The 144,179-nt window shown below is 46.6% G+C and overlaps 2 protein-coding genes across 6 annotated transcripts; one reads left to right on the top strand and one right to left on the bottom strand.

Moving 5' to 3' along the window:
• The first annotated feature begins 37,087 nt into the window (after nt 1-37,087).
• Nucleotides 37,088-101,601, top strand: EPHA1 (EPH receptor A1). The gene is made up of 18 exons (XM_073312508.2): nt 37,088-37,406; nt 49,771-49,838; nt 72,152-72,427; nt 76,047-76,437; nt 83,839-83,994; nt 84,240-84,572; nt 85,992-86,116; nt 90,322-90,481; nt 92,209-92,305; nt 94,346-94,401; nt 94,717-94,842; nt 94,964-95,149; nt 95,640-95,701; nt 96,477-96,686; nt 97,309-97,458; nt 98,403-98,596; nt 98,925-99,080; nt 100,539-101,601. The coding sequence occupies exons 1-18, from the start codon at nt 37,310-37,312 to the stop codon at nt 100,615-100,617; spliced, it is 2,922 nt and encodes a 973-aa protein (XP_073168609.2). The 5' UTR covers nt 37,088-37,309; the 3' UTR covers nt 100,618-101,601.
• A 1,665-nt stretch (nt 101,602-103,266) lies between these two features.
• On the bottom strand, nt 103,267-137,042 carry ZYX (zyxin). Of its 5 annotated transcripts, none has more exons than XM_073312575.2 (10): nt 136,835-137,042; nt 130,315-130,601; nt 120,080-120,261; nt 119,482-119,592; nt 118,458-118,991; nt 117,976-118,120; nt 117,702-117,871; nt 117,288-117,466; nt 116,955-117,075; nt 103,267-103,840 (listed from the first exon to the last, which is right to left on the bottom strand). In XM_073312575.2, exons 2-10 carry the CDS (start codon nt 130,577-130,579, stop codon nt 103,772-103,774), a joined length of 1,776 nt encoding a protein of 591 aa, XP_073168676.1. In that variant the 5' UTR covers nt 130,580-130,601; nt 136,835-137,042; the 3' UTR covers nt 103,267-103,771. The 5 variants fall into 5 exon arrangements, with proteins under 5 accessions (XP_073168676.1, XP_073168666.1, XP_073168640.1 ...); XM_073312565.2 differs by lacking the exon at nt 103,267-103,840 and adding an exon at nt 103,847-105,729; XM_073312539.2 differs by lacking the exon at nt 103,267-103,840 and adding an exon at nt 115,129-115,592 and having other exon boundaries at nt 136,835-137,041.
• Nucleotides 137,043-144,179: the final 7,137 nt, after the last annotated feature.

The following is a 144,179-nucleotide window of genomic DNA, read 5'->3' as shown; positions in this document are numbered from 1 at the left end:
CTAAACAGAGTAACTTACCTTGGACACCTGGTGGGTCAAGGAACTATCAACCCCCTACAGGCCAAAGTGAATGCTATCCAAAAGTGGCCTGTCCCAAAGTCAAAGAAACAGGTCCAATCCTTCTTAGGCTTCGCTGGGTATTACGGGTGATTTGTACCACACTCCAGCCAAATCGTCGCCCCACTGACAGACCTGACCAAAAAGAAACAGCCATATGCAGTTCAGTGGACTGAAAAGTGTCAGAAGGCCTTTAACCAGCTTAAAGCCACGCTCATGTCTGAGCCTGTGCTAAGGGCCCCAGATTTTGACAAACCTTTCCTAGTAACCACAGATGCGTCCTAGTGTGGTGTGGGAGCAGTTTTAATGCAGAAAGGACCGGATCAAGAATCCCATCCTGTCGTGTTTCTCAGCAAAAAACTGTCTGAGAGGAAAAGCCACTGGTCAATCACAGAGAAGGAATGTTATGCCATTGTGTACGTTCTGGAGAAGCTACGCCCATACGTTTGAGGACGGCATTTCCACCTGCAGACCAACCATGCTGAGCTGAAGTGGCTTCATACCATCAAGGAAAATAACAAAAAACTTCTTCGGTGGAGTTTAGCTCTCCAAGATTTTGATTTTGAAATACAACACATTTCAGGAACTTCTAACAAAGTTGCTGATGCATGCTCCTGTGGAAGAATCAACTGGTTAAAATAGTCCTTAAAATGTAAAAAATTCTGTTAGTTCTTATCTAATCAGTAGTTTGTCTAGAGGTGCATGTGTCTTATTAACTCTGTTTTCTCCTAGAGCTCCAGGAAGAAATCACAGCCAGTGTGGAACAGGCTGTCCAGCACCGTCTCTGATTTTGGGGGGGATTTCATAAATAGGGGGAAAAGTAGCATAAAATCCCTCCTTGGCAGCTGTACTGAATTGCCTTACCTGTAAGGGGTTACACAGTTCAAATAAACTAGTTGGCACCTGATCAGAAGGACCAATGAGGAAAGTAGATACTTTCAAATCGGGGGGAGGAGGAAGATTTGTTTGTTGGTCTCTTTTCTTGTTGTTCCCTCTCCCAAGGGAGGGAGAAGCCAAGCAGGTACAACATCTCCTGAAAATATATCTGAAATCATAGAATATCAGGATTGGAAGGGACCCCAGAAGGTCATCTAGTCCAATCCCCCTGCTCAAAGCAGGACCCATCCCCAACTAAATCAACCCAGCCAGGGCTTCGTCAAGCCTGACCTTAAAAACTTTAAGGAAGGAGATTCCACCACCTCCCTACGTAACGCATTCCAGTGTTTCACCACCCTCCTAGTGAAAAAGATTTTCCTAATATCCAACCTACCTCCCGCACTGCAACTTGAGACCATTACTCCTTGTTCTGTCATCAGCCACCACTGAGAACAGTCTAGATCCATCCTCTTTGGAACCCCCTTTCAGGTTCAGAAAGCAGCTATCAAATCCCCCCTCAATCTTCTCTTCTGCAGACTAAACAATCCCAGTTCCCTCAGCCTCTCCTCATAAATCATGTGTTCCAATCCCCTAATCATTTTTCCTGCCCTCCACTGGACTCTTTCCAATTTTTCCATACCCTTCTTGTAGTGTGGGGCCCAAAACTGAACACAGTACTCCAGATGAGGCCTCATCAATGCCGAATAGAGGGGAATGATCCCGTCTCTCAATCAGCTGGCAATGCTCCTACTTATACAGCCCAAAATGCTGTTAGTCTGCTTGGCAAAAAGGGCACAATGTTGACTCATATCCAGCTTCTCATCTACTGTAATCCCTAGGACCTTTTCTGCAGAACTGCTGCCTAGCCACTTGGTCCCTAGTCTGCAGCAGTGCATGGGATTCTTCCATCCTAAGTGCAGGACTCTGCACTTGTCCTTGTTGAACCTCATCAGATTTCTTTTGGCCTAATCCTCTAATTTGTCTAGGTCCCTCTGTATCCTATCCCTACCCTGCAGTGTATCTACCACTCCTCCCAGTTTATGCATAGTAATCCATCTAATACCATAGAACTTGTAAGTAGGGCAAGGAAATGCATTAAATTATCTTCTGTTTTAGCTTGTGAATTTTCCTGTTCTACAAAGGTAGTTTTATTCCTGTTTTTGTAACGGTGAAGCTGAGCCCAGAGGGGAGTCCTCTGTGTTTTAAATCATTTATTTACTCTGCAATGTTACCTTCCACCCTGATTTTGCAGATGTGATTCTTTTTCTTTATAAATAAAGTTCTTTTTTAAGAACCTGAAAGATTTCAGTGCCATAAAGACAAAGGGTCTGGTCTGTGTTCACATTGCTAAAGCAATTGGTTGGTAGGAAATGGGGTGAAGGGGATTGGGGGGATATTTTGCGGGGATAGGGATTCCCTGAATTTTTGTGTAAATCACTTGGTGGTGGCAAGAGTACCGTCCAAGGACAAGGAAAGGAATTTGTGCCTTGGGGAAGTTTTAACCTTCGCTGGTAGAATATAAGCTGAGGCGGTCTTTCATGGCGGTCCCCACATCTGAACCACAGAGTTCAGAGTTGGGGAGGAACCCTGAGAATTATTGAACCCAGAGTAAGTGATTAATACCTGGGGGAGGAAACAGCTGCACATATCTCTCTATCACTGATATAGAGGGCGGACAATTTGAGTTTTTACCCTACATAAGCTTTATACAGGGTAAAATGGATTTATTTGGGATTTGGATCCCAGTGGGAACTGAGTGTTTGGGTGCTGGAGGCAAGTAATCTGCTGAGCAGTTTTTGGTTAAAGGTTGCAGCTTTGGGTCATGGACCAGACTTGAGTCTGTGTTGCAGCAGGCTAGCTTGTCTGGCTCAACAAGGCAGGGTTCTGGAGTCCCAAGCTAGCAGGGAAAACTGGCTCAGCATGTCAGGTGACAGTCCCAAGGGGGTCTCTTTTACTAAACCTGTCACACTAGCAGTTCATCAGGTTTCCATACACAGTCTAGAAATCCCTTTAGCCTGTGTCCAGCAGTTCCTTCAGTTCAGTCCTTCTTCCTCAGGTGTTTCCAGGAGTTCTCTTGTGTGGGGAGTGAGGCCCCTAGATGATGTCACACCCCACCTTATATAGCTTTAACATATGGCAGGAACCCTTTGTTCCAAAAACAGTTCCCAGCCCAGTTTGTGGAAAAATACAGGTACCGAAAACGGCGTTCAGTATCATGTGGTCTGGTCACATGCCCTTGCTGAGTCATAGCAGCCATTACTTACAGGCCAGCTGAAACATTTACAGGAAGGCTAAGCTCTGCCACAGTCCATTGTCATTGCTGTTGGGCCATCAGCACCGTTTAGCTTCTTTATTGTTGTACCTGAAATGCTAGCTGTGGATGTTTTCTAGTGTGAGCACATCTGAAATACAGATAGAATCATAAAATCAAAGAACAAAAGGGCTGGAAGGGACCTCAGGATACATAGTCAGTATTCATAACTTCATATACAAAAATGATACATGCATACAAATAGGATAATCATATTAATCAAATCATAACGTTTCCAATGACACCTTACATGCCCTATTTTGTACAAAATGCATTACTACTATGTCTTAATCGTATGGTAATGATACCACTATGAAGAATATGGGCTGCACTGTCACAGTTCCCTTCACTCATTTCTTACCTGCAAAACTTAATTTTTAATGAGCTAGATAACATCAATTGAGCTTTGTCTTCCCCTCAAGCTAGCTGGTTGTAGGCTTTTCCCTGCTATGGAACAGCAGAAAGTTCATCACTTCATTACACAAGAAGTGTGCTGGCTTCACACAGTAAAGTCCCCTTGTATTATTTGCAACAGATTTTATGAACTAATTGTTATCATGTTCAATATTTTGTAAAAGCTTTAATCTATGGATTGTTCATTTCCTGTGAATGTTCATGCAAGTCTCACCTATGAGTGGCTTGCTATTCTCATTGCATAACCTGTGCCCTAAGTCATTAGAGTATTGCTTATGCTCACTGGCTGGATGACTGAAATATTTATAAACCACAGGAAGCAAAGCCAACTTTAAAAACGGCTCCAGAGGTGATTCTGGCAATTACAGTCCAGTAACTAAATGCAGACCAGGCAAATTGGTTGAAACTATAGTAAAGAATAGAATTATCAGAAACAAATATGGACACATTATGTTGTAGAAGAGTCAACACAGCTTTTGTAAAGGGAAATCATGCCTCACCAATCCATGGGAATTCTTTCAGGGGGTCAACAAACATGTCAACAAGGGTGATCCAGTAGATACAGTATACTTGGACTTTCAGAAAGCTCTTAAGGTCTGTCACCAAAGGCTCTTAAGCAAAGTAAGCTGTCATGGAAAAACTGATCAGCTTTCACAATGGAGAGAGATAAATAGTGGTGTCCCCCAGGGACTAGGCCATACTAGGCCAGTGCAGTTCACCATATTCTTAAATGATATGGAAGAAGAGGTAAAGAGTGAGCTGACAACATTTGCATATGATACAAAATTGCTCAAGATAATTAAGTCCAAATTACTCAAGATACTTAAGTGAAAAGCCACAAAGTGATCTCACAAAGCTGTGTGACTGGGCAACACAATGGGAGATGAAATTCAATACTGATAAATGCAAGTAATGCACATTGGAAAACATAATCCCAGCTATACATACAAAATGATGACGTCTATATTAGCTGTTACCACTCAAGAAAGAGACCTCGGGGTCATTGTGAATAGTTCTCTGAAAACATCTGTTCAATGTGCTGCAGCAGCCAGCAAAACTAACAGAATGTTAGGAACCATTAGGAAAGGGATAGATAATAAAATAGAAAATATCATAATACCACTATATAAATCCATGGTATGCCCACACCTTGAATACTGCATGCCATTCTTGTCACCCTATCTCTGAAAAGATGTACTAGAATGCAGAAAAGAGAAATCCCCAAAAACGACTACAGGTATGGAACAGCTTCCATATGAACATAGATTCAGAAGACTGGGACTGTTCAGTTTAGAAAAAAGTGATGACTAAGGGGGGGGGTATGTTAGAGGTGTACAAAATCATGACTGCTGTGGAGAAACTGAATAAGGAAGTTTCATTTACCCCTTCCCATAACACAAGCACTGGAGGTCCCCCAATGAAATTAATAGGCAGCAGGTTTAAAACAAACATAAGGAAGTGCTTCTTCACACAAACGTACAGTTAACCTGCAGAACTCATTGCCAGGGGATGTTGTGAAGACCAAAAGTCTAGCTGGATTCAAAAAAGAATTAGATAAGAAGGATAAGTGCATCAGTGGCTATTAACTAAGATGGTCAGGGATGCAACCCCATGCTCTGGGTGTCCCTAAAGCTCTGACTGACAGAAGCTCAGACTGGACAACAGGGAATGGATCACTCAATCCTTTCCAAGTGCTATTCATTCCCTCTAAAGCATCTGGCTCTGGCCAACTGTCAGAAGACAGGATACTGGGCTAGATGGAGCACTGGTCTGACCCAGTATGGCCATTCTTATGTTCTTACGTTAAATAAATCAAAATCTTTTCCAGACGACTGTGCAAATAATTACCATGTGAATACTTGTGAGAATTAGATATTTGCAAAAGTATTACCTCCAATACCATTTTGCTTTTCATAAATGTTCCTGCAAATAAAAATTTGCTCACCTGGCTATTCCCAAATTATCAAATAATAAGTAGGGCTCTCAAGCGATTAAAAAAATCATGATTAACCGTGAGATTTTTTTAAATTGTGATTAATCGCAGTTTTAAACACACTGTTAAACAATAATAGAATAAAATTTATTTAAATATTTTGGATGTTTTCTACATTTTCAAATATATTGATTTCAATTACAACACAGAATATAAAGTGTACAGTGCTCACTTTACATTATTTTTATTAAAATATTTCCACTGTAAAAAATATAAAGGAAAGAAATGGCATTTTTCAATTCACCTCATACACGTACTGTAGTGCAATCTCTTTATTGTGAAAGTACAACTTACAAATGTAGATTATTTTTTACAAAACTGAACTCAAAAATAAAACAATGTAAAACTTTAGAACCTACAAGTCCACTCAGTCCTCCTTCTTGTTCAGCAAATTGCTAAGACAAGCAAGTTTGTTTACAGTTATGGGAGATAATGCTGCCCACTTCTTATTTACAATGTAACCTGAAAGTGAGAACAGGCATTCACATGGCACTGTTCTAGCCAACTTCCACCTGGAAATCTACAGCCTCTGCCTATTGTCCTCTAATGATATCTGTTGGAAAACAGTTTGCTTACAGTATTCACTATTAGTGGCAGATTAGCCACTGGGCCCGTGCCCAGGGACCCTGGCCAACTGGGGGACCCCTAGAAAAATCTACCATTTGCTAAAGAGTATAAAGAAGTAAACTCTTAAAGGATTCATTGTTAAAAGCTGCATGACCAAGCTGGAACCAATATGGGTCTAAGCACCTCTGGGTTTATCCTGTTGTAAGTGTCTTGATCAAATGCTTATCAATGTTTTGTTCCTGTTTGCGTAGTAAATTGCTTATTATTTAGGCCTTTTTAGGCATGTTTAGGGCAATTGTATAAATACAGATCAGCCTTTGGCTTTAATAAAGGAATGTATGGTTAAATTAGTGTCATGGTAATACCCTGCATAAATAAGAATTCCAACATCTTCCTTTCTCTAAAATCTTGGGGAAACTAGTTGAGTGCTGTTTCAGGCATTTCCCAGAGCACTGCAGCTGGTGTTCATAATGTCAGCACAAAGCAGCCAGCAAACTTTGCATCCTGTATTGCATTTTGTAGCTGAACGGAGGCATCTTAATGATGAGAATATCCATGACTAGTGCACATTCACTTCCCGTTTTTAGTTTTATTTTTTTATCCAGTTCCCTTTGCCTTTTAGGGGCAGTGACTCATGCCAGGGTTTCATGGGTTTCCCTTTCTTTCTTCCTCATTCTGTACACTTGAATAAATCTTTCTTTCACAACAGCTGGCTGCTGCCAGGCAGGTAACTTTCTGCAGATAATGCAGCACTTTCAGTCATGCAGGGAGGGAGCTAGAAGGCTCAAAGAGCAGCCTGCTGGTCTCAGCAGCTCACTCTCCCATTTCTCTCCACATTTGTCACCTGAAGACATAAACAGGGTCTTTTGCCCAGGCTCAGTCGCAATGAAACAGATACCCAAATCAGCCATACCTATAGTCATGCTAATAGGTGTTAAGGACAGAGATAGAGGATAACTGCATTATTAAAGAGTTACATCTTGTGGATAGCAGATGAGAATCTAATTTTAAGTTTCATATTGTGACTTAGATGTTATGAATGTGAATGAATTTAAGTTTGTTGTAGTTCTAATACATTCACTTTTGCCTTTTAGCTATAAAAATCAGATGGATACTGGGCTCCTGCTGCTAACAATAAAGGAAATCTCGAGGCTTGAATAAAAGACTTACAGTGGGAGATTTAAGATGCGGAATCTGTTTAGCTTATCAAAATGATCAAGAGGTAACTTGATTACAGTGCATAAGTTCCTTCACAAGGAGAACATACCACTTACTAAAGGGCTCTTTAATCTAATGCAGAAAGGCAGAACAAGAGTTGATGGCTGGAAGCTGAAACCAGACAAATTCACATCAGAAATAAGGCCCAGGTTTTTAACAGGGAAGGTGATTAACCATCGGAATAAACTACCAGGGAAATGGTACATTCTGCATCTCTTGAAGTCTTCCTGTCTAGATTGGATGCCTTTCTGAAAGCTATGCTTAAGTCAAACTCAAGTTATTAGACTCTATGCTGCTGTTTTACAGAAGGTCAAACTATTTGATATCATGATCCCTGTCACACTGTCTGGAGTAGCTCACAGCTCTGACTGCCCATTGCAGGGCAGATGGTGAGAAACAAGGCAATACCCCAAACTGGTGGTGTGTTCTACAAGTAGATTTCACCAAGCCAGTAACAGATGTGAGCTCCTGGACCAATGTTCCTGGACAGGTTCGGTCACAGGGACCCCCTTTAGACTGTCACCTGATGTGCTGAAAATACCTCTGAGCCCGTTTTCCCTGTCAGCTGGGGACTTCCAGAACCCTGCCTTCTTGAGCCAGACATGCTAGCCCGCTGCAACACAGACTCTGGGTCTGGGCCACACCCCGAAAGCTGCAGACTTTAACCAAAAACAGCTCAGCAGGTCACCTCTCCAGCACCCAGACACCCAGTTCCCAATGGGATCCAAACCCCAAATAAATCTGTTTTACTCTGTATAAAGCGTATACTGGATAAACTCATAAATTGTCTGCCCTCTATAACACTGATAGAGAGATATGCATAGCTGTTTTCTCCTCCAGGTATTAATCACTTACTCTGGGTTTATCAATAAACAAAAGTGATTTTATTAAGTATAAAAAGTAGGATTTAAGTGGTTTCAAGTAATAACAGACAGAACAAAGTAAGTCACAAAAGCAAAATAAAACAAACTCACAAGTTTAAGCCTAATGCATTAAGAAACTGATTACAGGCAATATCTCACCCTCAAAGATGTTCCAATAAGCTTCTTTCACAGACTAGGCTCCTTCCTAGTCTGGGCCCAATCCTTTTCCTCTGTTACAGTCCTTGTTAGTTCCAGCAGACATCTCAGGTGGTAAGACGGAGCTTTCTCATGGTCCCAACCCCTCCTTCTAAATGGAAAAGTACCAGATTTAAGATGGATTTCATTATCAGGTGACATGGTCACATGTCACTGTAAGACCTCATTCTTCAGTACCCATGGGCTGGCCCAAATGTACACAGGAAGGCTTGCAGGTAAATAGGACATTACAACCTCCCTCCAAACACTGATGAGGTCCAGCACCTCTCCATTGCTCCATACTGGGGATCACCTGGCACGTGGAGGCATGGTCATCTGGAAAGATTCACTGGGAGCACTAGAAGGCTTGCAGGTAAATAGACCATTTATAACCTCCCCCCAAACACTAATGAGGTCCAGCACCTCACCATTGCTCCATACTTGGGATCACCTGGCATGTGGAGGCATGGTCACCTGGAAAGATTCTCTGAGAGCACTCCATGCCTTGCTGACCAAACAGGAAGAAGATTTTCAAAATTTCCAGAGAATTTAAAGGTCGGGTCTGACAGTTGGTCACCCTAGGGCAGAGCAGTAGAGTTCAAAGTGATGACCATAGTGACTAGAACAGGCATCGTGGGACACTTCTGGAGGCCGATCAGAGTGCATTTATAGACCAGGCATCCAGACTGGCACCGCGCTCCAGCTGGGGTGTATCAAACGTTATGCTTCTTGTGGAGGGGAATTACCAGGAACGCTCCAGCCGCAAAGTCCAGACACTCTAAGTGCCTTACCAGTGTGGACGCATCATGAGTTAGGGTGCCCGGAGCTACTTTAATGCACTCTCACTCGCCAGTGTAGCCATGCCCATAGAATCATAGAATATCAGGCTTCAAAGGGACCTCAGGAGGTCATCTAGTCCAACCCCCTGCTCTAAGCAGGACGAATCACCAACTAAATCATCCCAGTCAGAGCTTTATCAAGCCTGACCTTAAAAACCTCTAAGGAAGGAGATTCCAACACCTCCCTAGGTAACCCATTCCAGTGCTTCACCACCCTCCTAGTGAAAAAAGATTTTCTAATATCCAACCTAAACCTCTCCCACAGCAACTTGAGACCATTACTCCTTGTTCTGTCATCTGCTACCACTGAGAACAGTCTAGATCCATCCTCTTTGGAACCCTGTTTCAGGTAGATAAAAGCAGCTATCAAATCCCCCCTCATTCTTCTCTTCTTCAGACTAAATAATCCCAGTTCCCTCAGCTCTCCTCATAAGTCATGTGCTCCAGCCCCCTAATCATTTTTGTTGCCCTCTGCTGGACTCTTTCCAATTTTTCCATATCCTTCTTGTAGTGTGGGTCCCAACTGGACACAGTACTCCAGATGAGGCCTCACCAATGCCAAAGAGAGGGGAATGGTCACATCCCTCAATCTGCTGGCAACGCTCCTAGTTATACAGTCCAAAATGCTGTTAGCCTTCTTCAACAAGGGCACACTGTTGACTCATATCCAGCTTTTTGTCCACTGTAAACCCTAGGTCTTTTTCTGCAGAACTGCTGCCTAGCCGTTCGGTCCCTAGTCTGTAGCGGTACATGGGATTCTTCCATCCTAAGTGCAGGACTCTGCATTTGTCCTTGTTGAAACTCATCAGATTTCTTTTGGCCCAATCCTCTAATTTGTCTAGGTCACTCTGTATCCTATCCCTACCCTCCAGCATATCTACCACTCCTCCCAGTTTAGTGTCTGTGATGGGTTGGATCACAGAAACCCCCTTGGGACTGCCAACTGATGTGCTGAGACTACCTCTAAACCCATTTTCCCTGGCAGCTTGGAACTTCAGAACCTTGCTTTGTTTGAGCCAGACACGCTAGCCTGCTGCAACACAGACCCAGGTCTGAACTACATCCCACAAACTGCAGGCGTAACGGAAAACAGCTTAAGAAGTGCTCCTGTCTCCAACACTCAGGTATTCAGCTCCCAGCGCGGTCCAAACCCCAAATAAACCCATTTTACCCTGTATAAAGCTTATACAGGATAAACTCATTAATCGTTTGCCCTCTATAACACTGATAGAGAGATATGCATAGCAGTTCCCCCCCCCCCCCCCCGCCTCTCGGTTCCAAGTGACAGCAGACAGAACAAAGTAAATTACCAAACAAAACAAAATAAAACATGCAAGTCTAAACCTAATACAGTAAGAAAGTGATTACAGATGAAATCTCACCCTCAGAGATGTTCTAAAAATTTCTTTTATATACTAGCCTCCTTCTAGTCTGGCTCCAGCAATCACTCACAACCCTGTGGTTATTGTCCTTTGTTCCAGTTTCTTTCAAGAATCCTTTGGGGATGGAGAGGCCAGCTGAAGACAAAATGGAGGGACTTAAATAGACTTTCTCTTGTAGGTGGAGACCCCCTCCTCTCTCCTATGCAGAATCCATCTGCAAGGTGGAGTTTTGGAGTCACATGGGCAAATCACATGTCCATGCATGACTCAGAACTTTACAGGTGGCAGCCATTGTTCACATGCTACTTTGAATGTCCCCAGGTAGACTTCTTATGTGGATTGGAGTCTTCCTAGGTTCCATTGTTGGTTAAGTGTTTCTTGATTGGGCACTTAACTTGCAAATTCCTTTCTAAAGAAGCTGACCAAATGCTTTATTAAGGCTACTTAAAATCAAACAAGTACACAGCGAATATTCATAACTTCAAATACAAAAATGATACATGCATACAAATAGGATGAATATATTCAGTAGATCATAACCTTTGCAGAGATATGTTACATGGCATATGTAGCATAAAACATATTCCAGTTATGTCATATTTACATTCATAAACATATTTCCATAAAGTGTTATGGGGTGCAACGTCACCATGTCATCTGCAAACTTGCTGAGGGTGCAATCTACACCATCCTCCAGATCATTAATGAAGATATTGAAGAAAACCAGCCCCAGGACCAACCCTTGGGGCACTCCGCTTGATACCAGTTGCCAACTAGACATGGAGCCATTGATCACTACCCGTGGAGCCAATGATCTAGTTAGCTTTCTATCCACTTTATGGTCCATTCATCCAGCCCATACTTCTTTAACTTGCTGTCAAGAATACTGTGGGAGACCGTGTCAAAAGATTTGCTAAAGTCAAGGAACAACACGTCCATCGCTTTCCCCTCATCCACAGAACCAGTTATCTCGTTATAGAAGGTAATTAGATTAGTCAGGCATGACTTGCCCTTGGTGAATCCATGCTGACTATTCCTGATCACTTTCCTCTCCTCTAAGTGCTTCAGAATTGATTCCTTGAGGACCTGCTCCATGATTTTTTCAGGGACTGAGGTGAGGCTGACTGGCCTGTAGTTCCCCGGATCCTCCTTCTTCCCTTTTTTAAAGATGGGCACTACATTAGCCTTTTTCCAGTCATCCAGGACTTCCCCCAATCGCCATGAGTTTTCAAAGATAATGGCCAATGGCTCTTCAATCACATCCGCCAACTCTTTTAGCACTCTCGGATGCAGCGCATCCAGCTCCATGGTCTTGTGCTCGTCCAGCTTTTCTAAATAGTCCCGAACCACTTCTTTCTCCACAGAGGGCTGGTCACCTACTCCCCATGCTGTGCTGCCCAGTGCATTAGTCTGGGAGCTGACCTTGTTCATGAAGACAGAGGCAAAAAAGCATACAGTAGCTTTTTCCACATCCTCTGTCACTAGGTTGCTTCCCTCATTCAGTAAGGGGCCCACACTTTCCTTGACTTTCTTCTTGTTGCTAACATACCTGAAGAAACCCTTCTTGTTACTCTTAACATCTCTTGCTAGCTGCAACTCCAGGTGTGATTTGGCCTTCCTGATTTCACTCCTGCATCCCTGATATTTTTGTACTCCTCCCTGGTCATTTGTCCAAGCTTCCACTTCTTGTAAGCTTCTTTTTTGTGTTCAAGATCAGCAAGGATTTCACCGTTAAGCCAAGCTGGTCGCCTGCCATATTTACTATTCTTTCTACACATTGGGATGGTTTGTCCCTGTAACCTCAATAAGGATTCTTTAAAATACAGCCAGCTCTCCTGGACTCCTTTCCCCCTCATGTTATTCTCCCAGGGGATTCTGCCCATCAGTTCACTGAGGGAGTCAAAGTCTGCTTTTCTGAAGTCCAGCGTCTGTATTCTGCTGCTCTCCTTTCTTCCTTTGGATCTAGACTGTTCTCAGTGGTAGCTGATGACAGAACAAGGAGTACTGGTCTCAAGTTGCAATGGGGGAGGTTTAGGTTGGATATTAGGAAAAGCTTTTTCACTAGGAAGGTAGTGAAACACTCGAATGAGTTACCTAGGGAGGTGATGGAATCTTCTTCCTTAGATATTTTTAAGGTCAGGCTTGACAAAGCCCTGGCCGGGGTGATTTAGTTGGGGATTGGTCCTGCTTTGAGCAGGGGGTTGGACTAGATGACCTCCTGAGGTCCCTTCCAACTCTGATATTCTATGATTTTCCTAGGGATGGGTGTTCCATGACCAAATTCCCAAGAGAAGGAGGCGGGTGGTGGTGGTTGGGGACTCCCTTCTAAAGGGGACTGAGTCATCTATCTGCCATCCCGACCGGGAAAGCTGAGAAGTGTGCTGCTTGCCTGGAGTTAGGATTCAAGATGTGACAGAGAGACTGCCAAGACTCATCAAGCCCTCAGATCACTACCCCTTCCTGCTTCTCCACGTGGGCACCAATGATACTGCCAAGAATGACCTGGCAACCAACTGTGTTACTCAGACTTCCAATTCAATGGTGAATCTTCTTTGGGTAGAACCTTTCTAAAAGTTGGATACAACCTGTCATTTAGAAGAGGGACAGTCTTGTTTTGGGGGGAGGGATAGCTCAGTGGTTTGAGCATTGGCCTACTAAACCCAGGGTTGTGAGTTCAATCCTTGAGGGGGCCATTTAGGGATCCGGGGCAAAAACTGGGGATTGGTCCTGCTTTGAGCAGGGGGTTGCACTAGATGACCTCCTGAGGTCCCTTCCAACCCTGATATTCTATATTTCTATGACCTTGAGCAGATCACTGCAGACTATGTGGCTCTGGGAAGAAGGATAAAGGAGTTTGAGGTGAAAGTGGTGTTTCCGTCCATCCTCCCTGTGGAAGGAAAAGGCCTGGGTAGAGATCGTCAAATCGTGGAAGTCAACGAATGGCTACACAGGTGGTGTCGGAGAGAAGACTTTGGATTCTTTGACCATGGGATGGTGTTCCAAGAAGAAGGATTGCTAGGCAGAGACGGGCTCCACCTAATGAAGAAAGGAAGAGCATCTTTGCAGGCAGGCTGGCTAACCTAGTGAGGAGGGCCCTAAACTAGGTTCACCTGGGGAAGGAGACCAAAGCCCTGAGGTAAGTGGGGAAGTGGGATATCAGGAGGAAGCATGAGCAGGAGAGCGCAAGAGGGGAGGAATCCTGCTTCATACTGAGAAAGCAGGATGACCAACGAGTTATCTTAAGTGCCTATACACAAATGCAAGAAGCCTGGGAAACAGGCAAGGAGAACTGGAAGTCCTGGCAGAGTCAAGGAATTATGATGTGATTGGAATAACAGAGACTTGGTGGGATAACTCACATGACTGGAGTACGGTCATGGATGGATATAAACTGTTCAGGAAGGACAGGCAGGGCAGAAAAGGTGGGGGAGTTGCATTGTATGTAAGAGAGCAGTATGACTGCTCAGAGCTCTGGTATGAAATTGCAGAAAAACCTGAGAGTCTCTGGATTAAGTTTAGAAGTGTGAGCAACAAGGGTGATGTTGTGGTGGGAGTCTGCTATAGACCACCAGGCCAGGGGGCCACCCTCTATTCAACATTGGTGAGGCCTCATCTGGAGTACTGTGTCCAGTTTGGGGCCCCACACTACAAGAAGGATGTGAAAAAATTGGAAAGAGTTCAGCAAAGGGTAACAAAAATGATTAGGGGACTGGAACACACGACTTATGAGGAGAGGCTGAGGGGACTGGGATTGTTTAGTCTGCAGAAGAGAAGAATGAGGGGGGATTTGATAGCTGCTTTCAACTACCTGAAAGGGGGTTCCAAAGAGGATGGATCTAGACTGTTCTCAGTGGTAGCAGATGACAGAACGAGGAGTAATGGTCTCAAGTTGCAGTGGGGGACGTTTAGGTTGGATATTAGGAAAAACTAGGAGGGTGGTAAAACACTCAAATGCATTATCTAGGGAGGTGGTGGAATCTCCTTCCTTTGAAGTTTTTAAGGTCAGGCTTGACAAAGCCCAGGCTGGGATGATTTAGTTGGGGATTGGTCCTGCTTTGAGCAGGGGGTTGGACTAGATGACCTCCTGAGGTCCCTTCCAACCCTGATATTCTATGATTCTATGAAACACTGTACAAACATTAGCTACCAGCTCCTTGCCATCAACATACACATAACATTCAAAACTTTGCAATAAGACAAAGACTATAATCAGACCTCATGGTTCAGGGCTTCAGCCAGTCACCTGCAAGGCTCAGGAAGGAATTGTGGGAAGCCCCCATATTTGTGTTTTGTTTTGCTTTGCTTTGTTTCTTGCCTTCCTGTGAAGCATCAGACTTTAGCTACAGAGGGAGCTATGATGCTGGATAGGCTGGACCAGTCCTCTGAAGTGGTACAGAGAAACCTCTTTCTAAGATATCTGGCTGATGTGTCTTTTCCACATGCTCAGGGTCAAACTGATTGTCAGATTTGGGGTCAGGAAGGAATTTCCCCCAGGTCACATTGGCAAAATGGACCTTGGGAGTTTTCCTCTTCCTCTGAACCATGGAATATGGATCGCATGCCAGCATTCATAGAATCATAGAATCATAGAATATCAGGGTTGGAAGGGACCTCAGGAGGTCATCTAGTCCAACCCCCTGCTCAAAAGCAGGACCCATCCCCAACTAAATCATCCCAGCCAGGGCTTTGTCAAGCCTGACCTTAAAAACTTCTAAGGAAGGAGATTCCACCACCTAAATAGGCAAGGCATTCCAGTGTTTCACCACCCTCCTAGTGAAAAAGTTTTTCCTAATATCCAACCTAAACCTCCCCCACTGCAACTTGAGACTATTACTCCTTGTCCTGTCCTCTTCCACCATTGAGAATAGTCTAGAACCATCCTCTCTGGAACCATCTCTCAGGTAGTTGAAAACAGCTATCAAATCCCCCCTCCTTCTTCTCTTCCGCAGACTAAACAATCCCAGTTCCCTCAGCCTCTCCTCATAACTCATGTGTTCCAGACCCCTAATCATTTTTGTTGCCCTTCGCTGGACTCTTTCCAATTTATCTACATCCTTCTTGTAGTGTGGGGCCCAAAACTGGACACAGTACTCCAGATGAGGCCTCACCAATGTCGAATAGAGGGGGACGATCACGTCCCTCGATCTGCTCGCTATGCCCCTACTTATACATCCCAAAATGCCATTGGCCTTCTTGGCAACAAGGGCACACTGCTGACTCATATCCAGCTTCTCGTCCACTGTCACCCCTAGGTCTTTTTCCGCATTATCTCGGCATCTCTCACCTAGTCAGTTCCATGCCATTGGAGGGGCCTTGGGCATTGGTGGTACCTTAGTCGCTCCTGGTTACTGCCTGTGGCACACAATAGCTTATTCTCTTGAGGACTGAAATGCTGTAGTCCAAGTGCATCTTTGGGCTCAAACCTCGGGGGTTCTGGGTGAAATGCAGTGGCCCGTATTGTACAGGAGGTCAGACTCGATGTTCTCATGGTCCCATCTGGCCTTAAACTCAATGGGGAAAAAAAAAGTGTTATCACCATTTTGCAGTTAAACACCAGCATGGAGGAAGAATGATTTAAGCTGCTCCGAAGGGGAATAGCCAGGAATAATGGGATGAGATCAAAAAGGGAACATTTAAGATGAATGTGAGGAAGCTTCCAGACAGCGAACTAGCCCTGGGAACCATCATCAAAGGGCTGTTGTGGAAAAAAAACCCTGTCACCTGGCTCATTTAAATTCCAGCAGTGGGAATGTGCGGCAGGGTTCAGGCTCACAGTGGGCCCAAGCGGAGGGACTGGATGATCCCACGAGTGTTTCCCGTCTCTGGTTTCAATGACCCTGTGCAAACCCTGCCCTTTGTTTTCAGGCTCCAGAGGACACTTGGCTCCCTTCTCTGAGGCCGTGTACAAGGAAACCTGATGAGAGAGAAGCAGGAGAAGTTCAGTCGCTCAGGTCTGTGTGTCTCACTCTTAACAGGGAGCAGCTTTCTAATGCCCTTTCCATCTGAGGCCCTGACCCAGAGTTAAATCACTGCAGCTTCAGCCCTGTGAGCTTGTCCTTGGAGCTGGGCACAAGTCTCCATTGCAAAATGTTTTGGTGAAAAATGCAGATTCTGAGACACCGAAACATTTCACAAATTCCTGTCGATTTCACCCAATTGTTCCAAATACACACAGAACAATTCATTTCCTTTCAACACTTTCTAAAGAAAACATTTTGTTTTTTTCAATTTTATCGTATTTTTCCATTAGAAAGTTCCTTTAATTTTATCTATAAAAACAAACAAACATTAACTAATGTCCAAAAGAACACCAAATGGTTTCATTCAACATTAAACTTTTTTTACTTTTGCATTTGCCAAAAATTGCGTGTGCACACACACACACACAAAGTCATTTTTGGCTCAACTCAAAACAGTGTTGGGTTTTTTTGCTTTTTTTCCCCAATGGCCAGAGAACCAAACCATCTTGTTTCTGTTTTTTGCCAAGCTCTAGCTGTGGAGGCTGGGTCTGTGGTGGGTCTGTGGTGAGACTAGCAGTTACTCATGTAGACTGGGGGAAATGGGCTTCCTTCCCACCATATACTGAGAATCCCCATTCTAGGGACAAGTAATGTCACTCTGCCCGTCCTGCAGCCTTGGAGTGTAACCAGTGAGGGGTCAGGAAAGTGACTGTCTGGGGCATGGCTAAACTATCGTTTGAAAACTGCTCTGGAGCATTGGAGCCGAGGATGTTCTGTGCCCCCATCCCACCAGACACTGGGTTGGCTCCCTTCTGCCCCTGGAGCAGAGAGATCAGCCCAGGAGAGCTTCATGACTTTGAGTCATGACCCTGTTATCCTTTGTGCCATTTTGTCTCAATGTCTGATGGGAACATCCTGCCCAAGGGCTGTGCTGTGGTGGGGCTCTGGGAACATGCTCAGGGCATCCCCCAGCACCACTGCCAAGATGGTTAGAGAGAATCACAGACTCTGCTCTGGACCTGTCTTGGCCTAATCTGCAAACACCATGGAGAGCTGATTGACTGATTATTGGGGTAGGCAGGTATTTACCCTTAAGAAGGAGGAGTCCTCTCTGGCTGAGGAGGCGAGGACTGTTGTGGAACTTCCCTGGACCAGTAGCCAGAGACATGCCCTTCACTTAGCCCAGTATATTTCTGGTCAGATTGTATCATCCTCTTAGTCACATTTACCATATGCCAACCTGAACCACCTGGCTGCCTGCAAACACTGAATTGCAACAGAGTCCCAGTCCTTCTGCACATGCACAAATGACCTTGCCTGTCTTATCAGCTTGGCTTGAGCTGGACTAGAGATCCAACTTTTACCCAAATGACTTTTAAAATATTGCTTCCTCAAAGGCCCAGTGGGTGCCAGACACTGGCTGAAATCAAACCTGACCAGATGAGATCTGCCTAGGGAGGACCAGAGCCAGAGTTTGAGCCACAGGTTTGTGCAAAAAAAAAAGTAAGAACTGTTAAATTTTGATGGCATTTGATTTTTAGGGGGGCTGTAACTTGGGAACCCCTTGCTCAAACAACCTGAAATCTGGACCAGTAGCCTTATCCCAGACCCATGGGAGATACAGCAATTTTCAAGACAAACTGACTCAGCATGTGAATTTTAGAGCATTTAGAAAAAATCAGCTGTCAACCATAATCTTCATGGTGCTACTATAATAATCCAGGCCTAGGAAGTGAGCCTATCTACTTCTCCACAGCCCAGGTACAAGCAAAGGTGCAGGTGTAACCCACACATCTTCTGGGTGTGGTGTTTTTGTCCCATCTAGTGGCACCGAGACCACTTAGAAAGAGAGTTAAATGGGTCTGCTCAACAGCCATTGCTAACAGCCAGAGGCTCATGCACTAAGCTCCAGAGTCCCCGGTTCGATCCCGTCCACTGACGACCAGGGTGTGCTGGTGTTACACAGGCAATGGCAATGTGAGCTGCCCCCATACTTGTCTCCCCCATGCACCCACCCCTAACCTAGAGGGGTGGGAGTATCTGATATTCTCATCAATGTCAGCATGATCAAAGGGCTTGCTGAGCATCAGGATATACACCCATGACAGAGAACCCCATTCTAAGGACAGTTGATGCCAACTAATATGGCACCAGGATACTGTCCTCGGTCTAAAGAATAACTCAATTTATCATAAAAAATAAACACAGAAAACAAGTTTCAGTGTTCTACAATCATTCATCCAGTCCACAGCAACCAAGGGATCCCACCTGTCATTTTCACCCTTCAAAGTGCTGTACTTCCTTGGAAAGGAGTCCAAAGGAAATGCCAGACAATAGGAAAAATTGAATTACATGGCCCTTTTCAGAACAGTCATAGCAAACCTTAAATGATCTCCCCCACCCCCTGAACAAACTGCTATAGAAAAGTCAAGCAGTACACAGACTATAACAAACATTTTCAGTGAGACTCTAATCCAGAAGACAGAAGTTTGATAGGCATTTTTTACTGTTTTTAAAATTGAAATCCTGCTGCAACACTGAAATCCTGCTGCCACCCCTCCCTCCAACATCACTTCACCACAGCAGGGCCCAAGATAGGGTTGGTGGTTCAAGGGAAGGGGGGTAGGTCATTTGGACAAGGAGTTCCTCAAACACAGCCCCTCTGATAAGAAGCTGGTTTTAATATTCAGATTGCTCTCAAGCCCCCATAGCTAGCAAGATAGTCTTGAAAACTGATATTCCACTGCACAGCTGGGATAGACTTTTGGAGAGGGTGGGAGAAGAACGCACATTGGGATGAACTGTGCTATTGGGTCAGGATGTATTCCTCTCAATGGGGTGGTCTCCGATGGAAAGCTGATAGGGGCAGAGGAGCACACCATTCAGATCTCTTAGGAGAGGATTTGTTCAATGGGATTCTCTATATCAGGGATAGTCAATTATTTTTTGTCAAGATCCTAATTTCTTGGTCAAGGTATAGTCAAGGTCCAGACTCCAGAGAAAATAATTAAAAAAATAACAATAAAGATGATAAGTTGTGAATAAAAAGATTTTGGGGTCCATTCAAAAGCATCTGGTGGTCCAGATTTGGCCCACGGTCTACCTATTGACTACCCCTGCTCTATATGCTAGTGAAGAGGAGAGGATAGCATGTGATAAAGTACTGGTAGGAACTAAAAGAAACAGTCAAATGAAAAAGAGTCCCATTCAATTACATCCCATGAAGCCAGACAACTAAATATTGACAGATTTTATAAGTGTTTGTATACAAATGCTAGAAGTGTAATACTAAGATGGGTGAACTTGAGTGCCTGGTATTAAATGAGGCTATTCGTATAATAGGCACTACAAAAACTTGGTGGAATGATGATAATCAATGGGACACGGTAATTCCACGGTAAATCTATCGGAATGACAGAGTAGGTTGTGCTGGTGGGGGAGTGGCATTATATGTGAAAGAAAGCACAAAGTCAAGTATAGTAAAAATCTTAAATGAATCAAACTGTACCATAGAATCTCTCCGGATAGAAATCCACTCTTGAATAATAAGAATAAAGCAGTAGGAATATACTATCGACCACTTGACCAGGATGGTGATGGTGATTGTGAAATGCTCCAGGAGATTAGAGAGGATATAAAAATAGAAAACTCAACAATAATGGGAGATTTCAACTATCCCCATATTGACTGGTGTCATAAATACAGAGGAAAGAGTAGCATAAAATCCCTCCTTGGCAGCTATACTGGATTGCTTTACCTGTAAGGGGTTAAACAGTTCAAATAACCTAGTTGGCACCTGACCAGAAGGACCAATGAGGAAAGAAGATACTTTCAAATCGGGGGGGGGGGGGAGGGAGGGGAATGATTTGTTTGTTGTTCTCTTTGTTGTTCCCTCTCCGGATGGAAGGAGAAGCCAAACAGGCACAACATCTCCTGAAAATATACCTGGAATAATTCATCTAAAATCACAGAAATTGTAAGTAGGGCAAAGAAATGCTTTGGGTTATCTTTTGTTTTGGCTTGTGGATTTTTATATGTTAGAAAGGTAGTTTTATTCTTGTTTTTGTAACTGTGAATCTGAGCCAGAGAGGAATCCTCTGTGTTTTAAATCTTTTATTTACACTGTAAAGTTACCTTCTCTCCTGATTTTGCAAGTGTGATTCTTTTATTTTTTTTCTTTATAAATAAAGTTCTTCTTTTAAGAACCTGATTGATTTTCAGTGTCCTGAAGCCAAAGGGACTGGTCTGTGCTCACATTGCTAAGGCAATGGGTTGGTATATTATTCTCAAGCCTCCCCAGGAAAGGGGGTGAAGGGCATTGGGGGGATATTTTGAGGGGATAGGGGTCCCAAGTGACCCTTCCCTGAATTTTTGTGTAAATCAATTGGTGGTGGCAGCAATACCGTCAAAGGACAAGGAAAGGAATTTGTGCCTTGGGGAAGTTTTAACCTAAGCTGGTAGGATATAAGCATAGGGGTCTTTCATGCAGGTCCCCACATCTGTACCCCAGAGCTCAGAGTGGGGGAGAACCCTGACAACTGGATATATGTCACCTCAGGATGGGATGCTGAGATAAAGTTTCTAAACACCATTAATAACCGCTTCTTGGAGCAGCTAGTTCTGGAACCCACAAGGGGAGAGCCAATTCTTTATTTAGTCCTAAGTGGAGCACAGAATCTAGTCCAAGAGGTGAATATAGCTGAACCGCTCAGTAACAGTGACCTTAACATCCTTGTAGGAGCAAAAATACCAAAGAAGCCCACCACAGTAGCATTTAACTTCAAAAAGGGGAACTACACAAAAATGAAAAGGCTAGTTAAACAGAAATTAAAAAGAACAGTTACAAGAGTGCAATTCCTGCAAGCTGCACGGAAACTATTTAAAAACACCATAATAGAGGTTCAAACTAAATGTATATCCCAAATTAAAAAAACACTGTAAAAGAACTAAAAAACAGTAAAAGGACCAAAAAAATGCCACCATAGCTAAACAATAGAGTAAAAGAGGCAGTTAGAGGTAAAAAGGCATCCTTTAAAAATTGGAAGTCAAATTCTACAGAGGAAAATAGAAAGAAACATAAACTCTTGCAAGTCAAGTGTAAAAGTATAATCAGGCAGGCCAAAAAAGAATTTGAGGAGCAAAAGACACAAAAACTAATAGCAAAATTTTGTGTAAGTACACCAGAAGCAGGAAGCCTGTCAAACAATCAGTGAGGCCACTGGACAATCAAGGTCTAAAGGAGCACTCAAGTAAGACAGGGCCATTCAGGAGAATATAAATGAATTCTTTGGATTTGGTCTTCACAGCAGAGGTTGTGAGGGAGATTCCCACACCTGATCCATTTTTTTTAGGTGACAAGTCTGAGGTACTGTCCCAGATTGAGGTGTCGATAGAGGAGGTTTTGGAACACATTGATAAATTGAACAGTAATGAGTCACCAGGCCCAGATGGTATTCACCCAGAAGTTCTGAAGGAACTCAGATATAAAATTGCAGAATTACTAGCTGTGGTATGTAACCTATTGCTGAAACATGCCTCTTTATCACATGACTGACAGGTAGCTAATGTGATGCCTATTTTTGAAAAGGGCTCTAGAGGCAATCCTGACAATTACAGGCCAGGAAGCCTAACTTCAGTGCCAGACAATTGCTTGAAACTATAGTAAAGAACAGATGTATCAGACACATAAATGAACACAATATGTTGGGGAAGAGTGGCTAGTAGCCTAGATGGTCAGGGTTGCAGCCCCATGCTACTCTGGGTGTCCTAAACCTCTGACTGCCAGAAGCTGGGACTGCATGATGGGTTAAATCACTTGATAAATGCCATGTTCTATTCATTCCCTCTGGAGCACCTGGCATTGGCCACTCTTGGAAGACAAAGTACTGGGCTAGATGGACCATTAGTCAGACCCATTATGGTCATTCTTATGTTCTAACTTCATACCTCTGCAGTCCATGAATCAGGGCCCGGAAAATCATACGATTGGCTAAAAAATGATAAATTCTGGGTTCTTTTTCTTTGCCTCCTGTGTTCTGAGCAGTTAGAGGCCTTGCTCGAGGGGTCCTACTGTCACATGCTTTTCTGCAGCCAGGAAAGCTAGCAACTTGCTATTTTTAGAAACAAGGCCTGAGCTTCTCAGAGCTCCAGGAGCTAGGGCTTTCATTAAAACACCAGATAGCATGAGATTTGAGGTACAATCGTGGATGTTGGCAGCACTGCTGCTCAGAGAGACTGCTACAGGCTGGTATCCACAGGCATGGAAGCCACATGGCCACACTGGGAGGGCATCTGTTCCCACTTTGGTTGGGGTCTTTCCTATTTGCTGCTTTAAGAACAAAAGATCATAAGAATGGCCATACTGGGTCGGACCAAAGGTCCATCCAGCCCAGTATCCTGTTTTCTGACAGTGGCCAATGCCAGGTGCCCCAGAGGGAGTGAACCTAACAGGTAATGATCTAGTGATCTGTCTCCTGCCATCCATCTCCACCCTCTGACAAACAGGGGCTAGAGACACCATTCCTTACCCATCCTGGCTAATAGCCATTAATGGACTTAACCTCCATGAATTTATCCAGTTCTCTTTTAAACCCTGTTATAGTCCTAGCCTTCACAACCTCCTCAGGCAAGGAGTTCTACAGGTTGACTGTGCACTGAGTGAAGAACTTCCTTTTATTTGTTTTAAACCTGCTACCCATTAATTTCATTTGGTGGCCCCTAGTTCTTATATTATGGGCACAAGTAAATAACTTTTCCTTATTCACTTTCTCCACACCACTCATAATTTTATATACCTCTATCATATCCCACCTTAGTCTCCCCTTTTCCAAGCTGAAAAGTCCTAGCCTCTTTAATCTCTCCTCATATGGGACCCATTCCAAACCCCTCATCATTTTAGTTGCCCTTTTCTGAACCTTTTCTAATGCCAGGATATCTTTTTTGAGATGAGGGGACCACATCTGTACTTAGTATTCAAGATGTGGGCGTACCATGGATTTATATAAGGGCAATAAGATATTCTCCGTCTTATTCTTTATCCCTTTTTTAATGATTCCTAACATCCCATTTGCTTTTTTGACTGCCACTGCACACTGCGTGGACATCTTCAGAGAAATATCCATGATGACTCCCAGATCTTTCTCCTGATTAGTTGTAGCTAAATTAGACCCCATTATATTGTACATATAGTTGGGGTTATTTTTTCCAATGTGCATTACTTTACATTTATCCACATTAAATTTCATTTGCCATTTTGTTGCCCAATCACTTAGTTTTGTGAGATCTTTTTGAAGTTCTTCACAGTCTGCTTTGGTCTTAACTATCTTGAGCAGTTTAGTATCATCTGCAAACTTTGCCACCTCACTGTTTACTCCTTTCTCCAGATCATTTATGAATAAATTGAACAGGATTGGTCCTAGGACTGACCCTTGGGGAACACCACAAGTTACCCCTCTCCACTCTGAAAATTTACCATTTATTCCTACCCTTTGTTCCCTGTCTTTTAACCAGTTCTCAATCCATGAAAGGATCTTCCCTCTTATCCCATGACAACTTAATCTATGTAAGAGCCTTTGGTGAGGGACCTTGTCAAAGGCTTTCTGGAAATCTAAGTACACTATGTCCACTGGATCCCCCTTGTCCACACTTTTGTTGACCTCCTCAAAGAACTCTAATAAATTAGTAAGACATGATCTCCCATGATCTACAGAAACCATGTTGACTTTTGTGCAACAATTTATGTTCTTCTATGTGTCTGACAATTTTATTCTTTACTATTGTTTCAACTAATTTGCCCGGTACTGACGTTAGACTTACTGGTCTATAATTGCCAGGATCACCTCTAGAGCCCTTCTTAAATATTGGCATTACATTAGCTGTCTTCCAGTCACTGGGTACAGTAGCTGATTTACAGGACAGGTTACAAACGATAGTTAATAGTTCTGCAATTTCACATTTGAGTTCTTTCAGAACTCTTGGGTGAATGTCATCTGGTCCTGGTGACTTGTTACTGTTAAGTTTCTCAATTAATTCCAAAACCTCCTCTAGTGACACTTCAATCTGTGACAATTCCTCAGATTTGTCACCTACAAAAGATGGCTCAGGTTTGGGAATCTCCCTAACATCCTCAGCCGTGAAGACTGAAGCAAAGAATTCATTTAGTTTCTCTGCGATTACTTTATCATCTTTAAGTGCTCCTTTTCTATCTCGATCGTCCAGGGGCCCCACTGGTTGTTCAGCAGGCTTCCTGCTTCTGATGTACTTAAAAAACATTTTGTTATTACCTTTTGAGTTTTTGGCTAGCTGTTCTTCAAACTCCGTTTTGGCTTTTCTTATTACATTTTTACATTTAATTTGGCAGTGTTTATGCTGCTTTCTATTTACCTCACTAGGATTTGACTTCCACTTTTTAAAAGATGCCTTTTTATCACTCACTTCTTCTTTTACACGATTGTTAAGCCACAGTGGCTCTTTTTTAGTTCTTTTACAGCGTTTTTTTAATTTGGGGTATACATTTAAGTTGAGCCTCTATTATGATGTCTTTGAAAAGTGTCCATGCAGCTTGCAGGGATTTCACTCTAGTCACTGTACCTTTTAATTTCTGTTTAACTAACCTCCTCATTTTTGCATAGTTCCCCTTTCTGAAATTAAATGCCACAGTGTTGGGCTGTGGAGGTGTTCTTCCCATCACAGGAATGTTAAATGTTATTATACTGTGGTCACTATTTCCAAGCGGTCCTGTTATAGTTACCTCTTAGACCAGATCCTGCGCTCCCCTCAGGACTAGATCGAGAGTTGCCTCTCCCCTTGTGGGTTCCTCTACCAGCTGCTCCAAGAAGCAGTCATTTAAAGTATCAAGAAATTCTGTCTCTGCATTTTGTCCTGAGGTGACATGTACCCAGTCAATATGGGGATAATTGAAATCCCCCACTATTATTGAGTTTTTTATTTTGATAGCCTCTCTAATCTCCCTTAGCATTTCATCATCACTATCACTGTCCTGATCAGGTGGTTGATAATAGATCCCTACTGTTATATTCTTATTAGAGCATGGAATTACTATCCATCAAGATTCTGTGGAACATGTGGATTCATTTAAGATTTTTATTTCATTTGATTCTACATTTTCTTTCACATATAAAGCCACTCCCCCCTGCATGACCTGTTCTGTCCTTCCAATATATTTTGTACCCCGGAATGATTGTGTCCTCACTCCACCAGGTTTCTGTGATGCCTATTATATCAATATCCTCCTTTAACACAAGGCACTCTAGTTCACCCATCTTATTATTTAGACTTCTAGCATTTGTGTACAAGCACTTTAAAAACTTGTCACTGTTTATTTGTCTGCGCTTTTCTGATGTGTCAGATTCTTTATGTGAACGTTTCTCATCTGATCTGGCCCATACTTTATCCTCTTTCATCCCCTTCCCCTGACTAAAACCAAGAGAATCTCTATCAATAGGCTGTCCTCTAAGAGAAGTCTCTGTCCGATCCACGTGCGCCTCTGCAGCAGTCAGCTTTCTCCCATCTCTTAGTTTAAAAACTGCTCTGCAACCTTTTTAATGTCAAGTGCCAGCAGTCTGGATCCACTTTGGTTTAGGTGGAGCCCATCCTTCCTGTATAGGCTCCTCCTATCCCAAAAGTTTCCCCACTTCCTAATAAATGTAAACTTTCTAAGCTTTCTGGGTTCTTTTGTTATAGGTTGCAATGAATGCCAGGAAATCCCCAATGTCTGCAGCCATGGGAACTGTGTGTACACCGAGGACAGCTATATCTGCATCTTTCACAATGGTTCAAGACCACAAGAGAGAAGACCATGTGCATGGGTTAGGCGGCCCGTGGGCTGTTCCCTATTGCTTGTCAATAGATTTAAGCCCTTTACAAAGGAAGTGAGAGTTCTCTGGGCCCCTGGTGAGTGGGCTTGCAGGAGAAGGACGGGCCATGGCACATCGTAAGGCAGGCAGGGAGCTGGGCCATTGCATCTCCTTGACCCCAGGTTTCTGAGTCCTCATGCTCACTTAAGCAGCACCAGGCTGCCGCCCACATCATGAGCAGCACTGACAGACTGCCCAGCCACAGGCAAGCGAGGAATCGGCCCCTGATCTGCACTGATCTTCCCTTTTCAGATATCTATGAATGCGACCGGCAGCCCTGTGGGAATAGCACCTGCAAGAATACAGTCGGCTCCCACAACTGCCTTTGCTTCCCTGCCTTTGAGTTGACACACAGTAATGACTGCATGGATGAGAGTCATACACAGTCACTGCTCTGTGGGCATGAGAGTCAGGTATCACACAGTCACTGCTGTGTGGATGTGAGAGTCAGATATCTCAGTCACGGCTGTGTGGACATGAGGGTTGGTTGTAAACACAGTGACAGCTATGTGGGAACAAGGGTTGGTTGTCACAGCTGTGGAGGCATGAGGGTCAAGTGTCACTCAGTCACAGCTGTGTGAGAGTAAGGGTCAGGTGACACACGGTGATGGCTATGTGGATGAGAGGGTTGGGTGTCACACACAGTTGCAGCTGTCAGGGCATAAGGGTCAGGTGTCACACAGTCACAGCTGTCTGGGCATGACATTTGGGTGTTACACAGAGTCAGTTGTATGGGTGTGAGGGTCGGATGTCACACAGTCACAGCTGTGAGGTCGTACGGGTCGGGTTTCACACAAGTCACAGCTGTGTGGGTGTGAGGGGAGGGTGTCACACAGACACAGGTGTGAGGTCGTAAGGGTCAGTGTCACACAGCCATGGCTGTGTGGGTGTGAGGGTCGGGTGTCACACACTCACCCTGTGGGTTTGTCCCATTGTGCTTTTCTCTCCTGCTCTCTGCAGACATTGACGAGTGCTCGTCCCTGGTGGGGCAGGTGTGCTGGAATGGCCAGTGCATAAAAGCATTGGCTCCTTCCAGTGCCTATGCCAGGAAGGGTTTGACCGGACCCTGGATGGGAAGAACTGTGTCAGTGAGTGCCTGGGCAGCAATCGCTGTAATTCTCATCACACCTGGCCTGTGGTTTGACCATCTGCAGGCCTCTTCTAGCAAATGTACTCACCTCATGCACCCACTCCTACTCTGGGCAGTGGAATCTCTGCTCTGGTTCAGGGCCATGACTGTGGGGCTGGAGGCTGGAGCTTGGTTCCCAGCCAGGAGAGATCCCAGGGCCGAGTTTGGGGGAGCTCATGCATCACTGTGCTCTCGCTAGCTGCAGACTCCTGGCTCCAGTGCCAAGCTGAGGGTTATCGAGACACAACGTCTAAACAAAAAAGAAACCAAAAAACCAACCTCTAAACAAAACAAATTAAACTTTTTTTGAGGATTGAAAAGGTTTGTTAGCTCTTCTTCAGGAAATATCAGCAAGAGAGGACATTCCTGCTAACCAGAATCAGGAAGTACCAGGAGTCTTGCTGAGAGAGCTTGCTCTCTTGCAAGAGTCTTAGCACTGTTTCACATGCCCTAGATGTTCAGATGAGATGTGTAAAAGCCCATGGACTTTTAGATGCTTATCCATAACCGCTGCTTGTGGACTGTTGTCTCAGGCACATGGAATGATTGCAAATGAATAAGTGAGAATTGAGGTTAGACTCGCTCATTCAATTATCCACAACAATATGAAAGTCTCATCTTACCAAAGTGGGAGCTGTGAATCCTGCTGAAGACAAACATATGCAAAGGATTTTGCCATCAGAAGGGGAATAAACAGGCAGAGATGGTAAATTCTAATCAGAGAAAAGATACAAATTTTCTATTAGGGACATTTTAATCAAAATAACCCCTGTGGAATTTAGTAGGGTAGAAACCACAGTGTTGTATTTATTACGGAATGAGATTCTTGCTGTAGGCTTTTGCACCATCCTATAGAATTCCATAGCCAGAATATAGTTTTCTATGAAATTTCATAGGACGGCTGCAGAAAAGTCTAGAAAGTCTATTATTGTCTGTTAAATGTTATAGGATTTCAGGCTTGAGACTGTAGAATAACTAGAATATTTTTAAAAAATTAATTGTATAACAGTATGTAATTCTCCCCAATTTAAGAGACTCTGCCCTCTTCTCACAGCTTTATGATACTCCAACTCCAAAAGCCTTTTGTTTTATATCAAATCATTACAAAAGCTAGGATTCAGAAAGGGAGGGGAGGGTCTGGTGGCTCAGAGGCACAAGGAATGGGATTTACAGATGTAATTGCTACAGAGCTCAACTTTAGTAATGTCCAAAACCTTCTCCATGCTATTTTGCAGTTGTGGGGGCTTGCAGCATGTGATAAATGTTTCCATGTTTTACTCTGATTTAGAATCTGAAATGTCCAGCCTCGTCATTCAAGTGAACAACATGAGTTGGGAAGATGTTACTGTTGTGGTTAGTGCCAGGCCATTGTTCGAGCTCCTAGATGGCAATGTGGTCTTCTTCTGGTTCAAATGTGGTCCTGGATCAAAACAGAGATTTGTTCAGGACAGACAAAGGTAGTTAACACAGCAACCAGCTGGAATTTCTTCACTTATGCATTAGGCAGAAAAGGATGGCAACTCTATTGTATCAATGTATTCTGACATTGTGACAAGTCCATTGCTAAGTGTATGACCCCTCTCAATTGTACCTGCATTGTGGATCAATATGGAATTTACCAAGAAAAATGAAACTGAAACTGAAAACTGCTGCAAATTTAAAAGAGACATTGACCAGAAGGATTGAAATGGGGGACAATTGTACCATGGGCCCCAGGCTCAAGGATGGGTCAATGTCTGTGTAAATATAATGTCTGTGTAAATAAAGTGAACAGAAGGGGGTGCGGCCTCAGCAAACATGATGTACTGGAGCCCCAAATTTCTCTTGACAGGCCTGAACATACCATACAAATTAGACATGGAAAACCTGCATTAAGTCTTCATCTTCAGCTATTTCAATGGAAAAATTATACAATAAAAATAGTTATAGACATGTTGGCTACAGTTATTTACATTTTTCCTCCCTTCTATCCTCAGGTCAGTGACACTTGGAAACAAATGTAAAAACACTTCCAAACAAGACTGAAAACTTTTTCAGTGGCATTCAGAACATCTGCTATTCCAGAGGTCTCAAACTCAAATGACCACGAGGGCCACATGAGGACTAGTACATTGGCCCAAGGGCTGCACCACTGACCTCCCCTACTGCCCTGGCCCCGCCCCCACTCCACCCCTTCCATGAGGCCCCACCCCTGCCTCACCTCTTCCCTGCCCCCATTCCAACCCCTTCCCCGAAATCCCCACCCCAACTCCGCCCCCTCCCTGCCCCCAAGGGTGCAGGAGAGGTGCAGGTTGCGGGAGGGGGCTCAGGGCAGGGGGTTGGGGTGCAGGAGGGGTGCTTGGTGCTGCTGGGGGTCCGGGTGCAGGAGGAGTGCGGGCAGCTCCCCGCCTGCCTGCCCTGCCCCCGCACCGCTCCGGGAAGTGGCCGGGACCTGGGGGAGGGGGGCCACAGGGGTCTGTGTGTTGCCCTGGCTGCGCCTCCAGGCCCCACCCCCCGCAGCTCCCATTGGCCAGAAACGGGGAACCACAGCCAGTGGGAGCTTGGGGGAGGTACCTGGAGGCGCAACCAGGAAAACATACAGACCCCCTGTGTCCGTCCCCGTCCCCCCAGGTCCTGGCCGCTTCCCAGAGTGGCGCAGGGGCAGGGCAGGCAGGCAGGGAGCCTGCCATGCCCCCAGTGCACACAAGGCCAGAGCCACTCTAGGTAAACCCTGGGGGGGCCGCGGGGAGCTGGTGGGCCGCGGGGAGCATGCGGCCTGCAGGCGGAGTGTTTGGGACCCCTGTACTAGTCTGAAAATAGTAACAGGTGGCAGAATACAGAGATATTTTGCAGGGAGGGAGAGCTCAGTGGTTTGAGCATTGGCCTCCTAAACCCAGGGTTGTGAGCCCACTCCTTGAGGGGGCCATTTAGAGATCTGGGGCAAATATTGGGTATGGGTCCTGCTTTGAGCAGCGGGTTGGACTAGATGACCTCCTGAGGTCCCTTCCAAACCTGATATTCTAGGATATATGTACTTTTCAAGCAGGGACTACTATAGATAGAATTTGAACTGTGCATCAGTTAATTAACCCCCAGTTCTAGCTCCTAATATATTCAAACACTGTTTGAATTTAAGCTCTACTCTTTCTTTGTCATCACTAAAAATCAAGATTATGCAGATCAAATGTTACCCTCAGTGACGTGTACGCTGCCTTTCAAGACTTTCAGCAATCTGTCTGTAACAATATCTAGGGTGAGAAATTACTATTTGTAACCAGTTTCTTTAGTGAAACAAGCTTAGTTTGCATATTTTGTTTTATTTGCTTAATAATCTGCTTTGTTCTGTTTGCTATCACTTTAACCACTTAAAATTCACCTTTTGTAGTTGTTAAACTTATTTCTTGTTTATAATATAAGCCCATTTGTACAATTCATAATGCACAGTTGGGGGTGGTCCTGCCTCTGTGTGTGTGCTGGAGGAGGCTTAATAGCCTGGCTCAGCAAGACAGGTAAAAAGGGTGCCCAGGCTGACAGAACAGGTGGGCTCAGTGGTATCCCAGCACATCAGGTGGCATCTTAAAGGGGGGCAACCTGTCACAGTGCTTACCAAATTGTGTACTAAGATTTTAAACTTGTGTTTGAATTGGTCCTGTGCCTCCCTTGACATCTGCTGCAGCAATAGGAGCAGGTGTGGTGTGAGCTGGGAGTTCTGGGAGCACCAGCAGACATTTCCCTGCAGGAGAACATAAGAATATAAGAATGGCCATACTGGTCCATCCAGCCCTGTCTACCGACAATGGCCAATGCCAGGTGCCCCAGAGGGAGTGAACCTAACAGGAAATGTTCTAGTGATCTCTCTCCTGCCATCCATCTCCACCCTCTGACAAACAGAGGCTAGGGACACCATTCCTTACCCATCCTGGCTAATAGCCATTAATTGACTTAACCTCCATGAATTTATCCAGTTCTCTTTTAAACCCTGTTATAGTCCTAGCCTTCACAACCTCCTCAGGCAAGGAGTTCCACAGGTTGACTGTGTGCTTTGGAGCTGCTCAGCAGTTCCCCATCTGACCATCTACTGTGTCCCAAAGTGAAAAGAATTGCTCTGGTTGTTCCATTGTCAGCTTTCCTGACCCAAGAACCACAGGATAGGATCTTGACTGGCTCTGCCTGAGCCTACTGCTGGATGGCTCCCTTTCCCAACAGCCACTCAGGGTAGCCCAGGAGAAGGGAAAAGAAGTGAATCAACAACCAATTACAGCTACTTGTTTCTCTGCCTCAGCCCTGTTTAAAGCAGCCTGGGGGTTGCTCTAATTTGCACCAATTGGGTATAGTCCTCAACAGGCCATATGCTAACTGGGACTAGCCAGGACACAGTTTGCTCATGTACCCCAGAACACAGCATAAGCAGGTATAGGAGCCAGCTATGCCAGTACTACACCCACAGAAGGGTAGTACTTGGAGTGTTGAGTGAATCCCCAAAGGAGGACTTGCAGATGGCTTCCAAGGTTATCAGCTCTTATGATTTTATTGCAAGTTGTGATTTTTTAGGTATTTCTTAAAGTTTCAGCTCATGGAATCAAAAGATTGCATGAAAATCTCAGCTTCATTTTTTTAAAGTAAATTTCTAGACCTCATGGTTGCAGAGAAAAGCTTGAAAACACAAAGCAAGTGCACCCTAAAGGTAAAGAAACGAGAAGGCAAATAAAAAGAACTACAATTTTAAAATAATCTCCTGGTTTGGGGCCAATTTCCTAGTTTGTGTGCTTGACTTATGTTTTTGAATGTTCAAGGTTAGCAATACTGTGTGTCTGAGAATGAAGAGAGCAGAACAAGGCAAAGAATCTGCTGCTCTTTGAAATTCACTTACCTTAAATAATGTGGGACCTTCAGGCTAAAGTAGGTGAACCGCAGTGAGAATTTAAAGCCACTTGATGGCGCCAAGAGTCCATCCTCTGCAGAAGGACAGTAAAACTACTAAGGTACCTTTGGGCAGACAGCTGGGAAACTTTCAGAGATAAAGAAATACTGGACAGGTATACTGTGGGGTATGTGGGTGAGGGAAGGGCAGAGACATAAGGAAGGACATAAACTCTCTTGAAATAGACAGTAGTAAGTGTTGATAGAGAGAAACTGCAAGGCAAACTGTCTGTTTTTCCTGTCAATTACAAAATTAACAGATGAGGGGAAGGCATTACAGGCCCTACAGCTGGGGTCTTGTTCCTCCCCCCCCTTCCCCTTCCCCTTCCCCTTCCCCAGGATATGAGTAACTGCCTTAGACTTAAGAAGGAATACTGGTATCCTGCAGGGGAGAATTGGACCCTTCGATCTCTGGATCATTTAGTACTGTCTGTCATAAAATCTTTTAACTTAAAAATGAATTCCAACTTGCAGTCACATAGTTTGAGAATTGGCTAAATGATTGTAAAGAAAGATTTGTGATAAATGGCAGTGAATCAATGTGGAGCATGGTAACTAATGAGGAACCACAAGGAGCAGTGTTGGGCCCTGTCTTATTTATCATCAGTCATGATCTGGAAGGATGAGCAAACAGAACACTGAAAATTCACAAATGTTACTAAAATTGGGAGGAACAGCAAACAGTAACAAGGACTGGAAAAATAGTTCAGAAGAGACCTAGAGAGCCAAGGAACCTGGGCAAAAAACAACAGAATAAGAAGCAAATTGGAAATATGAAACTAATACATTTGAATGGGGTTGGGAGGGGATTTGAAACAGATACACAGTGGAAGGAAGGAATGTGCAAAGCTGTGATCCTGAGAAAGACCTAGAGGTGATGAGACACCAAATAGATTCTATTTTTGATCATCCAGAAATGTACTAGGCACCTTCTAGACATGACTTAGCAATGTGATATGCCTGCAGAGAGACAATCCCATTCTGAGCTGCACATGCAAAGGCACCATGTCAATGGAGCATTTCTATATGACTGATGCACCTGCATCTAGAATACAATCCCTGATTCTGGGCACCACATTTCCCACAAAGATACTGACAAATCAGGGTGTTCAAAGAACAGCAACAAAGTGATCATGTGCCTGGAGGAAGTGAGTGAGGAAAGACTAGAAGAAATTGCTGAATATATGTCTATGACATGTTAACTATGTTTAAAAGACTATTGCGGCTGCAAAGTCAGGCACTCAAATTAGGAAATGCCAGAATTAAGCTTTCCTGTGCAACCTTATTTTGGCTCATGTGTGTATTTATTTTTGCACAGTCTTTATCTGCATGATTGCATATTCTATTTTCCACAGGTCCTGCCTCATTCAGTGAACAGGATGGAGGATAAAGGCTGGAAAAAGGCTAATGTAGTGCCAATCTTTAAAAAAGGGAAGAAGGAGGATCCTGGGAACTACAGGCCAGTCAGCCTCACTTCAGTCCCTGGAAAAATCATGGAGCAGGTCCTCAAAGAATCAATCCTGAAGCACTTGCATGAGAGGAAAGTGATCAGGAACAGCCAGCATGGATTCACCAAGGGAAGGTCATGCCTGACTAATCTAATCGCCTTTTATGATGAGATTACTGGTTCTGTGGATGAAGGGAAAGCAGTGGATGTATTGTTTCTTGACTTTAGCAAAGCTTTTGACACGGTCTCCCACAGTATTCTTGTCAGCAAGTTAAGGAAGTATGGGCTGGATGAATGCACTATAAGGTGGGTAGAAAGCTGGCTAGATTGTCGGGCTCAACGGGTAGTGATCAATGGCTCCATATCTAGTTGGCAGCCGGTATCAAGTGGAGTGCCCCAAGGGTCGGTCCTGGGACCGGTTTTGTTCAATATCTTCATAAATGATATGGAGGATGGTGTGGATTGCACTCTCAGCAAATTTGCGGATGATACTAAACTGGGAGGAGTGGTAGATACGCTGGAGGGGAGGGATAGGATACAGAAGGACCTAGACAAATTGGAGGATTGGGCCAAAAGAAATCTGATGAGGTTCAATAAGGATAAGTGCAGGGTCCTGCACTTAGGATGGAAGAATCCAATGCACCGCTACAGACTAGGGACCGAATGGCTAGGCAGCAGTTCTGCGGAAAAGGACCTAGGGGTGACAGTGGACGAGAAGCTGGATATGAGTCAGCAGTGTGCCCTTGTTGCCAAGAAGGCCAATGGCATTTTGGGATGTATAAGTAGGGGCATAGCGAGCAGATCGAGGGACGTGATCGTTCCCCTCTATTCGACATTGGTTAGGCCTCATCTGGAGTACTGTGTCCAGTTTTGGGCCCCACACTTCAAGAAGGATGTGGATAAATTGGAGAGAGTCCAGCGAAGGGCAACAAAATGATTAGGGGACTGGAACACATGAGTTATGAGGAGAGGCTGAGGGAGCTGGGATTGTTTAGCCTGCAGAAGAGAAGAATGAGGGGGGATTTGATAGCTGCTTTCAACTACCTGAAAGGGGGTTCCAAAGAGGATGGCTCTAGACTGTTCTCAATTGTAGCAGATGACAGAACGAGGAGTAATGGTCTCAAGTTGCAGTGGGGGAGGTTTAGATTGGATATTAGGAAAAACTTTTTCACTAAGAGGGTGGTGAAACACTGGAATGCGTTACCTAGGGAGGTGGTAGAATCTCCTTCCTTAGAGGTTTTTAAGGTCAGGCTTGACAAAGCCCTGGCTGGGATGATTTAACTGGGAATTGGTCCTGCTTTGAGCAGGGGGTTGGACTAGATGACCTTCTGGGGTCCCTTCCAACCCTGATATTCTATGATTCTATGATTCTATGATAAGGAAACATAACTGAATGTTTTTCCCAACCATCAAAGATAGTAAGGGGGATTTGGGTTTGAGTTTTGGATGGTTGGGTTCATTTCCTGTTTTATATTAAACTATTTGCCCAGATCTTAATGTGGCATCACAGAGTGTTTTGTTTCAGTATCTTGGAGTGAGCTACTGGTAGAAAATATATACAAACAGCTAGCAAATTCCAGCACTTAAAGCAACAGTAAAACTACTTGATGCTATTCCTGGCATTATGACCCATACACTAACTAGCTAAGACCCAAAGCCATGTTGTTCAGACTCCCAATAGTTGGCTGGCTGATGAATTGGCAACATAGAGAAATGGCAACCTTGTACAGGAGCCATGGACAGGAAATTCCTGAGCAGGTCATATCAGAGTGATGGCTGTTTGATAAACTTGCTTCTAGAATTTCTGGAGTATCCTTCTGAAGCTGTGAAAACACCATACACACAGACACACTTCTTACAGAACTAAGGACATGAAAGTGAGTCCTCAGCTCTCTCTCTTCTTCTCCCCCCTGCTGTGACTTCTTTTAGCTGTTGAACACAACTAGAATCGTCATCCTTAGTGCAATTCCCCTCTCCTACTGCTGGTTCTCTCCCCTTCCATCTCCTCAGCACAATCTCTGTCTCAGGCCTTGTCTATAGGGGTTGGTGCAATATTTGTATTGATGGAACTTGAAATGGGTAAGCTCCACTGGTGTAAATTGCAGCTTCCTTGTCTACACTTGGGTTTTATACTGGTGGAGCTGCAACTACAGCTGAAATGGAGCAAACCCCAATGGAGTCAAGGCCTAAGAGAGAGCAAACACTCCGGTAAAACTAGACAGGGAGAGAGTTCCCCACCACCCCCTTCATTCAGCGTATCTGACAAGTTTGTTGCTATCCCCTCCTGCTTTTAGGCCTTTCTTTCTGAGAAACCAGCCCCATCTGCTGCTTTTGTCGGTACCACATTCCATCCATGTACAACAGTTGCCATCTTGGCCGACGCCAGGGCCTGAACCTGGGACTTACAAAGATAAAAGCATGTGTATAGACAGTTAGCACTAATGATGAAGCTCAGACATTGTGGGAGGGATAGCTCAGTGGTTTGAGCATTGGCCTGCTAAACCCAGGGTTGTGAGTTTAATCCTTGAGGTGACCTCCTGAGGTCCCTTCCAACACTGATATTCTATGACATTCTCTGGGGCTCAGCTGTAAGGGGAGAGGCAGGAGAGTTTTGCATAATATTAGTGATTTGTGTGTTTAGAAACACTCCAGGCACTCAAAGGTTTCAATGTCATCCTCTGATGTATCTCCTCATTTAACTGTTCCAGTCCCAGTCTCTCCCATAGGACACACTAAAACCAAACAAAAGTGGCACTGTCTTTTCTACTTAGTGCTCTGTCAAGGAATGGAATACACGGACCAGCTAAGGCCCTTTCACAGAGGTCACCAAGAAGCAGCTGGAACAACTTTCAGACTGCAGGACGCATGGCTTTAACCCCGGATGGGGGCTGTAGCAACGCTAGCCCAGAAGGTGGCATCCGGGAACCATGCACAGCTTTGGAGCAAAGGTCGGGTGTTGGGACGATCCCGGCAATAGGTGGCTGGCTGCCTTTAAGGTGGATTTATTTGCCTGCCAGATGGGAAGTCTGTAACCAGCCCCTTTAAAGAGCAGGTAAAGCAGCAAGTGGGTAGAGAGAGAACTGGCTTCTCCACCCCTCGCTTTGGTCTTTCATCTTAACTCCGGGCCTGGCAGGCAGATTTTGCAATGTGTGCGCTCCCGTCAGGAGGCTCCGGGAATACTTCACGCACAGGGAGCAAGTGCCAAGTGTCCAGGGCCTAAGCCAAGGAAGCAGAGACTCAGGGTGCAAGGGGCAGGGGGGAGCAGGGCTTTCTCCCCGGGGACTATGGAGATGCGATCCCCTGGCAGCAGGACAGGCCTCTCCACTGGGCTCTTTCTCCTGCTTTGTGCTTTCCTGCCTCCTGAGATACCTGGGAAAGAAGGTAAGGATAGTGCCTGGCCTCCCCCATCCCCCGGGAGCTGGGCAGGGCTCTGCCTCCAGCAACAGGAACCCCTGCAGCTTGGCTGAGAGAGGGGTGGGAACGGAATGTTCCTTGGGAGGCCTGGGAAGGAGAGCCTCCTCGGTGGGGGGCTGGACTGGCCTTCCTCAAAGGGGCACCGGAATAGGGAGGGAGGAAGTTGTAAAATTAAGACAGGGAATTGTGTGTGTGGAGGGCTGTGGGGAGACTGACAGGTGGGGTTTGCTCAGGAAACTAATGCCTCACTCCTTACTTTTCTTTGTGACTCTGTAAATTATTTTCACACTCCTCCAGGTGTGTGGGGAAGCAGGCGTGTTGCTGCAACTTCAGGGAACTGCACCTTCCCTCCCCCCAGTCAGTTTTAAGCATAACACCTTAAAGCATTTGTAGGTCCAGAAGGGATTTTTCTCCTTTTGCATTTAACACAAGCTCTGGGGTTACAAGTTCAAACACAAACCAAATAAATAAATCCCCTCCCCCTCTCCCTGAAGAATCTCTCTGGGGACTGAGGGGAGTTAACACTTTCAGCAATAACATTTTTTGCTTGATTTGTAGCTCTTGTGGAGATTTCTGCATTAGAAAACCCATCAGTACTGGTCTCCCCTTCCACTTCCTTGTGGCAGGGCGAGGGACCTGTACGGTTCATCTACCCTGCACAACTTATCTACCCTGCCCTTTGCCTTCCCCTTGATCCCTGTCCTCCCCCCTCCCATTTGTCTTTCCTTTCCACCTCTTGGCCTGCCTCTGCTCCACTTCCCTTTCCTGCTAAGCTCCTTCTCCCTCCTCTCCCACTTAGCCCCTTTTGCCAGATGTAGTGATAGATATTCCTAGACAGTGTGGTGCTTGTGAGGGATTCAGAACCTGTGTAGAACAGGGAGTGGGAGGAATGATTCTCTACCTTTCTGAGAGGTTAAAGTGAACTTGTGAAATTGTCTGACCCTCCTTTACGCCACCTGTCTGTCACCTTTCTCTGCACATTTGTACGAACGGCTTCAGTGTTCTCCCCTCCTACTGGAGTTGCTCTTCCCCTAGCACTCAACTAGAAGAGCTGTCCACCTCTGTGCAGATTAGGGTATGGGCCTCTCTCTCTCTCTCTGGCCCTGCTCTGGGCTTTATACTGGATGTCATTCTCAGACACACTTCAAATAGGGTTCCGGATAAATAAGTTTCTAGACAGGTTTGGCCGCATCTGTTGCAGAGAGGATCAGATTGGGTTAGAACCTAATTTGGGCTCCAAGTGAACTCCAGGAACAGACTTGTCTATTGGAAGAATAGTTGGTGATAACATTTTGGGGACTGGATAACTTCTTCAAATACATCTGCCATGCCCCGTTCACTAACAGCTCACCTGCCTCAGATTGTTTTGTTTTGGTTGTGGCTGTGATCCCTTCCTCAAGTCCAGCCCCTAGAACATGTGTAGACATGCCCTGAGATGCTTTCAGCTAGGGGTGTAATTCGCAGCTTGAGGAGACATACCCCTGCCATTTCTGATCAAACTAGAGCTCTAAAAATAGAGTGAGGCCACAGCAGCAGGAGGGGCTAGCCTCCCTGAGTACATACCAGTTCATACCATGGACTCAGGGTGGCTAGCTGATCTCTCCACTGTGGCTACAGTCTATGCCTAGAGTCTTTGATGGATAGGTACTTGGGTCAGCTAGCCCCTGATGCCAGCCACGGCTGCTACATTTTATTTTTAGCACACTAGTTCAGTCAGAGCCAGTGCAAGTATATCTCCTTGCGCTGGGGATTGTGCCCCCAGCCCAAAGGGTAGACAGGCCCTAATAGGACTCATCCCCACTGATCATATCCCCTGACTCTGTTTGGGTCCCAATATGGATGGGACCTTTATTTCTCTTGGAGAGATTCCCTCCCTCACTATATGTCACATATCAGTGAGCCTTGCACATGCCAGGGGATGGGCAGCCAAGCTCTCTACCCCACCAGTGTGCCCTCTGTCCCACAATATCTAAACTTTGCAGGTCAGTGGCTCAACACTACCTTCCCTCCACCTCCATGCAGCTTCCAAATTGTGAGCCTTGTGGGTGTGACCCATCTGGAGACCTGCCTTGCCGGTGCACTGTCCATGGGGACAGGCTGTGCATATATGTGTTCCCACCACAACTCACAGCAGCAATCCTGTACTACCAGATGGTACTCCAAGGCAGCATGAGCTTCTGCACAGCTGGGTCCTGTCCTTGCCTAGAAAGCTCTTAAATCTCTCTTGTTGACTATAGTATTTGTCTCCTCTCCCTACCATTATAAAAACTGCCTGTCCCTCTCAGATCTCTTCTCCCTCACTTTATCCTGCCCCTTACTAGTGTGGAATAGATACTGTGTCCTCTAGGAAGTGACTGGAGTGAGGAGCACCTCGTGCAAATAGGATTTGGGACTACAAGTACTGTGGAAGTGTTATCTCCTCAAAAGTCCCAGAGAGAATACAGTGGAGAAGGGAAGAAGAAGGGAGGGCTGCAAAGATTCATGACCGAATCTCTGATCCTGGGCCATGCCCTGCTTCCTCATTCCACAGGTCTCTTGCATGCTCTCTCCTGCACTTTATACTCTGCTGGGTGTAGAATCATAGAAGATTAGGGTTGGAAGAGACCTCAGGAGGTTGTCTAGTCCAATCCCCTGCTCAAAACAAGAGCACACCAACTAAATCATCCCAGCCAGGGCTCTGTCAAGCTGTGAAAGCCAGGGCTTTGTCAAGCCAGGCCTTAAAAACCTCTAGGGATGCAGATTCCACCACCTCCCTTGGTGATCCATTCCAGTGCTTCACCAACCTCCTAGTGAAAAAGCAGGGATTTCCCTACACCACACCTGAATTTCCCATACATCCCTCACCCTCCCATCCTAGTTTTGTGAACTAGTTACATGCAGTGTTGCCAGTTTAGTGATTGTTTGGGAATTTGAATTGAAATGGAAACATTAATACGCACTTTAAAAGCATATAAAGTGTATGATAAAATATGTTTATCTGAAAAAGTATAATAGATTTGAAAAGTATGAACATAGACTAACTTCCTTATACAGCTGTTGTTTTTATGACAATGTCAATGCATTCATTTCGGTGATGTTGGCCAATCTAATAATTTCAAATTATGATTTGTAAGCAAAGTCTAATTGAACTCTCCCTGACAGGTAGTGATGAGCTGGGGGATGGGGGGAAAGGCTTCAGGACCAGATTGTATTTACATTCACACCTAATCTACCTAGATATACAGCAGACAGAGTTGTGTTGCCCAAGTGATTTTGGCTGGGGTTGGGTTACAAACCACTTGAATGTGGGGGGGGTGTGAAATGTTGTTATTCTTATTGTATGAGTAAAGGGCAGTAGAACTGTACTTAACCTGTGCTGATTGGGGGCATCAAGAGAGAGGGTGGGAACAGGTATTTTGCTTGATGGTCTGCCTTAGAAACAAGTACTATTTGACCTGCCCCTCTCCAGTGTTTACAGACAGATCTGATTAGGCTCCATAGATATAGTCTTTTGTTTTGTTAAGTCAGCACTACAGCTGAAAGCATTGATAATCAGGTCTAAGTGCTTAGACCTGCTGTGGGACAGTGTTTCTGTGGAAGAGACAGCCCTGCCTGCACTAGCAGCAAGGTTCCCCCACTGAGAGCTCAGCTGAAATCACAAGAGACCAACTTGCAGGGTCACAGTGGCAGCAGAAGGTGACGGCACAGGGCCATTGGCAACAGAGCGATGGAGTGAACGGTAGCACAATGAACAGCAGTGACCAGAGTGAACAGTGAGCAGCTGGAAGAACAAGCAAGGTGCCTTCTTGCCCCCCACCTGGGAGGTGAACTTATGTGAAAGCACCTCTGAACTCTGAGTCTCCACTGACCAAGGACAACACCAGTGAGTGGGGTGTGGTGGAGGGAAAAGTGAGGGGCACGTTAAATAGACATTTGTTTATTGGACTATATTTTAGTGACTTTGCTCCAGAATGCTAGATCTGTGACTGGGAATGGAAACTTATATAAATATGTTTCCTAGCAGGCCAAGATTTTTAAAGTGCATTATTTGCCAAGGTTGTTATCTCACATCGCTGCTATCTTGAGAGGTCATTATGTTGGGGAGTTTCTGTACTAAACATTCTTATTATTATAATTAATTTTTACATAAGAATGGCCATACTCGGTCAGACCAGTGGTCCATATAGCCCAGTATCCTGTCTTCTGACAGTGGTCAAGGCCAGGTGCTTCAGAGGGAATGAACGGAACAGGTAATCATCAAGTGATCCATCCCCTGTTGCCCATTCCCAGCTTCTGGTAAACAAGCTAGGGATGCTCAGAGCATGGTGTGGCATCCCTCCCCATCCTGGCTAATAGCCACTGATGGACCTAACCTTCATGAACATATCTGGTTCTTTTTTTAATCCTGTTATAGTTTTGGTCTTCACAGCATCCCCTGGCAAAGAGTTCCATGGGTTGACTTTATGTTGTGTGAAGAAGTACTTCCTTTTGTTTTGTTTTTTTAAACCTGTTGCCTATTAATTTCATTGGGTGACTGCTAGTTCTTGTGTTATGTGAAGGATTAAATAACATTTCCTTATTCACTTTCTTCACACCAGTCAAGATTTTTAAGCCTCTATCATATCCCCCCTTAGTCATCTCTTTTCTAAGATAAAAATTCCCAGTCATTTTAATCTCTCCTCCTTTTTCATACCCCAATCATTTTAGTTGCCCATCTCTGTACCTTTTCCAATTCCAATATATCTTTTTTGGGATGGGGTGACCAGATCTGCACACAGTATTCAAGATGTGGTGTACCATGGATGTATATAGAGGCAATATGATATTTTCTGTCTTATTATCTATCCCTTTCTTAATGATTCCCAACATTCTGTTTGCTTTTTTGACTGCCCCTGCACATTGAGTAGATACTTTCAGAGAACCATCCACAATGACTCCAACATCTCTTTCTTGAGTGTTAACAGCTAATTTAGACCCCCATCATTTTGTATGTATAGTTGAGATTATGTTTTCCAATGTGTATTGCTTTGCATTTATCACCATTGAATTTAATCTGCCATTTTGTTGCCCAGTCACCCAATTTGGTGAGATCCCTTTGTAACTCTTCACAGTCTGCTTTGGACTTAACTATTTTGAGTAGTTTTGTACCATCTGTAAATTTTGCCACCTCACTGTTTACCTCTTTTTGCAGATCATTTATGAATATGTTGAACAGTAATGGTCCCCGTACTGACCCCTCAGGGATACCACTATTTATCTCTCTCCATTCTGAAAACTGAACATTTATTCCTACCCTTTGTTTCCCATCTTTTAACCAGTTACTGATCCATGAGAGGACCTTCCCTCTTACCCCATGATGGCTTACTTTTCAAAAGTCAATTTAAATTAAATATTTTTTAAAAAAGAAATGTATATTTGTTTTAGAAATCTAGAACTGTTATGTGTTTTGGTGTAATTTGCATTATCCTTATGTTAAATTTGCATTATCCTAACAAAACATTTAATTTATTCATATCTCTTTTATATGTTGCAGGTCAAAGTGAAAATGAAAAGGAAAAAAAACAATGCAACAATGTTTCCACCCAAAGGCCTCAAAAACCAACCAATGTGAAGAACACATCAAGAACCAAGAATACATCAACATGTCATCTGAAGGTTCAAGTGGTGTATCTACCTCTGAGCAGCACAAATACAGCTACCTACTGAAGAAACAGTGTCTCCAAAACCTAAAGGCAGTTCCCAGTCTTTGTCGGTCAAAGTGTTCCCATTTATTGAAGTTATAAAAGATGGCTACTGATGCACCTCTTGCAAAAAAGCTTATGAAGAAGGAAAGCTTTCCAGTGTTACAACTGGTAAAAGTGGAGGAGCTTGGTTTGTTAGACCGATCAGCAAAGCCAATGCTGACAAACTATGTGAAAAGGCTGCAAAACACCATGCCTCTGGAGTGCATCAACATGCAGAAAGCCTTAAAAGTCCACTTTCAAAGCCAATTTTAGAAGTACTTAATGAGGCTGTTAAGAATGCTGAAGACACAACACAGTTCATGCGAACAAACGTGGCTGTGGTATCATACTTTCTATTTAAGCAAGAGATACCACACACTGCAAACTGGAGGCCAATGTTAAGTGCATTGTGACTTGTTCATCCTGAAGTTGAACACTGGTTCCGAACAAGACCAGCAAATGCTCACTATCTTTCTGCAAGAAACTCAACTGACTGGCTAGAAGCATGTGGTGAAAGACTCAACAGTTGAAAAAGTGAAGAACAGTAAGTAAGTCTACTGTTAAAACCACTTGGGTTATTAAACAATGCCATCCAGGCATCTGCTACAACAGTAGTAGATCTTTGTTCAGCAATAGAAGCTACATTTGGATCAATCAGAGAGCTATCCATTGAAAAAGTACTGGAAGAAGCAAAGACTTCAGTCCAGAAGTTGACGAATGAAGGCATTTATATTGAATCCTTAAGTGAAGAGGACAAGTAGTGTTTGTTAAGACAACTGAACAAGTACACAGACTTGATTCTTAAAAATCTACAACAGCGACTTCTAGATTCTGCTCAACTTCTACGTAGCTTTTACAGATCCCTGTCCTATAAAACACTGACAGTTGAGTGGAGTGAGGCGCTACCAGCAATGGGGCTGCCATTTGCTCAGGACAGAATAGAGAATTTGAACACAGAGTGGAATATCATATGACGAATGAATGAAGATTTGACTTCAGATTCTTCTTTATCATCACTAGTGGCTCAACCCAATCTTTGTGTTATGTTTCCTGGGCTGAAAGAAGTGGGAATTCATCTTTTGCTACTCCCAGTCACAACAGCCACAGTTGAGCGTTCTTTTTCATCATTGAATAGAATTTTGTGTTCTGAAAGAAGTCGCCTTCTGCCTGATCATGTGAATGAACTAATGAACATATCACTTGAAGGAATGGAAGTACCGGACACACGAGAAGCCACCAAAGATGAATACATTTCATTCAAGAAGTTCATTAACAGAGTTGTGCAAAATTATAACAAGAAACCAAGAAGGATGTAGATGTAGTGCTTCATAGAAGGCTTGAGTAGCCAACTTTAATTTGTGTGATGATTTTAAAATATGAGTTAAATCTAAATAAAATGTTCATGAAACATTTTTCAGTTTTTTACTGTGGTGACATACAGCCTGCCTTCACCCTCACAGTCTCACCTCTCATCGGCCCTGACACCACCCCCCTTTCGTAAATTCAAACACCCCCTCCCCCCATTTCAATTCCTGGGGAAAATACGATGAAAAAGTTTTTTCTAATATGCAACCTAGGCCTCCCCCACTGCAACTTGAGACTGTTGCTCCTTGATCAGTGTTGCCTGCCAGCTACAGAACTAGTCAGGGGAAGCAAGAGAGAGGTTCCAGCTATTTAAATGGCTCTTTATCACCCCCAGTTCTTTCCCAGTCCAGTTGGATATGGCCCTCAGAGCAAAGCTAGTGGAATTCAACAGGGCATCTTCAGGGTTTTTTCTATGTGCTGCAAAACTGTAATTCTCAGGCCAGGTTTACACTAGGAGTCCTTTTCTGGTATAGCTGACCTGGAATATTATACCAGCAAAGTGCTCTTAGTGAGGATGCAGCTTATACCAGCAAAACTACTCTTTGCTGGTATAGTTTATTCCTGGACACAACCCACACCCCAAGACAAACCAGTAGACTTAGCAGGATTTGGGTTTTATTTTTTGATCATTTTGATGGATAATAGCAATGTTTATTTTTAAGCAGTTTTTCAATGCTTGTCAATTTAAATTTTCACAGTAGTAGAAAATTAGGGGGGGAGGTCAGACAATAATTATTTAATGACAGTAGATGTTGAGATTCAGAAAGTTAAAGCTTTATAATTGCTAAAACACAAATTGTCAACATCACATGGCAAAATATAAAAAGTAAATATTCTTAAATCAAACTCTAGTAAAGTTCTCAAGCAGCATTTTTCTTACTTTGCCTAACTGCACATTTTAATTATCAATAGAAATATTTTTTATCAGTTTGTGTGAATTGTTACTAACACTGACCAATAAAAATCTAATCCTTCCAAGCCTAAAAACAAGCAATACATAGAATCATAGAATATCAGGGTTGGAAGGGACCCCTGAAGGTCATCTAGTCCAACCCCCTGCTTGAAGCAGGACCAATTCCCAGTTAAATCATCCCAGCCAGGGCTTTGTCAAGCCTGACCTTAAAAACCTCTAAGGAAGGAGATTCTACCACCTCCCTAGGTAACCCATTCAAGTGCTTCACCACCCTCTTAGTGAAAAAGTTTTTCCTAATATCCAATCTAAACTCCCCCACTGCAACTTGAGATCATTACTCCTCGTTCTGTCATCTGCTACCATTGAGAACAGTCTAGATCCATCCTCTTTGAAACCTCCTTTCAGGTAGTTGAAAGCAGCTATCAAATCCCCCCTCATTCTTCTCTTCTGCAGGCTAAACAATCCCAGCTCCCTCAGCCTCTCCTCATAAGTCATGTGTTCTAGACCCCCTAATCATTTTTGTTGCCCTTCACTGGACTCTCTCCAATTTATCCACATCCTTTTTGTAGTGTGGGGCCCAAAACTGGACACAGTACTCCAGATGAGGCCTCACCAATGTCAAATAGAGGGGAATGATCACATCCCTCGATCTGCTCGCTATGCCCCTACTTATACATCCCAAAATGCCATTGGCCTTCTTGGCAACAAGGGCACACTGCTGACTCATATCCAGCTTCTCGTCCACTGTAACCCCTAGGTCCTTTTCCGCAGAACTGCTGCCTAGCCATTCGGTCCCTAGTCTGTAGCGGTGCATTGGATTCTTCCATCCTAAGTGCAGGACCCTGCACTTATCCTTATTGAACCTCATCAGATTTCTTTTGGCCCAATCCTCCAATTTGTCTAGGTCCTTCTGTATCCTATCCCTCCCCTCCAGCGTATCTACCACTCCTCCCAGTTTAGTATCATCCGCAAATTTGCTGAGGGTGTAATCCACACCATCCTCCAGATCATTTATGAAGATATTGAACAAAACCGGCCCCAGGACCGACCCTTGGGGCACTCCACTTGATACCGGCTGCCAACTAGACATGGAGCCATTGATCACTACCCGTTGAGCCCGACAATCTAGCCAGCTTTCTACCCACCTTATAGTGCATTCATCCAGCCCATACTTCCTTAACTTGCTGACAAGAATACTGTGGGAGACCGTGTCAAAAGCTTTGCTAAAGTCAAGAAACAATACATCCACTGCTTTCCCTTCATCCACAGAACCAGTAATCTCATCATAAAAGGCGATTAGATTAGTCAGGCATGACCTTCCCTTGGTGAATCCATGCTGGCTGTTCCTGATCACTTTCCTCTCATGCAAGTGCTTCAGGATTGATTCTTTGAGGACCTGCTCCATGATTTTTCCAGGGACTGAAGTGAGGCTGACTGGCCTGTAGTTCCCAGGATCCTCCTTCTTCCCTTTTTTAAAGATTGGCACTACATTAGCCTTTTTCCAGTCATCCGGGACTTCCCCCGTTCTCCACGAGTTTTCAAAGATAATGGCCAATGGCTCTGCAATCACAGCTGCCAATTCCTTCAGCACTCTCGGATGCAACTCGTCCGGCCCCATGGACTTGTGCATGTCCAGCTTTTCTAAATAGTCCCTAACCACCTCTTTCTCCACAGAGGGCTGGCCATCTCTTCCCCATTTTGTGATGCCCAGCGCAGCAGTCTGGAAGCTGACCTTGTTAGTGAAAACAGAGGCAAAAAAAGCATTGAGTACATTAGCTTTTTCCACATCCTCTGTCACTAGGTTGCCTCCCTCATTCAGTAAGGGGCCCACACTTTCCTTGGCTTTCTTCTTGTTGCCAACATACCTGAAGAAACCCTTCTTGTTACTCTTAACATCTCTCGCTAGCTGCAGCTCCAGGTGCGATTTGGCCCTCCTGATATCATTCCTACATGCCCGAGCAATATTTTTATACTCTTCCCTGGTCATATGTCCAACCTTCCACTTCTTGTAAGCTTCTTTTTTATGTTTAAGATCCGCACATGGAAGAGTGCAGTTCTGCTGGTATAACTGTATCTACACTAGGGACTTTTGTCAGCACAGCTCTGTTGATCAGGGAACACTCCTCTTCATACCTTGGCCAACAGAGCCGGCAAAGCTTTATAGCAGTGGTTCTCAAACTTTTGCACTGGTGACCCCTTTCAGATAGGAAGCCTCTGAGTGTGACCCCCCCCCCTTATAAATTAAAAACACTTTTTAATATATTTAACACCACTATAAATGCTGGAGGCAAAGCGGGGTTTGGGGTGGAGGCTGACAGCTCATGATCCTGTAATAACCTGTGACCGCCTGAGGGGTCCCGACCCCCAGTTTGAGACCCCCTGCTTTATAGTGTAGGCCTGGCCTCAGGATTGCCAACTACAAAAGCATTCAAAAATCGTGAGCCAAACCTCAAAAAATCATGAGGCTGGCTTCTAGACAGGGCCGGCTCCAGGCACCAGCGAACCAAGCAGGTGCCTGGGGCAGCAAATGTAAAGGGGTGGCAGGATGTCGGGCTCTGGGGCGGCAATCCGCCCTCGGAGGCGGCAGGAATTCGGTGGCCACTCCGTCACAGCACGTTTCGCTCTTGACGGCAATTTGGTGGCGGGGAACGCAATTCTTCTTTGTTCACCGGCGGCAATTCGGCGGGCACACCGTCACTCTGCCTCCGTGTTCGGCGGGCAGGATTCCGCCTCCCCGTTCAGCGGCAAGTTGTGGTTTTTTTGCCGCTTGGGGCAGCAAAAATGCTGGAGCCAGCCCTACTTCTAGATCCCAAGACTTTAGGGTGCACACAGATCACATTTTCATTTTTTTCACAGCAACCATGAAGGTTGGAAACTAAACTGAAAGCAGGATTCTCACCTAATCACATGCTTTCCAGGAGTCAAGACACTAAGAAAAACACCAAACAGCTTGAGACTCATGAGAAAACCATGAGAAGTGGCAATACTGCATTCTGCAGCCCTTGCACGCTTGCTGAGTTAGCTACTGCATGAAGCAGTTGAGGCAGTGCATTTGAAAGGGGAAGGGATGAAAGGTGGAGGTCATGGGTTACAAAAGTCAAAGGAGAGAGATGAGTTGAACAGCGTGGGTATGAGGGATGGGAGATGGAAGGTTAGTGAGGGAGATATTGGGATATGGGGGAAGGTGAATGCTGAGATAAGGCTTGTAAATTTCTTTCTTATTCCCATCCCTGCACATGGAGGAGATCTTTGAGTTAAAACACCTCCCCACAGAAATACAGAGGGAGAGGAGAGAGAAACTGGGTGGTTGTGGACAGTTGATACTAAAACATAGCTGACTGAAACCCTCCTGCCTATTCAATTAAGGTGGCCTACTGTTGAGAATAGGCCACTTCCACCTTAATTGAACTGACTTGTTAGCACTGTCCCCCCACTTGGTAAGGCAACTCCCATCTTTTCATGTGCTGTGTATTTATACCTACCTACTATATTTTCCACTCCATGCTTCTGATGAAGTGGGTTTTAGCCCATGAAAGCTTATGCCCAAATAAAGTTATTAGTCTCTACGGTGCCACAAGGACTCCTCATTGTTTTTCCATATGTAGGGGAGATGATACATCCATGAACTAGCTGCTAAAGGCTCCTGGTTGCTGTGACTGATACAGTGGAGGTTACACTCTTCATGTGGTCTCTTTACACAGCACCTTCCCATGACCCTCCTTGCTCTCCCTTCCCCAGCCCTGGCTAGTTCCCTGAGGCAACACAAATTGACCTTTTCTGGTGGTAATTTGTTCAGTCACCTCAGCACTTATCTCTTTTCATCCCCCTGTTGGCTTTGCTATTCCTGTTCTGAAGGGAGATTCTTGGAGAGGTTCCATTACCATGCCAGTTTTTGGGGCATTGAATTCCCATTTTAATTCATCCCAGTATCTCTTACCCATTTAGGAGGGGTGGGGGAGCACTGAGAGGGAGCCTTCTCTGATGGGCTTTAGGGGGGGCTCCTCTTTGGTTTTTTGCTGCCTAGGTTTGTGGATTGGAAAGAATTTTGGATAGCTGCAGTGTTACTGCAATCTATTGCTATCCTCCCTCTAGCCATGCTGTTGCATGAGTGGAGGGGAAAGATGCTCTTTTCCTGGCTGGAGAAGAAGGAATTGGGGAGAGATGATATGGCTATGAATTGCGGGGCAGAGCTGCAGACATTGCTGAATGACCTGGATACAGTCACATTGAATAGAATGGGGAAAGTCAAAAGCAGTAGTGCTAAGAAGCAGTGACAAAATGGAAAGGCTCTCTATGCCTGTTCCAAAAACCGTGATAGTTGGGTTTCTCATCCTTTCCTTTTGGCTTTCAGTGAATCTCCTGGACACAAGCACTGCACAGAGTGAACTGGGCTGGCTTCCGGATCCTCCAGAAACAGGGGTGAGTACTATGCTGGGGAAGGAAGGGCAGAACTCTGGAGTATTGGAGAGAAATGGAGAGAAATGAAGGATTAATCCCAAAAAGGGACTCTTAGTCTTAGCCTTAGTCCTGCCATGCAGCTCCCCCTAGTATTTCAGTCCTGGCCTCCCGACACAGCTCTGCCAATGCCCCTCAGTCCTGCCCTGCAGCCGCCCTGTTATTCCAGTCCTAGGCTCCCCTCACAGCTCTGCCAATGCCCCTAAGTCCTGCCCTGCCCTGTTAGTTCAGTGCCATGGATCCCATTACTAAAGAAATATAATAATGTTGTTACTTTTTAGTGATTATTGGCAGTTGGTATTTAAATATGAAATCTTTCAAATGGATTCATATGTTGAATCTAAATACAGGAGGAAGAAGAATAAAACTGATGTCCTGTCTTGTCACCTGAGTTCCTCTGTCCCTTTTTGTAAGTAGAGTGTGCGCTTCCCACTCCCATTGAAATACCCACGACAGAACTACTTCCTAATGATTTTGAAGAATCTGGAACAATTTGAAAATAAGTGGGACTCTCTGTTCGCTCCCTCTCAGGGGTTATAAACTGAATATACTAGATTATTAATTGACTGTGAACAGTCAATTGAGAGACTGCCCCATGGAGAAGCAGTATGTTCTAGTGCAGTGGTCTCCAACCTTTTTACACCCAAGATCACCTTTTGAATCTAAGGGCAACCAAGGATCTACCCCCATGCCTTCCCTGAGGCCCCGCCCCTTCTTCAAAGCTCCGCCCCCTCACTCCATTCCCCACCATCCCCCGTTGCTCATTGTCCCCCACCCTCACTCACTTTCACCCGGCTGGGTTATGGGATTGGGGTGCAGGCTCTGGGTGGGGGCCAAGGGTTTTGCACTGTGGGACTCTGGGCTGAGCCTGGGGCATGGGTTGGGGTGCAGGAGGGAGTGAGGGATGCAAACTCTAGGAGGGAGTTTGGGTGCAGGAGGGGGCTCCAGGCTGGGGCAGAGTGTTGGGGTGCAGGAGAGGGTACAGGGTGCTGGCTCTGGGAGGGGGGTCAGGGCTGGGGCAGGGGGTTTGGGGTGGAGAAGGGGGTATGGGGTGCTGGCTCCAGGAGGGGGCTCTGGACTGGGGGTTGGGATGCAGAAGGGGGCTTGGGGTGCTGGCTCTGGGAGGGGGCTCAGGGTGAGGCTTGGGGATCTGGCTCCGGGAGAGCGCTCAGGGCTGGGCATTCGGGTGCAGCCTCCCTCTGGGCAGCACTTACCTCTGGCAGCCTCTGGTTGGCAGTGGGCGCTGCGAGGCTAAGGCAGGGACCCTGTCTACCCTGGCTCCACACGAGACCTGGAAGGGGTCAACGCACATCTGCGGTCCCTGGGGGAAGGGGCAGAAGACACGTGGCTCCACGAGCTGCTCCTCTCTACAAGCACCGTCCCCACAGCTCTCCCAGCCAATGGGAGCTGCGGTGGTTCTGCTTGTGGGCAGGAGCAGTGCGTAGAGGGAGACCCCTGGCCACAGGGCCGTGTTGGCCACTTCCAGGAGTGGTGTGGGGCCAGCGTAGACAGTCTGCCTTAGCAGCAACTATGCGGCGCCACTGGAGATCGCGATCAACTGGGAGATCATAGAATCATAAAATATCAGGGTTGGAAGGGACCTCAGGAGGTCATCTAGTCCAATCCCCTGCTTAACGCAGGACCAGTCCCCAACTAAATCATCCTGGCTAGGGCTTTGTCAAGCCTGACCTTAAAAACCTCTAAGGAAGGAGATTCCACCACCTGCCTAGGTAACCCATTCAAGTGCTTCACCACCCTCCTAGTGAAAAAGTTTTTCCTAATATCCAACCTAAACCTCCCCCACTGCAACTTGAGACCATTACTCCTGGTTCTGTCATCTGCTACCACTGAAAACAGTCTAGATCCATCCTCTTTGGAACCCCCTTTCAGGTAGTTGAAACCAGCTATCAAATCCCCCCTCATTCTTCTCTTCTGCAGACTAAATAATCCCAGTTCCCTCAGCCTCTCCTCATAAGTCATGTGTTCCAGCCCCCGAATCATTTTTGTTGCCCTTCACTGAACTTCCAATTTTTCTATGTCCTCCTTGTAGTGTGGGGCCCAAAACTGGACACAGTACTCCAGATGAGGCCTTACCAATGCCGAATAGAGGGGAATGATCATGTCCCTCAATCTGCTGGCAATGCTCCTACTTATACAGCCCAAAATGCTGTTAGCCTTCTTGGCAACAAGGGCACATTGTTGACTCATATCCAGCTTCTCGTCCACTGTAACCCCTAGGTCCTTTTCTGCAGAACTGCTGCCAAGCCGCTCGGTCCCTAGTCTGTAGCAGTGCATGGGATTCTTCCATCCTAAGTGCAGGGTCTCTGCACTTGTCCTTGTTGAACCACATCAGATTTCTTTTGGCCCAATCCTTTAATTTGTCTAGGGCCCTCTGAATCCTATCCCTACCTTCCAGCGTTTCTACCATTCCTCCCAGTTTAGTGTCATCTGCAAACTTGCTGAGGGTGCAATCTATGCCATCCTCCAGATCATTAATGAAGATATTGAACAAAACCAGCCCCAGGACCGACACCTTGGGGCACTCCGCTTGATACCGGCTGCCAACTAGACATGGAGCCATTGATCAATACCCGTTGAGCCTGACGATCTAGCAAGCTTTCTATCAACCTTATAGTCCATTCATCCAGCCCAAACTCCCTTAACTTGCTGGCAAGAATACTGTGGGAGACCGTATCAAAAGCTTTGCTAAAGTCCAGGAATAACATGTCACCTGCTTTCTCCTCATCTACATAGCCAGTTATCTCATCAGAGAAGGCAAATAGGTTAGTCAGGCATTACTTGACCTTGGTGAATCCATGCTGACTGTTCCTGATCACTTTCTACTCCTCTAAGTGCTTCAAAATGGATTCCTTGAGGACCTGCTCCATGATTTTTCCAGGGACTGAGGTGAGGCTGACTGGTCTGTAGTTCCCCGGATCCTCGTTCTTCCCTTTTTTAAAGCTGGGAACTACATTAGCCTTTTTCCAGTCATCCAGGACCTCCCTCGATCGTCATGAGTTTTCAAAGATAATGGCCAATGGCTCTGCAATTACATCAGCCAACTTCTTTAGCACCCTTGGATGCAGTGCATCCGGCCCCATGGACTTGTGCTCATCGAGCTTTTCTAAATAGTCCTGAACCACTTCTTTTTCCATAGAGCGCTGGTTACCTCCTCCCCATGCTGTGCTGTCCATGCAGTAGTCTGGGAGCTGACCTTGTTCGTGAAGACAGAGGCAAAAAAAGCATTGAGTACATAGCTTTTTCCACATCCTCTGTCACTAGGTTGCCTCCCCCATTCAGTAGGAGGCCCATACTTTCCCTGACCACCTTCTTGTTGCTAACATACCTGTAGAAACCCTTCTTGTTACCCTTCACATCCCTTGCTAGCTGCAACTCCAAGTGTCATTTGGCCTTCCTGATTTCACTCCTGCATGCCCGAGCAATATTTTTATAGTCCTCCCTGGTCATTTGTCCAGTCTTCCACTTCTTGCAAGCTTCTTTTTTGTGTTTAAGATCAGCAAGGATTTCATTTCAGGTTTCAGAGTAACAGCCGTGTTAGTCTGTATTCGCAAAAAGAAAAGGAGTACTTGTGGCACCTTAGAGACTAACCAACTTATTTGAGCATGAGCTTTCGTGAGCTACAGCTCACTTCATCGGATGCATCATTGTTAAGCCAAGCTGGTCACCTGCCATATTTACTATTCTTTCTACACATCGGGATGGTTTGTTCCTGAAACCTCCATAAGGATTCTTTAAAATGCATCCAGCTCTCCTGGACTCCTTTCCCCCTCATGTTTTTCTCCCAGAGGATCCTGCCCATGAGTTCCCTGAGGGAGTTGAAGTCTGCTTTTCTGAAGTCCAGCGTCCGTATTCTGCTGCTCTACTTTCTTCCCTGTGTCAGGATCCTGAACTCGACCATCTCATGGTCACTGCCTCTCAGGTTCCCATCCACTTTTGCTTCCCCTACTAATTCTTCCTGGTTTGTGAGCAGCAGGTCAAGAAGAGCTCTGCCCCAGCTGGTTCCTCTAGGATCGACCAATCAATCGTGATTGACTGGTTGGTGACCACTCGTCTAGTGGATAGAGCAGAGGTGGGCAAACTATGGCCCGCAGGCCACATCTGGCCCACAGAACCATCCTGCCAGGCCCTTGAGCTCCTGGCTGAGGAGTCTAGTCCCGGGCCCCTCCCCCGCTGTCCCTCCTCCCCTGCAGTTATGCCACCGTACAGGTAGTGCGGCTGGCTCCGTGCAGGCAGCAGGGCTGCGAGCTTCTGCAGCTCTGAGCGTCATGGTAAGGGGGCAGCAGCGACGGCGTGCGCGGCAGCAAAGGGGGTTGGGTAGGGGATCCCGGGGGGGCAGTCAGAGGACAGGGAGCAGGGGGCGGTTGGATGGGGCAGAGGTTCTGAGGTGGGGCTGTCAGGGGTCGGGGAACAGCGGGGGTTGGATAGGGCATGGGAGTCCTGGGGGGCCTGTCAGGAGGCAGGGGTGTGGATAGGGGTCGGGGCGGTCAGGGGACAAGGAGCCGGGGGTGCGGGTTGGATGGGTCAGAGGTTCTGAGAGGGGCAGTCAGTGGGTGGGAAGTGGGTGGGGGTGGGTAGGGCGCTGGGACTAGGCTGTTTGGGGGGCACAGCCTTCCCTACCCAGCCCTCCATACAGTTTCGCACCCTGATATGGCCCTTGGGCCAAAAAGTTTGCCCACCCCTGGGATAGAGCCTTACACTAGAATTCAGGAAACCTGGGTTCTAGTTCTGCCTGTGCTACTGACCTGCTGGGTGACCTTGGGCAAGTCACGTCTCTCTGTGCCTCAGTTTCCCTATCTGTAAAATGGGAATAAGGATACTGGCCTCATTTTTAAAGTGCTTTGAGATCTATTATTATTACAAATCATAATATGACTTTTCTAGTTGCCAGCACTACAAACTCTGACCTGGCATTTACACGTCTCACTGAGTGCTTGGTTTTCTTCTGCTCTTATCTGTTATGTACAAACAAAGCAATTGTGTACGCTCCATAAAATTACTTTTGTTTTAGATCAAGGGAACCCAACCCCTCACCAAAATAAGAGAACAAAAATAAAGACTCTATGAAAAGACGATATGGTCTTTTGTCTTCTCCGTAATGTGTGGCATCTGAACTGCATACAAAATAGCAGATTTTTCAGAAAGTTTAAAGATGCACTATGCGTAAAATGAAGTGCTACATAGCCACATACCATTACCACAGGAAGGGTTTCACTAGTTGGCACCAAGATAATATCTTCATCTGCATAGGATAAGCCTGGATAGCCAACTTTGGCAATGCCTATCCAAAGAGCCTGTCTTTGTACTGTAGCTGCAGCAACTAAAATAATGCCCCTTCTCTATGTTTCTTGGGAGCTGGGAATGCAATTACAGGGCATGACAATTCCTGTGCAATCCCCTGCCCCCCCATCAGTGTGATCACAGTTATATCCGTATAAATGTGCTTGTATCAGTATAACTTATTCCAGTTTAAGAAGCAGAATAAGTTAGCAAAACTGCATCCACACTAGGACTTTTACCAGTATTACTATTTTGTTTTAAAAAAAAATCACGCCTCTAACCAAAATAGTTATGCCAGTAACACTTCTCAGTCTTTCCGCCTGCCTTGCCACCACCATGTGGCTTTGACTAATACAATATTCCCAGTTGGCTAATGGGGAGTATGGAATCCAAATGTTCCACTCCAGTAGATTGGTAGCAATATAAACCCCACTTTGGACTCTTGGACTCTGAAGAGGAGGTGTGCAGCCCCAACTGTTGAAAGAAAAGCCTAGGATCAGGCAGCAGGGAGTGAGGAGTGCCGGTTAAAATGATTAGGTAAGGGGATTTGGGAGATGAAGTGGGGTAGAGAGAACAAACTGTCTGTTAGTGGCAAAGTTATTTTTTGAGTAGGTTTTGCCACATGTCACAATATTTGGTGGAAGGGGGGTGGGAGGGAGCGGGGGGGAGTTTCCCAATGCCCCAGCTGCTTGCATCAAGAGATTGCATGAATATCTCACCTTCCATTTTAAAAAAGTTTCTAGCCCTTGCAGTTGCAGAGAAATGCTTGAGAATGTGACCCACTTGTATCCCAAAGGCTCAGAAATCACAGGCAAAGAGAAAAGCCCATGTATTTTGAAATCTCATGATTCTTGAACAGATGGGGTTGGCAATACTAGGTTCATCTGTGCATATTGGACAGCAAATATTCTTAGACCATTGAGAAATCCAGGTTGCCAGATGGGTTTTATGGAGACTTTTACAGAACAGTCAACAAACACAAACTGTATTTTTAGCCTGCCTACTTACAAAATGTCCTGTACCATACAGCGGAGAGTGATAGTGACTTAACTGCAATGTGCATTGAAAAGACTTCCATGGTTGTACTGGTGGTACTAATAGAGGCCTAGTGAAATAGGAGAGGTGAGAGACTATTTTGAAAGGGAATTGTGCTGAGACTTGTTGAGAGAGGGTATTCTATGGTTACTGCTCCATGACTGTTTGATTACTTTTCATTTATGGAACTCCCTGATCTCTGACCTGTATTGGTTTTCTACCAACAAGATTGCAGGGATTTGCTTGATCATTTCTCAGTAACTGTAATGTGAATAGATGAAAAGTTGCCACAAACACAAAAACAATGGGCAAAGGCATCCTTTAAAAATTGGAAGTTAAATCCTACTGAGGAAAATAGAATGGTGCATAAACTTTGGCAAGTCAAGTGTAAAAGTTTAATTGGGCAGGCCAAAAAAGAATCTGAAGAGCAACTAGCCAAAGACTCAAACTAACAGCATAATTTTTTTTAAAGTATATCAGAAGCAAGAAGCCTGCCAATCAATCAGTGGGGCCACTGGATGATCGAGGTGCTAAAGAAACACTCAAGGAAGACAAGGCTGTTGCGAAGAAGCTAGATGAATTCTTTGCATCAGTCTTCAAGGCTGAGAACGTGAGGGAGATTCCCATACTTCAGCCATTCTTTTTAGGTATCAAATCTGAGGAACTGTCCCAGACTGAGGTGTCAATAGAGAAGGTTTTGGAACAAATTGATAAATTAAAGAGTAATAAGTCACCCAGGATCAGATGGTATTCACCCAATAGTTCTGAAGGAACTCAGAAGTTCTGCAATTTCTCATTTAACTGTAATATCTAACCTATCATTTAAATCAGCTTCTGTATCACTTGACTGGAGGATAGCTAATATGAAACCAAATTTTAAAAAGGCTCCAGAGGCAATTCTGGCAATTATACGCCAGTAAGGCTAACTCCAGTACCAGGCAAATTGGTTATAACTATTGTAAAGAACAGAATTATCAGACACATAGATTAACATAATTTGTTGGCGAAGAGTCAACATAGCTTTTGTAAAAGGAAATCATGTCTCACCAATCTATTAGGTTTCTTTGAGGGGATAAACAAACATGTGGACAAGGGTGATCCAGTGGATATAATGTATTTGGACTTTCAGAAAGCCTTTGAAAGGTCCCTCATCAAAGGCTCTTAAGCAAATTAAGCAGTCATGGAATAACATGGAAGGTCCTCTCATGGATCAGTAACTGATTAAAAGACAGAAAACAAAGGGTAAGAATAAATGGTCGATATTCAGAATGGAGAGAGGTAAATAGCGGTTTGTGTACTGGGGCCGGTACTGTTCAACATACTCATAAATGTTCTGAAAAAAGGGATAAACAATGAGATGGCAAAATTTTCAGATGATACAAAATTACTTAGGATAGTTAAGTTTAAAACAGAGTTAAAAAGGGATCTCACAAAATTGGGTGAATGAGCAACAAAATGGCAGATGAAATTCAATGTTGATATATGCAAAATGATGCACATTAGAAAACCTAATCCCGATTATACATACAAAATGATGGGCTGTGAATTAGCTGTTGCCACTCAAGAAAGAGATCTTGGAGTTATTTTGGATAGTTCTCTGAAAACATCTTCTCAATGTGCAGCGGCAGTCAAAAAAGCTACCGGAATGTTAGGATCCATTAAGAAAGGAGTAGAAAATAAGACAGAAAATATCATAATGCCACTATATACATCTATGGTATGCCCATACCTTGAATACTGTGTGCAGTTCTGGTCACCCCATCTTAAAAAAGATATATAAAAGTTGGAAAAGATACAGAGAAGGGCAACAAAAAATGATTAAGGATATGGAACAGCTTCTGTATGAGCAGAGATTACACAACTGGGACTTTTCAGCTGGAAAAGAGATAACTAAGAGGGGATAGGACAGAGGTCTATAAAGTCATGAATGGTGTGGAGAAAGAGAATAAGGAAGTGTTATTTATATTTTCACCTAACACAAGAACCAGGGGTCACCCAATTAAATTAATAGGCAGCTGGTTTAAAATAAGCAAAAGGAAGTAATTCTTCACACAACGCACAGTTAACCTGTGGAACTTGTTGCCAAAGGATGCTGTGAAGGCCAAAACCATAGCAGTGTTCAAAATAGAATTAAATAAGTTCATGTAGGACAGGTCCATCAATGACTATTAGCCAAGATGGTCAGGGATGCAACCTCATGCTCTAGGTATCCCTAGCCTCTGATTGCCAGAAGCTGGAATTGGATGACAGGGGATGGATCACTTGATGACTGCCTGTTTTGTTCATTCTCTCTGAAGCATCTGGCATTGGCCACTGTTGGAAAACAGGATACTGGGCTATATGGACCATAGGTCTGACTCAGTATGGCTGTTTTTATGTTGTTGAAACAAACAGTTCATGAACAATTCAGTTTGAAAGCTATTCCTCCAAAAAATTGGAAATAACATATTCCAAGCAAATCAGGATCAGTTCATAAAATTCTTGAATAAAAATGGCTAGGTTAACAATGAATAGCTTAAGCAGCTTGATTAATAGCTAAAGGACTGGAAGGAGGATGAGGATTTGGTGGTAACTGCTGTTCTCAAATGCAGGATCTCCCATTCCAAACTGGATTCGTGTGAATGTGCTTGTCTTGTGTGTAAGATATATGGTTGGAGTTCGGATGGGGACAGTGTTGGTGTATTGGCCACGCCACACATGTTCACAGGCTCTGCTTGAGATGATTTGAGTTTCCTCTGGCAGTGGTTTTAGGAGTTGCTGAGACTGTTTATTCTGGGTGACGTGATTATCCATCCTGGTGATTGTTCTGGATTAGCTCAAGACCGCTGGCCATCTTGGATGTTACTGATTTGGGGTATATAGCTAGACATATGTGGATAAGAGAGGAGGAGAGGAGTAGAGTTATACTCTTGTCATGGACTAGCTATTACCCTCTCTTTCATGGTCAAGGGCTCACGTCTCTCACTGAAGTGATGGAACCTATTATACAGATCTTACCTCAGAAGCTAATGAAACCAGGTTGCTTTTGGATGACTTTGAGGATGAATTCTGACAGACCACTCTTTTGATGGCCTGGTCGGAGCGTAATTTTGTGTCTTTGGCACAATGACACATAAAAAGACCTCTCACCCTCTTCTGTCCTCTGAGGTAATTTTGATAGGAGAATGGGCTGCCACAAGTGACTCGGGAGCGGTGATGGTTAGAGTACCTTGTGGTGAAACCGTGGCCCAAATTAAGTTGACTTGTGACATAAAGAATGTTTGAAAGCTAACATCTATGCAGGAGCAAAGAAACGATTTGTTGCCTCCACCCAATCTGCAAAGGCGTCATCAGTGGTGGATAACCTGGAGCTTTCAAGTCGTCATCTGTCTGCTTAGCTATAGAGGCAGCAAGCATTTCTCGCTGGGAGGAATTTTCAGTTTACTTTGTGGATACGGTCACTTGGGTTTAGAGAGGAGATTGTCTGTGGGAACAGAACTGTACCTTTTTCAGTTATTGAGTTTTGACCACAATGGGCAAAAAGGTGTGGTTTTTTTTTTCTTCAGTCAAGTTGCTTAATGTGATTGAAAAGCACTCAGTACTTGACAAGGCCTTGTCTAGACTTCAAGGTGTGATGTTAGCATGTGCTAGCTAACTTGCTAACTAACACATTTAAAAATATCTAGTGTAGACATTGTTTCCTTTAACACATGCAAAACTCATGTTTAAAGCTTAGTGGGCAAGCTAAGCTTTAACTTACATGGGCAGTGTCTTCTCTACAATAATGACAGGTTTCAGAGTAGCAGCCGTGTTAGTCTGTATCCGCAAAAAGAAAAGGAGTACTTGTGGCACCAAGGTGCCAAGGTGCCACAAGTACTCCTTCTCTACAATAGACTTCTAAAGGGTGTATGTGGTAGCTAGCATGCTGTCAAACCTTAAATCCTAGTCTGGGCGAGGTCTAAGTCACAGGCTAAAATGTATGAAAGTGTGTTAGTCTGCATCTTAATGACTGTTAAGAACCCATTTTAAGCAAACATGATTGAAAAACAGAACTTTCTGGGCTTGTCGAGATGGGGCCTATAGCTCATAACTATTTCAAAGTTAATTGTCTTTTATCAAGGAGTTTAGAAATATTTTGTCGGATCTATGAGTCTCTGAGCTAGTGAATCCAGTAAAGCATTGTGAAGTCTGTTGTGATATTCTCACAATGCTAACTAAAGACAGATCCCTTGAATTCATCAGGACTCTTTAAATCAACTCCTTTATTATTTGTCTTGACTTTTCTCCTAGCACACTAAACTGTACAGATTAGCATGGGATACTTGAACTGATATACTTCAAGATATCTGTTATGAATTCATCTGGAATCCTAAAAGTAAGCAAACTGATTTACAACACATTTATTATCCTGCTACTTGGTGTGTTGTAGAATAACACAATTTTAAAAGCTACAGTAATTTTTTTCTTTAAAAGAAATAGATTAACATCAATTTTGGATCAAGGGTGATGAGAAGTCTCATGTGTTTTATTATTCATTCACATTCTGCTTCCTGTAGACAAGTTATATACCTGCTGATTAGCTGCATTTTCAGTCTGCTTTTCAGCCCAAGCACACAGGGGACTTCCAGTTCTTCTTGTTCGGCTATTTTAAACAGAGTGGTATCTGAGCCTATTGATATGCCAATGTAATTTTGCCATATGGGCTTCTTTTGTGTTCATGACATTTTCAACTTCAGCATTGAACAATCACTAATTTTTTTATATATGTTTGCTATGATTACATTGCAACTCAACTCCAGTGTCTACCATAAAATGCCACACTTATAGATATTTTTTTTGGTAAATGTATTAAGATGCTCAACTGTGCTTGCATCATCCAGGTCAATGTTCATGAATATATTTGGCTACTGTATTTATTTGCAGTCTGTTGTGAGTGACACTTGCACAATACTTGCTTTTATTGCATGCTTGACACTATATTCCTTATTCTAGATATCTGTGTGTGGTATTGCAATTGCTTCCACATTTACTGCACACTCTGCTGTTTATCCTTGTGTTCTATCTTTATACCTCTGTATACATCTTTAATAAAATGCACTTCAGTTGTTTTGCTACTTATTAATGCTTCCATTTGGGAAGCACAACTTCTCACTAGCCCTGCAACTACCCTATTATTTTTCGCAGTCAGTTTTTCACAAAAACTTTATTTTGACCTGGTCATCAGTTATTTCACAAATAATTTGGTCTCTAGTCCTTCTCTTAATTTTCAAATTTGCATGACTTAGCATTATTACATAGGCTCTGCTCTCACCTATCAGCTAGTTTCTTGTGGTTTAAAATATATTTTCTCCAACTGACATTCTTGCATGGATCACAGTATCTTGCTGATTTCTCAATGGCTCTGTTGGGTGGTTTGCAGTACCCTTGTGCTCCCACTGGAGAGTATGGCAGGCCTCGGGCCTTCAGTGGCTCGGGGTCTGCCCCATGTAGTGGTGTGGAGGATTTAGCGCCTCTGGTTTCTCTGCAGTGCTACTTACTTCCGTGAAAGCTTTGAAGTGCTGCCACCGGCTTCAGTTTCCTGACCGTTTACCTTTCAGGATGAAGGAGGTTTCATTTAGTCCAATTTTGCTAACTTTGCAAACACCTTGGGAATGGAGGTTGTTCATAACTCTGAACAAAACGTTATGGTTGTTCTTTCAAAAATTTACAACTGAACCTTGACTTAATTCAGCTTTGAAACTTTACTGTGCAGAAGAAAAATGCTGCTTTTAACCATCTTAATATAAGTGAAACAAGCACAGAAACAGTTTCCTTACTTTGTCAAAGCTTTTTTTAAACTTTCCCTTTATTTTTTTAGTAGTTTATGTTTAACACAGTACTGTACTGTATTTGCCTTTTTTTTTCTTTTTTTTGGGGTGGGGGGTCTCTACTGCTGCCTGATCGCGTACTTCCAGTTCATAGAATCATAGATAGTATGATAATCATAATTCCAAATTAGGTGTGTGGTTGACCGATCAGGTTTTAACTCTGGTGCTTGTAACTCTGAAGTTCTACTGTAGTTTCATTTTGACACTTGGTAATAAGGGTGTGCACCTCATCCCAGTCACCTGAACCTGGTCAGAGTCACAAAACGGTGAGCAAGTCAGTACCGCTAACTCCAGCCATTACTGTTGTGAAAAGTTATGGCTTGGTGCAGGAATTACTGTGTGAGGTCGTTTGGCCTGTGTTACACAGGAGGTCAGACTCAATTATCACAATGGTCCCTCCTGGCCTTGGAATCTGTGAATAGGATAACTTCAGCAGTAGACAGAGTTGTCAGATTTTCTTTGCCGCTGTTCATAGAATCATAGAATATTAGGGTTGGAAGAGACCTCAGGAGGTCATCTAGTCCAATCCCCTGCTCAAAGCAGGACCAACACCAACTAAATCATCCCAGCCAGGGCTTTGTCAAGCTGGGCCTTAAAAACCTCTAAGGAAGGAGATTCCACTACCTCCCTAGGTAACCCATTCCAGTGCTTCACCACCCTCCTAGTGAAATAGTGTTTCCTAATATCCAACTTATACCTCCCCTACTGCTACTTGAAACCATTGCTTCTAGTTCTGTTATCTTCCACCACTGAGAACAGCCTAGCTCCATCCTCTTTGGAACCCCCCTTCAGGTAGTTGAAGGCTGCTATCAAATTCCCCCTCACTCTTCTCTTCTGCAGACTAAATAAGCCCAGTTTGCTCAGCCTCTCCTCATAAATCATGTGCCCCAGCCCCCTAATCATTTTCGTTGCCCTCTGCTGAACTCTCTCCAATTTGCCCACATCCCTTCTGTAGTGGGGGGACCAATACTGGACGCAATACTCCAGGTGTGGCCTCACCAGTGCCAAATAGAGGGGAATAATCACTTCCCTCAATCTGCTGGCTATGTTCCTACTAATATAGCCCAACATGCCGTTGGCTTTCTTGGCAACAAAGGCACACTGCTGACTCATATACAGCTTCTCATCCACTGTAATTCCCAGATCCTTTTGTGCAGAACTGCTGCTTAGCCAGTCGGTCCCCAGCCTGAGGCGGTACATGGGATTCTTCCTTCCTAAGTGCAGGACTCTGCATTTGTCCTTGTTGAACCGCATCAGATTTCCTTTGGCCCAATCCTTCAATTTGTCTAGGTCACTCTGGACCCTATCCCTACCCTCCAGCATATCTACCTCTCCCCCCAGCTTAGTGTCATCTGCGAACTTGCTGAGGGTGCAATTCATCCCATCATCCAGAGCATTAATAAAGATGTTGAACAAAACCAGACCCAGGACCGACCCTTGGGGCACTCCGCTTGATACCGGCTGCCAACTAGACATCAAGCCGTTGATCACTACCCATTGAGCCTGACAATCTAGCCAGCTCTCTATCCACCTAATAGACCATTCATCCAATCAACTTGCTGGCAAGAATTCTGTGGGAGACTGTATGAAAAGCTTTGCTAAAGTCAATATGTATCACATCCACTTCTTTCCCCATATCCCCAAGCCAGTTATCTCATCATAGAAGGCAGTCAGGTTGGTCAGGCATTACTTGGCCTTGGTGAATCCATGCTGACTGTTCCTGATCACCTTCCTCTCCTCCAAGTGCTTCCAAATGGATTCCTTGAGGACCTGCTCCATGATTTTGCTGGGGATTGAAGTGAGGCTATAGTTCCCTGTGTTCTCTTTCTTCCCTGTTAGTCTGGTGTTCAATCCCAGGCATTGCAGAGGCACTGCATTGGTCAATGATTTTCTTGTAGTGATAGGTGAAGATCACTGATCCATGACCTGTCAGCAGTCTTTGATACCACTGACTACCAAGTATTGTTTACATGCCTGCTGACCTTGGCAAGGATAGACAGTGTTCCTGTAAAATCCTTCCCTTTCTGAGAGGTCCCAAAGGGTAGCGTTAGCTGATTGCTCGTCTGCCTTGAGGGCATTCACAAGCAGGATATCAGAGGGCTGTATAATCACTCCTGCTGAACACCTCGACACTGTCATTAGGGGAGATAGGGAAGCATTGTGGGCTGTGCTGCCTTCCCTGTGCAGCTAAATACCAGCTCTGGGTCTTGCATCATACCTAGACAGTGCAATTAATCAGCTTTCTCAGTATCTTCCTGAAATAAGGGCTTGCAGAGACCTAGCCAGTTGAAGCTCATTCCAGATAAGACTGAGATAGATTGATAGATTGCAGGGGAAATAACCTGTGGAAATTCTATACCTAATATTTGTCTGTCCCCCAGCTGATGAGTCTGTCTCCATATGGCTCTGAGTGGAAGGACTGACTCAAGGGGTGTGTAGGTGGGGGGTTCGCTAAGAAGTCCTGGGTGGGGTTGCTTTCTGTGATTCCACCTGCTGTTAATGTATGGGGCTTGTCACGTTTGTAGCTCCTTCATCTGGACTAAGTTTGCAAGGAAGTTAGAAAACCTGGGATAAAACACTGGCAGGGTTTTGTTTGATTTGCAAAATCAACAGCGACTGGCTGTGGAAATAGAAACACTTCTTATGGATTCATAGATATCAAGGTCAGAAGAGACTATTATGCACAGTGCAGGCCACAGACTCTCACCCACCCACTCCTGCGATAAACCTCTCACCTATGTCTGAGCTATTGAAGTCCTCAAATCATGATTTAAAGACTTCAAGGAGCAGAGAATCCTCCAGCAAGTGACCCATGCCCCATGCTACAGAGGAAGGTGAAAAACCTCCAGGGCAGATTGGAAGAGGCCCTGGAGGAAAATTCCTTCCAACCCCAAATATGGCGATCAGCTGAACCCTGAGCATATGGGCAAGATTCACCAGCCAGATACCCAGGAAAGAATTCTCTGTAGTAACTCAGATCCCACCCCATCTAACATCCCATCACAGGACATTGGGCCTATTTACCATGAATATTTAAAGATTAATTAATTGCCAAAATCATGTTATCCCATCATACCATCTCCTCCTTCTGCCTTCTCACTCTTCCACTCCTGCTGCTCCTCATCCGTACCAGGTGGGAAATGCCATGTTCTTCCTCATAATAAATATTCAGCTCAGTGAAAAATGAACTGCTTTTGCTGTGGGCTGGGGAGACAAGAGGGGAGAAATCACCTGCACATCTCCCAGTGTGATATATGCCATCATGTGCCAACAATGCCCCTCTGCCATGTACATTGGCCAAACCAGACAGTCTCTGCACAAAAGAATAAATGGACATCAAGAATTATAACATTCGAAAAATAATTGGAGAACACTTCAACCTCCCTGGACACTCAATTACAGACCTAAAAGTGGCAATTCTTCAACAAAAAAACTTCAAAAACAGACTCCAACGAGAAGCTGCAGAACTGGAATTAATTTGCAAACTGGACACCATCAAATTAGGCCTGAATAAAGACTGGGTGTGGATGGGTCATTACACAAACTAAAAACTATTTCCCCCTGCTAATTTTTCCCCCGACTGTTACTCACACCTTCTTGTCAACTGTTTAAAATGGGCCATCCTGATTACCACTATAAAAGTGATTTTTCCTCCTGCTGATAATAGCCCACTTTAATTGATTTATCTCGTTAGAGTTGGTAAGGCAACCACCATCTTTTCATGTTCTCTGTGTATATGTGTATGTGTATATATATATATATATATATCTTCCTACTGTATTTTCCACTCCATACATCTGATGAAGTGGATTTTCCACAAAAGCTTATGCCCAAATAAATTTTATTCTCTAAAGTACCACAAGTACTCCTCATTCTTTTTTCTCTACACTAAGGTACTCACTGTAGGGATGAGGGGAGGGTTGACAGAAGCATGACTTGGGAGTGGATGTGATATATATACTGACTTTAGCAAAGCTCTTGGTATAGTCTCCCACAGTATTCTTGCCAGCAAGTTGAAGAAGTAAGGATTGGATGAATGGACTATTAAGTGGATAGAGAGCTGGCTAGATTGTCAGGCTCAATGGGTAGTGATCAATGGCTTGATGTCTAGTTGGCAGCCGGTATCAAGCAGAATGCCCCAGGGGTCGGTCCTGGGTCTGGTTTTGTTCAACAGCTTTATTAATGATCTGGATGATGGGATGAATTGCACCCTCAGCAAGTTCGCAGATGACACTAAGCTGGGGGGAGAGGTAGATATGCTGGAGGGTAGGGATAGGGTCCAGAGTGACCTAGACAAATTGAAGGATTGGACCAAAAGAAATCTGATTCCTAATTCCACATCCTTCTTGATCTGCCTCCACTGTGAACATACCAATTCTAAAAAAGAAAAGGAGTACTTGTGGCACCTTAGAGACTAACCAATTTATTAGAGCATAAGCTTTCGTGAGCTACAGCTCTGTAGCTCACGAAAGCTTATGCTCTAATAAATTGGTTAGTCTCTAAGGTGCCACAAGTACTCCTTTTCTTTTTGCGAATACAGACTAACACGGCTGTTACTCTGATACCAATTCTAGAATGTCTTTAAACCTGAATATATCCAGTGCTAGTCCTGGTCTACAGTAGGGGCGGGGATCGATCTAAGTTACGCAACTTCAGCTACGTGAATAACGTAGCTGAAGTCGACGTACTTAGATCTATTTACCGTGGTGTCTTCACTGTGGTAAGTCAACTGCTGACGCTCCCCCATCAACTCCGCCTGCGCCTCTTGCTCCGGTGGAGTATGGGAGTCGATGGGAGAGCACTTGGCGGTCAATTTATCACGTCTAGACTAGACACGATAAATTGACCCCCCGCTGACTCGATTGCTGCCCGTCGATCCAGTGAGTAATGTAGACAAGCCCTAAGTCAGTGAAAACAAAGGGCTGAAATCTTTACAAGTCTTGCTTTCCGGCTCCATATTGCTCTCTGATCAGAATGTTCAGTATGCCTGTGTAGAGCAGCATTATGCAGTTTGTAGATACTAAGACCAGAATGGACCTCTGTGATCTTCTAGTTTGACCTCCTGTATAACACAGACCATAGGACTTCCCTGAATTAATTCCTCTCTGAACTAGGCTAGAGCCATATTTTTTTAGAAAAACATCCAATCTCGATTTTAAAATCGCCAGTTATCAGAGTTAAATCATCAAATGTGTCTAATGCTCTCCCAATGATTCGCAATGGCCAGAGTTCAGATCCAAGACCAGTCTTCTCCAAAGGCTGCCTTTACTGATTTGCTGCTCCGCTCACAACTAATAATCCCCTGAACAAATTTACCTCCCAGCCATTCTCCTGACATAAAATCACACTTGCACAGGGAAGCCCAAACCTCTTGTATTTTCTCTAAATTAGATTGCTTTGCTGCTCCCAGCTGTCTATGGGCACTAATGGTACTTTTGCTAAGTTATGCGACCCCCGAGCATGCTCAGATAAATTGGTTAGTCTTTAAGGTGCCACAAGTACTCCTTTTCTTTTTGCTAAGATAGCTATCTTAAGAGATATTCATTCACTTAGCACTCTGATGGTAACATTAAACCTGGTTTTATCCTGGATATGTCCTTTAGCTGACCAAATGCCTTTGGGCACAACAGTGACAAGAACTTGGCTCTCTTTCTGCATTATTCTTAAGGTATTTAGCCAAGGCTTGCTTATTAGGAGTCTAAAATTAGATGCCTAAGTAAGAGGGCTAATTTTTCAAAAGTATGGAGTACCCAATCACTCCTTTTGATCCCAGGTGGAGTGGGTAAGGTGTTTAGCCCTCTTTGAAAACCAGGTCCCTAATGGGATCCTGTCTTGAAAATCTTGGCCCTGCTTCTAAAAACTCTTAGATGCTTCTCATGAGCTCTAATGCTTTCTGTAGGATCACAAAAGCACAATCCAGACTCACTGCTAAAATGGTCCTTTCTCTGTTTTTCCCTCTCTTCCTAAGCAACACCAATTCTTTTCCTCATTGCCAACCTGTGGTGACTGGAGCAATGGTAAAGAGTGTGGAGATGAAATGGAAAGGTAACGACTGTTTTAGAGGAGATTAATTCAATACCACCAGCAGGCAAGCTGGAAGGGCAGGTAGTTTAGAGTGATTGAGCCAAATTTCACCCACACAACTCTGCAAGGACATTGAATTAATAAGCATTGCATCAGAGGCATAAACTCTGATTGGCTGCTGATGTTCCAAGGACATTACACTGCTGCCTAGCAACTGGTGAGCTGATTAACCCTTTAATCAATGTTGCATACTTCACAGTTCGCTGAATTTAAAAGTTGAACTGTTTAATGGGAAAAATTGCGTTAATAGGTGATGGCTTCATTCTGCTTTGCTTTATCCATCTGGTCTAACTTGTGTAGGGTTTGTTGCCAGTTTCATTGTTATTTGTTTGCAGGTGGGGAGGACTCGGTGGTTTTGTCCAGAACTTAGGGTAAAATTTTCAAAAGCGCCTAAGGGCCTAAGTCATGTTGGAAACTGTTCCCTTTTGTGTACACCGTCATTTGGGTTACAATGGAAAGCTTTGGAATTTCCCAAGCACATTTGTCACTGAAGCCCCCCCAGCATCTTCCACAGGACTGCTATCCAGTCCATGCAAGTCTTTACACAGATCTCATTTATTTTCTAACCTTTCCCTATCTTTTCGAACCTTTTCAGCCTCTGCTGCCCTTCCCTTCCCTCAAACATGTATGCAAAATCACTAAGCCACCTGATGGTACTCATCTGAAATGCTGTACTTAAATATCTTGCCTGTGGCAAACAGTGCAGCACAGCTGCTGGGCCTCATATTCAGAGATTCCAAGGCTAGTAGAGACCATTGTGATCATCTGCTCTGACCTGCTGTAGCAGCATACTCATGTATTTCCCAACAGACATGCAGGCATACAGCCATACTGTATACAGAAAACCTTCCAAAAGCCCGTCTCAGTGTAATGAACTTGAAAAATACATCACAGCGTTCCCATGTCTCCCATCCACCCACGCACCCACCCATCCTCTATCTAATCATGTCTCCTGAGTTAAGTTCAAATCTATACCATTCTCGCTGTGTTTGCCTCAAATGGTATATGACATTATAGTTATTGCCTCTCCCTTGGCTTTGCTGTTTCTCTTTTATTCCTTGTCTTTTCTCTCCTTCAAAATATTCCAGCCTCAGTTTCCTTTATCTCTTTCAGTGTCAGGTTTGCTGTTAATTAACCTTTATGGTCTTCCTCTTCCCCCACCCTCACTACCTTGATCCCTCAACCTACTTTCAATCCATTGTTAGTCTCTGTACTGCTCACACACACCCCTGTGGTACCCATGATTGCTCATGGGCCGCTGTGGCAGGGCACATGACTAGTTTATGCCAGTGAGAAACAGTCACTATGACAAACTCTCAGCCCTAGTGATTAGTTGATTCCTGGTAAATTCCCATACAAAACAGTAGCAGCTTGCTGAACATTTCACAGACAAGGGACATAAACAGGACTACAGGCAAGTCTACACTTAAAACTCTGCATTGATGCAGCTGCCCTGCTGTAGTGCTTTAATGAAGCTGCTGTAAGTTGATGGGAGAGTTTCTCCCGCCGGCATAGCTACCTCCTCTCAGGGAGGTGGATTAACTGTGTTGATGGGAGAAGCTCTTCTGCCAACATAGCACTATCTGCACTGGAGGTTAGGTGGGTATTAGTGCGTTGCTCAGGGGTGTGGATTTTTCACACACCTGAGCAATGTAGTTATACCGATATAGATCCGTAGCGTAGACCAGACCAAAGGAAGAAGCTACCCATCGCTACTGCAGACTATCAAAATAAATAATGTATGATTTCCTGTGAAAAGGTGGCTTTCAAATAGGCAACCTGGTGCTGAATCTGAGCTTACTTCCACCAATGTAAGTCAGGAATGAGTCCCCTGAAATCAATGGAGTTACATCAGTGGAAATGCTAGCCAAATCAGGCCCCTAGGTATAATGAGGCTGTGCAGGTTTCACCAGCAGCAGAATCTTTGTATTTCAGATAAGAGTTTGCTGCAGGTAATATGTATCTGTTACCAAAGTATAACTTCCTCCTGAAGAAATAATGGTTGGCCAACCCTTCCTGTGCTGCCTGCTGTATGAAAACTCTCCCCAAACCATCTCTCTGTTAGGGGGTCTCTTGTCTCTGCCTCTGTTTCCGGATGTTCATCAGGTAGATGCCATTGCAGCCAGGGGCGGCTCTACCAATTTTGCCGCCCCAAGCAGTCGCCGCCGAATTGCTGCCGCTGCAAAAGCAGCGGAGCTGCCACCGCAAGCCACCATAGCGGGAAGAGCAGTGGAGCTGCCACCAAATTGCTGCTGCGGGACACGGACTGCCGCCCCATTCTCAATGGGGGGAGGGAGAGCTCAGCGGTTTGAGCATTGGCCTGCTAAAGCCAGGGTTGGGAGTTCAATCCTTGAGGGGCCATGAAGGGATCTGGGGCAAAAATTGGGGATTGGTCCTGCTTTGAGCAGGGGGTTGGACGAGATGACCTCCTGAGGGCCCTTCCAACCCTGATATTCTATGAAATGCTGCCCCAAGCATCTGCTTGGAAAGCTGGTGCCTGGAGCCAGCCCTGATGGTAGCACCATGCTGGCTGAAAGGGGTAAACATTACTCGTTTATGTAAGCAGGCTGCCAGTTTCCTTAAAAGAATTAAAACATATTTATGAAAAACAATAAGCAAGAGGAGAGTGTTTCTACAAGACACAACTAAACACATTAGTCTAGATTGTCACTGGTAGATTTACACAATTAATAAACCATCCAATAAATCTTTTGCTTTCTTTTGCAGCATGGAAAACGCTTATTTACTTTAAAATTCCCCATGAGCCAGCTGCCAGCCCAGATGCTAACTGAATGGTGTGGCAGCTGTGTGTTTCCATGTCATTTTAGACTAGGATTAAGAAAGAAAGCCCTGTGATTGACCCTCCCACAATGAGATTCTGTGACAGACCCATCTCCTTACTCACTCTACTCTCCAAGCTGGTATTGCCTTTGTAGAGGGGGATACGCTAGCGTCTGATACCCCTTCTGGTGACACAATTTTCAGGGGCAGATGGGAGGCCCTAGCCATACTCACTACATACCCATAGGTCTCAGTTGGGTTTGTACTTGGCACAGCTCAGCCACTACCCATGCTGCCAAGGCTACATTGCTATTTATACTCATGCTAACTTGATGAGAGCTAGCATGAACATGTGTACATAAGTAGGGGAATCACAGCCCTATCTTGTGTAGACATAGCCTTGGAAAAACACCCAATCTTGATTTTAAAATTGCCAGTGATGGAGAATAAGCCACAGATGTATTCCAAATTATTCCAAAGGTAATTACCTTCATTGCTAAAATTTTGTATCTTATTGCCTGTCTGAATTTGTCAAGCTTCAACTTCCAGCCATTGCATCATGTTATACCTTTCTGTGATAGATTGAAGAGCCCATTATCAAATATTTGTTCCCCATCTGTAGGTACTTTTAGACTGCGATCATCACTCATTAACCTTCTCTTTGTTTAGCTAACTAGACTCAAGGAGCTCAATCTACCACTAGAAGGCATATTGTTTAATCCTTTAATCATTCTCATGGCTCTTCTCTAAACCCTCTCCAATTTATCCACATCCTTCTTGAACTGTGGACACCAGAACTGGACACAGCATTCCAGCAGTGGTTGCACCAGTGCCAAATACAGGGGTAATATAACCTCCCTACTCCTACTTGAGATTTCCCTGCTTATACATCCAAGGATCACATTAGCCCTTCTGGCCACAGCATTGCATCAGGAGCTCATGTTCAGGAGAAGTGGTGAGTCATTGTCAGCTAGACCTGAGTCATACCCGAATTGCAGATCATATTTATTGCTCCGTGCTCACAGTGTTAAGGCAGGTTCAGCCCTCTGAACCAGAAGCAGATTTTGTTCATTATTCAAGGCCTTGAGGTTAGTCAGAATCTGAGTCCGAAGTTTGCAGGGGCTTGGATCTTGTGGGCCTGGTTTTATTGCATATTTAAGTGCCACATGTCTCTCCTCTGGATAACATCAGCTTGTTTGCATGTGTTGTGTTTTCTTTTCCCCCTGGGAGTAGTGGAGCGAGGTGCAGCAGATGATAAACAGTACCCCCATCTATATGTACCAGGACTGCAGCGTGCTCTCATTGGGCGACACTGATCACTGGCTCCGCACCAACTGGATATACCGGGGTGAGGCAGCCTCCCGCATCTATGTGGAACTAAAGTTCACCGTGCGTGACTGCAAGAGCTTCAGGGGTGAGGTGGTGACCTGCAAAGAGACCTTCAATCTCTACTATATGGAGTCAGAGCAGGATGTCGGCATCCAGTTCCGTCGCCCCCTGTTCACCAAGGTCAGTAGCAATGGGGGTTGGGGATCCTTTTGACCCCCCAACCTAAACAAGATGAGGCTGGCCAGATGGGAGACCTCCATGGAAATCAAGGGTCCCATAGGGAACAGAATGGGTGATGCCATAGGAAATGCTCTCTCTCTGCTGCCCCAGCATGATGGTCAGGGCCCTCTTTGCTGCAGGAGGTGCCAATTGTCAAATGAGCTGTAGAACAGAGGGACTGAGAACATTTAATGTTGATGGTAATGCTTTGCATTTACATATCCAAGGACCATGAAGGGTTCTAACAAACATCATCATTCCTATGTTACAAATAGGGAAACTGGGACCAAGAGAGATCAAGTGACTTGCCCAAGGTAATAAAGTAAGTCAGGACAGATAAAGAAATAGGACATAGGTCTCCCGACACCTAATCCCCTGCTCTGATCACTGGTCAGAAAAGAGTGCGTGGCATTTTCTTTGAGGGTAGAGGTAATGGTCTCATTGGTTGTACCAAATTCTTATTTGCATCACCATGCTCTGCCGCCCTATGTTTCTCCTGCAGTTTCATTTGGATATGGTACTTATTGTCCCTTCTTCCCCAGAAGCAGCTGAATTCCAGTGAAGAGAATCTCAGCTTTCCTGTAAACAGTCTCCCATAATCAGGGCCCAGTATGTTTTGTGGCAAGCCATAGACCTACATTCTTTGGCAGTCCTCCCCTCTTCATTTTCTGCAACACATCATGATAAAATTCTTCTTGAAATTTCTACAGCAACTTCTAGTAAACTCAAGCCCAGAGAGTTGCACTGAATTAAATAGGAAAATGAAAAATACAAGTATCTTGTAACTTCATTTGGGTTATTTATTTTGACATTAAATTCATGTTTTTCTATTCATTCCCGCTGCCCCCACATTTTCACTATGTTCTAGTGAAATTCTGGAGATTTAGGCAGTTGGGTAGGGGACAGGTGGGGATTTTGACAGGTAGGAGGAAGTTGGGGCTTCCAGTATTAAAAAGGAGGAGATCATCATCACCCAGATCTTATTCATAGATTCCAAGGCCAGAAGGGACCATTGTGGCCTCCTGTATAACACAGGTCTCAGAACTTCCACAAAATAATTTGTAGAGCAAACCTTTTAGAAAAAACATCCAGTCTTGATTTTAAAATTGTCAGTGATTGACCAAGACACTTGGTAAATTGTTCCAGTGATTAATTACCCTCACTTCAATTTACATTAATTTACATCATATTTCCAGTCTGAATTTGTCAAGTTTCAGCTTCCAGTCATTGGATCATATTATCTCTTTCTCTGCTAGATTGAAGAGCCCATTATCGAATATGTATTCGCCATGTGGATACTAATAGACTGCAATCAAGTCACCCCTTAACCTTTGTTAAATAGATAGACTCAAAGAGCTCAATCACTGTAAAACAGGTTTTCTAATCATTTAATCTTTCTTGTGGCTCTTCTCTGAATCCTCCCCAATTTACCAACAGCCTTCTTGAATTGTGGGCACAGAACTGTACACACTATTCCAGCCATGGTCACAGCAATGTTAAATACAGAGGTAACATAACCTCTCTGCTCCTGCTCGAGATTCCCCTCTTTAGGCATTCCAGGATCACATTAGCTCTTTTAACCACAGCATCACACTGGGAGCTCATATTCAGCTGATTATCCACCACAAGCCCCAAATTTTTTTCAGAGTCACTGTTTCCCAAAGCAGAGTCCCACATCCTGTAGTTATGGCCTATGTTTTTTGATATCTACCATGTTGCATCAGTAGATCTCAAAACACTTTAAAAAGGAGGACAGGATCAAATCCCCATTTTACAGATGGGGAAACTGAGGCACAGAGAGGTGAAGAGGGTTGCTGAAGGTCACCCAGCAGGCAAGTGGCAGAGCTGGGAATAGAATCCAGGTCTCTTGAGTCCCAGTCTGGTTTTGTATCCACTAGGCAACACTGCCTTCATCACCTCTTTTCCTCCCCCTTGGGGCAGGGGCAGAAGTGACTAGACATGTTTTTTTGTGGAATTTTAACACCTACTTCTTTGCATCCAGCTTTACGGCAACAGCTGTCCCAATTCCCCACTCCTCACGTCTGTTGTTGCTGCATCCAAAGATGGCAGTTGAGCCCACTTGAAGTTTCTTGTGAGCTGATTACCAGTTGACTGCAGAGATGTTTCAGGCTGGGGTTTTCAGAGGAGTCTAAGGCCTTGTCTACACTAAAGGGAAAAGTCGATCTAAGGTACGCAATTTGAGTTACATGAATAGCGTAACTCAAATTGACATAGCTTAGATCTACTTACCGCGGGGTCCACACTAAGCGACGGGGACAGGAGATGCTCTCCCATCGACTTCCCTTACTCTTCTCGATCAGGTGGAGTACAGGAGTCGACGGGAGAGCAATCGGCGGTTGATGCATCGATCGCCACAGCATCAATCCTCCAGTAAGTGTAAACAAGACCTAAGGGAGTTAGGTGCCCAACTCCCACGGACTTCAGATTTGCCTCAAAAGCCTAAATGCAGAAGCAATGCCCATCTAGCCAGGGTCTGGAAACACACCCACTGTCCCCTATGGATTATATCAACAGATGGGAAATATCGAAGGCACATGCAGGACTGCTCACAAGCACCTGACAGACAGAGAATTGTCAGCAGCAGTTTATTCAAAATGTAATTTCAACTAAACAAATCCAAAGACTATCACTGTTTATTGGTAGACAAATTGCTGACAGAAAAAGAACGAATCCACCTCAGAAGAATGACTTGTTTCTGTAGTCTGTAAGTGTGCTGTGGCAGCGCTCAAAGGCCATCCTGAGATCAGGGCCCATTATGCTAGGTGGTGTACAAACAATGAATCCGTCACATGGCTCCTGAAGAGAAGTTAAGTGGAGAGCTGGGAGGAAAAAATAGAAACAAGGCTTGTGAGGCAGATGGGGGATGTCCATAGGGGTTATATAAAATGAGGGAAACAATGGGGAACGAGTGCACTGGTTTTATGTGTTTGTGCTTAGTCATCCACATGCAAAGATGGGAAGATCCTGGAGTCCAGAGCACCAGAGCTAGAGAGGCCATAGAGAAAGAAGTTACAATGAAGGCTGTATGGGGCTGTAACAGGGCATAGGTTTTCTTTCCCACACCTGATCCCTGATCACTGCAATAACCTTCAGACTCTCTTCTTTTAGTGTCCACTCCATAGAATTTATTCAGTTGCCTCCACCAACACTTGTGCAGTGCAATAACAACAATTCTAATACCTATGACCCTATTACCTGTTCTTCAGGGCCCTGTGAGGAAAAGAGACCTCCTTTTCTTGGGATCAGCTTCAGTCTGGGCATAGCTAGCCCTGTCTTCCCCTCCTGCTAATGCTTCCTTCCTGCCTTTTATCAAGATAGTCAACTGATGAGCCAGTTAGTTCCCTCACTCACCCAGATTCCCCATCTGATTAGCTAATTCCTCTATTTCCTCAATCAGCTGTCACTGGGAAACTAATTGAGGCTACAGTGATCAGAGTGCTGGCCCATCTATCTCAGCACTCTTGACACAGGGGCTTTGGGGTGAAAGACGCATGACAAATGTAACCTTGGAGGAAGATCTTCAGGTGCCATAGATCTTGATTCTTCCTCTCCTATTCAGGTCCACACAGTGGCAGCAGATCGGAGTTTCACAAGCCGGGACATTGAGTCAGGCGCTATGCAGCTGAATGTGGAAGTGTGCCCGATACGGAAGCTGTCTCAGCGTGGATTCTACCTTGCTTTCCAGAACTCTGGGGCCTGTGTGGCTCTGGTCTCTGTCCGGGTATATTACAAGACTTGCCCAGAAACAGTGGGGGGACTGGCCCGCTTTCCAGAGACACTGGCAGGCTCAGAGGGGCTGACAGAGGTGCCAGGGGTCTGTGTAAAGGATGCAGCCGAAGAAGCAGGCTTCCCACCCAGGATGCATTGCAGTGCTGATGGGGAGTGGCTGGTGCCAATGGGCCGGTGCCTGTGTGCTGTTGGGTTTGAGGAGGCTGACAGAAGCTGTGTAGGTAGGTGTGCAGAGGTGGGAAGGGGGCAGTCAGGTGCAAGGGGAACAATGGGGAGATGGAGATCTGGGCAGTGATATAATCCAGCAGTATTTGCAGGGGGTGAGAGGTGAGTTATACTCACCGGACCAAGAGCTACCCTAAGTGCATCTGACTTTGCTACTGCCTCTCTCTCTGTGTCCCCATCTCTCACCCCTGCTGTCTGTGCCCTGTCTGTCTCTCACTGATTCAGTTAGTCTCTCTTTATTTCTCTCTCTCTTTTGTTCCTGTCCCTGTCAGGCGTAACAGTTGCACACACTCCTCCACTCCCTCTTGGTCTCCTTCCAGCAGCCCTTCAGGTCTGGAGCTGGTTTCTGGGAGCTGTAAGTATATGACTGACACTGACTCACTCAGCAACCAGCTCCCAACCATTAAATGGCAGCCGTGTTCTCTGGGGTACTGCAGCTAGGTTAGGGAAGAGCAGATGGACAGATCAGCACCTTTGTCCCCCATGTCCAGGAACTTGGATATGTGGGTGGGAAGGGTCAAAGCTCTCCCTGTATTGTGCACATGCATTCCCTGTGTGGGAGAGAATTCTGCTATGTTGGGGAATGAGTGTAGCACCCCCTGCACAGCCCAACTCAGCATTCAGGGAGAACGAGCACATGAGAGACCATGGGCACACCCACTGTATTGGAGGGGAGCGCTTGACAAACTGAACTGGGCCCATCACAGCAGTAGATTGAGTCTCCCTTTGGCAGCGAGGGGAGAGAAGGTGCTAGTGGACTGTCTTCCAGCCTGTAGCAGCTGGGAGAGAAAGGGGATGTGTTGAGGGTATGTGGATGGCACATTGCTGAACCTATATTGCTGATGGGGGTGGTGACTGTGCCCAGGCAGTTACAGGGCCCACAAGTGATACATTCCTGCTCATGTCCCGCATAGTTGCAGCTACAGGAATGAAGAGGAGAGGGAGAATTGATGGGAGCCTAAGTGCACAGGGTGTCAGGCAATCCACACTAGATTCTTAGTGTCTATAGGGGCCTTGACTGATTCCCCGTCTCCCTGCCTTGCTCTCCCTCTGTTTGCTCCAGTGTGGCAACTTGATCTCTGTTTGGATTGCTGATGCCTCCCCATTCCAGCCTTGCTCTGGGAGCTGATGAAGGGTTAAGGGAGATCCCTGCCCCTCCCCTTTGCTCTCCTTCAATGGCTCAGCCAGTTTTTCCACTTAGCTGCTGCTGCTGAACTCTCCCCGCCCTCCTGGGAGCTGAGCACGCTCTCCTGGGAAGGGGCAGGGAACCCATCATGCCTGGGCTGGTTCTCACCGCTATCATGGGGTGATACTCCCCCTCCCAACCCAAATATAGCTGAAGCCAGATGTGTCCTCCAAAGGGACAGCAGGGATCAGGGTAGTCGCCCAGCGGGTGGTGGGGGTGGGTTGGGGTGTGTGTGAGGGAATGGCAAAGCTTGAAGTGGCATCTTGTTGGTGGATGCAAAGAAGGAAGGCTAGGTCTAGGGCACCTGTTTGTCCACCCACATCTCCATTCCAGTTGCTTGCCAGTGGCAAGGGGCCAAGTGCTCTGCAAAGGATCAGAACTGATCTAGATCTCTTGCTGAACCCACCCAGTGCGGCAGAGGCCAGGATCGTGGCTCTGACCTTTGCCTTTGGAAGGAGGCGGGCTCCAGCTCAGAGCTCCATCCTGGCATGGGGAGGAGGACTCAGCTCTGGTCCTCCATGAGGAGGACTCAGCTCTGGCCTTTGTTGTCCTCTGATGGGAAGAGGGGTGGAAAGGTAGGAAGAGTCATGGGATGGGATGGGATGGGATGGGATGGGATGGGATGGGATGGGATGGGGGCCGGGGGAGATCCAGCTGTGACCTGTACCCTCTGATAAGGGAGGAGGGCACCGCATGGAAGACATCTCTGACCTTTGCCTTGGAATAGGAGGATAAGGAGGGATAGTAATTGTGGTGTGAGGGGGTCCCAGCTGTGCACTAGTTCAGACAACTGTTGGGTGACTTTCCAGGTACTGATATCAGAGTGTAAAGCCTTAAGGGGTCTAAGCCCAGGCATCTCACCTCATTGCACCCACCATAGATCTATGCTCATGTGGAGATAGATGGTTCTGCATCCCAAAGGTGTTGCTTGTGGGCACTGGTGGCATAGCTTTCCCAGTGGCCAGCCTGCACCTCTGGCATGAGCTCCCTGCGGTAAAACAATTAATTATGAAGGTGCAGGATGCCTCTCTTTGCCGAAGACTTCCAAGCCAGTTGGGTCCCCTGGTTTCCTAGCTGAATGGCAAAGCAGCAGGGAGCATGTGGTTTGGTCTTTTATTATTGAACTCTTGATTGCCTCATCTTAATCCTTGTAAGGTGCCCAGTCACCCTAGTGACATGCACCAAATAAATACTTGTAATAACGATGAATGAAGGGCAGGGCAGCCGGTTCTGATCTTTGCCCTCAGGAGGGCGGTCCTGGTCTTTTGCCTTTCCCAGAACCTGTTTTCCCCATTTGATTCCTTCGGACTTTAATTCCAAACAACAAAGCTGCTCATATGCTATGTGCTGGGAAGGCATGGGGAACAGGCAGTTGGGGGTGGCGAGGAGGGGCAGGGTACAGGAAGTCTGAGAAGGGCTCAGCTGACGTCTCTAACGGGGAGTCACCTCCCACTCTGGGTGCACTGAGGGCAGAGACTCTCTGTTCCTCTTCCTGTTTGATGAGCCCACAGAGGCCTTGTTAAAGATAATTGGTGGGTGGGACATGGCGGCAGCGATGGCAACAGCGCGCTGGGCCAGTCCCACACTCTGTACCGCCCCCGCAGGGGAGGGGTGCCTCATTTTCTGCTAACGTGGCGGGGTCACCCCAGTTTGTATCTGATTTATCTGAAACTTGTTCCCTTCTCATATCCTCCTCCCACATGTGAATCAGAATTCTCGGCTCTGGGATGGAGACCCGGCACAGCTGCCCCTCAGACAGAGGCAGGGAAACCTTGCTTTGAATGTGGGGGATGGGGGCTGGGGTGTGTGCCAGGGAGCTTGGGGTTCTGGCAGTCATGGGGGTGGGAGGGCAGCAGCGGGGCAAGCACTCACCTTGGCCTCAGACCCAAATAGCAGGTTGAGGAAGTGGCACAGTTAGGCAGCTTGGTATCCCTGCCACCCCCACCCCCACCCCAGGCCTCAAAAGCATCCCCCCAGCCACCTTCCTGCTCCCCATCTGCTGCTTTTAGACTACTGGCAGAGGTTCCTGCCCTGGAGTGGAAACAGCTCTCCTCACATCCCTGAAATGACACCTGCCTGGCCACCCCTTCCCACCTAGCCTACCACCAGCCCCCATGTCTCTCCCTCATGCCAAGGGAGACCAGGCTGCCCCTTCTCACAATCAATCCTCCCATGGGACAGAGGAAATATTGTGGGGACCAAAACATAGATCAGCTCTCATAATATTTCCATTGCTGTGGCATTAGCCTGTGCTCCTCCCCTAGTTCTGCTACCCCTGCCATCTTGCTTAACCCCTTCCTGCCATCCAGCCACCCCAGCCCCCAGGGGTAGTGTGTGCAGGGGTCCCTAAGGACACCGGTATGGGAAGCAAGCTGCCACACTCTGCACTGCAGTAAGAATCTGCCTTTCTGGTGTGGTGCTGCCCCTTGCAGGCACTTGTTACCATTGCACCTTCCATCTGACTTGGGTTCATTCCATTCTCTCATGCTAGCTCAGTGTGGTGACATAATCCTGTCTGTCTGGCATGCCTCTTCCCTGTTAGATTCTAGTCGTGTTCCCTCCCCTGCTCGTCAGCACACCCTCCACAGGCCCACACTACAATTTCCCATCTTATTTTCTTACCTTTAGAAGCAGCAGCCCACTCTGTCTAACTAGGCGTTCCTCACCCAGGGCCATCATTTCAGAAAAATGCAGGGAGGGCGAGCAGCATCCCTGCTTCCGCCTCCCCACTGAGGCTGTGGCAGCTTGTGGGGGGTTAGTGGGCCGGTCCTATCCTGGTGGGGGGCGGGGAAGTGGCTGGCTGGTTCTATCCTGAGGAGTGGGCAGTGAGGTAGAGGTGGGGGTGGGGTGTTTTTCACCAATGGCTGGCCTGGCACAAGGATCAGGGCCCAGCTTGCTCCATGCTCAGCTCTGGCCCTGGTTGGTGCTGCTTCCTGTCTGGCTGGTAGGACAGAGGCTCTCTGTTCTTCTTCCTGTTTGGCCAGGCCCAGCCGCCCCCTGTCATGACACAGGGACAGCTGGACCAAATCTGCCACCCTCCTCAAAGTCTGGGAGCTGGGGGGAGCTAAGGTCAAATGCCCTTTCTGCCGCATACCAAATGATGCCTCATCCCCACCCATTGTCTTCTGATGGGCTTGCCAACTGTCACCAACACCAGCAGTGCAGGGCAGGAGAGGGGAGAAGGGTAGTACATGAGGAAACATATCAGGACAGCGTAAGGGGAGAGTATAAAAACACACTCATCCCACTCCCTGCCTGTAGCACTTGGAAACCCCTGGAGGCTGCTGCTTCACCAGGCCCTGTCCAATCCTGCTTCACCAGGCCCTGTCCTATCATAGAATCATAGAATATCAGGGTTAGAAGGGACCTCAGGAGGTCATCTAGTCCAACCCCCTGCTCAAAGCAGGACCGATTCCCAATTAAATCATCCCAGCCAGGGCTTTGTCAAGCCTGACCTTAAAAACTTTTAAGGAAGGAGATTCCACCACCTCCCTACGTAACGCATTCCAGTGTTTCACCACCCTCCTAGTGAAAAAGTTTTTCCTAATATCCAACCTAAATCTCCCCCTCTGCAACTTGAGACCATTACTCCTTATTCTGTCATCTGCTACCTCTGAGAACAGTCTAGAGCCATCCTCTTTGTAACCCCCTTTCAGGTAGTTGAAAGCAGCTATCAAATCCCCCCTCATTCTTCTCTTCCGTAGACTAAACATCCCCAGTTCCCTCAGCCTCTCCTCATAACTCATGTGTTCCAGTCCCCTAATCATTTTTGTTGCCCTCCGCTGGACTCTTTCCCACCTGCAGTCCTTGCCACCTGGGGAAGGGCGAGAGAGACCCCCCAAAGCTGCTTGGTGGCAGGATTGCTGCAGGTGACAAGAGGATGCAGATGATATTGCTGGACAAGTGAGAGTTCAGAGGAAGGAAGGGCAGAGGAAGTCAGGTTTCTGGGGGTAAAGTCAGGATGTAGGGTTGGTATCCACTGAAGTGGTTGTCCTCCTCACTTGGTTTCCCCATTCAGCCCTTGCTCACCTTAGCAGCAGGGACTGGGTATATATGCCATCTCCACATACCTGGCAGGCAGTGTAGTTCAGTAAGCGTGAGGAGACCTGAGTTCCATTCCTGGCTCTGCCACTGACTTGCTTGAAACCTTGGTAAAGTCACTTCCCCTCTGTTCTTCAGCTTCCTGTCTGTCTGGTGGGGTGATAGTGCTCCTGCTCCCCAGGGTTTGTAAAGGGTTTCGAGGTCAATAGGGGATGAGCATCACATAAGTGCTTTTGTCCCTCCAATCCATGAATTAGAAGAGGTCTGTAGGGTTGGTTGAGAATTGTATGGTGAGATGGTTGCCCCTTTTGGGGTGTTAGTGATCTGACTAGGGTTTGCTTAGAAGGGTTTAATTGCCATATAGATTTCTGGGCTCGGGCTTGAGCCTGGGCTCTAGGATCCTGCACGGTGGTCCCAGACATCTGTGTGTAATGAAACAGCCCCCCAGCCCGAGCCCCGTGAGCCTGAGTCAGCTGGCACGGGCCAGGCACAGGATTTTAATTGCAGTGTAAACATACCCATAGATGGTTTGCTAACCTGAAGCAGACTTTTTCAATTTGTTGACAAAATCAGAACATTTTCATAACTGAATATTTTTTCAGTTTGCTGGCTGAACTGACAAATCAGTTATTCACTCGGCACTAGCCAGGGGCCCATCCTTGATTCTTCTAGATCTATCAGCACCCTTTAACACCACGGGGCACGTAATTTTGTTGATTCAGCTGCAGATACTGGCCAGCAAAGATGGGCTTACACTTGAATGGTTCTGCTTTTTCCTGAAAGATGACAAGAGAGTGCTGCTGGGCAAGTGCCCACATGTCCTCAGTGGTTCCCTCTTCCTGCACTCTGCAGGCTTCACTCTTTGTGCTTTACCTGCTCAATGTGTATCCACAGCTGATGGGTGAGGCTGTGACACTGTTTGGGTCATGACGCCACTATTATGGGACTGACATACAAGTCTGTGTCATCAAACCTGGATGGAGCGGTCTGCCTGCTCTCCCTGGCCAAGACAAAGGATGGATGGAAATGAAAGGCTGAGGCTCAGTCCAGCAGTGACAGAAGTTAGGGAGAAGCCTGAATTTGTGGCAGAGAGAGTGCCTGACCCTGTTGTTGAAAGGGGTATGCCTGCCCTTTGTCAATGAGCTCCTGGAAACATTGCTGGGTCCCTCAACTGCTCCCCAGTTCCCAAATAGCATTGGTGGCCTGGAGCATCTCTTTCCATCTCCTTTGGGTGAGATGATTACAGTCATTTATGTGGTGCAAACCTCACCACGGTAACCCACACCTGTGACCTCCCTACTGGGTGATTGCAAGTACTCTTCATTGGGCTTCCCTAGAAGACTCCTGAGATGCTACAACCAATGCAGAATACAGCTGCCCTCTGACTTAGTGGTTTTGGCCATAGGGAGCACATGGTATCTCTTCTTTGCAGTCTACACTGGCTTCATGTCCAGCTGCATCCAAGTGTAGTTCAGGGTGTTGACATTGATCTAGAAATTGCTACATGCCCCGAGGCTGGCTAGGCAATGCATTGTCAAGATCGGCAAGGCCACTCGTGCTAACAGTCCCCCGACTGAAACCTGTGGTGTCAGTGGGCACCCTTCCTTGTTATGGATTTCCACAGCCCAAAGAGAAACCCTGTATGTCCAGTGACATTTTTATTTTAGATTAAGGGAAACAATCAAATAAGAAAGAAAAGGAAAGTCTTCATGAGAGTGTGGGCATTTTTTTGGTACCAGGCTGCATCAAATCTGCCTCACAGTTGCTCTTCTGGACAAGCAGATGCTCCAGAAAGTAGAGGAGTAGTGCAAGAAAACTAAGTGCTAGCAGTTCCATAGCTGCCTAGCCCTAGACCACACCCAGCTCTGGCATTTGCAGCCCAGGGTGGCACAGCCAGGTTTGGTGTAAATCTTGAAGGGACAGGAAATGTGCTGTATTTATGTTGGGAGGAGTCTCTTTGAGGCTGACCAAGTCCCAAGTGTTTGATTGATTTTTCCAGGGACCTCCCATGTGCAGTCTCCAGCAGCCATGATCTTGTATTCCCTACCCCTGGGAGCAGGAGAGAGGGAGGAGTACCAGGGCTGTGGAGGTGGAAGATGTGGGAGCCAGGCAGAGTTGGCTGGTTACTTACCACTAACCCTGTGCTTCCCTGTTGTTTGTGTGTCTGCAGCCTGCCCGCGAGGATTCTACCGTCACTTCCCAGAGACCAAGCGCTGCCTCAAGTGCCCCCCGAACAGCTCGTCCAGTGCTACAGGGGCCACAGCTTGTCCCTGCAACCTGGGCTTCTACCGGGCACCCACGGAGAGTCAAAGTGTTGCCTGCACTCGTGAGTCAGGGCTTGGGGAGGAGAGCAAGAAGAGGAAGGGTCAGCAGGAGAGAGGAGGGGGGAGATCCAGGTGCAGAGAGAAGGCTTTGGAGAGGGAGATGCTGGTGCTGTGGAGAGAGAAGTGCCTTATGGGGCGGGGAGAGAGGCAGTCCTGAGCCACATGAGGGAGAAGAGAAACTACTGTACTGGTTTGTGCATTGGAGCCTGTATGCTGGATCTAATTCTCTCTCCCCCACTCTCTGCAGGTCCCCCTTCTACTCCCCGCAATGTCAGCTTCTCCCTGGTGGGGACGCAACTCTCCCTTTGGTGGCAGCCACCCAGCGACCATGGTGGGCGCAAGGATCTGACCTACAGCATCTCATGCCAGCGCTGCTCTGTCCTGGCATGCGAGCCATGTGAGGATAGCGTGGTCTTCTCCCCCAGTGCCTCAGGCCTCAACAATACATCCATAGATGTGGATGGTCTAGAGGCTTATACCAACTACAGCTTCACCGTGAAGGCACGTAATGGTGTCTCAGAGGTCAGCCCTTTCCCTCAGCGGACCTCCCCTGCAGTCTGGGTCTCTGTCGGGCACGCAGGTGAGTCACCGAGGTGGGCAGGGGAGCGATTTCCTTCGAAGGGGAGGCAAGAGGAGAGTCACTGTGGGTCTCTGAGCCTTCTTCATCTTATATCTCTCCTTATGCTGCACCCGTCAGCATGGTACCTACCTTCTGCCTATTGACTGAGTCTCTTCTAAGGTGCCCCCATGTAACAGTACCGAACTGGGCCTGTAGAGAGAGACACCTTCCTGTCCGATATATGCAACAAACAAACCACAACATCTTGGTGCAAATAGAGCCTTTAAACACACTGAAGTCAGGACATTCACAAGTGCAGGTTCCTACCTCACCACTCACTTATCCACCAATGATGGTGTGAGACATGGAAAGAGTGTGGCTTGACTCTTGGATCCCAGGATAATTCACAATGCTGCCATTAGGGGACCATGTTTTCACACCTAAACAGAACACGTTTGCCCTGGACTAGCTGAGAGATGATAAATGTGAAGTCTCACGATGGCATTTCAGGTTTCAGAGTAACAGCCGTGTTAGTCTGTATTCGCAAAAAGAAAAGGAGTACTTGTGGCACCTTAGAGACTAACCAATTTATTAGAGCATAAGCTTTCGTGAGCTACAGCTCACTTCCTCAGATGCATATCATGGAAACTGCAGCAGGCTTTATATATACACAGAGAATATGAAACAATACCTATTCCCACCCCACTGTCCTGCTGGTAATAGCTTATCTAAAGTGATCATCAGGTGGGCCATTTCCAGCACAAATCCAGGTTTTCTCACCCTCCACCCCCCCCCACAAATTCACTCTCCTGCTGGTGATAGCCCATCCAAAGTGACAACTCTTTACACAATGTGCATGACAATCAAGTTGGGCTATTTCCTGCACAAATCCAGGTTTTCTCACATCACCCCCACCCCCATACACACACAAACTCACTCTCCTGCTGGTAATAGCTCATCCAAACTGACCACTCTTCAAGTTTAAATCCAAGTTAAACCAGAACATCGGGGGGGGGGGTAGGAAAAAACAAGAGGAATTTGGCATTTCACTGTCACTTGTCAGAGCTGTATGGTGTTAAGTGAGGGTGTATTCATGTTGCTGTAGGAGCCCTACCTATGGAAATTCCTTTCTGCATTTAAAGTCTTCACCTCGATGCTGCATTAATAGAGCTACAGTGGGTGTGGATGATGTTTCAAAAGTACAACAAAATCACAGCTGAAGTGCCCTTGCCATCAGCAATGATTTACTATTGAACCCCTGGCTTACCCTCAGGCACACCAGAGAAGGATGAGCTGAATGCAGTACTGGAAGCTCAGCAGGGGCAGCAATGGGAGAAGCTGTAATCTGGGCAAAGGGGCCACACAGAGCCTGGGAGGATGGAGTGGGTTTAGTTTGTGTTCTCATCTATTTCTGTTTCATGCCATTGCTCTCCCCTGTAGCTCCAGTAACGGTGTCCCACCTGACTCTCACCCAACGTGATGACAGCAGCCTGTCTGTGTCTTGGCCAGCCCCACGGCACCGCAGCCGGAGCTCAGTGCAGTACGAGGTCATGTACTTTGAGAAGGTGAGAGGCACCTCCTCTCTGCTCCTTACCTGTGTCTCTTCTGCTTTTTGTTTGTGACACTCAGAAACTTTCCTCCTCTAGATGTCTCAATAATATGCTAGGAGTCGAAATAATAAGATGGGTGAACTAGAGTGCCTCATTTTAAATGAGTATATTGATATAATAGGCATCACAGAAACTTGGTGGAATGAGTGTAATCAATGGGACACAGTAATACCAGGGTACAAAATATATCGGAAGGACAGAACAGGTCTTGCTGGTCGGGGAGTGGCACTATATGTGAAAGAAAGTGTAGAATCAAATGAAGTAAAAATCTTAAATGAACCAAACTCTACCATAGAATCTCTATGGATAGTAATTCCCTGTTCTAATCATAAGAATATAGCAGTAGGGATCTATTACCGACCACCTGACCAGGATGTGATGGTGGCTGTGAAATTCTCAGGGAGATTAGAGAAACTATTAAAATAAAAAACTCATTAATAATGGGGGATTTCAACTATCCCCATATTGACTGGGTACATGTCACCTCAGGATGGGATGCAGAGTTACAGTTTCTTGACATCTTAAATGACTGCTTCTTGGAGCAGCTAGTCATAGAAGCATAGAAGATTAGGGTTGGAAGAGACCTCAGGAGGTCATCTAGTCCAAACCCCTGCTCAAAGCAGGACCAACCCCAAATAAATCATCACAGCCAGGACTTTGTCAAGCTGGGCCTTAAAAAAGTCTAAGGATGGAGATTCCACCACCTCCCTAGGTATTCCAGTGCTTCACCAACCCATTCCAGTACTTCACCAATCTCCTAGTGAAATAGTTTTTCCTAATATCCAACCTAGCCCTCCCACACTGCAACTTGAGACCATTACTCCTTGATCAGTCATCTTCCACCACTGAGAACAACCTCTAAAAGCCTTGGCTGGGATGATTTAGTTGGTGTTGGTCCTGTTTTGAGCAGGGGATTGGACTAGATGACCTCAGGAGATCTCTTCCAACCCTAACATTCTATGATTCTTTGGAAACCCCTTCAGGTAGTTGAAGGCTGCTGTCAAATCCTCCCTCCCTCTTCTCTTCTTCAGATTAAATAAGCCCAATTCCCTCAGCCTCTCCTCATAAGTCATGTGCCCCAGGCCCCTAATCATTTTTGCTGCCCTCTGCTGGACTCTCTCCAATGTGTCCACATCATTTCTGTAGAGGGGGACCCAAAACTGGACACAGTACTCCAGATGTGGCCTCATCAGTGCCAAATAGAAGGGAATAATCACTTCCCTCGATCTGCTGGCAATGCTCCTACTAATGCAGCCCAATATGCCGTTAGCCTTCTTGGCAATAAGGGCACACTGTTGACTGCTATCCAGCTTCTTGTCCACTGTAATCCCCAGGTCCTTTTCTGCAGAATTGCCACTTAGCGAGTCGGTGCCCAGCCTGTAGCAGTGCATACAATTCTTCCGTCCTAAGTGCAGGACTCTGCACTTGTCCTTGTTGAACCTCATCAGATTTCTTTTGGCCCAATCCTCCAATTTGTCTAGGTCCCTCTGGACCCTATCCCTACCCTCCAGTGTATCTTCCTCTCCTCCCAGCTTAGTGTCATCCATGAACTTGCTGAGGGTGCAATCCATCCCATCATACAGATCATTAATGAAGATCTGAACAAAACCGGCCCCAGGACCAACCCCTGGGGCACTCCACTTGATGCTGGCTGCCAACTAGACATCAAGTCATTGATCACTACCCATTGAGCTTGGAACCCACGAGAGGAGAGGCAATTCTTAATTTAGTCCTAAGTGGAGCACAGGATCTGGTCCAAGAGGTGAATATAGCTGGACTGCTTGGTAATAGTGACCATAATATAATTAAACTTAAGATCCCTGTGGCAGGGAAAACACCACAGCAGCCCCACACTGTAGCATTTAATTTCAGAATGGGGAACTACACAAAAATAAGAAGGTTAATTAAATAGAAATTAAAAGATACAGCGCCAAAAGTGAAATCCCTGCAAGCTGCATAGAAAGTTTTTAAGACACCACAATACAGGCTTAACCTAAATGTATACCCCAAATTAAAAACATGGTAAGAGAACCAAAAAAGTGCCACTGTGGCTAAACAACAAAGTAGAAGAAGGAGTGAGAGGCAAAAAGGCATCCTTTAAAAAGTGGAAGTTAAATCCTAGCGAGGAAAATAGAAAGGAACATAAACTCTAGCAAATGAAATGTAAACATATAATTAGGAAGACCAAAAAAAGAACAGCTAGCCAAACACTCAAGAAGAAATAGCAAAAAAATGTTTAAGTACATCAGAAGCAGGAAGCCTGCTAAACAAACAATGGCGCCACTGGACGATCGAGATGCTAAAGGAGCACTCAAGGACAATAAGGCCATTGCGGAGAAACTAAATGAATTCTTTGCATCGGTCTTCACGGCTGAGGATGTGAGGGAGATTCCCAAACCTGAGCCATTCTTTTTAGGTGACAAATCTGGGGAATTGTCCCTGATTGAGGTGTCATTAGAGGAAGTTTTGGAACAAATTGATAAACTAAACAGTAATAAGTCACCAGGACCAGATGGTATTCACTCAAGAGTTCTGAAGGAACTCAAATGTGAAATTGCAGAACTACTAACTGTAGTCTGTAACCTTTCATTTAAATCAGCTTCTGTACCAAATGATTGGAGGATAGCTAATGTGATGCCAGTTTTTAAAAAGGGCTCCAGAGGTGATCCCAGCAATTACAGGTCGGTAAGCCTGACTTCAGTGCTGGGCAAACTGGTTGAAACTATAGTAAAGAACAAAACTGTCAGATATACAGATGAACATAATTTGTTGGGGAAGAGTCAACATGGTTTTTGTAAAGGGAAATAATGCCTCACCAATCCACTTGAGTTCTTTGAGGGGGTCACCAAGCATATGGTCAAGGGAGATCCAGTGGATATAGTGTACTTAGATTTTCAGAAAGCCTATGATAGGGTCCCTCACCAAAGGCTCTTAAGCAAAGTAAGCTGTCATGGGATAAGAGGGAAGGTCCTCTCATGGATTGGTAACTGGTTAAAAGATAGGAAACAAAGGGAGGAATAAATGGTCAGTTTTCAGAATGGAGAGAGGTAAATAGTGGTGTCCCCCAGGGGTCTGTATGGGGCCCAGTCCTATTCAACATATTAATAAATGATCTGGAAAAAGAGATAAACAGTGAGGTGGCAAAATTTGCAGATTATACAAAATTGCTCAAGATAGTTAAGTCAAAGGCAGACTGCAAAGAGTTATAGAAGGATCTCTCAAAACTGGGTGACTGGACAACAAAATGGCAGATGAAATTCAATGTTGATAAATGCAAAGTAATGCACATTGGAAAACATAATCCCAACTATACATATACAGTAATGGGGTCTAAATTGGCTGTTACCACTCAAGAAAGAGATTGTGGAGTCATTGTGGATAGTTCTCTAAAAACATACACTCAATGTGCAGCAGCAGTCAAAAAAGCGAACAGAATGTTGGGAATCATTAAGAAAGGGATAGATAATAAGACAGAAAATATCATATTGCCTCTTTATAAATCCATGGTATGCCCACATCCTGAATACTGCATGTAGATATGGTCACCCCAAGTCAAAAAAGATATATTGGAATTGAAAAAGGTTCAGAAAAGGGCAACAAAAATGATTAGGGGTATGGAACAGCTGCCATATGAGGAGAGATTAATAAGACTGGGACTTTTCAGCTTGGAAAAGAGATGACTAAGAGAGGATATGATTGAGGTCTATAAAATCATGACTGGTGTGGAGAAAGTACATAAGATAGTGTTATTTACTCCTTCTCATAACACAAGAACTAGGGGTCACCAAATGGAATTAATAAGCAGCAGGTTTAAAACAAACAAAAGGAAGTATTTCTTCACACAATGCACAGTCAACCTGTGGAACTCCTTGCCAGAGGATGTTGTGAAAGCCAAGACTATAACAGGGTTCAAAAAAGAATTAGATAAGTTCATGGTCCATCAATGGCTGTGTTTGCCAGAAGCTGGGAATGGGCGACAGGGGGTGGATCACTTGATGATTACCTGTTCTGTTCATTCCCTCTTGGGCACCTGGCATTGGCCACTCTCGGAAGACAGGATACTGGGCTAGATGGACCTTTGGTCTGACCCATTATGGCCGTTCTTATGTTCTCTGTTTCCATGTGTGTGTTAGCTGTTATCTGTTGTCTGGCCCCCACAGGGAGAGGATGCACACTACACGGTGAAGCAATTCCATGAACCCAATGTCACTCTGAGGGACCTGCAGCCGGACACAGCGTACCTGCTCCGTGTGCGCTCCATCACGCCCCTAGGCCCTGGCCCCTTCTCCCAGGAACAGGAGTTTCGCACCCTCCCGCCAGGTGAGGCACAGCTTCCCTCTATCTGATTGGTGGGTTGCAGGGGCTTCCCACTTATGCCCTAGGTTCTTCCCCCAACACATAGAGTTGTGGAAGAAAAGAACAGACGAATAGTACTTTTGGGATTCTTGTTATCTGGGGCCAAGTCCCGCCGCATTTTACCTGGCCCCTGAGCATGATTCTGGTTGTGAACTCAGCTACAAGCTGGAACAAGGTAGGTGAAGGAAGGGAGGTCTCCCTGAGAGCACAGAGTGTAGCGATTAGTGCTGCAGACACCACGTGATAGGGGAGGCACCCTGTCTCTCACAGGCCTCTCACCCCCAGCCCCAGGTCAGTGCAGGATTGTTCCCTACATCCTATATGGGGGGTCTCCCTCTCAATCCCTTTTGGAGACAATTCCACAGACTCACAGATCTCAACATAGTGTCCTGACATTCAGCCGAAACTTTCTCTTCCTTAATGTCACACTGCTGCCACTAGCTCTAACGCTTTTTGTTTGGCTTTTGAATTAGTGGTCTAGCTAGCATTGGTTGTAAGTGAAATATTGTCTCATCCTTCATTCTCCCTTAGTTCTTCTTTGTCTAGGAATTTCCTGTTTTTCTTTCTCCTGGGTGTTTCCCCAAATGTCTCACTAGTTAAATTTTCTAAAGAATAGTGGTGTTATTAGAACTGGGTAAAAAACAATAATAAAAAAAAATCAAATAATAGAGTTGAGAAGTTGTGTCAGGTAAGTGATTCAGTTAATATAATTCACCCAGCTCTCCTAGTCACGTAGCTCTTGTGATAAACATGCATGGGCTGTTGTGGACTAGAATTGCTCTGCCTCAAGAATCTGAATGGAGAAGAGAATCTGCTTTATCCAAACAAACCGGACACAAACCCCATTGCAAGACAGAAACTAGGACCAATATTTTAAAAACAGGAGCCTGCAGTTAGGCTCCCAAATCCATAATTAGTCATCTGCTGGATTTTCAAAAGTGCTCAGTATCCAGCAACTGCCAATGAACTAATTGGCCTCAGGACCAAGCTCAGAGTTTGATGAATGTGTGCAGAAGGTGGAGGAAAATGTCCATTTTTCAGGACAGATTGCATGAGTGGGGAAGAAGGCAAGCTAGACTCCTTTGGAGACTCAAGCCTCCTGTGTGCCAGGCTCCCTGACTTCATTCCTGAGCAGAACGAAGGGTCTAATACAAAGTGGGTAGGTACGAACAGCTGAGAAGGAGGGAGCGGAAATATTTGGTATCTGAAAGTATTTGGAAAAATAATTCAGTTGGAGCTGAATATCAGGATCTTAGCTGGGATTCATCCAGAGATCCATTTGAAGGTGAATTTTATTCATCCAACATGTGAAATAACAATAATAATGGTATTTGGCCCAAACCTGCTGGCTTTTACACTCAAAGTGCCATGTGGCTATGCACTATGTACATGGGTAATAATTATACACTGGGAGTCCAGTCTGGCTGATGGCCACACCTTAGGATGTGTCAGCGCTATTCCTTCCCTGCTCCCATCCCCATGTTCCCTGAAATGACACAACTGGTATTTCTAGCCACTTGTAGTTCTATGCTATTGCCCAGCACTAGGGAGGGCAGATGGCCATGGCTCGTTCAGCACCATCTGCTAGACCGGCTGGCTGTTACATTCCCAGTCACCACAACCTGGGGAGGGGAGTGCTGGTCTTTTGCATTTGTGTGGGGAAAGCATGTGACTGTCATTCTATCCCGCAGACACCGGGGCTCCATCTGGCGGGGTGCTTGTCTCCATTGTCTTTGGAATCCTACTGTTTATTGGGCTGGTTGTGGGAATCTTCGTCTTCACACAAAGGTAAACTCAGCCCCTTCTTGGGTTAAAAGGGGGGGGGTGGGCTGGGTGGTATGGTGAGGGACGAGCTGTGGAGAGAGGAGCCGGGCAGTGTGATGGTGAGGCTTGGCTGTTCATTGGGGAGCAGAACGGATAGAAGTTGGGGGTGACTGGTTAGAGATGGAAGGAAGGATGGGAGGCCATGGCCAGCTGGAAGGAGACAGTTGTGGTTTGACGGTGTACTGAGGGACTTACCCATTTGCATTGACAATGTGCTCATGCTGTAGAAGGTGACTTGCAGGGCTGGCATGAGGTTTGCATGATAGGTCTGTGGGGTTGGCACTCACTGCTGACAACTGAGAAAGGAGTAGTGGCTTTCCCCACTATCCTATTTCCTCTTGGACACAGGGCCAATGCAAGGATGTTTCACACCCTAGGCGAAACTTCCACCGTGCACCCACCCACCCCGGAAGCCGTGCGGCAGCTCCCCGCACCCCTCCCTACCTCCCCTCGGCCTGGGGAACCATGCAGCAGCTCCCTACCCCCCTCCCTCCCCTTGGCCCGGGGAGCCATGCGGCAGTTCCCCGGCCCACCCCCCTCGGCCCAGGGAGTCTGTGCGGCAGCTCCCCACCCCAGCTCACCTCTGCTCCGCCTCCTCCCCGAGCACGCCGCCACCATTCCGCTTCTCTCACCTCCCAGGCTTGTGGTGCCAATCAGCTGTTTGGTGCTGCAAGCCTGGGAGGGAGAGAAGCAGAGCGGGGTGGCATGCTCAGGGGAGGAGGCGGAGCAGAGGTGAGCTGGGGTTGGGAGTGGTTCTCCTGTGCGCCGAGCCCCTCCCCCCCCGTTACTAGCTGCAGGCAGCCCTCCCCGCGCCCCCCTACCCCAGCTCACCTCCACTCCACCACCTCTCCAGAGCGTGCTTTTAGCCACCCCCAACCAGTTGGCGCCCTAGGTGGCCGCCTAGTTTGCCTAGTGGTTGCACTGGCCCTGCTTGGACACTGCCCCTTTATGATCTGGCACTGTGATGGCATTATCTTTGTCAGGGTGCCATTTCATGCATTGCAGGGGGACAGAACAGGTTTGGGATGGTGGACTCCAAATTCTAACCCTGGCCCTGCCCACCCCCTACCATAGAAAGCTGATGTTGTCTGCTCATGTTTGGATGTGAAGGGGAGCTCTTTCAGGAGGAAGGAAGCAGGAGCTGATTAAGTCTGTGACATTTTAGCCACTAAAGATTGTAAAGTTCATAGTCTGAACTAGAAGAGCAGCGGTTTGAGGCCGGCAGTCTTGTGCATTTTCACAAGGGCCTATGTATTCTGCAGCTGCAGAAATTACAGCAAACTCCACCCCCTATTAATTATGGGTCTGCCTCTCCTGGTTGCAAAGAAAATCTTGAGAATGTGAACCAAATGTAAGTGGTGCTGCGACTGGGTCTGCAGACAGCCTGAACAATAACTCAGAGGTGTGAACTGCTCTGTTTCTATTAAGAGAGTGTTAGCTGTGACAGTTTGTTGTTGTTATGCAATAATTTACATAGCACGGGTAACTTATTTCAGTACTGATCACTTCAGCAGAAACATCCAGCTCATGTTCATATCCATGATCTCAATCTCCCATATGCCACCTCCCACAGCTGTCCCCAGGCTAGCTCAGCTACTAAATTCTCCAGCTTCTCTATGATGCCATTATATGTTGTCAGTAGAAGGACCTGTGGCACACTGAAAACTAGAAGTGTGGGGACAATGTAAATTAATGGATTTTAATCTCTAAGTAACTTCCCTGGGCCCTGTGCAATGGTATTGTTCATTCCCATGCGTAGTGAGTTAAAACCTCAGTTTTAAGCGTAAATGAAGCTGCTCCGGTATTTTGCACCTTCGTCATCAGAACACAGGAAGTGGGTGCAGCACTTGAATCCACACTGCTGCAGAGTGCATGGAGCCCTGATCCTGACCAGCTGGGGAAAGGATTCCAAGACGTCTGTTCTTGCCTTTGCCTTTGCCTTAGTGTCCTGTTGCTCTGCTAATTGTTCAGGTTTAATGATGACTGTCTATCTATGTCTTCCAGGAAAGCCCGTTGTCACCAAGCACGGCCAGACTATGACATCTCAGCCTTCGACCGAGGTGAAATCCAAAGCCAGGAAGGGGAGGGGAGCTCTGCTGGGAGAGAGGGCAGCGGGTTCAGGAGGAGGTCTGGGGTGGGTCAGACATTCTTAATGAGAGAGACTGGAGGGCCCTGGCTCTGGATGGGCTTCCTTGGCTGTCAGCACTTTCTACATTAGTTTGTTTCTTCCCTTAATGGCTCTGGTTTTCCACATACGATTGCCAGCTGATTCGCCCAGTGCTCTGCTTGGGAAACCAGAGCATCCTGGCTCTCAAGAAAGTCCCAGGAATCTTGGTGATAGGGTGTTTATTTCTCTCTGTTTCCCTTTGCCATAGAGGAGAAGGTCTGGTTGAAGCCCTATGTGGATCTACAGCCCTATGAGGACCCGAGCAGGGGGGTCTTGGAGTTCACCAAGGAACTAGATGTGGCCTATGTCACCATGGAGAATGTTATCGGGGAGGGTGAGTCTCGTTGGGGCTGGCTCCATGCCCTCATTCCTGGGTTTCCCCCTCAGACCTCCCCTTGCCTGCTGCCCCTATTCCTGCATTCCCCAGTAACCTCCTGTCTCTGGTGGTGCCGCAGGGGAGTTCGGGGAGGTCTATCGCGGCACCCTACGCCTGCCAGGGAAGGAGCGTATTGTGGTTGCCATCAAAACCCTGAAGTCAACGTATTCGGACTCTCAGTGGTGGAATTTTCTGCGTGAGGCAACAATCATGGGCCAGTTCAATCACCACAACATCGTGCGCCTGGAGGGGGTTGTCACCAAGCGTAAGATCCCATGTGGGATGGGCAGTGATGGGCAGTGCTGTGTGAGTCCAGGGTGGGGATAGAACGGCAATATTCCTGTGAGAGCCAGAGGAGGAGGGAGTGCTGCCCACTAGCCTGTGCAGGGGGGAGAGGAAGACTACCATCATGTTAGCCTGTGGCAGAGAGAGGGATGTAGCTCTGTGAGAGTTGGGGGACACCATCATGAGAGCCCCCAGTAGGGATGGTGGGGGAGTGAGGAATAGGGATGTGTCTCCTGTGGGCATGAGGAGAGGAAAGGTATGAATTCATCTCTGGAGGTGTGAGGGGGAAAGGCAGGGAGCTGGCTGGGGCTGGGCTCCAAGTTGGGGGTGTGGGGTGAAGGGCACTGCAGGGTGAAGAGGAGGTGAGGAGTCATGCTGCTTTGTGAGTAAGGGAGCCAGGTGGCTCACGGTGGGTCCTGTAGCAGACAGGGGTGCAGTGTGGGTGATGCTGTTTTTTCCTCTTGCCCCAGGGAAGCCAATGATGATCATCACTGAGTATATGGAGAATGGTGCCCTGGACACGTTCCTCCGGGTGAGGGACAGGAGTTTGTAATGTGTTTGTATGCTGTTGGCATTTGCCAGCCATTGCCTGTGCTGAGGGGCAGGAAAACTAGGCCAACTTGGCCACTTCCACTCACAGAGAGCTCTGTTTGCTGGGAATTGCTCCCGCAGTTGCAGCAGCTGAGGCTGGATCCCATTCAGACTGTTTATTGTCCAAGGGCTTTCCCTGCTGGGGAATGAACTGCAGATCCCTGTATATGATTCCAGAGGGCTCTCCTTCCTCCCTTCTGATCCTCTCACCTGTGATGTTTGCTAGTCCCCTTGCGAACTGGTAAGCCCGCTAGCCAAGAATCTGCAGACTCCAGTGACCTGATGGGACCTGTTTCTTCCTGAAGGGTTCATGTTTAGTTATTCCACCTGGAAGCAGGCAGGGCACACCCTGACTGTTTTGTAGAAGCAATGCACACATTGCTCTATCCAAGGACAAGGGCTAGATATGAACCATGAGAACTTGATTGTTGGGACAGTGGCTGTGGGAAGCTTTCTTAGCCTGGGCTCAAGGTCTGAGAACCAGGATTGTAGTAGATAAAAGATGGTAAATAAGTATATTAATCAACGTCATACATTCCTTTGTGTATCTTTTTGCGGTAGCAGTGTGTAATGCTTAGGGGGGAGAAATATAATAAAAGGAGAAGGTGGAAGGCGGGGGGCAGAACAGCCCATCTCAGCTGACCAGCCTGCTTGCTTGCATAAAGCTGTGTTCTGTCTCATCATTGAACTGCCACATCTTCCCCCTTGCCCTGCAGGAGAACGAGGAGAAGTTCAGCTCTGTACAGCTGGTAATTATGCTGCAGGGCATTGTCTCAGGCATGACCTACCTCTCAGACCGCAACTACGTGCACCGGGACCTGGCTGCCCGCAACATCTTGGTAACTCACAGCCTACAGTGCAAGGTGTCTGACTTCGGCCTGTCCCGGATATTGGAAAATGATGTGGAGGGGACATACGAAACTAAGGTGACATGGCAGCAACCTGTGTGAAGGCTGGGGGCCCCTCAGGGTCTTATAACTTCTAAATGGAATTATTGTACATTGTGGGTAGAGAGCCTTCTGGATCTCATGCTAAGGGAGACCAGGCCAGGTGAAGATTTGGATGGGAAACCTCCAAGGAGGGGTGTGGGTGACTCAGAAGGTGGTGCTCTTCCCTCTGGAGTCAGTATGAACCTCAGAGTGGTGCTGGTAAGCACTGTGCTGGAGTGGCTGTCATTTAGGTGAGGCGTAAAACCAAAGTCCTGACCATTTGCAGTCAGTTAAGAACCTATGTCACTTTGTATAAACTTTCGGAATTAACCATGGCGTCCTGACCAAATTCCAACTTGGATGGTTCTGTGACACCTCCCTAGCATTCCCCCTATGGATTCAGTTGGATAGAGGAGTCTCCTTCATTTTTTCCCCAAAACTGTCACTCACTGTTAAAAAGTTGTCTTATTTAGCCCAGCAATGGCTGCATGTCACTGGTGGATGAAGCAAGCACATTGTTATATGTGTTTTGTAATGCACTTTGGGATCCTCTGGGGTGAACAGTGCTGAAATATGACCAGATGGTAACCGCTAGCTGTGCTCTGACCCCTTCCTGCAGGGCGGGAAGATCCCCATCCGCTGGACAGCACCCGAGGCCATTGCCCATCGGATCTTCACCTCAGCCAGTGATGTCTGGAGTTACGGCATTGTCATGTGGGAGGTGCTGTCCTTTGGGGACAAGCCCTACGGAGACATGACCAATCAGGAGGTAACAGGGAGGGAGAGGCTGTGGTGTTGGCGTGGAGGTCATGTGCTGAGCAGGCAGGGCTGGGCCTAAGCTGAATGGAATGGAGAAGGCACACAGGACCACCTGCTTTGGGGAACCCACTGTCTGCAATCCCTGCTCGTGACACCCCTGCCGCTCTAAGAGTAGCCACTGCCACCAGTGTATGCTAACCTCTGCCGTATGACAGGGGAATAAACTCTTGTTACCCTAACCTCATTCATGTTAGTGGAGCGAGGAAAAAAGACCCAGCCCTCTGAGGTGTCACACTTATATTTCCCCCACACCACGTGGCAGGCTGTTCCCAGCAGAGTTGGTTATGCAAGGGCTTCTTCAGCTATAATCCCATATAAAGATAAAGGATGGCTTACTCTGGCCAAGGCCACCATAAGTACAGAGAAAAGCTCTTTTCCTCCCTTCACCTCTGAAAACCCCTCTCAGTCTCCTCCCACCCAGACTACCCTTTTGTAGTATTCTGGATAATTATTTTACCTTATCATCCCTATTCTCCACTCCCTGCCTCAGCAAGATTATCCCGCTGAATTCTTCCTCAGAGATTGTTAACCCTTTCCCCACTAATCCTGGGACAGGACTATAGACCCCCATATCTCACATCTGGAAAGATGAACATGTGTGTATGGAGATGGGAGCCCAGTGACAAGTGTCAATTTAAACCCCATTGTACCTATCAATGTGCTCCCTGGCACCTCCAAGCATCCTGATCCCTCACTAGGCTGCCCAGTAACCTTCCCCCATACATGTTTATGAAGTGACCCCATCTGCTTTTCATCGCACAGGGCTCCACAGAACTCTGTGACCATCGCATGGCTTTCCCTAGGGAGGCATTCTGGCTCCTCTTTGATAATCTCTGTGGTGTCTCTGCCATGAGTAGAATTTGTTCACAAGTCTCTCTGTCCTTCTGGGTGTAGGTGATGAAGAGCATAGAGGATGGGTACCGACTCCCCCCCCCTGTGGACTGCCCATCCATCCTCTATGAGCTCATGAAAGGCTGCTGGTCGCACGATCGCATGCGACGGCCCCGCTTCCAGGAGATCCAGGGCCAGCTAGAACATTTCATCTCCAGCCCCCATTTACTCCGATCTGTTGCAGACTTCGACCCCAGGTAGGTGGTGCTGGGGTGGGAGGTTTCGCAGAACTGGGAGAGAATGCAGTTGGTTCCTGGCTCCAGCATCGGTGCTCTCCCCAGAAGATGGGGCACTGACAACACAGGGGAGAGGAGCCTCCAGGCTGTGTGTGCAGGACATGGAAGTACTGTCTCTTTGGTGCCAGCACAGGACACTGTTGCTGAGTTAAGGCTCAGGGAGTGTAGGGAGCAGACAAACCTGCCTGGCCCCAGCAGAGGATACTCTTGCTCTTTAGATAAGTTTCAGTTTTATGGTGCTGGCATTCAGTTCAAGGTAGTTGCCTTGATAATGACTTTTTGTCCCCAGGGTGACGCTGCGGCTCCCCAGCTGCAGTGGGTCTGACGGGATCCCTTATAGGTCAATCCCAGAATGGCTGGAATCCATCCGCATGAAGCGGTATATCATCAACTTCCGCACCGCTGGCTTGGACACCATGGAATCCATCCTGGAGCTCACTACTGAGTAAGCAGAAGCCACTGTGGTCCTCCTGGGTAGACCTGGCTCCTCTTAGAGCCAGCAGGGCATGGGGTGAGACCCACACTAAACTTATGCAGCCATCCCTGTGGTATCTGAGCACACCTCCAGAAATGAGTACACAGATTACCCATGGGGATCATAGCATCCCCTTCCAGCTCTCTGGAGTCACAAAGAGGGGAAGCTTTCCCCTTTCCCGGAAGGTGATAAAACCAACTCATCCTAATCCCCTGGAGCTTGTTCCATAGCTGTAGCCCTCCACCTCCTCATAGGCTCTGCCAGCTGAGTCTTTTCTGCTCTGCCCTCCTGGAGTTCTGGTTCTGGTTCTGCTGTGTCCTCCCAGACGTATTGTGGACAGCCATCAGCCACAGGCAGCTGCTCTTCTTGAGCACTGAGAGGCAGTCTCCTGAGCAGGCCTGTTCCCAGCCATGTAGGACTTTGGAAAGGAGGAGCAGGGGCTTGCATCAGACTCTGAACTGGCTAGGCAGGGAAGGCAGAATGTGAGGCTCTGTAGGGACATGTTATCCATGGTCTCTCTCAGTCAGCTGGCCAGCCACTCTGTGCTCTACCAGCTTTAGTTTCTCAGTGGCAGGCACAGTCTGCTGCAGGTACAGCATGTCTGGTCTGGAGATGCTAAAGCTCTGCCTGGGACTCCAGTGCCAGGAAAGAGGGCTATCTGCTGCTCAGACCCAGAGGGGAAAGTACATCAAGGAGCAGAGCTGAGTCTAACAGGACTTCCCCTACCTTTGAGGACAGATTCCTCTGCAGGCTCTGCCAACTGACAGTCTTCTCTGCTCTGTCCATGGGGAGCCTGAACCAGGTGCTGCTCATCCATGCCACCTGGACAGCAGAGAGCCCATGTGGTTGATGCTCAATAGGAAGGAGTCAGAGCAGGCTGCGTGGGTGGCATAGCCCTCATGCTTGTAAGGAGATATCAGGAAATGGGAGGGGCATAGCACCAGGGGAGTATGGTAAGTACATAATTTAAGGAAGCATCTGCCTAGAGGAAGGGCAGGAGCCATAGGAGTGGGACGTAGGAAGATGCTGGTTTATTCTGCGGGGGGGAAGACAACTGGTGTATCATGTGTGATAGTTACAACAGTGACATTTAGGTCCAGTGTCATGGGTGTCCATCTTTCTCCCTTCACGTCCCACATCCCCATGCCGGCAGGAAGAGTAAGTTGCTGAGTCTGATGGCAGTAGTGACATGCAGCCCTGCTGTAGGCTCTCAACATCCATTGACTACAGGGGAGGGCACTGGGGGGCAGTAGGCTCTAAGATAAAGGCAGGGAGAAGTGCCTGGACCTAGGAACTGATCCTAGAGTTTGATTTCCACATTTCCACAGAATGAATGGTAGCCCTGTGCCACTCCATTCCCCTGTCAACAAGGAGCAAGAGCATTGAGTCAACCGATCTTTCTCTTCTCCCTCCCCCAATCTCTTTAAGGGACTTGAAAAAGATGGGGGTGTCACTTCCAGGCCACCAGAAGAGGATTCTCTGTAGCATCCAGGGCTTCAAGGAGTGACCGGGCCTCAGGCCCTCAAGCTGCCAACGTTCCCAAGCCTACTGGGTGTCACTTGGAGCCATTCCCATAGCAGTTGTTTCCAAGACGAGAGACTGAGGTGATCAAAGCAACTAACAGGACAAAAAGAACTCTCTTGCAAAACCTGCCTGCTCTGCTCTGCCTGCTCCTTTACTCCATCCATGAGTGTGTCTGCACCGAGGCTGCAGGGTGCTGTACATACACCAGAGCCAGGACAGCGTTCTCAGCTCCAGCACTTGACATTCTCTGTACAATATTCTGTGCAGCACTGAAATAGCCCCTGCAGCACAGATTGGGGCCTGAGTGATACAGAGGAGGAAATCTTTAGGGATGCAAAGACACATGGAGTGACGACCCTGTTAAGATCTGTTGAGAGACAAGAACTGAAATCTCTAGGGAACCTATATGGGGGCTTGGACAGAAGAAAGCCCCATCCCTGCTTTTCCTGCTACCACCTTTGGAGCATGTTCCTTATTGCAGCAACAGGGCATCTGCCTTCCCCATTTCATTGTTATGGTGGAAGCAGGTACAATCATCTGCAGAGATCAGGGTAAGGATTGTTCTTAGCTCTCATTGCAGTGAGTTTATCTGCCAATAATGCTAAATAACTATATACACCTTCCCCTATTATACACTGCACCATCCTCCCTGTGAGGGAGGGGAGAGCCTGAAAAAGAAGGAAATGGGGTACCCTGCTCTTGCTCATGTGCTTCCTGTAGTTTCTTCCATGAGACAAAACCAGGGTTAATGCTGAAGCAGGGATATTCACACCCCACCATGTGTAGCCTGTACTTCCCCTTCTCCTGTTCTCCTCTGCAGCCTGTTCCAAATGTGGGGATGGGCTGCTTTTGCTGCAAGGGGGGAATTGTTCCTGTGTGGAATAAATATGGATTTTTAAAGTCTTGGTGCTCAGGGGAAGGCACTGTGGGCTGTAACTTTTTTGTAAATAAACTAATGGCAGAGGCAGGGGCTCTGTGGCTTTCCTTGACTAGTATGTGGGCACTATAGGGAGCTTTCCTTCAGTAGTGTCCAGAGGCAGGGCGAGATCTGTAAGGGCCAGCTGTGCTAGGCATAGGCTCTCTCGTGCCGCACTGCTCAAACCTGAGCTGGCTTATACCTTCCCCTGTTCCCCAACAGGCACTCAACCCCAGGAGTCCCTCACCCCAGTGGGGCAGGATTTACTGCTGTATCTATTAATACTGTATCACTTATGTTGTCCCTGGGGATCTCCCAGCTCCAGCCCAAACTGGCTGCCCTGGCATTGTAAGATCTGACAGACCACAGCCCTGCTGCAGTGGCACAGCTGTCAGCCATGCAAGCACTCAAGTGAAGCCAGTGTAGGCACTCCCAGCTGCTGCTGCAGAAATGACACTCTTGTCAGCTCTGCAGCCACACTGCAGGAGAGACCCTACTCTATGGCCAGCCAGCATCAGAGAATGGAGATTTCTCTTCAACTTACAAGGCTTGCTTTCCCAACCTCCCCCAGTTCAAGGGAGTCAGACACCAGAATGTCAAATCTTTCCCAAGAAAACTCCTACCCCCGCCACTGAAGCATAAGGTAGCATTTTAATTACAGTAGTGAAATACAATGCAGGCTGCTGAACAGGAGCCCCAGGCCTGGACCCCTTTCCAGACACCATTACTCCTGGCTCTCTATTTAGAAGACATTCTTTCCCCCTCCCTCGGATTAGTTCTGCAGCTGGTCACAAAAAAAAAAGTTATCTGAACTGCATGATCATATACCACATGCTGTTGATTAGCTTATGTAAGGCCCCCACTCATTACTAGTGCTGCAGGAAATCTGATTTCCTCATGTCCTTGCCAAGAGCAGAGGGCTGTCACTGGGTGCTAGTGGCACATGGGCCATGGAGAGAAGAACAAAAGAGATGAAGAGAGCTGGAATCCTTTAAAATAAAGCAAAAGACAGGATTTGCAGGAGATGTAGAATTTCCTTAATTTTGACTTGTGGGACTCAGCTCAGCAGTGCTCACCCCATAAGGGGGCTGGCTTCATAGGTGGGTAGGGTGCCTCCCCAAGTGCTGTATGCTACAGGAAGAGATGTTGGGAACTCAAGCTAGACTTTTGCCTTTCTAGTCCATGCAGAATGATAGGCAATAAGAGGGTGCAGTCCTCCATCTGGAACAGCCATGGTTAAAGCTTTCATCAATTTTTAAGCAGCAGTGTTAAGTCTAGCTGGATTTCAAGTGGGGCAGTTTGACCTTATTGACCTAAAACTAAACATTTGTCTTAATAAACTGGAACATAGGAGGCTGATGAGATAACCTACTTGCTGTAGATTCAGAAACTTGATGCAGCCTGGTTTCTACTCAACACCAAAAGTGGCAGAGTAAACACAGGGCTAAATAATTTATTTGCACAGCAATAGCCACATTTATTCACAATCCCCACGTTCAGTAACACATTCCCTACTATCATCCTACCTTATGCTGTAACCCTAGTATATATTGGGGTACAACATATACATGATCACATACTATCTTTCCCTAGGACCCTTCCCTCATTCAGTGCACAAGAATCATAGAATATCAGGGTTGGAAGGGACCCCAGAAGGTCATCTAGTCCAACCCCCTGCTCAAAGCAGGACCAATTCCCAGTTAAATCATCCCAGCCAGGGCTGGGAAAAAAGAACAACGGTGCTCAGGTCACTGAGGCAGCTATCCAATATTTATTTTATTGACTGCAGGAACAAATATTCATTTCTCTTGGGCTTCTTTGACAATGTCAGAGAGCCTCCCACACAACTGAATGCAACTTCCCAACATCCCTGGGAGATGGAGATAAGATAGCTGAAGAACTAACACAGGCACAGAGACATTAAAGCCAAAGTTGTGTATGACCACTATTTTAAGTCCCCTTTGTTACAACGACCATCTTCAGCACCCACTGTCTCCAACTTTAGTTGAGAGCATTCTCACAATTGCAGAAGTCAGGTCATAAGTGTTTCATGGTGGGCCTCCAGAAAATGAGAAGCATACAATTAGCAATCTTGCAAAGACTCTGGTTTAAGTGATTTGCCCAATAGCAGCTTGAAGTCTATGTCAGACACAGAAAAACTGCCTAGTTTCCAATCCAGGGGCTTAAACACAAAGTCATCTTTTTTCATGCAACGTCCTCCCTAATTGTCTACACATCTTCCAGTGTGGTAGGCATCCCACAAGCAACCCTTCTTCAGCCAATATAGATCCTTTATAATGGAATAGGGAGGGAAAGAGAAAGAAAGTATGTAATGTGATCATAAGCTTGTGCAATTTCTCAGTTGCCTCTAGCTGTAAAGAATGAAGAATATTTGTCTGCCCCTTGGGTAGGGACATGCAGCCTTGTTTAGCCACAAGGGTTATGAAGTATACAGAAACATTAACACCAGGCAGTAGAAAAGGCTATACGTGAGGCCCTGTTCCGCTGACTTCAAGCCTGGTGCATCTTCCCCTAAACAAAGGGGTACTGAGAACCTATGCACTTGGAACATTCTTCAAAATCAAGGAACATCTGTAGAGTAAGCTGCACTGAGCTTGGGCAAACACTGAGATGTTTAGAGGCATAGATAACGTGGCAAATACTTGGAAGTCACAGGTACAACAAAAGACAACTTCTCTCAACACATGACAGGCCAGTTTTTGAATTCCTACTCTAAACTATGGAGGTGTTACAGCTGATTTTGTTTAAAAACAAAATCACACATTGCCAAAGTTACCTTCTCCTGATCCCTGATCCCAGAAAACCCTCAACTGCTTGTGCTCTGACAAAAAAAAAAAAACAAACCACACACCTCAAACAAAGCCGAAGCATAGATTTTTAAAAACCCTTAACTTCAAAAGACCAATCAGTTCTCAAAATACCCCTGCATCAGTCTGGACACCCCCATTTCACACAGGTTTAGTTGGCTAGGAGTATGTTCCAATGTGGTGGGAACAGGAGGAATCAGCAGGCTCCAGTTCCACACCACCTTTCCAAAAAGGCACACCAGTCCAAGTTCTCTCAGCACAAGATCCTTCCGCTGATTCAACTTGAGGGGCTACTCATCAGTTTCCTGTTGAACACGCTTGCTTCGATAGCAAGCAAAGACACTTCTAGGACTTGTATCCCTGTTGGCTACAATTGGCAATGAATTAGTGTGCTAAGAAAAAACAAATGCATTATCTGTCACTGGAGTATTTGTGTTTTACTCAGACATGAATGACGACACATCCCCAGAATGCCAGGCAAGCTAGGCAGAAGCACAGCAGCAGCATGAAAATACCCTCAGAATAAAAATAGGAGGCACAACCAAGCAGCAACTCCCCGTGGAAGGACACTCGCAGTCAGTAGTACAGGGGTCTCTGTTTTACACCCAAGATCACTTTTCAACCAACTTTTTTGCCCCTTTCCCAAAGCCCTGCCCTGCTCGCTCTCCCCCACCCTCACTTTCACCGGGCTGGTGCTGAGACATTCGCAGTGTGGGAGGGGACTCTGGGCTGAGCCTGGGGCAGGGGATTGGGATGTAGGAGGGGGTACAGGGTGCTGGCTCCAGGAGGGGGCTCAGGGCTGGGGTTTGGGGTGCAGGAGGGGGGGTATAGGGTGCAGCCTCCCACCAGGCAGCACTTACCTCCAGCAGCTCCCGGTCGGTGGCAGGTGCAAGGAGGCTAAGGTAGGCTCCCTGCCTACCATGGCCCCACACCACTCCAGGAAGGAGCCAACATACCCCTGCGAAGGGGGGCATGTGGTTCTGCATGCTGCCCTCTCTGCAAGCACCGCCCCTACAGCTCTCCCTGATAATGCAAGCTGCAGGGGCAATGCTTGCAGGCAGGAGCAGCATGCAAAGGGAGACCCCTTCCCCCCAAGCTGAGCCGCGCTGGCTGCTTTCGGGAGCAGTGTGGGGCCAAGGTAGGGAGTCTGCCTTAGCGGCAGCCAAGCTCCACTACCAGAGATCGCAATCAATTGGGACATCTTCTAGGATCGACCAGTCAATTGTGATCAACCGGTTGGTGACCACTGCGGTACTAGATGCAGTATCCATCTTGTCTAGCTTGTACTTAGTGCTCGCTGCCCCACGCCAATCAGTGAGACTGGTTTTCCGGAAAAGATCCAGTTTTCCATCTGCAAAATTGCATATTTCAGGCCAGCAGCCCACATTTTCTATACTCCCAATCACTCTCCCATGCCATTTCAACAGAATGGAATATTATGCTTCACTTCTTGTCCTGTTGTGTAGAGTTTCAGGTATGCAACCACTAGGGTGACCAGATGTCCCAATTTTATAGGAACAGTCCTGATATTTGGGGCTGTCTTATATAGACACCTATTACCCCCCACGCCCATCCCGATTTTTCACACTTGTGTGTGGTCACCCTAGCAACAACCACATTCAGCTATTAGGTCGCTGGGCAAGTCTCTATATGCAAACACAAGCACTTCAGCATCTTCCTACTACAGGAAGCATGTAGTAGACAATCAACAAGGCATATTGCTGGTTTAAATGCACACAAGAAATCCAGAATTAGATTTCCTATTGCAAATTTTGACCCCACCCCCACCGGTGTATTGCAGAAAGGCTTTTGTCTACTGCACACACAACTGCTACATGATGGACGTATTATACCTGGACTTCAGCAAGGCTTTTGACAGTCCCACATAACATTCTGATAACTACACTGGAGAAATGCAGGATTGGTGGAACTACCATTAAGTGGATACAAAAATGGTTAAACAACTGCAAAGAGTAACTATTAATGGAATGATGTCAGATTGGAGGGAGGTCTCAAGTGGAGTTCCACAGGGATCTTTATTAATGACCTGGAGGTAGGTATAGAGAGCATACTGATCAAGTCTATAGATGAGACAAAGCTGCGAGAGGGCAGGGGTTTGCTGATACCTTGGAGCGAAAATTCAGAGGGATCTTGATAAATTGGAGGATTGGGCTATAGACAACAAAATAAAATTCAACAAAGACAAATGTAAGGTGCTAAACTTGGAGTAGAAAAACCAAAGGCACAAATACAGAATGGGGAAAAAAACTGTCTTGGCTGCAGCACTGCTGAGAAGGATCTGCGAGTTGTGGTGGATCACAACCTCAACATGAGTCAGCAATGCGATGCTGTTAAAAAAAAAAACGCAAACACATGCAATTTTAGGTTGCGTTAACAGAGGCATAGCATGCAAGTCACGGGAGATGATAGTACCACTCTACTTGGCACTGGTTAGGCCTCAGCTGGAGTAGTGTGTCCAATCTTGGTCACCAATACATAGAAACAGAGAACCTGGAAACGATCCAGACGCAAGCAACAAAGATGATTAAAGGGAAGGAATGCAAGCCATATGAGCAAAGGCTGAAGGAACTGGGTATGCTTAAAGAAAAGGAGTACTTGTGGCACCTTAGAGACTAACCAATTTATTTGAGCATAAACTTTCATGAGCTACAGCTCACTTCATCGGATGCATACTGTGGAAAGTGTAGAAGATCTTTTTATATACACACAAAGCATGAAAAAATACCTCCTCCCACCCCACTCTCCTGCTGCTAATAGCTTATCTAAAGTGATCACTCTCCTTACAATGTGTATGATAATCAAGGTGGGCCATTTCCAGCACAAATCCAGGGTTTAACAAGAACGTCGGGGGGGGGGGGGGGGCGTGTAGGAAAAAAACAAGGGGAAATAGGCTTCAATAGAGACTGGGAGTGGCTAAGTCATTATGCAAGGTAACCTAAGTTAATTGTATCAAATTTGCAAATGAATTCCAATTCAACAGTTTCTTGCTGGAGTCTGGATTTGAAGTTATTTTGTTGTAATATCACAACTTTCATGTCTGTAATCACGTGACCAGTGAGATTGAAGTGTTCTCCGACTGGTTTATGAATGTTATAATTCTTGACATCTGATTTGTGTCCATTTATTCTTTTACATAGAGACTGTCCAGTTTGACCAATGTACATGGCAGAGGGGCATTGCTGGCACATGATGGCATATATCACATTGGTGGATGTGCAGGTGAACGAGCCTCTGATAGTGTGGCCGATGTTATTAGGCCCTGTGATGGTGTCCCCTGAATAGATATGTGGGCACTGTTGGCAACGGGCTTTGTTGCAAGGATAGGTTCCTGGGTTAGTGGTTCTGTTGTGTGGTATGTGGTTGTTGGTGAGTATTTGCTTCAGGTTGGGGGGCTGTCTGTAGGCAAGGACTGGCCTGTCTCCCAAGGTTTGTGAGAGTGTTGGGTCATCCTTCAGGATAGGTTGTAGATCCTTAATAATGCGTTGGAGGGGTTTTAGTTGGGGGCTGAAGGTGATGGCTAGTGGCGTTCTGTTATTTTCTTTGTTAGGCCTGTCCTGTAGTAGGAGACTTCTGGGAACTCTTCTGGCTCTATCAATCTGTTTCTTCACTTCCGCAGGTGGGTATTGTAGTTGTAAGAATGCTTGATAGAGATCTTGTAGGTGTTTGTCTCTGTCTGAGGGGTTGGAGCAAATGCGGTTGTATCGCAGAGCTTGGCTGTAGACGATGGATCGTGTGGTATGGTCAGGGTGAAAGCTGGAGGCATGTAGGTAGGAATAGCAGTCAGTAGGTTTCCGGTATAGGGTGGTGTTTATGTGACCATCGTTTATTAGCACTGTAGTGTCCAGGAAGTGGATCTCTTGTGTGGACTGGACCAGGCTGAGGTTGATGGTGGGATGGAAATTGTTGAAATCATGGTGGAATTCCTCAAGGGCTTCTTTTCCATGAGTCCAGATGATGAAGATGCCTATGATCACTGCCTATGATCAATATAGCGCAAGTAGAGTAGGGGCATTAGGGGACGAGAGCTGAGGAAGCATTGTTCTAAGTCAGCCATAAAAATGTTGGCATACTGTGGGGCCATGCGGGTACCCATAGCAGTGCCGCTGATCTGAAGGTATACATTGTCCCCAAATGTAAAATAGTTAAGGACAAAGTCACAAAGTTCAGCCACCAGGTTAGCCGTGACATTATCGGGGATAGTGTTCTTGACGGCTTGTAGTCCATCTTTGTGTGGAATGTTGGTGTAGAGGGCTTCTACATCCATAGTGGCCAGGATGGTGTTATCAGGAAGATCACCGATGGATTGTAGTTTCCTCAGGAAGTCAGTGGTGTCTCGAAGGTAGCTGGGAGTGCTGGTAGCGTAGGGCCTGAGGAGGGAGTCTACATAGCCAGACAATCCTGCTGTCAGGGTGCCAATGCCTGAGATGATGGGGCGCCCAGGATTTCCAGGTTTATGGATCTTGGGAAGTAGATAGAATATCCCAGGTCGGGGTTCCAGGGGTGTGTCTGTGCGGATTTGATCTTGTGCTTTTTCAGGGAGTTTCTTGAGCAAATGCTGTAGTTTCTTTTGGTAACTCTCAGTGGGATCAGAGGGTAATGGCTTGTAGAAAGTGGTGTTGGAGACCTGCCGAGCAGCCTCTTGTTCATATTCTGACCTATTCATGATGACAACAGCACCTCCTTTGTCAGCCTTTTTGATTATGATGTAGATATAGATATATCTATATGTATATATGTATGTGTGTATATATATATCATGTATATGTATGTATATGTCTGTATGTAGATATAGATATATGATATAGAGAAACTCCCTGAAAAAGCACAAGATCAAATCCGCACAGACACACCCCTGGAACCCCGACCTGGGATATTCTATCTACTACCCAAGATACATAAACCTGGAAATCCTGGGCGCCCCATCATCTCAGGCATTGGCACCCTGACAGCAGGATTGTCTGGCTATGTAGACTCCCTCCTCAGGCCCTACGCTACCAGCACTCCCAGCTACCTTCGAGACACCACTGACTTCCTGAGGAAACTACAATCCATCGGTGATCTTCCTGATAACACCATCCTGGCCGCTATGGATGTCCTTGCCTACAGACAGCCCCCCAACCTGAAGCAAATACTCACCAGCAACCACATATCACACAACAGAACCACTAACCCAGGAACCTATCCTTGCAACAAAGCCCGTTGCCAACTGTGCCCACATATCTATTCAGGGGACACCATCACAGGGCCTAATAACATCGGCCACACTATCAGAGGCTCGTTCACCTACACATCCACCAATGTGATATATGCCATCATGTGCCAGCAATGCCCCTCTGCCATGTACATTGGTCAAACTGGACAGTCTCTACGTAAAAGAATAAATGGACACAAATCAGATGTCAAGAATTATAACATTCATCAACCAGTCGGAGAACACTTCAATCTCTCTGGTCACGCGATTACAGACAAGAAAGTTGTGATATTACAACAAAAAAACTTCAAATCCAGACTCCAGCAAGAAACTGTTGAATTGGAATTCATTTGCAAATTTGATACAATTAACTTAGCCACTCCCAGTCTCTATTCAAACCTATTTCCCCTTGTTTTTTCCTACCCCCCCCCCCAGATGTTCTTGTTAAACCCTGGATTTGTGCTGGAAATGGCCCACCTTGATTATCATACACATTGTAAGGAGAGTGGTCACTTTAGATAAGCTATTATCAGCAGGAGAGTGGGGTGGGGGGAGGTATTTTTTCATGCTTTGTGTGTATAAAAAGATCTTCTACACTTTCCACAGTATGCATCCGATGAAGTGAGCTGTAGCTCACGAAAGCTCTTGCTCAAATAAATTGGTTAGTCTCTAAGGTGCCACAAGTACTCCTTTTCTTTTTGTGAATACAGACTAACACGGCTGTTACTCTGAAACCTGGGTATGTTTAGTTTGTAAAAGAGGAGATTAAGGTGGGGGTGGGGAGACAGGACAGCCGTCTTCAAATACTTGAAAGGCTGCCATAAAAAAAAGATGGAAAAAGTTGTTCTCTTTTGCCACAGAGTCAGGACAAGAGGCAATGGGGTCAAACGATAGCATAGCAGATTTAGATTAAATCTCAGGAAAAACTTCTTAACTTTAAGACCAGTAGGACAATGGAACAGACTGCTTAGGGAGGTTGTGAAAGCTTCTTCACTGGAGGTTTTCAAAAGGAGGCTGGAGAGCCATCTGTCTTGGATGGTCTAGACACAATAAATCCTGCATCTTGGCAGGGGACTAGATTAGATTACCCTTGCGGTCCCTTCTAACCCTATGGTTCTATGGCAAATTTTATGATCATGGGATGTATATGTGACAAGCAATAGCCACATACACACAGATGCAGATTCTTTGTCCTTTAAGACCTCAGCCACTGGAACTAAGGTCTTGTCTACATGACAATTGCTTTGCCAGTATATCTATCCCAGCAAGACCCTGTAAACCTGAAAGTTAAATTTAAGGTGACAAATTTCAAAACATTCAGGCAGTGATGGTTTTCTGGTACCCAGCTTAGGTGTGGAAGGAACTTTTAGGTCAGTTCAAGAGCAACTTGGAATCTACCTCTCCTGTCCCTTACACACACACACACCCTCCCCAATATATTTACCAGCTACCCCTTTGCTGTACCTGTTACAAGTAAAATACCCTTGTGCAGAACCTGGGGAATAGGCTGAAGCTTCCCCAGAGCAATATTTGAGTGATATCATGCTAGTGGATCATACAGGAAGGGCAACCAACTTTCAACAAAACAGGAAAAATGGCTAGACAATGTTATCAAATACACATTGTAAACAAACAAGGAGAATAGTTCTCTAATCTCTTTCACTTCTATTCTAGGTTTCAGAGTGATAGCCATGTTAGTCTGTATCAGCAAAAACAACAAGGAGTCCTTGTGGCACCTTAGAGACTAACAAATTTATCTGGGCATAAGCTTTCGTGGGCTAGAACCCACTTCATTAGATGCATGGAGTGCATCTATTCTACTGATCTTGCGGGTTATTTAGAATAGAAATGAAGCATTCAGAGGGAAACATGAGTTTCAAGTTGGCAGTGTTGCTTTTAACTCTCTCACCCTTGTTTCCTGCCACCAGGAACAATGAGTTTATTACAAGCAATAGGTTACATTCTATATACGTAGATAGGTTAAGGCAATGCTGAGCTTTCAATTGCATTGAAGTTGGAAAAGTATGTCCCATTGTGCATATGATCTCTCAACTCAGACAGCAAGCAATAGGACTAACATTATAGGATTATAACAGAAGGTACTTGTAAAATGCATACACACCCTACAGTGCTCAGCACACAAACCAGGTGGGGTGTGTATGCATTACATATGCATTTTACAAGTACCTTCTGTTATAATCCCATAATGTTAGTCCTATTGCTTGCTGTCTGAGTTGAGAGGTCATATGCACAATGGGACATGCTTTTCCAACTTCAATGCAATTGAAAGCTCAGCATCGCCTTAACCTATCTACGTATATAGAAGCCTTCAGCACCAAAAATCAAGAGCACCTATCACTGCTCTAGAAGCATTAATTCAGCTGTAAATAAGTATCAGGCAGAAAAGATTACACATACATGCAGGCAAAATAAGGGCGTGTCTACACGGGCAAGTTTTGTCACCAAAAATTGCCTTTTGGTGACAAAACAGCAAGAGTGGTACACACTACAATGGGACTTTCATCACGAAAAACACCCAGGCCCAGTTTTGGCGACTAAAAACTTCCATCCCTATGAGACTTTTTGTCTTCTCCCCTCCCTTTATTGTTGACAAAGCCAGTGTAGACACTGCTGATTGTTTTGTCAACAAAACTGGCTTCTGCCAGTGTCCCACAATGACTGCCCTGATTGCTCTGCTCAGTGTTTTGATCTCTGCTGCCCTGCAGGCATGCGCCCTGCCCCTTTCAAAGCTCCTGGAAGTATGTGTGTGCTGCTCCCTTTGGGGAACAAAGAGCAAATCATTGGCATGCTCCTGTTCTGCCTGGCACTAGGAACACAGCAGCAGGCAGACTGCCGTGCTGCTTTGCCATTCCTCAATAACAGAGAGTTCAGAGCTACTCGTGATGCTGCTCTCGGTAGCTAAGGGGGCCGTAGGAGAACTCAGAGAATCCCAAGATGCACAGCGATCAGTTCTTCCTTCCCACAACACTGCACTGTAGGATACAAACACATGGTGCTTTGCTCACCCTGTTGATGGTGTCCCCAGTGTGGACGTGATCTGTCGACAGAGGGAGCAAGTGTGAACACTGGCAATTTTTTGTTTTGTTGACTTTTGGGCATCAACATAAGTTTTGTCAACAAAACTTGGTAGTGTAGACAAGCTCTAAGAGCTACTGGGTTTTCTGACAACAGTGACAGTCAAATAGAGAGCATTTATACATCTAACTCCCCGAGGTGTCACTAGCAGTAGTTGGTTGTGAAGTGATGGAATGAATGTAAGAACTTGTGTGTAAAGCAACAAGTATTATTGCCACCTGATCCTTATTCAGGCTAGAAAGGCCTATGAATGAGATACGCAACCACTTGCTTGCTAGAAGCATCAAGCATTCATGTGACCACTAAGCTGCTAGTGGGATGTTTCAGTGGTCAGTCACGTCTCAGTTTGCAAGTGATCTTTGGAGAGAGGCAACTGTTGCCTGTCTCTAAAATAGAAAATTGAATTAATAGTTTGACTTTGAAGCCTCAAAAATTTAATCATCATACTCATGGTATGCGTTTCCAATTGTAAAGGTAAGGCAACCTACATACTGAACTGGTTAAACACATGAAACGTTGCAAGTGAGAGGGAGACAAAATGTGGTTCTATGAGAAACTGGTCCCTCCTCATTCTATACTGCTACACCATGTGTAGCAGAGTCCCAGCTACACGCTGTAGTGTCTAAAGTTCTTCCTGCTTTTCACTCCTGTGAGTGCCACAGAGACACTAGACAAAGCTAACAGGAGGTGAGGTGCCTATCTCTGCTCAGGATTCACAGCCACGAACCCCTCTTCCGGGGCTAGGCACCCAAGCCAGGCAAGGAGTGTGTTTTTTGTTTTTTTTTTAAAAAATAGACAAGCAGGGAGATGGTAGCACTGTTCCTCCCCCTTTATAATTTTTGCCCCAGGGGTTAGAGCACTCACCCAGGCTCAATTGCCCTCTCTGCTTCATGTGAAGAAACTGGAACTTTGAGTCCCCACCCCACCCCCATTCCCCTGCAAGTGCCCTAGACACTGGTCTATGGAGTATTCTGGGGCATAGATATTAAGGTCAGAAGGGACCATTATGATCATCTACTCTGACCTCCTGCACAGTGCAGGCCACAGAATCCCACACACTCCTGCGATAAGCCTCTCACCTGTCTGAGCTATTGAAGTCCTCAAATCATGGTTTAAAGACTTCAAGGAGCAGAGAATCCTCCAGCAAGTGACCCGTTCCCCATGCTACAGAGGAAGGCAAAAAACCTCCAGGACCTCTTCCAATCTGCCATGGAGGAAAATTCCTTCCTGACCCCAAATATGGCGATCAGCTGAACCCTGAGCATATTGGCAAGATTCTCCAGCCAGATACTACAGAGAATTCTTTCCTGGGTAACTCAGATCCCACCCCATCGGGCCTATTTACCATGAATATTTAAAGATCAATTAATTGCCAAAATCATATTATCCCATCATACATGCTTCTCATTCCCTTGTTTGAGCTGTTCTGAGAGAGAAGGACTCCATAGACCAGTGGTTAGGGCATTCTTTTGCGTGCGGGGGGAGGGGGGAGGAGAGAGAGATGACACACCCAAATTCAAATCCATTCTCCACATCAGGCAGAAAGGAACTGAACCTGGGTCTCCCACATCCCAGCTGAGAGCTCTAACCAGTGGGCACCCCACCTACTCTCCACTCCTGCCATTTTATGTGAGGTTTGGCATGCTTGGAGAACTCTGAATGGATCAGGCCCCACAGGCAAGATCAAGTAGGTGTTTCCCCACCTGAGGATCCCACTGATACTTAAGTGTGAGATAAGTACCTAGGCACCTCAACTGAGGATGCTGTGAACATGCTCACTGGCAGAAACTTGGCACCTAAGGAACTTTAGTAGAGGAAGTTTAGGTGCCTAGAGGATTAGGCAGTAGTTGAGTGGGGAATTGAAGATCTGTGTCATGTGGGGCTAGATCCACAAAAAGATTTAGGTGTCAAAATGAAGAGGATACAACAGGAGCATTGTGAATGAGCCCAGAGATGCTACCGTACTTCCAAAGAAGGACATGCATTCAAGGTTGGGCACCATTCAATTCTAGAGACAGTCCAGAGAACAAAAACAATTAGCCTAATCAAAAGTATGGAGGGCTTTAGGGTCAGATTTTTGAAAGGTACTAAGGCTCCTAGAGATGCTTCAACAGGAGTTACGTACCTAAGCAGATAAAACACCTGATTATCTGCATCAATATGTGCCTAAATACCTTTGATCTAAGGGCCAGATTTGCAGAGAGTTTGAGCTCTTCAGCTTACACAGTGTGAAGAGGAAGCGAATGACAGAGGGTGGGGGAAACCCAGCCCTTTTCATTGCCAATGCAAAGGCAGAATCCATAACCTTGGGGTTCAGGTGTGGAATGGGGAAGTGACCGGACCATTGCTGGGACAGCAATGCTATCTCATGGCTGTATGGTGGTGGAACATGGTGATTCTCGTGCACAAGGTTGGATTAACAGACCAAGGAGGAGATTTCAATTAAAAAACCCAAAAACACTTTATTAGATGCACACAGTGGCTGGAAAGTACAGTATCCAAAATGCCAGTTCAGTCAGACAGATTCCAGCCCAGAAAGAGGGGATCACCCTAGTGACAGGCAGAGCCAACAAGGACATTGCAATCTCACTGCAGCCTTCCCAGTAACAGTGAGCAACCCCTATTGGTACCTGAGGAGACATCCCTCCCACCTTGTGCTGGCAGTGAATCCTCATACCACACCCTGGGGCCATTCCCTACTGGGCACTGGCAGCCCCCACAATGAGCTCTAAGAGTCCTTTGTAAACACACAAATCCTTTGGATAGTTTGCTATGCCAAGCAACTGGGCCAAGCACCAAGGAAGACACTGAATGAAAGGAAATGGAGTAGACACCTTTTGGGAGACGAGGGGAGGAAGAGGGTCCCAAACCCAGCGAGATGCCCCTCTCCAGGCTGACCGGTTTATCTGGCAGGGAAAAATGTTAGACAGGATCAGCCAGCTGGTGAGATCTGACAGAGGCAGGAAAGCTATAACCTAGCACAGGGGTGGCCAACCTGTGGCTCCAGAACCACATGCAGCTCTTCAGAAGTTAATACGCAGCTCCTCGTATAGGCACCGACTCCAGGGCTGGAGCTACAGGCGCCAACTTCCCAATGTGGTGGCGTGTGCTCACTGCTCAACCCCTGGCTCTGCCCCAGGCCTTACCCCAATTCCACCCCTTCCCACCCCCTCCCCTGAGCCTATGCCCTCGCTCCTCCCACATGCCACAAAACAACTGATGGGGGGGGGGGGGAAGGAGGAGAGGTGCTGATTTGTGGCACTACCAGTGGGTGGGCGGTGAGGGAGCTCATGGGGGGCTGCTGACATATTACTGTGGCTCTTTGGCAGTGTACATTGGTAAACTCTGGCTCTTTCTCCGGCTCAGGTTGGTCACCCCTGACCTAGATTAACTCTTTCCAGCCCAGGGAGCAAGGCCACCCACCAAGTTCGGTCTCCACTCTTCTCATAAATACCTACATCTAGGAGCATGGGCATGAGAGGGAGACAGCAGAGAAAGGAGCGCTGAAGAGAAAGGCACTTCACCTCACAATGCCAAATACGTGTACTGCTCCGTGGAGTAAAGATACCTTTAGCCTCAGACAACCACTAGGTAGTTCTGCCTAGCTCTACCAGGTGGAACTGAAGGAGTGAGAGCACAGGGCTGGAGAGGCCAGACTATTTAAATATCCATTCTACAGCAATTTAGGGGAAACAGAGGAATCTCCCATACTCCCCAGTCTGGAATGCACTGTGGCCAGGAAAAGCGGGCATTGCAGAAGGGGATCCTGGCACGGAGGAGGGGATTAGGGGTGGTGATCCCTGTGTGAAGGAAGGACTGCTGCCAGGGTATCTGTAGGTAGGAATGTGCCCTGTGGGGCAAAGGGATTGGACCATTGAGAGCAGGGGAATGCAGGCCATTGGTATGGGGGAGGAGAGGTATCAGGGGCCCACCCCACTCCAAGCCCCTCAGCGTGCAGCTTTGGCACGAGTGGTGTGACACTTCATACACAGTACGTGACCATCCAGAGGGAAGCAGCCATTCTCATCTGCCTCAATAGACAAGGGCCTCTCACAGTCCTGGGGAGGAGAAGATGAATGAAGTTCAGTGACAACTAAAACTAATGTGAATGAGATTGGGGGGGGGAGGGGAGGAGAAGAGACAGATGCACATGGGGGACTCCCGTGGGAGGGTTGACAGGCTTGAGAACAGGACAATGCCATAGTGAGACATGGACAGGAAATGGACATAGAGAAAACGGAGGGAGATTTGGAAGAGCGGCTGGTTACCTCGCACTTATAGCACTTCATATGGAAGTTCTTCTCCAAGGCCACCACACGCACGGTCTCATCCTTTCCGGGCTCTGGCATGATGGGCTCGGCACAGACTGAGCAGCGGGGGGCATACTTCCTGCAGCACACAGAGGAGAGGAGACACTGACAACAGCAGCCTTCCCAATGGGGATCCAGTCAAACAGTGCAGGAGAGCGGAGAGGCAGCCTGGTATGGAAGAGGGCCTCCCTGCAGCAAGGATGGCGGGGGGGGAGAGAGTGGCTCCCCTCTCTTGGGAGACTACCTACCTATGGGGCTGGCTCCTCCTCTGGCCAGAGGCCTCCTGCCTACCTGTGATAGTCATCCACACAGTGGGGCTGATTGGCCTGGTCCACAATGAAAGAGGCTCCCTCGAGTGGGGTCTGGCACACCACACAGGTGAAGCACTGGGGATGGTATGAGTTGCCTGTGGCTTTCAGCATCCGGTCTGTGATGGTTTGTTTGCAGACACTGCACTTCTCCAGGGTACCCTAGGGAGAGGAAAGAGCAAGTGAACCAGAGAGACAAGAGCCCAACCCAACAGTATGCCCAGGGTGGCACACTGGACAGGAGGGGCAGCCCTCCTTCAGGCAATTGAGGGAGGGGAGACTAGGGCAGGCCAACCACACAGGGCCCTGTGCCCACTGAGAGCACAGCAGCAACCCCATGCCCATTACCCTTCCAGCACAGCAATGCCCCAACACCCTGGGCCCCTTCATCACTCACAGCATAGCAGTCCTCACAGAAGGGCTTCTCGTCCACATTGTAGAACTGCTGCCCCTGCAGCTGCTTCTCACACTTGAAGCAGGTGAAGCACTCCACATGGAAGAGATGGTCAAGAGCACGTACAGCTGGCTGAGTTCGGGACAAGGGCCTCCGGCAGAGGCCGCACAGCTCTGCCACAGGAGGGGGGAGAGGGTTAGAGAAGGGGGATAGCCACCACAACCCAGACTGTAATACCCAGCTTCTCCATGGGGGGACCTCACTTGCCAGCACCCACCAGAAGTGGAGGCTTCTGCATGGGGTGGGTGCTCCATATCCTTCATGAGTTTCTGGGTTAGCATCTCCAGCTCCTCCACCTCTTTCATGGTCAGTGAAGTGTTTCCCCTGGGGGACTCTGAACCAGTGCCCACAGGAGCCCTGTGCTGCAGAAAGGCAGAGGAAGACATTCAGTGCCAGAGAGCATTTACTGGGGGACAGGAGCCTCCCTCCCTCCATGTTTGCACCCCCTTCCCCACTGGCACAGTATCTCTCAGGAGCACCCTGCAATGCCTGCCCCCTTCCCTGGTATCTCTGGGGAACACCCTTCTCCACATACTGCCTGCCCCCTCCCCTCAAATAAGATACAGTGAAGGCTCTTCCTTAGCTGATCCCTTTCAGATAGGAGTACTAACTTTCCTCACATTGGAGGGAACGCTGTTTCTCCCCCTCCCCGACACACTCCCTGTCACAAGCTATCTGAAGTGTGGCTCTGCTCCTTACCATGTCCTGTGGGGCAGCAGGCTGTCCTGTGGGACATGGCTTCTCCTGCACCTGAGGTCTCTCCCGCTGCTGGGCATAGGTGAAACTGGGAGGCTGGGGCCTTGGGGCCAAGCCCATAGCTGAAGGGGCTGTGAATCGGGTCTGAGCAGGGGGTGGGGCAGTAAATCTCATGGAGTTTGTGGGGACCCCAGAAGCACTGGCAGCTGGTTTGGATCCAAATTTGGGGGAGCTGGCAACCGGGGATGGAGTAAATTTGGGGGCAGGCTGGCCTGAGGTAAGAAGGTGCGCAGATGGGGCTGGTGCTTTGGACTGCGTTGCTGTGGGGTCTCTACGTTGCAGTGGGGCTGCCCAAGGTGCTGGTGCAGGGACCACATCCACTTCAGATGGTTTTGGCATGAAGCCTCCACTGGGTTTTGGGGTGAACTTAGGGGGGAAAGAAGCAGGAGCTAGGGGATCTTTAGGCACAGCCATGATTTCTATATGGCCTTTCGGGGCAGGAGGTGTTTCCAGGGGAGCTGTGGATCCTGGAGACACCTGCAAGGAGAACAGATAGGGAGAACAGACAGCCAATCAGTATTATGAAGTGATAATCCACCATGCTTTGCAAGGAGTGTTAATGCACTTCAGTATAAGGTCCTTGGAGAGTCTGCATCACTGCTTGAGGCAATCCCCAACCTCAGACACACACTGAGCTCATCCACTCCCACAGACTGAGGGAAGGCTAGAGCTGCCCTTCTTTCTTCTCCCTGACTCCACATCCCACCTCATCTATCTGGCTAACCCTTCAATCCACTAAACATCCCTGACATCTCAGTTGCAGGACTGTTTTCCCCCCTTCCAGCTATGCTCCCTCTCCCTATGGTTTATCTATTCATTTCCTACTTCAGGAACAGCTCCAGCTACCCCTTCCCCCACCCCCACAATATCCCCATTCAGCCATCCCTTCTGACCCCACCTCACCCCTAGTGAAACCAGCCTACCACCCCTTCCCTTCAACATGATCCATCCAGAGAGCGCAATGTACCCTAGAGGGCAGCTCCACCCGGGATTTGAAGGGGTCATTCTTCTCCATGTCATCCAGCATTGAGGACAGTGAATCAATCTCCAGATCAATGCTATTCATCTTCCCACGCACCTGTGTCATCAACCAATGGGGGAGGAAGGAGCAATAGGACATGTTACGTGACTCACCCCTATCAGGAACAGCTGCAAACCTGGGGTCATCCCTATCCAACCCCACAGTCCTCTGCTGCAATAGAATGCTGTGAGTCTTGGATCATAGCATAATCCTACAACTCATTTTGGTTGAGAGGCAAGCTGGAGGTGACGGTGGGGGTTAGGTGCATGCTGTGGGAGCACTGTGGGCAGTACAGAATGCAGGCCCAGACAGATGGTGCCACAGTAGTGACCTCCCCAGGAACAAAGCACTCTGAAAACACTGAGGAGGTGCCTGAAGTGAGAGCTTCTCTGCTCCCAGCATCTTCCCAGTGCTGAGGTGTGCGTGCAGAAGTGTTGACTCAAGGCCACACAGCCCTGCCAAGTGCCTGTATGTGTTCAGAACAGAGGGAACTAGAGTGGCCCACCTAAGAAAAGAACCCCAGACTAGCCATGGCTATACTTACCTGTGGGGCAGGTACCCCAGTCACAAGCCCCTCGTCAGCCATGGGGGGAGGGGGAGAAGGAAAAACCTCTTCTGGGGCTGGGGGGAAGGGCTCTTCGAATGGCGGTGGGGGCGGGGGGAAAGCACTGGTTGGGGAGATGACTGTCTCCTCTCCTGGAGGGGGCGGAGGTGGCAGTGGAAGTTCTGCAGGTAAGAACAAGGAAAAGAAAAAAAGGACAGGTTTTGACCATGCTTCTCCAGCAACACTCAGACAGAAGATCCAAGAGCTTGTCAGACCAGAGACACAAGAACTGTGAAACTATGGGGTCTCTAACTCTCATCCCACAGGGACCACAACCCTCACGAGCTTGGCATCACACAGACTATTCCCCAACACATTTGCCAGTGCATAGAAGACAAACAGCAATTGTGCACCTTGGAGAGTTACCATAGCATTTAATGTATTTTAGATGCAGACTAAGGTCAGAAGGGACAAACTGTGATCATCCAGTCTGATCTCCTGCACACTGTGATGGGGTGTGCATACCCCACACTGGGCCAGAAGGGATTAACACCACACTATGGGCAGAAGAATGATCCAAGTGCTATGCCAGTATAAAAGGGAGCAGCCCAGTCTGGACTGACTGATGGAGAGGGAGGACCTTGGTGGAGTCTCTAACTGGGAAGCCATCACAGCCCTTGCTTGCAGGAGCTAGAGATCTCAAGAACCAGACTGGATATCTGTGACCAATGAAGCCCCAGGGATTTACCTGTGCTGAAGAGCCCAAAGACCCTGATAGCCTATGGACTACAGCTTCAGAAAGCATGGCAGAAAGTGACTCAAGGAGGGTGAGCAAGTGATATCCCCACCTGTGTGAGGTCAGCATGTTTCGTTGGGATTCCCCACTGACCCAGTGGTGGTCCACTTTGCCACTGATAGAGCCCTGGGTTGGGGTCTGGTGGAGTTGGGTGGGCCCAGGCCCCCCTACCTGGGCTGCCACACCCCTGGTAGCAGCCCCTTGGATAATGGCTGCTAGGCCATGCGACCCTGAACCCAAGGGCTGCTGCTTTCACTCTGGCTCTTGGACCTCTATGTGGTGAGGTATGAGACAGTCAGGTAGACAGTAACCGCAGTGTCCACACACCCACTATCCACCCTGGCAGGGGAAGGGGTGTGCATATACCACCATGCATGTTTGCCCTTATTTAAATATCTCCCTTCCCAGCCATTTTGTCCTCTCTCCTCATTCTCCTGCACATGCTTCTCCAGTGCCTGATCCTCTCCCACTAGCAGGTGGCTTCCCATTTCCTCTCTTACTCCTACATAGCAGCTTCCATTAGGACAGGTTAGAGTGCCTATTCCTCATTTTCCAGTACCTTTTCAAGCACCCAGGCTTTTTGCAATGAAGAGCCTAGAAAGCTAAATAGATCAAGTCCAAGCAGATATGACCATATAACCTGCCAGCAAGTACACATGGATGACAGGTTTGGGAACCGGTGCATTAGACCAGTGATTGTCAACCCTAGCTACATGTACCCCTGGGCGTATGCAGAAGTCTTCCAGGGAGTACATCAACTCCTCTAGATATTTGCCTAGTTTTACAACAGGCTACATAAAAAGCAATAGCAAAGTCAGTACAAACTAAAATTTCATACAATGAGTTGTTTATACTGCTCTATGTACTTACACTTCAGCATAATATTTATATTCCAGTTGATTTTCTAATCATATGGTAAAAATTAGAAAGCAAGCAATTTTTCAGTACTAGTGTGCTATGACTCTTATATTTGTGTCATTTTGTTAAGCAGGCAGTTTAAGTGAGGTGAAACTTGGGGGTACACAAGACAAATCAGACTCCTGAAAGGGGTACAGTAGTCTGGAAAGATAGCCTAATGCAGTGGCTCTCTATCTGGCCCATCACACAAACCAGACACTAGGGTGCTGTTGTAGGCCGCTATTCTTTTTCTGGTAGCTGAAAGAAACATTGACTTTGGGGTTAAAGTTTTCCATGCCTGGTCTCCACAAGGCCTTGAGAAACTTACCAGACACCTTCTTGACAGAGGTAGAGAAGAAAGAGGAAGGGACCCATAAGTCCAGGGATCGTGCTCTGGTGAAAAACTCCATTCCCCTCCAGTTGTTGAGGTTCTTATGAGGCAGATGTCCTCAAGCCAGCAGAGCTCAGATAAACCTGTACCCTCTTCTCCTCCCCACCTTCTACAAGAGAATAGAACTCTCCTTGCATTCTCTCCTCCCCTCAACCCAAAGCTACAAAGGCTTCTGGCTCCTGCTAGGAAAGGGAAGGCATCCACTATTATATCCCTTACCCGAAATCCACTGTGTCTATTGCTGCTTATAGTTACCCCTGACTAGCAGCATGAAATTGACCTGATTATTGTCCATTCCACTGCTGGATACAGAACTCTGAGCAGAAGCGAAACTTTCTAGCCTTGTTGGTTTTGACTTGCTGCTGCTTGGGGAAGTTAGACTCAACCATCAGCAATATGCTGGATCACATTTGAGAGGTTCTCTTCAAAACTACAAGGGATAGGATACACCTTTTCTTAAGATTTCCTTTTAGCCAAGGTGCACCGTGAATTTGGTTTCAGAGTAACAGCCGTGTTAGTCTGTATTCGCAAAAAGAAAAGGAGTACTTGTGGCACCTTAGAGACTAACATTTATTTGAGCATAAGCTTCTGTGAGCTACAGCTCACTGAATTTCCACTGAATGCATCCGATGAAGTGAGCTGTAGCTCACGGAAGCTTATGTTCAAATAAATGTTAGTCTCTAAGGTGCCACAAGTACTCCTTTTCTCTTTTCGTGAATTTGGTGTTATGCAGACTTGCTCTCAAGCCGCTCTCATTCTCCAAATTTCTGCCTTCATTTAAAAAAAAAAAGTTTAACTGTTATGGTTGCAAAGAAAACCATGAAGATGTGATACAAACATAACCATAGCAGCATGGTCTGCTCGAGTTTACAGAGAGCCCAAAACAAGAACTCAGGGATGTGGGCACTGCCCATTCACCTAAGCCAGGGGTGGCCAACCTGTGGCTCCGGAACCACATGCAGCTCCTTGTATAGGCACCGACTCCAGGGCTGGAGCTACAGGCACCAACTTTCCAATGGGCTGGGGGGTGCTCACTGCTCAACGCCTGGCTCTGCCACAGACCCTGCCCCCACTCCACCCCTGAATCTGCAGTGCCCTTGCTTCTCCCTTCTACCATCCCAAAGGCTCCTGCTTGCCATGAAACAGTTAATCGGGAGGTGCTGATTAGGGGCTGCTGATGTATTACTGTGGCTCTATGGCAATGAACATTGCCAAAATTCTGGCTCCTTTTCAGCCTCAGGTTGGCCAACCCTGATCTAAGCATCTGTTAAAGTATCAATCGGTATTGAAGTTAACTGTCACTGTTAGCTCTTTCACTGCTCAAAGTATGTAAAAAACAAAAGGATCTACTCTGAGTGACAAGCTCATTTTGGCACCACAAGTTAGTAGATACCATTTGTTTTTTCCCCTCCCTGTTCAAGGAGCGGGACCCACTGCACCCAGAAGAGCTCATGGAAGGAGCCAGGTACAGAAAGCCCAGTGGAACACGTGATCATATTCTGAACATCTGCATAGTCTATTGCTAGAACCATCTCATTTTCTCCTCAAGAGGGCAGAGCTTATTTTTGTAGCTAGAGCATGAGAAAGTACCACCACCTTCACCCCGAACCTGCAATTTGACCCCCAACTCAGGGAAAGCTTCCTGCTTGCCACCAGCAAATGGAATTTTCAAACCTTGGTTTCTGCATGCGTGCACACACCGCCCCCGCAACTGAATGGAAAGTTCAAGCAAAGTCCATTTAGCTGTTTCAACTGGAGAAGGAAAGATAATGCTGGAAGATTGAATGCAAAAAGAAAATAGTTGCTCAAACACCACAAAGCAGTTTGCAAAATGGAACCAAGATCTGCCAGGATGGTAGGTGTAGTACCAGGACAGATTATGAATTAGCCACCAAAATGGCTTCATACCATTATTCATAAAAGATTAATTGGTTAGTTACTGCACCTACACTAGCTTGATCTTAATCCTAAATAGTAGATATGAAAGAATTCTTATAGCAATATTTACTTGCCATGTTGCATAGAAGCAGCATTTTCTCTTCCCATTTAACATTATACTACTAGTGTTTTTTGTGTACTACTAGTTGAGTCTGTCTGTGCAGCATGGCTGAGTTTCATAGACTTTAAGGCCAGAAGAGACCATCAAATCATCTAGTCTGACCTCCTCTATAAAAACAGGCCACAGAAGTTGATACAGTTAACACTGCATTACTTGATTTTGTATTTAGTTTCCACATTAACATGGTATTTTTTCTTTACTCTCTCTCCATAACACAAAGGCAGTGTCTCTCCACAATTAAGCTTCAAAATTCACAAAACCAATCTGCATGAAGTCTGTCTTTGGCCTCTTGCCCTTAGACTTTTGTTGCAAGTTTGAGTGAATCAGAGAGGAAATTTATAGACAGGGAAGTTACGTGAAAAAAGCTTCCTAGAATATCAGGATTGAAAGGGACTTCAGGAGGTCATTTAGTCCACCCCCCTGCTCAAAGCAGGGCCATTCCCAAACTAAATCATCCCAGCCAGGGCTTTGTCAAGCCTGACCTTGAAAACCTCTAAGGAAGGTGATTCCACCACCTCCCTAGGTAACCCATTCCAGTGCTTCACCACCCTCCTAGTGAAAACGTTTTTCCTAATGTCCAACCTAAACCTCCCCCACTGCACCTTGAGACCATTACTCCTTGTTCTGTCATCTGCTACCATTGAGAACAGTCTAGATCCATCCTCTTTGGAACCCCTCCCCCCTCTTCAGGTAGTTGAAAGCAGCTATCAAATCCCCCTTCATTCTTCTCTTCCGCAGAAGAAATAATCCCAGTTCCCTCAGCCTCTCCTCATAAGTCATGTGCTCCAGGCCCCTAATTACTTTTGTTGCCCTCCATTGGACTCTTTACAAGAAGGATGTGGAAAAATTGGAGTGTGGGGTGCAAAACTGGACACAGTACTCCAGATGAGGCCTCACCAATGTCGAACAGAGGGGAATGATCATGTCCCTCAATCTGCTGGCAATGCCCCTACTTATACAGCCCAAAATGCCATTAGCCTTATTGGCAACAAGGGCACACTGTTGACTCATATCCAGCTTCTCACCCACTGTAACCCTTACGTCCTTTTCCGCAGAACTGCTGCCGAGCCATTCAGTCCCTAGTCTGCAGCAGTGCATGGGATTCTTCCGTCCTAAGTTCAGAACACTGCACTTGTCCTTTTTGAACCTCAGATTTCTTTTGGCCCAATCCTCTAATTTGTCTAGGGCCCTCTGTATCCTATCCCTACCCTCCAGCATATCTACAACTCCTCCCAGTTTAGTGTCATCTGAAAACTTGCTGAGGGTGCAATCCACGCCATCTTCCAGACAATTAATGAAGATATTGAACAAAACCGGTCCCAGGACCGACCCTTGGGGCACTCCACTTGATACCAGCTGCCAACTAGACATGGAGCCATTGATCAATACCCGTTGAGCCCGACGATCTAGCCAGCTTTCTATCCACCTTATAGTCCATTCATCCAGCCCATACTACTTTAACTTGCTGGCAAGAATACTGTGGGAGATTGTGTCAAAAGCTTTGCTAAAGTCAAGGAATAGCGCATTCACTGCTTTCTCATCCACAGAGCCAGTTATCTCATCATAGAAGGCAATTAAGTCATTCCTGACTAACCTGTCCTTGGCAAATCCATGCTGAGTGTTCCTGACCACTTTCCTCTCCTTCAAGTGCTTCAGAATTGATCCCTTGAGGATCTGCTCCATGATTTTTCCAGGGACTCAGGTGAGGCTGACTGGCCTGTAGCTCCCCATATCCTCCTCCTTCCTTTTTTCAGGATAGGCAATGCATTAGCCTTTTTCCAGTGGTCTGGGACCTCCCCCGATCACCATGAGTTTTCAAAGATAATGGCCAATGGCTCTGCAATCACATCCGCCAACTCCTTTAGCACCCTCAGATGCAGAGCATCCGGTCCCGTGGACTTGTGCTCGTCCAGCTTTTCTAAATTGTCCCAAACCACTTTTCTCTCCACAGAGGGCTGGTCACCTCCTCCCCATGCTGTGGTGCCCAGTGCAGCAGTCTGGGAGCTGACCTTGTTCGTGAAGACAGAAGCAAAAAAGCATTGAGTACATTAGCTTTTTCCACATCCTCTGTCACTAGGTTGCCTCCCTCATTCAGTAAGGGGCCCACACTTTCCTTGACTTTCTTCTTGTTGCTAACATACCTGTAGAAACCCTTCACATCTCTTGCTAGCTGCAACTCCAAGTGTCATTTGGCCTTCCTGATTTCTCTCCTGTATGCCTGAGCAATATTTGTATATTCCGCGCTGGTCATTTGTCCAATCTTCCACTTCTTGTAAGAGTCATTTTTGTGTTTAAGATCAGCAAGGATTTCACTGTTAAGCCAAGCTGGTCGCCTGCCATATTTACTATTCTTTCTACACATCGGGATGGTTTGTTCCTGTAACCTCAATAAGGATTCTTTAAAATACAGCCAGCTCTCCTGGACTCCTTTCCCCCTCATGTTATTCTCCCAGGGGATCCTGCCCATCAGTTTCCTGAGGGAGTCAAAGTCTGCTTCTGAAGTCCAGGGTCCATATTCTGCTGCTCTCCTTTCTTCCCTGTGTCAGGATCCTGACCTCGACCATCTCATGGTCACTGCCTCCCAGGTTTCCATCCACTTTTGCTTCCCCTACTAATTCTTCCCTGTTTGTGAGCAGCAGGTCAAGAAGAGCTCTGCCCCTAGTTGGTTCCTCCAGCACTTGCACCAGGAAATTGTCCCCTACATTTTCCAAAAACTTCCTGGATTGTCTGTGCACTGCTGTATTGCTCTCCCAGGAGATATCAGGGTGATTGAAGTCTCCCATGAGAACCAGGGCCTGTGATCTAGTAACTTCTGTTAGATGCCAGAAGAAAGCCTTGTCCAGCTCATCCCCCTGACTTGGTGGTCTATAGCAGACTCCCACCACGACGTCACCCTTGTTGCTCACACTTCTAAACTTAATCCAGACACACAGGTTTTTCTGCAGTTTCATACCAGAGCTCTGAGCAGTCATACTGTTCTTACATACGGTGCAACTCCCCCACCTTTTCTGCCCTGCCTGTCCTTCCTGAACAGTTTATATCCATCCACGACAGTACTCCAGTCACGCGAGTTATCCCACCAAGTCTCCGTTATGCCAATCACATCATAATTCCTTGACTCTGCCAGGACTTCCAGTTCTCCCTGCTTGTTTCCCAGGCTTCTTGCATTTGTGTATAGGCACTTGAGATAACTTGCTGTTTGTCCTGCTTTCTTAGTATGAGGCAGGAGCCCTCCCCTCATGCGCGCTCTTGCTCCCTCCTGGTATCCCACTTACCTCAGGGCTTTGGTCTCCTTCCCCCGGTGAACCTAGTTTAAAGCCCTCTCCTCACTAGGTTAGCCAGCCTGCTTGCGAAGATGCTCTCCCCTCTCTTCGTTAGGTGGAGCCCAATCCTCTCCAGACTCTTAAGGTCTGGAGAGTATTGGGTGTTTTATAATCACCCTGCCATTTTCAAGCAGCCATCTTGTTTGGACAGGAACACAGACATCTAGTGGCCAAAGAGAAAGCTGGAAGCCAGCAATACACAAGATCTAGTCCCAGCCTTGTCACAATAGGTGGGCCCTAACAAGGCACCTTTGGATTTATACAGCTCCTTTCCAAGGACTCACTATGTGATTTACAAACAGCCAGACTCCAGAAAAAGGGAGTTTCACAGTCCACGGAGTGGATATCCCTGTTTCCCAGCTGGGGAAAAAGGGTCTGAAGCAGTGCCTTGTCCAAGTGTGCCCATGGCAGAAATGGGAACACAAAGGTCTCTTGACTCCCAGTTCAGAGATTAATAAATAAAGCCACGTTGCCTATTATGAAAGTCATTTTACCTTTCAGCATCAGTTTCCTCCTCAGTAAAATGGGGAGAACAGCTACCTCACAAAGCAGTACTAAGGATTCAAGTCTATCCAATCTTCATGTTTGTGCAGAATTTTGAACACACTGAAATAGGACTCCACAGCAGAGAAATGGATAGATAAGAATATATATAGTGAGCACCCATCTTCACTGAAGTTAGAGTAGTGTTTAAGAAAGTTTTAACCAGTCCAATTAAAAGTCCCCTTCCTGCTCAGGTTTTGCTGTTTAGAGAACTAGTGAAAATTGTGACACTAGTCACCAGAGTCTCCTAAGCTAGACAGGGCCTGAATTCCCAGACAAAAGAAATAAGCACGGAGGGAGAGAAGAGGGAGAAAAAAAACAAACAACAAAAAACCTTCCATTTTTTCCCCAGAGGGAAAGCATTTCAGGCCTCCTTTATCCCCTATAAAGTAACAAAGAAAGTGTACAAAGCTCATTTTTCACCACGTTTTGCAGGTCTACTTTAAAAATGTAACCTTGAGTTTCCCAGCATGTACCACCCTTTAAAAAAAAAATACAATATTCTGTTCAAGTTCTTCCCTCCCCACAGCCCGAGCCCAGGGCTATAGTACTGCATCAGGAACATAACCCAATGAAGTAGCATCGGATATAGACAACAGCTCAACCACCATCTATCCAGTCACCTCCATGCAGCAAAGCACCACCGTGGGGCATTGAGATCACTACTTACTCAGAAGGAAGAAAGCACATCCCCAATTTTCTTATCCTCCCATTAAGCAACTGCCCCATTCTACTCCTACTTAGTATTCACAACTGGACAACACCACAGCTTCCTAAAGCCGGATGAAGAGCAGCTACAGGATAGGCTGCTACCAACCTAATGTTTCCCAATGTAGTCAGTGTCTTTTACTGCAATGACAGACCACACACTGCAAGCCATCATCTCCACAGACATTCTGAGCTGGCTGCAGCACACAACTTGCATATACCTGAAGAGATACCGAAGCCACAGAGGGCTGAATTCAGGAACAGGGACTGAGCATTTCAGTAGGGCAAATTAACAGAAGAAACTCAGAAGGCAAGAGAAAAAGTTCCTTATCTCAGTTCCTCATTCTGACTACCAATGAAAAGCTAGTGGGGGCCTAATCCTGCTCTCATTTTACCAGTGGAGTACGGTCGGGAACAGCACTGAAGTCAATGCAGATACACTGCCAAAAAATGGAGGGGGGGGCCACACACAGCAAGTTTTCCCATTACCACCTATCTCCTCTGTGGCTGTGTGTCTTAACCAGGAATTAAAGATGGTGTTAGAACATCAGTTAGGCTGCCTGCTAGACTAACTTGGCCAGCTAGCGAACATTAAAGTTGACATTATCTTGTCTACACTACCTTTTAGAAGATGGTGGCTAACATCACACCACCTATCCTAGTCGAGACAAACCCAGTGACACTGTGGTGATATACAGAGATGTCAAGAAGGAGAATGTGGGTAGTAAGGATACTCCTAGTGGCTTGTGCTGGCCAGGTCTAGCATGGGGGCTAAATCACCAGGTGGTCTTAGGGGAGTGAAAAGGGCCCCAACAGGGATCAAAAGCTAAAGTAAAAGCTATATTTGCACCAGAACCCTGCCCAGAAAACACAAAGAACAACAACAACAAAAAATACCACACACCCCCCACAAGAGAAAACAAAACCCAGGGAGGCAAACTGCTACGTCTCACTTCCTGTTTATGGCAGCTCCCATCTGTCCCCGCAACTACTCCAGCCACTCAGGCAGGGTATGCACAATGGTGAAATGGCAGGAAGTGAGTGAGACCAAAGGGGAAGAGCTTTCACAATCTGAGACAAGCTACAGAGTGAGGTAAGGGATGAATCACAGATATGGAAGACAGTGTGAGCCATCCCACAGTGAGCCAAGCTGGGGGATTCTTCCCTGCAATATAACTGCCCCCTACACTGATATTTATGGTATTCCTACAGACTCTGGTGAGAGACCAGAATCTCTCCGCCCCCTTTCCTCTTGGGGAGGAAGATGCTATGCATGCCTAGATCAAAGTGATCAGAATAGTTTCCTCCTGTTTCCCCCTCCCCCCCCCCCAACACACACACCCCTTTGTAGCTCGCTCTGGAGTCCTGCCACCCTCCCAGTGTGAGCACCCATCTATTCTTCGTAGCAAGTTGCTTATTCATTGTTTAGACCAGGCACAGACCATATGCACTGAGAACGCAGGAATGCACATAAGCTCCCACAGATGGAGCAAGTAATAAGTTATGGATATCACATACCTTCAGCAAGCAAAGGTGCTGCAGCTGGTGGGATCTCCCCCACTTTCCCTATCCGAGCACATTGGGCACCAGCCCCAGAAGGCTGGGGCAGTGGCAGATCTGAGGCACTCCCAGGTACAGCACCCCCAGCCTTGAATGGGTTCATTTTGGGCTTAGGGGCAACCACTGGTGCAAACTTCTTCTGCGGGTTGTAGAAAGTTGGGGTGGAAATATTGATGCTGACTGTGGAAGTCATGCGAGTCCCCGGGCTACCAGATGATGCCATCTTGCTGCTGGCTGCTCAGCACCTGGGGGCCAGGAGGAGAGTGGAGACACAGACATGAGATCAGACATGACCCTGCAAGGGAAAACAAATCTGGAGAAAGGCATAGCAGGAAACAGAATTGGAGGGTGGGTGCACCTGAGTGAGATTTGAGGGACATGAGTAGAGCTTGGATGCCCCCAGGACTGGGAGACATATGTTTTGAAGTAAGAAATACTGTCTAACCCAGAGGCAAACCCTTAACAAGTGCTTCTCCCTGGGATGCAGGGGAGGAACAACTGGCCAAAGCACCAATAAACTCTCTCCACCTTCAGCCCTTTGCTGAATGGGATTAACAAACATGGAGGGGTCGGGGGGGGGAGGCAGTAATTATAAACTGAGAGAAGGACAAAGCTGGGATCAATGCAGAAGAGAACTGCTCGAGAAGCCAGCCTTCTGCAGATGGCTCAGATCCCCACACTGGAGCCCCCCCCCCCCCCCAAGAGGCAGCTTTAGCATCTCACATCACACTACCACCCATAAGCTCGGGGCTTCAGGAGGGTGTGTCACCACTGCATCCCCTCCAACTCTGTCTGTCCACCTCTCCCAATCCTCTCCTCACAACCCCACCCCCATCCTTTTACCTGTAGACCCTCAGCCCTCTCTGGTCGGGGGGAAGCTCCGACAGCTGCAGCACAAGCAGAACAAAGGGAAGCCTGGGCGATTCCATAAGGTCACACATTCCCCAGCCAAGCCCTTTGTCTTGCTGTCATTTCTGTCTTGCTGTCCCTTCCTATCATTGTAGCAATAAGCAAGAGCTCCTACAGCATCCTCAATGGCCGCAACGGCTGCCTGCCCTGCCCCCGCCCCTTCCTGCAGGAAGCAGCTCCTGGATCCAGCCAGCCTCACTAACACATTCCTAGAGTCATTCCCTCCCAGCCCCTGCTGTATAGAGCAGGAGCGAGCAAACTTTTTGGCCTGAGGGCCACATTGGGTTTCCAAAATTGTATAGAGGGCCGGTTAGGGGAGGCTGTGTCTCCCCAAACAGCCAGGTATGGCCTGGCCCCTGCCTCCTATCAGACCCCCCCTTCTCCCCCCACTCCAACGGCTCCCCCAGGACTCCTGCCCCATCAAACCCCCCTGCTCCCTGACTGCCCCCGGACACCCCACCCCTGACTGCCCCCTGCCACCCCATCCAACCCCCCCATTCCTGACTGCCCCCCCAGAACTTCTGCCCCATCCAACCCCCCTGTTCCCTGCCCTTGTCGGCCACAACCCCTATCCACACCCCCCAAACTCCCCTGCCCTCTATCCAACCCCCACTCCCCCCTTACCGTGCTGCCTGGAGGCCGGTGGCTTGCGGCGCTACAGCCGCGCCACCCAGAGCACCGGGTCAGGCCGTGGCTCTGCAACTGCGCTGCCCGGCCGCCCAGAGCATTGTGCCAGTGGCTTGGGGCAGAGGCTGCAGGGGAGGGGGGAACAGCAGGGGAGGGGCCGGGGACTAGCCTCCCGGGCTAGGAGCTCAGGGGCCATGCAGAAGGGTTCCACGGGCCATAGTTTGCCCACCTCTGGTATAGATGCTGCCCTAAAGCCAGCCCATCCATGGCCTGGCCTCAGGGTGCAGCATAGCACAGCACGCAGCACTTTCCTGTTTGCCGCAGAATGTGCTCACAGGTCCATCCTACCAATGGTGTCTTCCTAGGGTCTAGCTCAGTGGTTCTCAAACTTTTGTACTGGTGACCCCTTTCACATAGCAAGCTTCCAAGTGCAACCCCCCTCTTATAAATTAAAAATACTTTTATAGATTTAACACCATTATAAATGCCAGAGGCAAAGCAGGGTTCCCAGCAAGGTTGATACCTCGCAACCCCCCTGAAGGGTCCCGACCCCTAGTTTGAGAATCCCTGGTCTAGCTAGAGTACAGCAAGCTGCATATTTCCACTCCCAGGATCAGGGCCCAGCCATGTCCTGAAAAGCAAGTTCTCTAAGGCTTGTATGTGGCGAACTTGGAACTCCCTGAAACACTCCCCATCTCCTGCCTCATCCTCCCCCCACCCCCCAAACCACCACTCATGTTGCCCTCAGGATGTTTCCAAACTCACAACAGCCAGGAGCTATTGACAATCTCCTGATAAGAGCCCAGATGTCTAAGATTTCTCCCCATGCTGGTATCCAGGCCAGAGAGGCACTAAGTTTATCATGCTGACCGCACACAGTAATGCTCCCAATGGTAGAGAGGCAAGTATGCCAGCATTTGGACTTAGTTTGTTTTGAACAACATTCTTCTACAGTGCCTGCTGCTGCACTGTCAGCATGGATGATGATGGGCTGCTGTAACAACAGGACGTCCTCCTGCAGCTATTCCACAGTGCTGCTATCACTGAGGAGACATACGTGGGCCACTTACCCATACAAGTTCTCGAAGTTGTGGGGTACTGATACCTCAGATACTGTATTTGAGTTAGTTGTTATATTGGAACCAATCCTCACCAGCCCTCCCTCTCCCCCTATATCATACTTACATCCAGCTGAGGGTCAGGGAGGGAAGAAGAATCATCAGCATTGACTAAGGGCAAATCTATACTGGCAATGTTAAAGCACTACCCCGAGCAAGAAAGTTGCAGTGCTGTAAAGTGCCAATGTAGACAAGCCCTAAGTGTCTGAAACCACAAGACCTTATTTTTCCCCCCCAAGGTCAGGCACTGGGCATATCAACCATCCATAAGGGTGCTGGGGAGTAGATTACCCAATGTTAAGCCCAGAAGGGGCCTTACCATCTGTCAAGGTTCCTTCCCCCCTCTGAACTCTAGGGTACAGATGTGCGGACCTGCATGAAAAACCCCCTAAGCTTATTTTTACCAGCTTAGGTTAAAACTTCCAAGGTACAAACTATTTTACCTTTTGACCCTGGACCTTATTGCTGCCACCAAGCATTTAACAAATATAACAGGGAAAGAGCCCACTTGGAAAAGTCTTTACCCCGAAAATCCTCCCAAACCCTACACCCCCTTTCCTGGGGAAGGATTGATAAAAATCCTCGCCAATTTGCATAGGTGAGCACAGACCTAAACCCTTGGATCTTAAGAACAATGAAACAACAACCAGGTTCTTAAAAGAAGAATTTTAATTGAAGAAAAAGTAAAAGAATCACCTCTGTAAAATCAGGATGGTAAATACCTTACAAGGTAATCAGATTCAAAACAGAGAATCCCTCTAGGCAAAACCTTAAGTTACAAAAAGACACAAAAACAGGAATATACATTCCATTCAGCACAACTTATTTTATCAGCCATTTAAACAAAACAGAATCTAACGCATATCTAACTAGATTGCTTACTGACTTTTTACAGGAGTTCTGACCTGCATTCCTGCTATGGTCCCAGCAAAAGCAACACAGACAGAGCTAACCCTTTGTCCCCCCCCCCCGCCAGCTTTGAAAGTATCTTGTCTCCTCATTGGTAATTTTGGTCAGGTGCCAGCAAGGTTATCTTAGCTTCTTAACCCTTTACAGGTGAAAGTTTTTCCTTTGGCCAAGAGGGATTTAAAGATGTTTACCCTTCCCTTTATATTTATGACACCATCATTATTGGGACCTTCCGCATAACAGATCATAGACTCTCACCCAGTGATTCTGCTTCTAACTAATTTCCACTTGAGATATCAGGCATATCATTTTGAAAGATATCCAGTCTTCATTTAAAGACACCAAGTGATGGTGAATACACTGTGTACTCTGGTAAACTGTTCCAATGGTTAATTACCAGCCACTGGGTCTTGTTATGCCTTTACGGGCTAGTTTAAAGTGTCCTCCGACATGAAAAATCCTCTCCCCTTGTCGGCACTTGAAGATGACATCCTAGTCACCTCATGATCATACTCTATAATGGGGCTGGTCTTTATAGAGATGGATTGTGGGACATCTGCTGCTTCATGCAGATACCTTAGTTTCATTACCAGCAGCTGTTCCCATCTCCCTGACCCCAGAGCAGTCCTTTTCCCCATATACTCTCTCTAGCCCAAAGCCTCTCTCTCCTCACAGCAGCCTCCCTCCTACAGCTGCCCCTGTCTGTCCCAAGTTCTGCTTAAAAAACAGCATGAAGGCATATCTTCTGTTTGTCCATCAGCCACCCTATAGCCTAGAGGGAAGGGAAAACGGAGATGTCAGGGACTGGCCTTCCTCTCCTCCCCCTATCCATGCTATGGTTCCGCCACAGTTCTACTGGTATCCATCAATCCTGACTTGCAGCTCCCCGATTATGAAATGTGCATTAACAGGGTCCTGTTACTCAAGCATACCAAAAAAACAAAAAGTACTGAGGGTGTGTCACTAGGCAAGCCTGAGCCTAAATTAGTTATCAGACCTCCCCCAAAGAAAGATATTTCCTGACATCTACATCAATGAGAAGATGTAGCCACAGATCCATGTAGCCGTAGAGGCTAATGACACCAAAGCCTCAAGCAAGGGCTATGTATGACCTGTCTCTACTGATTAGGGGCAGAAATTGAGATTTAGATCCTTTCACTGGCCATAGTTGCACTGGTTACATGAAAGCAACCCATTTTAAGGCATCACAGACTGCTCTGTTTTCTATGCAAGTGCTGTAGACCCCTGACCTAAACCATACCTACTCAGTGACCCACCAACTCTGGGAAGGGAAACTAACCAACTCTGTCTTAGGCTTCTGCCTCCATGGGCCAGTCTCCAGTGCATCCCACTCTCAAGTAGGGAAGGGAACATGGAAAGAGAGACCCACCCTAACATCCTCCAAAATTATTCCTTCCCTATGAAGCAGCGGTTCGTGACCCTATTTTTATGGGGTCGCCAGGGCTGGCTTAGACTTGCTGGGGCCCGGGCCAAAGCCCAAGCCAAAGCACACAGGGCTGAAGCTGCAGCCTGAGGGCTTTAGCCCTGGGTGGTAGGGCTCAGGTTATAAGTCCCATGCCTAGGGCTGAAGCCCTTGGGTTTTGAAACTCAGGTGGGCTCAGGCTTCAGTCTCCCCATCCTGAGGTCGTGTAGTAATTTTTGATGTCAGAAGGGGGTCACAGTGCAATGAAGTTTGAGAACCCCTGTTATGTAGGATATCAATTCAGACCAAGCAGGGAGTATTGGGTGGGAGGAGGGGTAATGTTTTAGAATTGCCACAATGCAGTAACTCTGGCAACTGCACCCACAGAGTCACAGGCCTCCTCCAAATGGAAAGTGGAGAAAGGGGATGTGCTATTAAAAATATGAAGTGAAAGAATCAAGCTGATTTACAAAAAACCCAAAAACTGAAGGATTTTGTTTTGTTTTTAATTAAACAAAGAGCCACATGCATTTCCACCCCTTCAAACTCTGGTTAATCCTGCAAAGTTTGCTTGGTTGGCAAAAAAAAGTTACAGAGCCCCAGCAACAAAGTCATTTATTTTTCAAGCAGCTGGTGTTTCCCTGTTCAACCACCACCCCCATTCTTTTGCCCAGTGACCCCCACTTCCCTTCCCCCACCAGTAAATTCATTCCAGTCACTAAACCCTGCATGTAAATTGTAGTCAAGAATCGGACCGGGGAAAGGGGAACTTTCAAAGCTACGAGCCAGGCCTGGAGTCAATCTGTAACAAACACATAACTAAATACCGCCCCCCGGTCTTCCTCTCTGCACAGCAGGAAAGGAACATGCAAACATATTTCAGACTCCAGGCAGTCACAAATTTGCAGGCACAAGTATCTTCAGATCCCCGCCCAGGAAGGCAGAGGAGAAATGAAGCAGTTCCCAAAAGTGTTACGGGTTCTTTCCCCACCTAAGCACATCTGGAAAAGGCTCTAGAGCGGGTCTCACACACACTAGAAGAATGTCTCAACTCAAACCAGCCAGCGGAGCCCCTTCTCCTCCCCCCTCCCCCCATTGCTAAACCTTTACAAAGGAAAGGAGGCGACTTGGAAAATATTTCATTTTGATGGGGAGGGGAGGAACGTACCCAGCTAAAAGTTGGCAAGTAGTTTGTCAGGCTTTCAAAAATTTGAGGCTCCCACGGAAAATAAGTCGGGGACACAGACACGTCAAACCCATAAATTTAACGCTAAATACGGTCCCAAGCTGTGCAACCAGCATAAACCACAAAACACAACAGCAAGTTCAGCCTCTCATCCGCAGTGGGTGTGGTAGGAAATTGGGGGGTGGGGTTCCCTGATGAACATACATGCATTTAGTTTCGGAGCATAAAGCTACAATAAAACTAAGAGGCAAGAGCTTCCCCCAGGACAAGCTCTTCTCCAAGGGGAGCGTGGGGGAGAGGACTCACCTTCGGAGAGAAGTTCAGGAAGAGAAGGGTGGCGTCCCTTGGACTAAAAGTTTGCTGCTGCTGCTTGTAAAGTCTCTAGTGCTGCTGGAACACAAGCCCAGCTTCACTCCTTCCACCCCGTAGCTGAGCGTCCTGCTCTCTCCGCCCCCTGCGCTCCACTCCGGACTTGCTTCAGTCTCATGTCTGCCAAAAAGGGGAGGGGGGAGGAAGAGGAGTGGCTCTAGGTAGAGTTACCAGGCCTAAGGACTTCCCTAACATCTAGCAAAAAGGCCTCGCCCAAGCGAAGCTGTTTGACCATAAAAGGAGAGAGGCTATGTGAACAGCTGAGCTCACTCACCAGGGAATGTGGCAATGAGGTAACGGGGGAGGATGAATTCACTAGACAGGGCTGTTGGGGGGAAAACAGCAACTCTCCCACTCTTAAAATCAGCATCTCATTATCTTTCCCTCTGTGTTTTCAAGGGATGGAGGTGTTAGTTTTCTGTCCTATTGCTGCTTATGGAAGGCCCATATTTCATACCCTTTCTGCTTTCTTTCTATTCCTGGATTTTCTCTTCCCCCCACTCCCCGAGATTTGTCAGGCCTCTTAATCCTGCTTCCCAGCCCCTTCCAATCCACTCCTGTCTTCTTCCCCCCAGCCCCCAGCTCAGTCAAAGCCCCTCAGTTTAGGCTTCCCCCTGCTGGCTTGTGTTTTATCTCTTGCTCCAGAATGGGAACTGCCTCCTTCTTTTTCAGCAGCTGGTGTTTTCCCTGTGTCAACCCCCACCCCATTCCTTCACCCAGTGACCCCCACTTTTCCCTCACCCACCAGTGACTTCATTTCCACTAAACCCTACATGTAAGGAGAAACTTGGCAGTTCTGGTGAGTCAGGGTCCCTCTCAGTCTCTTCCCCACCCCCTCCCCACAGCAACCAGCTGCAAGAGAATGTGACTCAGACTTTCCTAATCCTACAGGCACTGTTTTTTTAAAAAAACAACCAAACCCACAATACTGCCAAGTAATGTAATTCCTCATTTACTCAGTACTGGACAGGACCTTATCCCAAACCCCAGCACCCAAACAGACCACTTAACTCCCTGGTGACATGCTCTCACAGGCCACACAGCTCTACTGATGCCCCTCACTCCTAACATAGCCATGATGCAATCCTCTGGCTATTCCAGTTTTGTGCTTTGCAAATTGTACCTACTGATCTGTAGGATCCACATTATTCCCAAATCCATTCCAGTATTACCTATTAGGTTTTGTTTTTAATCTGAGCATGGATACCGTGCTTAATACTGTACCTCACACAGAAGAAGATCTGGTCCCTGCATCAAGGAGTTTAAAATAGAAATTTCCTATCTTTGGTGTTCTCTTTCCCTGAGCCCTTCTTTTTGCAGGGCAGCCTCCCTAAACCTATTGCTTCCAAGTAGGGAGCCAAGGGGGAATTCCTGTTCTTTATGTAATCACCATACTTTCACCTTGGAATCTGGCCATGATATTGGGCTTTCTGCTCTCCTGTTGCCAAATTTCCAGAGGTTACTTACTCTTTGCAATGCTCAGAGGATTTAGGAAATATCTACACTGGGGTATTTATTCACCTATTACACTGATGTAGCTGCCACAGTGCACACCCCTAGTGGTGCATGGGACTTTCATTGGTGCAGCTTGTCTGGGGTAAAAGGCACTAGTTCAAATCCCAGTTTACACTGGTACAAAGTGTCTGAACTAGGGATTTGTACTGATGCAGCTATGTTGGTGTAGCTACAAGAGTGTCTAAAAACTCTAACACAGACAAACCCTTAATTGTACATGTCATGTGAAACATGACACCTCCACTATTGTGTAGCCTGAGCAAGTCACTGCATTTCTCTGTGCCTCAATTTTCCTGTTGGTGAAATGGGACTAACTATACTGATTATCTCTTATACAAGTGCTGAGTATTGTTATTATGATACTACAAGTGCAGACATGTCAGGAGACCCGTTTACAATCTGGTTGTCCCCAGACACAGTTCATGCACCATGTGATTTTGTAGGATATATGAGCTAGCTATGATAACAGAGTTCCAGCCCAAACTGCTCTGGCTGCAAGAGCATAGAACCCAGTGTGGTGGTGACAGTGTGATCTAGTGCATTAGGGCACTGGACTAAGACTCAGGAGATATGAGTTCTATTACTGGCTTTGCTGGTGACCGATTTTGAGCATGTTACTTTCCATTTGTTTAGTCTTCCACCCTTTGTCTGTCTCATCTGCTTAGACTCAGCTCCTCAAGGCCAGGATTGCCTTGTACTATGTACCATGCTTAGCACAATGGGGCCATAATCTCATTTGGTTCTCAAGGCACTACTGGAATATGAATAATCTATATAATAAAAGCTTCCAGGAATATTGATCTGGAGCCTAAAACATCTGTTGAGTCCATGTGAAGTTATACAAGCAACTACAGGTGTGGTCGAGATCTCACTTTGTTCAGAATACCACCAATTTCAATCATCACTGGGTTTTTCAGTCTGTTACAATCTTATTTTTAAATTCTCAGCCATTTTGTCCTTAAGAATTATAATCGTGCAGTGTACATTACAGTAAGGCATGTATCTATGCAATATTGAATGTCCTACACCAGTGTTGCATGCAGTGTTGTTGTAGCCATGTTGGTCTCAGGATATTAAAGAGACAAGGTGGGTGTGAGGTCATATCTTTTATTGGATCAGCTTCTGTTGGTAAGAAAGACAAGCTTTTGATCTTACACAGAGCTCTTCTTCAGGTCTGAGAAACTACAGTAACTCAAAATGTCACAGCTAAATACAAGGTTTGAACAGATTATTTAGCATAAGTAGTTAACACATATTTCAAGGGACCATTCACAGTGAAGTGGCCCGTTAACATCCCTACAGTCACAGGGAGGAAAAGAAGAGGGAGGAGGGTTAGTGGGTTACAGATTGTTGTAATAAGCCATAAATCCGGTGCCTCTATTTGAGGGGTGGGCAAACTTTTTGGCCTGAGGGCCGCATCGGGTTTCTCAAATTATATGGAGGCCTGGTTAGGGGAGGCTGTGCCTCCCCAACCAGCCAGGCATGGCCCGGCCCCGCCCCCTATCCAACCCCCCCTGCTTCTCACCCCCCCCCCCAGGACTTCTGCCCTATCCAACGCCCCCTGTTCCCTGAAGGCCCCCCGGGGACCCCTGCCCCATCCACCTCCCCTGCTCTCGGTCCCCTGACAGCCCCCGGACGTCCCACCCCTAACTGCCCCCTGCTGCCCCACCCAACCCCCCCCTTCCTGACTGTCCCCCCTGGGACCCCTGCCCCATCCAACCACCCCTTCTCCCTGACCACTCCCGGACCTCTCGCCCCTAACTGCCCCCCACCCCTAACTGCCCCCCACCACCCCATTCAACCCCCCTCTCCTTCCTGACTGCCCCCCCCGGGACCCCTGCCCCATCCATCCCCCCTGCTCCCTGTCCCATGACCGCCCCCCGCCGTCCCATCCAACCCCTCCTCTCCTTCCTGACTGCCCCCCCCAGGAGCCCTGCCACCATTCAACCCCCCTGTTCCCCGCCCTCTGACCGCCCCAACCCCTATCCATGCCCCTGATCACCCCCCAAGCTCCCCTGCCCTCTATCGAACCCCCCCAGCTCCCTGCCCCCTTACCGCAGGGGGTTGGACTAGATGACCTCCTGAGGTCCCTTCCAACCCTGATATTCTATGATTCTATGAGAGCAAGGGCAGGGCCTTGGGGGAAGAGACGGAGTAGGGGTAGGGCACCCCCAGGGAAAAATAAAAGTCAGCACCTATGATGTGATCGACTTCTCTGGTGGACTGTCATTGTTTGGTGAAGGCAGTAGGTGTATATCCCAGACTTTCTCCCCAGAGCATCTACCAGAGAAGATAGCATGATGGAATGAGCCACCCAAATACCCCCAAGAGAACATGCTTCAATACAGAAATACCCACCTCCTGATTGCACACCCCTTGTTGTCAACTACTACCTCACACTGGAACCCCTGCAGGGTATCAAACAGCTACAACCCATACTTGATGGGGACCCCATCCTGAAAACAATTTTTCCTGAACCCCATCTTCTGACCTTCAAACAACCCCCCAGCTTCTCCAAGGTCATCATCAGAAGCAAGCTCCCCACAGACCAGCAAAAAGAAAAGGAGTACTTGTGGCACCTTAGAGAGTAACAAATTTATTAGTGCATAAGCTTTCGTGAGCTATAGCTCACTTCATCAGATGCATTCAGTGGAAAATACAGTGGGGAGATTTATGTACACAGAGAACATGAAACAATGGGTGTTACCATACACACTTAATGAGAGTGATCAGGTAAGGTGAGCTATTACCAGCAGGAGAGTGGGGGGGGGGGAGACGGGGGATGGACGGATGACCTTTTGTAGTGATAATCAAGGTGGGCCATTTCCAGCAGTTGACAAGAACCTGTTGGGAACAGTACGGGCGGGGGGCAGGGAATAAACAAGGGGAAATAGTTTTACTTTGTGTAATGACACATCCACTCCCAGTCTTTATTCAAGCCTAAGTTAATTGTGTCCAGTTTGCAAATTAATTCCAATTCAGCAGTCTCTCGTTAGAGTCCGTTTTTGAAGTTTTTTTGTTGAAGAATTGCCACTTTTAGGTTTGTAATCGGTGACCAAAGAGATTGAAGTGTTCTCTAACTGGTTTTTGAATGTTACAATTCTTGACATCTGACTTGTGTCCATTTATTCTTTTACGTAGAGACTGTCCAGTTTGGCCAATGTACATGGCAGAGGGGCATTGCTGGCACATGATGGCATAGATCACATTGGTAGATGTGCAGGTGAATGAGCCTCTGTTAGTGTGACTGATGTGATTAGGCCTTATGATGGTGTCCCCTGAATAGATATGTGGGCACAGTTGGCAATGGGCTTTGTTGCAAGGATAGGTTCCTGGATTAGTGGTTCTGTTGTGTGGTGTGTGTTGCTGGTGAGTATTTGCTTCAGGTTGGGGGGCTGTCTGTAAGCAAGGACTGGCCTGTCTCCCAAGATCTGTGAGAGCGATGGGTCGTCCTTCAGGATAGGTTGTAGATCCTTGATGATGCGTTGGAGAGGTTTTAGTTGGGGACTGAAGGTGATGGCTAGTGGCGTTCTGTTATTTTCTTTGTTGGGCCTGTCCTGTAGTAGGTAACTTCTGGGTACTCTTCTGGCTCTGTCAATCTGTTTCTTCTCTTCAGCAGGTGGGTATTGTAGTTGTAAGAATGCTTGATAGAGATCTTGTAAGTGTTTGTCTCTGAGGGGTTGGAGCAAATGCGGTTGTATCGTAGAGCTTGGCTGTAGACAATGGATTGTGTGGTGTGGTCTGGATGAAAGCTGGAGGCATGTAGGTAGGAATAGCGGTTAGTAGGTTTCCGGTATAGGATGGTGTTTATGTGACCATCGCTTATTAGCACCGCAGTATCCAGGAAGTGGATCTCTTGTGTGGACTGGTCCAGGCTGAGGTTGATGGTGGGATGGAAATTGTTGAAATCATGGTGGAATTCCCAAGGGTCCAGATGATGAAGATGTCATCAATGTAGCGCAAGTAGAGTAGGGGCATTAGAGGAAGAGAGCTGTGGAAGCGTTGTTCTAAGTCAGCCATAAAAATGTTGGCATACTGTGGGGCCATGCAGGTACCCATAGCAGTGCCGCTGATTTGAAGGTATACATTCTCCCCACAGACCAGGACACACCAACTCACAGCAGCATCAGACCCTGCCAGAACAATAGATACAAAATCTGTAGACATATCTCCACTGCTACAGCAATCAACACCCGCCACAACACACGTTTCAACATCCATGGGTCCTACACATGCCTGTCACAACATGTGGTGTACCTAATCATAGAATCATAGAATATCAGGGTTGGAAGGGACCTCAGGAGGTCATCTAGTCCAACTCCCTGCTCAAAGCAGAACCAATCCCCAACTAAATCATCCCAGCCAGGGCTTTGTCAAGCCTGACCTTAAAAACCTCAAAGGAAGGAGATTCCACCACCTCCCTAGGTAACGCATTCCAGTGTTTCACCACCCTCCTAGTGAAAACGTTTTTCCTAATATCCAACCTAAACCTCCCCCACTGCATCTTGAGACCATTACTCCTTGTTCTGTCATCAGCCACCACCGAGAACAGTCTAGATCCATCCTTTTTGGAACCCCCTTTCAGGTAGTTGAAAGCAGCTATCAAATTCCCCTCATTCTTCTCTTCCGCAGACTAAACAATCCCAGTTCTCTCAGCCTCTCCTCATAAGTCATGTGCTCCAGCCTCCTAATCATTTTTGTTGCCCTCCGCTGGACTCTTTCCAATTTTTCCACATCCTTCTTGTAGTGTGGGGCCCAAAACTGGACACAGTACTCCAGATGAGGCCTCACCAATGTCGAATCGAGGGACGTGATCATTCCCCTCTATCTGCTGGCCCACAGAGCCCTACGCAGATACAATACAGATATCCACGGATTTGCAGGGCTCTACTCGTCCAGTGCCCTAAATGTTCCATTCGCAATTATGTGGGTGAAAGAATCACTGTGCCCTTGAATGAACTCACACAGGAAAACTATAAAAGACAAAAGCATCAGATCACCTGTGGGTGAACACTTTTCACAAACCGATCACTTCCGACCTCTCAGTCCTCATCCTCAAAGGAAAACTGCACAACACTTTTAAAAGACGAGCCTGGGATCATAAAATCATAACTTTGCTAGACACTAAAACAACAAGGAGTCTGGTGGCACCTTAAAGACTAACAGACTAATAAAGACTAACTTTATTTGGGCATAAGCTTTCGTGGGTAAAAAACACTTTCAGATGCTAGACACTAACAATCATGAACTGAATAGAGACACTAGATTTATGGCTTATTACAACAACCTGTAACCTAAAAACAACCCTCTTCCAGTTGTTTCCCCTCCCTGCCTTCATTTCCTCTCTTTGACTGGAGGGGTGTTAATGGGCCACTTCACTGTGAATGGTCCCTTGAAATATGTGTTAACTACTTATGCTAAACAATCTGTTCAAACCTTGGATTTAGCAGTGACACTTTAGGCTTGTCTTCACTGATAAGGGCTTGTCTACACTTACATTTTATAGCGCTCTAACTTGCTAGCTCAGGGGTGTGAAAAATCACCCCACTGAGCACAGCAAGTTTGAGCTCTTTAAAGCACTAGTGTGGACAGGCTCAGAGCGCTGGGAGCTATTCCCCTCGTGGAGGTGGATTACAAGGAGTGCTGGGAGAGCTCTCTCCCAGCACTTGAGCGTGACCACACTCACACTTCAAAGCACTTGAAGTTTCTACTGTAGAGGTAGCCTTACAGGGACACAGCTGCACCAGTACAGCTGTGCCGCTGTAGC

This window comes from Lepidochelys kempii, chromosome 1, assembly GCF_965140285.1.
Source record: "Lepidochelys kempii isolate rLepKem1 chromosome 1, rLepKem1.hap1, whole genome shotgun sequence".
NCBI lineage: Eukaryota > Metazoa > Chordata > Testudines > Cheloniidae > Lepidochelys > Lepidochelys kempii.
Note: the sequence above shows the minus strand (reverse complement) of the source record. Positions and strands in the feature narration are given on the sequence as shown.

Bases quoted from the DNA above. Each gene is read 5' to 3' on its own strand.
- EPHA1 (XM_073312508.2), top strand. From the start codon at position 37,310: ATGGAGATGCGATCCCCTGGCAGCAGGACAGGCCTCTCCACTGGGCTC. The intron at 83,995-84,239 runs GTGAGTCAGGGC...CACTCTCTGCAG, and splicing joins TCAAAGTGTTGCCTGCACTC to GTCCCCCTTCTACTCCCCGC. The intron at 99,081-100,538 runs GTAAGCAGAAGC...AATCTCTTTAAG, and splicing joins ATCCTGGAGCTCACTACTGA to GGACTTGAAAAAGATGGGGG.
- ZYX (XM_073312539.2), bottom strand. From the start codon at position 130,579: ATGGCATCATCTGGTAGCCCGGGGACTCGCATGACTTCCACAGTCAGC. The intron at 118,121-118,457 runs GTAAGGAGCAGA...GCCTTTCTGCAG, and splicing joins CTGCTGCCCCACAGGACATG to CACAGGGCTCCTGTGGGCAC. The intron at 117,467-117,701 runs GTGAGTGATGAA...TCCTCTCCCTAG, and splicing joins TCTGTGAGGACTGCTATGCT to GGTACCCTGGAGAAGTGCAG.